At 43.7% G+C, this 104452-nt stretch overlaps 3 protein-coding genes and 1 pseudogene across 13 annotated transcripts; 3 read left to right on the plus strand and 1 right to left on the minus strand.

Annotated features, from left to right (window-relative positions):
- The first annotated feature begins 41767 nt into the window (after positions 1–41767).
- Positions 41768–46627, plus strand: Cxxc1 (CXXC finger protein 1). Of its 3 annotated transcripts, none has more exons than XM_020178181.2 (15): positions 41768–41918; positions 42294–42412; positions 42487–42587; positions 42743–42978; positions 43067–43243; positions 43611–43637; positions 43715–43960; positions 44116–44235; positions 44384–44568; positions 44849–45056; positions 45136–45246; positions 45367–45416; positions 45611–45707; positions 45960–46112; positions 46194–46627. In XM_020178181.2, exons 1-15 carry the CDS (start codon positions 41916–41918, stop codon positions 46338–46340), a joined length of 1980 nt encoding a protein of 659 aa, XP_020033770.1. In that variant the 5' UTR covers positions 41768–41915; the 3' UTR covers positions 46341–46627. The 3 variants fall into 3 exon arrangements, with proteins under 3 accessions (XP_020033770.1, XP_073925937.1, XP_020033769.2); XM_074069836.1 differs by having other exon boundaries at positions 45960–46017; XM_020178180.2 differs by having other exon boundaries at positions 44116–44223.
- Positions 46628–47299: 672 nt separating this feature from the next.
- On the plus strand, positions 47300–65993 carry Mbd1 (methyl-CpG binding domain protein 1). 9 transcript variants are annotated; one of them, XM_020178172.2, is made up of 17 exons: positions 47300–47544; positions 54596–54730; positions 57683–57797; positions 57893–58059; positions 58147–58229; positions 58435–58475; positions 58845–58991; positions 59085–59213; positions 59392–59466; positions 59582–59698; positions 59782–59850; positions 60479–60646; positions 60956–61252; positions 61346–61483; positions 61846–61968; positions 62054–62115; positions 63195–65993. In XM_020178172.2, the coding sequence occupies exons 2-17, from the start codon at positions 54621–54623 to the stop codon at positions 63232–63234; spliced, it is 1881 nt and encodes a 626-aa protein (XP_020033761.1). In that variant the 5' UTR covers positions 47300–47544; positions 54596–54620; the 3' UTR covers positions 63235–65993. The 9 variants fall into 9 exon arrangements, with proteins under 9 accessions (XP_020033761.1, XP_073925939.1, XP_073925940.1 ...); XM_074069838.1 differs by having other exon boundaries at positions 47411–47544; positions 60458–60646; XM_074069839.1 differs by having other exon boundaries at positions 47411–47544; positions 60482–60646.
- Positions 65994–66815: 822 nt separating this feature from the next.
- On the plus strand, positions 66816–104222 carry Cfap53 (cilia and flagella associated protein 53). Its single transcript, XM_074069842.1, has 8 exons — positions 66816–68107; positions 72192–72421; positions 73045–73218; positions 77828–78131; positions 78849–79067; positions 83451–83667; positions 85287–85389; positions 103895–104222. The coding sequence occupies exons 1-8, from the start codon at positions 68039–68041 to the stop codon at positions 104121–104123; spliced, it is 1545 nt and encodes a 514-aa protein (XP_073925943.1). The 5' UTR covers positions 66816–68038; the 3' UTR covers positions 104124–104222.
- LOC109695576 (small ribosomal subunit protein eS6-like) lies at positions 81388–82127 on the minus strand (annotated as a pseudogene).
- Positions 104223–104452: the final 230 nt, after the last annotated feature.

Consider the following 104452-nt stretch of genomic DNA (forward strand, 5'->3'; position numbering starts at 1 on the left):
AAGATTATAGTATTCACATACAGACATACTTAGTGAATTTGATAAAATATTTCTTAGAACAGGCATCCATTCTTCAGATATATTTGAAATGAAGCATTAGAATAAGTTTCATAGGCGTATATTTTATTTTAGTGGTACTGGGGATTGAACTCAGGGCCTCACCCTTGCTAGGTAGGCACTGTACCACTTGAGCCAGCTGCTAGCTTTTTTTGCATTGGTTATTTTTGAGACAGGGTCTTGCTTTACGTCCTCCTATTTGTGCTTTCCTGTGCAGCTGGGATGGCAGGCAAGTGCCACAGTATTCCACCATTGATTAAGATGGAGTCTCACGAACTTTTTGCCTGGGCTGGCCTCAAACTGCAATCCTCCTGAGTAGCTAGGATTACTGCCTTGAACCACCCCACCCAGCCTCATAGCTATATCTTTGTTTTTCATTATTTGTAAACATATATATATGTGTATATATATATATATGTATATATATATATATATATATATATATATATATATATATATATATATATTCTTTCTGGCAGTACTGGGGTTTGAACTCAGGACCTCACACTTGCTAGCCAGGTGCTCTACCGCTTGAGTCCCTCCCCAGCTCATAGCTATATCTTTGACAGAGATTTTTCCCAAATGTTTAAAACACTTTAAAGTATATTGTTATACTGGTATTTATAAAGAGGGCAATTGTCTGATTGTTGAGGTGGAGAAGAGTAAAGCTTGCCGAACTTTTGGAGATAATGTCGGTGGTTGTCCATTTCCAAGGCATAACAGTTAACCTTGAATGGGTGCTCATGCACCTGGGAAGTCACAAACGGGATGTTGGGGAAGAGCCAACTGACAGGGGACTTAAATTGGGATGGGTAAACCAGGATGAAATGAAGAAATGAGTAGAAACTATGTAAGTGCCAAAAAACATATATCACAGGGAAGCCTTCCCACCATGAAGAAAAAAAGGAGATGGAGACAACCAGAGTCCACTTCTAAAATTTGACCAATCCAAAAGAGGCATATCTTTAAATAACCCAATAAGAAATAATAAAACTTAGGTGATATCCAGGAAAATTGTATACCCCACAGTATTCAGCCAATGAGGAACTAGGGGAAGGGACCTGCACACTAGAGGGATAAAATGCTTGTTATAACAGTTTTGGGTGTGCCTGCCCACCAGACACCGTATTTTGCAAGACCGTCATTAAAGCTTTGCTTTCACTGTACTTTACGAGTCTCTGAGTCCATTCTTTGAGTTTGGGCAGATGAGTGTGTTCTCACATAAACTCTCTAGAATCAATTGATTGTGAAAGAATCTGCCAATCAGATCTCTAGTAACAAGACACAGGAAAGCAGGAAAGAGCCATTTCTGCATGATTTACATCAATGTTCTCATTTTGTTGGATATGTTCAAATCTCTTGGAACCAAGGTATTTTTCTTGCTTACCTTCTAAAAGTTCTTTTCCTTAAGGGGAATTTATCAATAAAAAGGAAAAACACAGAATTTTATTCTACTAACTGTCTGTGTGATGTCCAAGTTTGTATAACATGGTAATCTTCGTGTTTTGGGAAACCATTGCTAGTGTGGATACCACTAAGCATACTTTCTGCATAACAGATTTATCCATAACTCTTATGTAAGCCTTGTAAGACTAAATTAATAATAACTCAGGTACTTCAAAGATACTTACAATAAATTGCAAGATTTCAGATCTTTACATCAGTTTTCTCATACATCATTAGAGTACACTGAAACTTCCAAATAAACTTCCAAAATAATCTAGAAAATGGTCAAATTTTGATAGGACTCTTTCATATATGTTTCAGTATTGTCACAGCAGAGAGAACAAGCCCCAGCACAGTGGATTTACACTCCCAAATGCTACTAGTGTTTGAAGGAAACTGAGACCACCCAGGAGGAGAGTGAACTGCAGTCAGCTCCTGCAGAGCCTGGCCTCACCCACAGGGAGCAGTATGACCTTTCCAAGTCAGGTGAGCCTACACCACAGTGTGCAAAAAAGCAAAGCTCAGTCCTCTCTGTCCCCAGGTTGGTGGTTACATGCACACTTAGCAGTTGCATGATTTGGTTCTCCCTCGCCAGACCCTAGTGAAGTTGCTCCCAGGACCTTCCACTGGCCCAGAGTTCACCTTTGCCTTTTTCCTTTATCTAGCCTGGGTCTATATACCTCCTGACAAGAAATGAACTTCACCTCAATGCCTGGGCTCTAACATGTATTCTGGCTGTCTACCTCACTTCCCTCTACCCCCACAATGCATTTCTTAACACCTGCCATCTTGATTGTCTGGGTTCAGACTCCTCACTATCCATCCCTCTCCACTGGTCTTGTCTCCAGTTCTTGGTCCTGCCCCTTCCACTCGGACCTGACTCTCTGCCATCAAGGGCAGCTTTGGAATTGGCAACAGCATCCTTTTCTGTATCAGTTGATCAGTTTGTCATTACTTACAAAAGCAGAATGAGCACTGTGACTCAGCTGACAGGAGGGCCACCAAATCAGGGAAACCTGGACATGATGATCAGGGAAGAGCCCAGTGATTGTGGCAGCAGATCTTCAGGCTCCCTTTCTCAAATGCTGGTACAGAAGCCCAGAGCCCTATGTGGGCTGCATAAGTCTACCTTTGACCTGACCCCTGCCTTGCTCATCAGCTTTATTCTACTGGGACCTCTTGCTTGGCAGTTTACAGCAATGACCCTTAAATACGGACTTACATCAGCAACTCTCCAGGGGGCTTCCAGGCTTCCACCTCAGACTGGGGCTGAATCAATGATCCACCTAGTTCTGAGGCTTCCTGCTTCTTGAACTGAGCAGATACTGGTTTTCCTGGAGAGCTGCCTCCACAAGGCCATTGTGAGACTATTCAGTCTCTGGTTGTGTAAGCTAATTTAATAAATCCCCTCAAAATTTCTTTTAATCTAATTCATCTGGGGTATGGTCTCATGGTCTCAGATATGAAATTTATGGAACACCTCAAACCATCTTAATAGGTACCAGGGTTGAAAATCATTGAGGTAGAAGAAAAGGAAGATGGAAGAAAACAAGGGGTAGGAATTTCCAGGTACCTACCTGGAGGTAGGTCAATGGGAGTGTTTGGGTTAAATTGTGTGTCCCTTCATGTGTCACCGTCCTAAACCTTAGTACCTCAGAATATAACCTTATTTAGAAATAAGGGGCCTGCTGGTGGAGTGGCTCAAGTGGTAGAGTACCTGCCTACCAAGCACAAGGCCCTGAGTTCAAACCCAGTACCAGAAAAAAAAAAGAAAAAAAGAAATGGGGGCTTTACAGAAGTAATCAAGTTAAATTGAGGTAACTAGGTGGACCATAATCAGATATGCCTGTTGTCTTATAACAAGAGGAAATTTGGACACAGAGACAGGAATAAAGGGAAAATAATGGGAAGAGACAAAGAAAGAGGCCATTTATAAACAAGGAGAGAAGTCTAGAACTGGTTGTTCCCTTATAACCCTCAGAAAGGAACAGTACTGCCAACACCTTGATTTCAGCCTTCTATCCCCCAGAACCATGAAAAAATTAATTTCTGGGCCCATCAGAGACCAAAAGAAACAAGGGATTGTCCTCTAGTGCCTTCTGAGTGAATGTGGCCACCCTGGTTTCAGACTTCTCACCTTCAGAACAATAAGAGAATGAACCATTATTTTAAGCCACCCAATTTGTTACAGAAACTCTAGTAACACTAGATTAGTACACTAATGAACATAACCCAGCCCATTCTCAGTCTCATTTTCTAATGTATTCCAGCATTATGCCCATTTGCCTTCTTTCATTTCCTATATTGCCTCAGGGCCTTTGCATATGCTGTCCCAGTGCACCAATTGCTCTTCTCCATTCATATACTCATTTGCTCCCTATTGAAGAGATAATTGATCTCTTCTTAAGGGAAAAGTTAAGTGACCTCTATCTCTGCACTTCACTACCATAAGGTTCCCTCTCAGCAGCATGTAGTTCTTTTTATAGCTCTTATCACACTGTAGGTATTCATTGTTAGGGTTAACAGTAGGGTAGTCATGTTAGGACCAGACCCCTTCCCCCTCACAGGTGGCTTACTGGGAACTCCCCATCAGACCCCAAAGAATGATACAGGGACAGTTGTTAACCTTTATCTCTGGGCACTAAAGACAATGGAGCAGATGTGTGACCTCACTACAGCTTATCTTCCTTAATTGCCCAGCAATGGCATTCCTTAACATTAGAAATTAATTCAGAATATTGGGGCATCACAAGAGAAGCAACACAACTTGGAAATCACCGGGCAAGGCAAAATTTACTTCTGCATAAGGGTTGCAAGTGACAGAGTCTAGTAAGCAAGCACACCGAGCAAGAAATCCATCCAGCTTTATCCCAAATGCAAGTCTGCCCCTCACCCTGATTGAACAGGTTTCGGGTTCACAACCTTTGAAATTGACTAATTTGAAAAAAGGGACCTTGGGAAAAGGAAAACAAAGATTTATTTGAAAAATAGTTGCCTTAGCAAGCAGTTTTTTAAACTACAGCATCTGGCGATAATAGGAACTTGCTCAGCTAAGAAGAACAGCCCTTTGTTCAAAACAGGAATTTATGAGGTTAAGTGACATCTCACAAGGAATGTGGGCAACAATTTGAGGAAGGTAAGCTGACATCTGCACAATAAAAACTATACTGTACATTAACCCCTTTGAAAGAAAAGATCTGACTTTAGTTGATTCTCACAATTCCCCCCTTTTCTTTTATTAATAGTTCTTTTCTGCAAATTTATCTAGCATTAATTCACTTTTTTTGTTTAGCTGTATCCAATATTATTTTGGTAAGAAACAGGTGTTTGTTTGCTGAGGGCAGTGTCAATTAATCGTTGAATGAGCCCCCTCATACAAGGACTAATACAACATCCTACTGTGGCCATCACTCCAAAAACAATAATTAGAGAAGTAAAAATAGATACCATGAAACCTTTCCATTTTCCAAACCATTGTTTTATCAAGCGAGTAAATGGGTAATCTGTTCCTGAATTCTTTTGCTAATTCATTTGCCAGGATAGTTAATCCTTGTAAAGCTTTTGTAATAGAATCATCAGGAGCGGTATTATTGAGGATAAAATACAGCACTGGCTCCAATCATTACATAAACACCTCCCTTTTTGGCTAGCATCATGTCCAGAGCTAGTCTCTTTTCCCAGGCCATCCTACTAGTGGCATTGAGAAGCTCTGCTATTCCCTCGATGGCATCCCTGGTATTGTTAACAAATCTTTGCTGATTGTAGTAGATATAATTAATACAGTCTATATTTTTACTTACTGTGGATCACGAGAATAGTATTGATTCAGCCTTGAATTCATTAGAGAACCCCCGCTGAGGAACTCCAATGGCATCACTGTAGATGTGTGAGTCACATGACTTGCCTGGAGTTGGCCCTCGGTATTTCTTTCATCTTAATTACTGCACCCTTTTGGGGTCATTAAAGGGGTCATAATTGCCTCTCAAATTAGGGTTAGAAGTGGGTCCAATTTACAGGGGAGGAAATACTTTCTTTAAGGTGTAAAGCCAGTCTGCCCAAGGGATCCATTCCTATAATTGAGATTCCTATTGTATATACCTGGGGGCTACTCTTAGGTTTTCCATCCTGCCAGTGACCTGCGTGGGTATGCTAAGAGTGGTGGGGAGTGAGAAGTAAGACACACACAGACATATAGACAGAAAAAAGAAAACTGGGATCAGGTGAACTACACGTTCCTGGTGGGAAACATAAGCACCTACCGGAGTCAGAGTGTTTATTTTATAAGTCAGTACAAGGAAAAGGCTCAGGTAAAAATCAAATTTCAACAATTCTTTGATACAAGGTAAAAGGAATGAGGTTTGGTGGGCTAATTTTCCTAAGGCCGATGAAGCTTAATTACAACACATCAGTTCTGGAATCATCAAGGCACTCAGAACACCTTATCTAAGGTATTGATTAATCTGACATCAGGGAGTCTCCAGATAGTTCTGGTACTTTATCTAGTTTTGCATCAGGGGCTGGTATGCGGACACAGCAGGTTGTTTTCTTCAAGGAGATGCAGGAACCAGGTGCTGGGAAGATTATGGTAAGAGAGCTCTGCAAACTCCTACTATGGAGAGGCTGTGCAAGCTCCATTATTTCCCAGTCCAGGGTCATGCCTGGTCCCCAACACTATCCATGTGGTGGGATTAGTTATGCTTATTAATAGAAGGTTACATTGAAGAGGCTGACAGTTGTCAGGGGCAATCTTTTAGTAAAATGCAGTTTAGCTTTTAAGGGGGCCAGTATAAAATTACAGATAGTGTCTACTATTCACCCTTGATATTGAGTCATATGCCATACAACACTCCAAGATGTACATGGTCCTCAACCATTAGTGGATTGTTCCCATTCTTGGCAGAGGTATTTGTCTGCCACAGAGAACTGCCATTGTGCCTCTAGGTTCCCAGAGGATATCATCTGGCAGGCATCACACCTAATTGTTTGGGACTCAGAACTCTTAGCGACATTATTAACTCTATGGGATAATTTTTATTTGTAGCTTTATATACAGAGCAACCCCAAGCAAAACTTCTGCAGTTATTTTTCCATTCTATGGTTAAGGCCCTCATTATTAGGGCCAGTGCTACTTTTCCCAACGTTTTTCTTCTGTAAGGTTAATTTTAGTAAGTTAGCCGAACTTATTACGTAAGTCCACTGCAGTTCTGTTATTCTCGACAGATCAGAGGCTGGTCTTTTGTTATTTATTTTATTTTATTTTTTTTTCATTTTTCCTTTATTATTCATATGTGCATACAAGGCTTGGTTCATTTCTCCCCCCTGACCCCACCCCCTCCCTTACCACCCACTCCACCCCCTCCCGCTCCCCCTCCTCAATACCCAGCAGAAACTATTTTGCCCTTATCTCTAATTTTGTTGTAGAGAGAGTATAAGCAATAATAGGAAGGAACAAGGGGTTTTGCTGGTTGAGATAAGGATAGCTATACAGGGCATTGACTCACATTGATTTCCTGTGCGTGGGTGTTACCTTCTAGGTTAATTCTTTTTGATCTAACCTTTTCTCTAGTTCCTGGTCCCCTTTTCCTATTGGCCTCAGTTGCTTTAAGGTATCTGCTTTAGTTTCTCTGTGTTAAGGGCAACAAATGCTAGCTAGTTTTTTAGGTGTCTTACCTATCCTCACCCCTCCCTTGTGTGCTCTTGCTTTTATCATGTGCTCATAGTCCAATCCCCTTGTTGTGTTTGCCCTTGATCTAATGTCCACATATGAGGGAGAACATACGATTTTTGGTCTTTTGGGCCAGGCTAACCTCACTCAGAATGATGTTCTCCAATTCCATCCATTTACCAGCGAATGATAACATTTCGTTCTTCTTCATGGCTGCATAAAATTCCATTGTGTATAGATACCACATTTTCTTAATCCATTCGTCAGTGCTGGGGCATCTTGGCTGTTTCCATAACTTGGCTATTGTGAATAGTGCCGCAATAAACATGGATGTGCAGGTGCCTCTGGAGTAACAGTCTTTTGGGTATATCCCCAAGAGTGGTATTGCTGGATCAAATGGTAGATCGATGTCCAGCTTTTTAAGTAGCCTCCAAATTTTTTTCCAGAGTGGTTGTACTAGTCTACATTCCCAACAGTGTAAGAGGGTTCCTTTTTCCCCGCATCCTCACCAACACCTGTTGGTGGTGGTGTTGCTGATGATGGCTATTCTAACAGGGGTGAGGTGGAATCTTAGTGTGGTTTTAATTTGCATTTCCTTTATTGCTAGAGATGGTGAGCATTTTTTCATGTGTTTTCCGGCCATTTGAATTTCTTCTTTTGAGAAAGTTCTGTTTAGTTCACATGCCCATTTCTTTATTGGTTCATTAGTTTTGGGAGAATTTAGTTTTTTAAGTTCCCTGTATATTCTGGTTATCAGTCCTTTGTCTGATGTATAATTGGCAAATATTTTCTCCCACTCTGTGGGTGTTCTCTTCAGTTTAGAGACCATTTCTTTTGATGAACAGAAGCTTTTTAGTTTTATGAGGTCCCATTTATCTATGCTATCTCTTAGTTGCTGTGCTGCTGGGGTTCCGTTGAGAAAGTTCTTACCTATACCTACTAATTCCAGAGTATTTCCTACTCTTTCTTGTATCAACTTAAGAGTTTGTGGTCTGATATTAAGATCCTTGATCCATTTTGAGTTAATACTGGTATAGGGTGATATACATGGATCTAGTTTCAGTTTTTTGCAGACTGCTAACCAGTTTTCCCAGCAGTTTTGTTGAAGAGGCTGCTATTTCTCCATCGTATATTTTTAGCTCCTTTGTCAAAGATAAGTTAGAGGCTGGTCTTTTGGTTCCAGTGTAGTGAGTCCAACACGGTTTAGTAATTTGAATTGTCATCACTTTAGTGAGTAGCACTTGGAAAGGTCCTTCCCAGGTGGGTTCAAGTTTATCTTCCTTCCAGGCTTTTATCAGGATATTGTCTTCAAGTTGGCAAGGGTGTGCTAGAAACTCAAGAGGAGGGATTTGAGTCTAAAGACCTCATAACCTGAGAGAGAGTAGAAAGAAAGATAGTCCAAGTGTATGGTTTTTGAAAAACTGATCTTTGATTTCCCTAGAAGGAAGATCAGAGGTCCTCTCTAGGTAAGGCATTCCATATAGCAGTCCTTATGGGGAGAGCCCAGTGTCCTTCCTAGGGGTCGTCCTGATTTGGAGAAGTGCAATGGGAAGGCATTTAGTCCAAGGGAATTTTGTTTCCAATATTAGTTTGGTTACCTGTCTTTTTAGGGCTTGGTTTATTTTTTCTACTCTTCCCGAGCAGAGAGGATGCCGGGGGTGGGGGGTGATATTCTCAATTTATTTCCAGAAGTCTCATGAGTCCTTTGATAATATTAGCTATAAAATGGCTCCCATTATCTGAGTCTATATTTTCCATTAGTTAAAATTGGGGAATTAGAGACTGTAATAAAATCTTAGCTGCATTATTGGTCATAGCACTAGGTAATGAAATAACCTCTACACAATTAGTTAAGTGGTCTACTATCACTAGTAAATATTTGAAGCATCCAACTTTGGACATCTCAGTGTAATCCACCTGGATGCTCTGAAATGGTCTTAATCCTGGATTGCTCCCTCCCAGTAGTTGTTTCTTAATGCTTGTTTGTAAATCTTTCTGCAGGTTACACAACTTTCATTTATCTGTTTGGCCACTGGATATATAACCACACAGCCATAAATTCTCAAAATTGCATCACACTTGGCCTGCAGTTCCCAGAGGCTTCCCTTATGTAACTAAGTCATTATTTCCCTCATAAGGGGCTTTGTGAACATTTTCCTGCCATTGGGTAAGATTCATCTTCCCTCGGAGGTTTGGAAGATCCTAGTTCTGATAATTGCTTCTCCTCTGAGTTTTGGAACAGCAGAAGGAGGGGGGAATACTGGGGTAAGATGAAAGACAGGTGCTTCAGACTGTAAAGCATCTTTTTAGCATCTTCATCCACCATTCTATTTCCTTGAGCCTCCATTCTATGCCCTTTCTGGTGTCCTGGCACATGAACTACTGTTATTTCTTTAGGCAACATTAAGTTTTCCAGAACTTGAATAATAAGCTCCTTGTGATTAAGCCTCATTCGGTCCAAATTTTTCTGAATGTGTATACTACTCCAAATGCATACTTGGAATCTGTATAAGTTGTCCCTTCCTTTTTCTCTAAGAAATTTAGGGTCCAATTAAGTGCAAACAGTTCGCAAGTTTGAGCTGACCAATTATTAGGTAGTCAACCCGACTCCACAATGTTTAGGTGGGTCCCATCTATTACTGAGTATCCATTGTGTCTTTTCCCCTCAATTACTCAGAAAGAGCCATCCACAAAGAGTTTATCACCTGTTTCAAGGGGATGGGGTTCTCGTAGGTCTGGTCTGACCTTGGTTTGATACTCTTTCAGATCTAGACAACAATGTTCAGTGACTGTCCTCCCATCAGGAATGCCACGGAGTGTAGACAGTTATCCAAGGTAAGTATTAGGTCATCCCTCTCCAGAAGGATAACTTCATGTTTTAAGATCCTACAGTCAACCATCTCCCTACATTTTGGTTAATAATTGCCCTTGCTTGGTGGGGTATACTCACAATCAGGCTCCTCCAAATGTTAATTTCTTGCTTTCCTCTATTCAGGGGGCTGTGGCTGCCATTGATTGGAATGTATTCTGGGCCACCCTTTGAAACCGGGTCTAAAACCTTGGAGAAATTAGCTACCAGCTGTCTCTGTCCTCCATGGTCCTGCATCAAGCACCCCTAGGGATGTTCCCTTATCAACAGTTACAAATAGGTGGAATGACTTTTCTGAAGAGGGTAGGGCTAACACCAGGACAGTACTGAGGCCTGTTTTAAGGTGTCCATGGATTGTAGTTCCTCAGGTTTCCAAAGAAGACCATCAGGTTCTTCATCCGGGAGTTTAAAATATAATGCCTTCATTTTAAGAGCATATGAATCTATCCATAATCTGCAATACCCCATTAAACCCCAAATTTTTTCTAAGTTCCCTTTTAGCATTTGGCATTGGCATATTAATTATTCCCAAAATTCGTTCTGGGTATCGCCTTCATTTTCCTTCACTAATTAGATGTCCCAGGTCTTTGACTTCCCTTTCCACAAATCGTAGTTTGGATTTTGACACTCTTAGTCCTTGCTGACCCAGAAAATTAAGTAAGTCAATGGTTGCTTCTGTTACTGAGATTCACAAATCATCTACATATTGGATAGCTTAACATGTGAGAGGGTTTCAAAGGCCTCTAATACCTGTTCAAGGACTTGTTCAAACAAATTAGGACTCTGAGGCAGAACTTTCCAACCGTATTATTGTTTTCTCCTCTTTGGGGTTCTTCCCATTCAAAGGCAAAGAGGTCTCTGCTTTCCTCAGCTAAGCGACAGGCCCAGAAAGCTTTCTTTAAATGAACTACACTAAGTCATTTATGATCATGTGGGATCTCACTGAGGAGAGTATAAGGATTTGGAACTACTGGGTATCTACTTTGGATAATTTGTTTGATGGCTCTTAGATCTTTGTTCTGATAGAAATCATCAGGCTTTTTAATTGGAAGAATTGGGGTGTTGTAGGGAGACATGCAGGGTTCAAGGAGGCCATCCTTAAGTAGTCCCTCGATAATGGGTCCCAGCCTTCCCTCTATGAAAATGATACTCTTTTCTTCTAACAGTTTCTCCCTTATTTTTCAATTCAATATGTATTGGGAAAACTTTCAGTCCCCCTGTTTTCCTTTCTTTGTCTAAACTCTGGGAGAATTTGTTGTTCTTCCTCCAGGGATAACAGGTTGAGGGATGTCTCAACCTATTTTTCTGGTGTGTGTTTAATCCTATCCCTAGTTTTGACATTAAGTTAGCCTAAGAGATTAGTCCCTGCCTCATATACAGGAGGAAGATTATTTTTCTTTGTTTGTCTTTATATTTTACTGAGGTTTCTTTAAACAGGGGGACATTAAATCCCTTTCCTTTTACTCCAGAGACTAATAGTTTATCAGGTGATAGTTGCAGGACAGGAGGATGAAATGCTAATGAGGAGAGGGCTGCCCTGGAGTCAATTAAAAATATTATCTCATTTAATTCAGATCCTACCTCTAGATTTATCAAGGGCTCTTGGTAGGATCCCTTAAGATAAAAACAAAACAAAACAAAACAAAAACAAACCCTGACACCCCCAGTCCTCCTCAAAGGACATAAAAGGTATCACCTGTTCCTCTTTTCCAGCTTGGGCATTCTTTCTTGAAATGCCCCTCCTGACCACATTTATAACATTTATTTCCTCTTTTTCCCTGGATTGTCCTTTAGACTGTTGCCTCTTTGGGCACCCTTTTTGAGAGGTTCATTGTCCTTGGGCCTGTAGACCTGTTTTCCTATGTGTCACTTGATCTATAGTAGACAACATTATTTTAGCTTTTTGTTTTTGTTTTTCTTCATCTCTTTTTACATATACCCTTTGAGTTTCCCTTAATAATTCCTCTAGAAGTTGTCTTTCCAATTCTCCAACTTTTGTAGCTTTCTTGCTATGTCAGGCCAGCTATTACTTAACAAAGTGAAGTTTTACCATGCCCTGGCCTAGAGGATACTCCATATTTAATCCTGAGTATTTTCTCATTTGTTCCTTCAGTCTATTTAAGAATTCAGCACACCTTTCCACTTTGCTTTATTGGACATCAAAGGCTTTGGCTATATTTTGAGATCAGGGAACTACTTCCCTGATTCCCTTTGTAACTAAATCCCTGGGGTCTATCATATGGCATTGCTATTGTCCCACTGGGGCTCCTGATTGGAAAACTTTACATCTGCTGGAAGGACATTAGGACCTGGAAGATGCTCACATTCCCAAACTATCATAGCCGCTCTTCTGACCATTCCTCTCTCTTTCCCCAAGAGCAAAACACTCAAAATAGACATAAGTTTGACCCAGGTAAAGATTTGTGGACCAAGGAACTGGTCTAGTTGATCCATAATCTCATGTGGGTGTTCTAATGAGGATTTTAATTCCTATTTAAGATTTCTACTTCTGAGCTAGTGAAAGGGGTGTTTACAAACCCAATCCCTCCACCTCTTAAGGGAACTTCCTGGAGAGAGTATAAGGCCTGGGATCGATTTTCCCCAGGAGGGAAGGGAAATTTTTAGACATCTTTTTTTACATTGTTCCAATTCCTTTCTCAGACCAGGGAGGGAGGGGTATAAGGAAGAAGGAGGAGTAGAGGCTGCTGCAGTCAGCCATGTGTCTTCATTCAGCCTCCCTGATTCTCTGTCTTCTTTTTGGAAAGGTGTTGGCTATGGCTTGGTGGTTTATGAAGGTTCCAGCTCAGGATGAGGGTCTCCAGGCCTATAAGGTAGAGGAGGGAGGAAATCAAGGAGATCTCACTTATCTCCTTTTTCCGTTGCATTTTTATTTTTCCCTTTAGAAACTTTAAGTGGGAACAAGGTCACAGGGGATGATGCATCTGTTCTCCCTTTTTGGGACTGAATTTTTGTTACCCATCCCTTATCTTTGGCCTTGTGTTTTCCCGGAAAAAGGCTCAACAACCTGTATTGGAGGTGTCTTGCATTCTTCCCAAAACACTCCTCTGTCTCCAACCAGCAAACTTGTAGGCTACCAGAACTGTGAATTGGGAGTCTGCATTCACATTGTGTCCGAGACATGTCTCACACACACACACACCACCAAGGATGTCCTGACCACCAAGGCTGTACTTGATTTTCCTACCTTGGTCTGTGCACAGAGTTGCCTGGTCACCGTGGTGCTTGCCTGGGCCCCCTCTCCTATGTTGCTGGTTACCTTTCGATTTTGGGTCCACTGTTGGCTGTAGGGATCACGGGTTTTTCTCAACCTGGAGGCCACCACAACAGGGCAGCAGGATGCGTCTCCTCCTAAGGAGTGGTCCCTGTGACCCCCCTGGGTGATGGGGGGAAAATCTGGATGAGCCCCATGCTGTTAGAAATACACTTGGGATATTAGGGTGTCACTTCAGGAATGAAGACACAAGCTTGGAAGCAACTCAGAAAAGCAAAGTTTTACTTCTGCAGAACAGTGTGCTACTGACAAGGAGTCTAGTAAGCAAGTGTGCTGAGCAGGAAATACGCTCAGCTTTATCTCTAATGCAAGTCTACCCCTCACCCTGATTGAATGGGTTTTGGATTCACAATCTCTGTGATTGGCTAATGTGAAAAGAGGGCTCATGGGGCAAGGGATCTTGGGGCAGGGAGAGCAAAGATTTAGTTGAACAATATTTGTTTTAAGCAAGCAGTTTTCGAAACTAGGACACCTGGTGATAACAAGAATTTGCTCAGCTAAGAAAAACAGCTCAATGATAACTATACTATACATTAACCCCTTTGACAGAAAAGACCTGACTTTAATTAATTCTCACAATAATATACAAATGTTAGAATGTTTAGACACAAACATTCATGTAGACATGTATCACACACATTAGTCATATATACATAAAAATTCAGAAACAAACTGTGAGAGACCAGTAACTGAATGAACAGAGAAGAAACCTTGACATAAGCATGACTATGTCAAGGACCTTTGAGCTCTGAAAGCATGGCCCCAGCTTAAAGGAATAGGACAAGGTTCAGCACGGTTGCCTTGCATGGGAAACAGGATGTGTTTACCTTTAGACAAGGACAGTCAGAATAGGAAAACAACTTACCATAGCATCCTTGTTCCTGCTGACTACATGACTTGACCCGTTTGAACCTAACTTGACTTCTGCATATGTGCTGTATAAATAAATGTGCTTGGATGCAGATGGAGCCAGCATCTCTCATCAGCAGCATTGAACCCACCTGATCCCAGCTTTTCTCTATGTCTGTCTTTGTGTCTTTCTTCTAATCCCCAATCGCTCCCAGTCAGATCAATGGACTTGCTCATGCTGGCCGTGAGAGATAGCACCCGAACAGGAACCTGACTAAGAGGTAACTCACAGCTGAGACGAGGGGATGCTCTCTGAGTGGTGCACTGCAGACTAAGGTAAGGGGGAGAGCACAAAAAGATAGAGTCAGGTGTAAAACCATGGGACAAAATGGCTCAAAGGAAAGAGATCTGTATGTACAAATGCTAAAGGCAATACTTAAGACTAGAAGAAACAGAGTTAGGTCACTTCAGCTTATGCAATTTTTAGACTATGTCCAGGACACATGTCCTTGGTTTCCAAAGGGGGGGCATTCTAAATCTCAATACCTGGTAAAAGGTGGGAGAAAAGCTCCGAGGCAACTACACAGCTGAGGGGCTGGAAGGTATGCCAATCTTTACTTTTGGTTTGTGGAGCCAGATTTGGAACTGTTTAGATCCAACTCCTCCTCTGTGTCAGAACCCGGGGAATCAGGGAGCTTATCCAAAGCTGCTCATCCCACGATTATGAGACCTTAGTCATTAAAAGGAGGACCACAATAGTACTGTCTGCTCTGCCACCCCCTGAGACAATGCCCGCATTTCAACATCACAAGGTAGAGGACTCAGACGCTGACTCCAACTCCAGTTCAGAGGCAGATGAACATGAGGATGCCTTAGCTCCCCACCTGAATGAGACCCTCCAGTTAGGGGATCTTCCACAATACCAGTGGTCTGGAAAGATTGGACGCCCCTTTAAAAAGGCCTTATTATAGGCACAAATGTGCAGGGAGGATATGCCAGTTTTCCATGCCTATCCAGTTTTTGAGAGACCTGACCCCAACAACCCACAGGTGCCTGTCAGATACCATGAACAGATATCACTTAAGACCTTAAAAGAACTTAAATAGGCATGCACCATGTATGGTCCCACAGCCCCTTTTACTGCTCAGATGTTACAAAGTCAAGTAGGAGATATGGCTTTACCACCTGAGGACTGGATAGGGATAGCCAAGGCTTGCTTGAGCCCAGGGGATTATTTATTGTGGAAAACTAGCTACACTGAGTTATATGTTGAACAACCAGCCCCAAATGCAGCCCACAGTGTTCAAATAACTTCAGACATGCTGTTGGATAAGGGTCCATTTGAGAGCGTAAATAGACAACTACGCTACCCTGTTCAGACCTATCAACAAATTACGATTGCCATTATGTGCACCTGGAGAGAGTCTCAAAAAATCACAAAGATCCTCCAGGGTCCTGAAGAGCCTTTCTAGGATTTTGTGGCCCCACTTATGCAAACCATTGGGAGAGCAGTGGCAGATTCAGAAGGAGGATTAATGCTTGTCTAACAATGAGCCTTTGAAAATGCCAACAAATATCGCAGGGAGGCATCGTGCCCATACAGAAAAAGGCCTCAATCCAGGATATGATCAGAATTTGGGCTGACATAGGGGCTCACCATATCGATGGGGCAGCCCTCACTGCTTCCCTAAAAGAGGTTACGTATCCCTCCAAAAAGGGGGGCAAAGGTACCTGATTTACCTGAGAGCAGCTGGGACACTTTGCCAAGAAACGTCACGAGGGAAAAAGACCCCCATCTAGTGGGACCAGAATAGTGTCTTCCTTCCCTGGCTCAGGGGCCTGACCACCTGGGGTCTGCCGCAATGCTGTAGAGGGAGCACTGGGCAAATGAGTGTTATTCCCAGACTGATGTTGAGTGCCGCACCCTACAGGAGTGGGGAAACTTCCATTGGGGCCAGCCCCAGCCCAAACAGTAGGAGCTATCTCGGTTCACAAGACTCCACGTGTTTCTCCACTGAGGACCTCTTTTTGGGCCACCACAGGAATTGCAGGACTAGACCTCAGTCCCTCTGCCCAATATATCTTAACCCCTGAAATGGCTGTCCAGGCCATCCCTACAGGGATTCATGGCCCACTTCCCAAAGACACCATGGGATTGATATTAGGAAGAAGCAGTATGACTCTCTGGGGTTTATGAATTCACTCACGTGTAATTGACCAAGATTATACAGGAGAAATTAAAATACTGGCTCAAGCCCCTCAAACATTTGTTGCAATTAGCCCCAACTGACAAAATAGCTCAATTGGCCCTTTTTCCTAATATAGAGAAAGGCAAAATGTTAACAACTACCCATCAAGGAGATAAAGGGTCTGTACATTCAGATCATGCTTACTGAGTCCAATGAGTTACTGCTGAGAGGCCAGAAATGACCTTATTCCTAAATGGCAAAAGATTCCTGGGTCTGTTAGACACTGGTGCAGACATCTCAGTGATTGCTTCTTACCTCTGGCCTCTGACATGGCACTGTGGCAGACCTGCAGGGGGTGGGGTCAGCCAGGGCCCCCCTACAGAGTGCTGCCACAATTAAGTGGCAGGATGAAGAGGGACATTCAGGATTTTTTACACCATATGTCTTAAAATACCTCCCAGTAAACCTATGGGGAAGAGATGCTCTACAAGGAATAGGAGCCATACTCTGTAGTCCCAATAATATGGGCTCCCACATGATGTTCCAACAGGGCTTTAATCCCCAAAGAGGACTGGGAAAGACCCAACAGGGAAGTTTATACCCAATTGATAGGGATACTCCGGGTGCATTGGATTGGGTTACTCCCCTAATCAACCTTTTCAGGAGGGGCCCTGGTTGAACAAAAATGACCCCCCCCCCCAGAGAGGACAGCCACTCAGATTACATGGCTAACTAAAGAGCCTGTCTGGGTGGACCAGTGGGCCCTGACAGGGGAAAAATTGGCTGCAGCCCAGGAATTGGTTCAGGAACAGCTATAAACAGGACATATTGAGGTCACTCAGAGCCCTTGGAACACCCCCATATTTGTAATTAAAAAGAAGTCTGGCAAATGGCGTTTATTACAAGACCTCAGAGCAGTCAACAAAGTGATGCAGCCCATGGGTACCCTCCATCCAGGGCTCTCCTATCCTACAGCCATTCCCTTACAAAATCATTTGTATATTATAGACCTTAAAGACTGTTTTTTACTATCCCGCTTCATCCAGAAGATAGGGAAAAAATTCGCTTTCTCTTTGCCCTCTACAAATCACCAGGCCCCGTAAAAAAGATACCATTGGAAAATCTTGCCACAGGGTATGGCCAATAGCCCCACTATGTGCCAGGAATTTATTGCTGTGGCCCTTGAACCCCTCCAAAAGCCATTTCCAAATGCTTATATTATTCATTATATGACAATATCATGGTCAGTCACCAGAGTGAAACCATTTTAAGTAAGATATTGGCACAGTTACTACATACCCTACCCACCTGGGGGTCGATTATTGCCTTGGAAAAGGTACAATGACAGTCTCCATTTTCTTACCCTGGGCACCTCACAGAAGGGTGTACTATCCCCTCAAGGGATGAAAATTCATAAAGATGCTTTAAAAACCTTAAATGATTTTCAAAAACTTTTGGGGGACATCAATTGGCTACAACCTGCTCTCAAATTAAACACTACAGAATTTTCTCCTCTCTTTAACATACTTAAAGAAGATAGTGAATACTCATCTCCCAGACAATTAACCCTAGAGGGATGACAGGCCCTACAAAGGGTAGAAAAGGCTATTCAACAAGTGCAACTAAACCAATGGGATGCACACCAATTGTTACAACTATTAGTATTACCCTCTCCAGGTAACCCTACCAGGGCCCTTTGACAACAACAGGGAATATTAGAATGGATCCATCTTGGGCACTCCCCACCAAGGGTGACCACTCCCTATTATGATTTGGTGGCCAGGATAATCAGGCAGGGACATCTGCAGTGTGTAAAGCTTGTGGGACAAGGACCAGGTTCCATTACAATCCCATTTTCTAAGGAACAACAAAATTGGCTTTGACAGTTTTCAGAAATGCCAAAAAACGTGCTGGCTAACTTCTCTGAACAGTTAAATAAACATCTTCCCAATTCCAAACTCCTACATTTTGTATCAACCCATCCCTTCATGTTTCCACATTGGATATGGGAGGGCCCTATCCCTGGTGCCCTTACTTTGTTCACAGATGCATCAAGGACAGGGGTGGCAGCTTATTATTCTACAAAGGGCCATAAGGTTAAACAAATGTCTTTTTTCACTGCTCAGTGCACTGAGCTACAGGCTGTTATCATGGCTTGCCATGATTTTCCCACCAAGGCCATTAATGTTTACACAGACAGTGCCTATGTTGCAGGAGTACTGTGTGCCATTGAAACTGCCTACAGAAGATGGTGGCTAGAGGGAGGAAGCAGAAAGCATGCCTCCTAAAGTAAAATCTTGGAGAAATGCTGGAGATACATATTACAGGAAAAACCACTGAGAAGAGGCAAAACTTTGACTCCTCCACACACCCAGCCCACACAGAGCATCTCCACTTCATGTTAAGTGGAGAAACCAGGAGGGCTCAGACCGCCTGGGAAGACATAGACCACAGGTGAGCTAAGCGGTACGTGGTACTCCCACAGACAACCCTGGGCCAGATCAGCATAGCCCCCTGAACCGACAGACCCCCCCTACCCAGGGAAAAAAGAAAAAAAAACTGAATAATAAGCAATAACAACAAAAAAGACATGTAGCAAAGAGGGTGGGGCGCCCTGAGCACCAAAGAGTCGGGGAGGGCCATCCCTCATGGGACTGTAAATAAACAAGCCGGGCTGGAGAAGGCAGGAGTGGAGGCACACGCCCAGCAACCAGGAGCGGGAAAGCTTGTAAAAGCAGCGGTGGGAAGAAAACTCCACAGGAGAGGGGGTAAGACCCACTTCCCACATGAACTGTAAATAAACACGCCAGCCTGAAGAAGCGAGTGCAGTGTCACCTCCCCCAGTGTGCTTGGAAAGGGGAAATCTTGTAGCAGAGGCTCCCGCACAAGAGAACTCTAAATAAACAAACCCTGAGGGGCCAGGCGTTAAGCTCACCCCTGAGATCTGCATAAATAAAGCCTCCAGGAACAGCAGGCTGACAGCAGTGGGCAGGTAAGCCACAGCCTCAGATAGCCATTCACAGAACTCTCTCCAGACTCTTTTTTTTTTCTCCCTTCCTTTGATGAGACAACAACTGAACTACACCTGCATGCTGAAAAACTTACTGAAACTGTATTGCATTTGAACTTGGGACACTTGTGTGGTGTTTTTTTTTTTGTTTGTTTGGTTTGGTTTGGGTTTTTTTCCCCCTTTGATGAGACAATGACAGAACTACTTCTGAGACACCATCTCCAGAATTGGAGGCTGAGGGACTAACACCAAAATTATTAATACTGAAACTTTATTGCATTTGAACTTGGAGATTTTTTAATTTATTTTTATTTTAATTTATTTTTTCTTTTTTCTCAATCTTCTTTCTTTCGCTCTAATGCCTGTTCAGCTTACTGTTGATTACTACACTATCTCTGTTTATACCTTTGAAACTTTTTGTTTGTTTTGTTTTTCACTTGTTTATTTGTTTTTCCCTCTTTCTTTAACTTCTTTGCTTTCATTCTCATCTCACCCTTCCATTCTAAATATCACCATTGTTATTATTATAAGCTAGAAAATACTTAATTGCACACAGTACAAGGACAATAACAACACCAAGGGCAATGACGGGAAGACAGAAAAAATGGGGAAACCAGTTTCCCCACAGCAAAAAATTAGTACAGAAACCAGAGGGAAAAGAAGAAAACAGATACTCAGATCCAGACTCCAATAAAATGAAGATAAACTATGCCAAAGAACCCAATGAAGCCCACAAGAACAATCTAAAAGAAGAAATACTACAGGTAATCAATGAGAATTTTATAGAGATGATACTGGATATGGTCAACCAAAATGTACAGGAGACACTGAAGAAACTCCAAGACAACAAAAATAGAGAATTTAAGAAAGCACAAGAAGAAATAAAAGAAACCATAGAAGCACTGTATAAACACCAAAGTGAAACAAATAGCATGATTAATAAAGAGATAAATGAACTCAGGTGGAAAATAGACAACATTAAAGAGAAAATGACTCAGGATATAGAAAACCTAAGAAAAAAAGAACTAAATACAATTGCAAAACAGAACGGAAGGCCAATCCAGCAAAATAGAACAAACAGAAGACAATTTCAGAACTCGAACATGAAATGGTAATTAAAGGAAAAACTGAAGAACTATTAGTTAAACAACTCAAGACCTGTGAAAAGAAAATGCAAGAACTCACTGACTCCATCAAAAGAACAAACCTGAGAATCATGGGCATCAAAGAAAGAGAAGAGGTGCATGCAAAGAAAATGTGCAATATATTCAACAAAATAATAACAGAAAATTTCCCAAATCTAAAGACATCTATTCCATACACATGCAAGAGGCCTCCAGAACACCAAACAGACCAGACCAAAATAGATCTACCCCGTGGCATATTATCATTAAAACAACAAATACAGAGACCCGAGAAAGAATATTGAAGGCTGTAAGAGAGAAAAAACAAATAACATACAAAGGTAAACCCATCAAAATCACAGCAGACTTCTCAACAGAAACACAAAAGCAAGAAGAGCTTGGGGTGAGATCTTCCGGGCACCGAATGAAAATATCTTCAACCCTAGGATACTTTACCCAGCAAAACTATCACTCAAAATAGATGGAGCAATAAAAGTCTTCCATGATAAGCAGAAACTAAAACAATATGTGACCACAAAGCCACCACTACAAAAGATTCTGCAAGGGATTCTGCACACAGAAAGTGAAACCCAACATAACCATGAAAAGGCAGGCAGCACCAAACTACAGGAAAAGAAAAAGCAAGAAAGTAGAGAGTAACCTCAACTTAGGTACACACAATCAAACCTTCAAACAACTAAGACAACTAAATGACAGGAATCACCACATACCTATCAATAGTAATGCTTAATGTTAATGGACTTAATTCCCCCATCAAAAGGCACCAGTTGATGACATGGATTAAAAAAGGAAGATCCAACAATTTATTGCTTACAGGAGACCCATCTCTCCGACAGAAATAATCATAGGCTTAGGATGAAAGGCTGGAAGAAGATTTACTAAGCCAATGACCCCCCAAAACAGGCAGGAGTAGCAATACTTATCTCTGACAAAGTAGACTTCAAACCTACATTGATCAAATGACATAAGTAAGGACATTCCATACTAATAAAAGGGGAAATAGACCAAAAGGAAATAACAACTATCAACATATATGCACCCAATGTCAACACACCCAATTTCATCAAACATACCCTGAAAGACCTAAAAACACAGTAGACATGGGAGACTTTAACACCCCATTATCATCAATAGATAGATCATCCAAACAAAAAATCAATAAAGAAATCCTGGATCTAATATATATAATAGATCAAATGGACCTAGTTGATGTCTACAGAACATTTCATCCAACTTCTACACAATATACATTCTTCTTAGCAGCCCATGGAACCTTCTCCAAAATAGATCATATCCTAGGGCACAAAGCAAACCTCAGCAAATATAAGAAAATAGACATTATACCATGCATTCTATCTGATCACAATGCAATAAAACTAGAACTCAACAACAAAAGTAAAGACAAAAAACATGCAAACAGCTGGAAACTGAATAACTCATGCTTAATGAACAATGGGTCATTGATGAAATAAAAGAGGAAATTTAAAAGTTCCTGGAAGTCAATGAAAATGAAAATACAACCTACCAGAACCTATGGGACACAGCAAAGGCAGTCCTGAGAGGAAAATTTATAGCCTTGAGTGCATATATTAAAAAGACTGAGAGATCCCAAATCAATGACCTAATGATACATCTCAAACTCCTAGAAAAACAAGAACAAGCAAGTCCCAAAACAAATAGAAGGAGAGAAATAATAAAAATAAGAGCTGAAATCAATGAAATAGAAACCAAAAAAACCATACAAAGAATTAATGAAACAAAAAGTTGGTTCTTTGAAAAAATAAACAAGATTGACAGACCCCTGGCAAACCTGACTAAAATGAGGAGAGAAAAAACCCAAATTAGTAGAATCAGGAATGCAAAAGGGGAGATAACAACAAACACCATGGAAGTCCAGGACATTATCAGAAACTACTTCAAGAACATATATTCAAATAAATTCAAAAATTATAAAGAAATGGACAGATTTCTAGATACATATGATCATCCAAAACTGAACTAAGAGGATATTAATCACCTGATAGATCTATAACACAAAATGAAATTGAAGCAGCAATCAAGAGTCTCCCCAAAAAGAAAAGTCCAGGACCTGATGGATTCTCTGCTGAATTCTATCAGACCTTTAAAGAACTGATACCAACCCTCCATAAACTGTTCCACGAAATAGAAAGGGAAGGAAAACTGCCTAACACATTTCATGAAGCCAGTATTACACTTATATCAAAACCAGGCAAAGACACCTCCAAAAAGGAGAACTACAGGCCAATCTCCTTAATGAACATTGATGCAGAAATCCTCAATAAAATAATGGCAAATCAAATTCAACAACACATCAAAAAGATCATTCAGCAAGACCAAGTAGGCTTCATCCCAGGAATGCAGGGGTGGTTCAACATAGGAAAATCAATGAACGTAATAAACCACATTAACAGAAGCAAAGACAAAAACCACTTGATCATCTCAATTCATGCAGAAAAAGCCTTTGATAAGATCCAACACCATTTCATGATAAAAGCTGTAAGAAAACTAGGAATAGAAGGAAAGTACCTCAACATTATAAAAGCTATATATGACAAACCTACAGTCAGCATTATACGTAACGGAGAAAAACTGAAACCATTCCCTCTAAAATCAGGAACTAGACAAGGATGCCCACTATCTCCACTCCTATTCAACATAGTATTGGAATTCCTAGCCAGAGCAATTAGGCAAAAAGAAGGAATAAAAGGAATACAAATAGGTAAAGAAACTGTCAAAATATCCCTATTTGCAGAAGAGATGATCCTATACCTTAAAGACCCAAAAAACTCTACTCAGAAGCTACTAGACACCATCAATAGCTATAGCAAGGTAGCAGGATATAAAATCAACATAGAAAAATCATTAGCATTTCTATACACTAACAATGAGCAAACGGAAAAAGAATGTGTGAAAACAATTCCATTTACAATAGCCTCAAAAAAAAATCAAATACCTAGGTGTAAACCTAACAAAAGATGTGAAAGACCTCTACAAGGAAAACTATACACTTCTGAAGAAAGAGATTGAGGAAGACTATAGAAAGTGGCGAGATCTCCCATGCTCATGGATTGGTAGAATCAACATAGTAAAAATGTCGATACTCCCCAAAGTAATCTACATGTTTCATGCAATTCCCATCAAAATTCCAATGACATTCATTAAAGAGGTTGAAAAATCTACCGTTAAATTTATATGGAAACACAAGAGGCCACGAATAGCCAAGTCAATACTCAGTCAATAGAATAATGCTGCAGGTATCACAATACCTGACTTCAAACTATATTACAAAGCAATAACAATAAAAACAGCATCGTACTGGCACAAAAACAGACATGAAGACCAGTGGAACAGAATAGAGGACCCAGATATGAAGCCACACAACTATTACTAACTTGTCTTTGACAAAGGAGCTAAAACTATACGATGGAGAAATAGCAGCCTCTTCAACAAAAACTGCTGGGAAAACTGGTTAGCAGTCTGCAAAACACTGAAACTAGATCCATGTATATCACCCTATACCAATATTAACTCAAAATGGATCAAGGATCTTAATATCAGACTACAAACTCTAAAGTTGGTATAGGAAAGAGTAGGAAATACTCTGGAATTAGTAGGTATAGGCAAGAACTTTCTCAATGGAACCCCAGCAGCTACAGCAATTAAGACATAGCATAGATTAATGGGACTTCATAAAACTAAAAAGCTTCTGCTCAACAAAAGAAATGGTCTCTAAACTGAAGAGACCACCCACAGAGTGGGAGAAAATATTTGCCAGCTACACATCAGACAAAGGACGATAACCAGAATATATAGGGAACTTAAAAAACTAAATTCTCCCAAAATTAATGAACCAATAAAGAAATGGGCAAGTGAACTAAACAGAACTTTCTCAAAAGAAGAAATTCAAATGGCCAAAAAACACATGAAAAAATGCTCACCATCTCTAGCAATAAAGGAAATGCAAATTAAAACCACACTAAGATTCCACCTCACCCCTGTTAGAATAGCCATCACTAGCAACACCACTAACAACAGGTGTTGGAGAGGATGCGGGAAAAAAGGAACCCTCTTACACTGTTGGTGGGAATGTAAACTAGTAAAACCACTCTGGAAAAAAATTTGGAGGCTACTTGAAAAGCTAAACATTGATCAACCATATAATCCAGCAATACCACTCTTGGGGATATACCCAAAAGACTGTGACACAGGTTACTCCAGAGGCACCTGCACACCCATGTTTATTGCAGCACTATTCATAATAGCCAAGTTATGGAAACAGCCAAGATGCCCCACTACTAACGAATGGATTAAGAAAATGTGGTATTTATACACAATGGAATTTTATGCAGCCACGAAGAAGAACGAAATGTTATCATTCGCCGGTAAATGGATGGAATTGGAGAACATCATTCTGAGTGAGGTTAGCCTGGCCCAAAAGACCAAAAATCATATTTCTCTCTCATATGCGGGCATTAGATCAAGGGCAAACACAACAAGGGGATTGGACTTTGATCACATGATAAAAGCAAGAACATACACAAGGGAGGTGTGAGGATAGGTAAGACACCTAAATAATTAGCTAGCATTTGTTGCCCTCAATGCAAAGAAACTAAAGCAGATACTTTAAAGCAACTGAGGCCAATAGGAAAAGGGGACCAGGAACTGGAGAAAAGGTGAGATCAAGAAGAATTAACCTAGAAGGTAACACACACGCACAGGAAATCAATGCGAGTCAACTCCCTGTATAGCTATCCTTATCTCAACTAGCAAAAACCCTTGTTCCTTCCTATTACTGCTTATACTCTCTCTTCAACAAAATTAGAGGTAAGGGCAAAATAGTTTCTGCCAGGTAGCAAGGGGGTAGGGTCCTCTTGCTGAAGGCAACCAAAATGCAGATGAGTTGGCTTCTCCTTCTAGCTTCTTGGGATATGTTAACCCCTGTACTCCTGCTTCTACTGTTACACAGGCTGTTCAGAGTCATGTGCTCTATCAACAAACCTCAAATGCTCTGCGCAAACAGTTCCATCTTACCAGAGAACTGTCCCAACAAATTGTTAAAACCTGCCACGCCAAAATAGTTTCTGCTGGGTATTGAGGGGGGGGAGAGGGAGGGGGTGGAGTGGGTGGTAAGGGAGGGGGTGGGGGCAGGGGGGAGAAACGAACCAAGCCTTGTATGCACATATGAATAATAAAAGAAAAATGAAAAAAAAAACCTGCCACGCCTGTGCACAACACCTCCCCCTTCCAATAGAGCGCATCAACCCTCGTGGCTTCCAGCCAAGGACCATTTGGTAGATAACTCATATACCATACTTTGGGTACCTTTGTTTTGTACATGTCACCATTGACACTTATTCTGGTTTCATTTATGCCTTTAACCACAACGCTGAGGCCACCAAACATACAAACGCCCACTGCCTGGCTACTTTTGCTATTATGGGTAAACTTAACTAGATCAAAACAGACAATGGGCCCGGGTACATGTCGGCTGCTTTTCTACTGACATTAAGTATAATCCACAGGGACAAGCCATTGTAGAACGAGCCCACTGCACCTTAAAATTACAATTGGAAAAACAAAAAAGGGAGAGATATTCTCCCTCCTGCCACCATACTAAATGGTTTAAATTGTACAAATCAGGGAATTACCCTAGCAGAAAAGCCCTGGGCCAAGTCCAACAAGGTGACCTTACCCCAGGTTTTTTCGAAAGATGTGTTATGGGGTATATGGGTGGGTCCTAGCCCAGTGCTAATGTGGAGCCGAGGGTATGCTTGTGTTTTCCCTGAAGGTGCTGACCAGCCAGTGGAGGTGCCATCTCGCTTTATGAAGCCTTATAGACCCGCTCATACCCCAGATGAAGAGGCTGTACCTGACTGACTCCAGCCCAGGGAGGCCTTTGAGGCTGGACGGCCAGGAGGGAGGAGGATACCCATTGAAGCTGTGCCTGCTGCCAATGCAGACTCTGATGACACCTCAGGGGAGGACCAGGAACTGCCTGTCCTGAGCGGCCTGGACAGCGGGCCCACCCAATTGGGGACAAATCAAGTGCTTGACAAGGATGGCAGGTGATGCGATCAGAGGTGCAGGGCTGACAGACAATCCCGTGGCCTTTTTCCTAACCATGTTGGCAATCATCACCCTACATGTAAGTAGTTCAATGGCCCAAATCCAACAACATTGGACATTTATACCTCATCTACCGCTGCATCAAGCAGCAACATGGAAAGCACCGAATGTACCGGTTTATATCAATGATTCAGATTTGGTGGGAGGCCTCTCTAACATGCACATATAATTCAGTTCCTATAATTTCACAGGGCAATCCACTTCAGTTCCATTATGCCTAGGCTCACTGCAACGATACCTTCCTACAGTCTCCACCTGGAATGGCACCCGTTATATAGACAAAAATTAGAATTCCTGGGGTTCAATGCCACTGAGCAGTACAATGCCACACACCAGCTGCACTTTCCCAAGTGTCACGCAAAAAGACCCAACATCATCCTGGCAAGGGGGCCCCATGGGAGCAATGCCTGTTCCCTCATAGTACATTCTTTAACCTCAGTGTAGCCAGTGTTGTCTATTGGGCCAGAAATGCCAGCCAAGAAACCAATGTGACCAGATACTGGACTACCCTATGGTAGGCCCCGATGGAGGGAATGTCCAAACAGATATATGGGAACTGACTGCTGCCACGGAGTTACTCAACTTGATTAGCTGGTCGTGGACAACCTTGGAGGCTGCAGGGGAGACAAGAAAGGCCTCCAAGCCTGTGTACAACATCCTTTTGCTCTAGTCACAGGGGATCTAAACATTACAAAAAATGGCTCCATATACGAGATAGATTGCCTGCACCAGTACCTACAACAAGGGCAAGATGAGCTTAGCGGTAAGATATATACCATATCTTCTGGTACCCACTAATTTTACAGGTCCTTGGTGCCACAAGAAAGGCATACAGGTTATAAAGGAAGTAAAAAGCCTGTTGGTAAGAGAAAAGAGGGTTGTAGGCCTTATTATAGCAGGCATAGTGGCCACCATAACTGCTATTGCCACTATGGCCACAGCATCTGTGGCTTTGTCTCAAGGCATACAAAATGCCTACTACATTAACACGCTCATCCAGAATGTCACCTATGCTCTTCAACAACAAGTGTCAATAGATGAAAAAAATTGATGTCCGCTTAAACACCCTGGAGGGGGCTCTCCTTGCCATGGGGGATGAGCTATAAACTATAAAACTCAGACAGGCCCTCCTATGTCATGAGGGTTTCCAGCATATCGTATCACTGCTGCTCCCTACAATGAGTCGGAGTTTCCCTGGCAGAGAGAGCATCAAGGCTCATGAGAGGAGCCTGGGAAAACAGCAATGATACCTTAAATTTACAGCACCTCAGACAACATATATTGTCAAGGCAGAGAGATATGACTGGATCATCTCTCCTGCCGACATGGCAAAAACTATACTGGATGAGCTACAAGGTTTTAATCCATTTAATGTCCCTAAACATTCCTTCTAGTACCTCACAGAAATAGGAGTCTTGCTACTAATCTGCTTTTTTGCCTTTCAGTCAGATGCCGAGCAGTCCAGAGCCAGTTCCTTGGACTAAGCACCAGTCTGCACTGGGAACATTTAATAAATAAAAAGGGAGGAGATGTGGGAGACCAGTAACTGAATGGACTAAGATGAAACCTTGACATAAGCATGACTATGACAAGGACCTTTGAACTGAGAAGGCATGGCCACAGCTTAAAGGAAGTGGACAAGGTTCAGCACGGCTGCCTTGCGTGGGAAACAGGACATGTTTACCTTTAGACAAGGACAGTCAGAATAGAAAAACAACTTACCATAGCATCCTTGTTCCTACTGACTACGTGACTTGGCCCATAAGAACCTAACTTGGTTCTGCATATGTGCTGTATAAATAAATGCACTTGGATGCAGAGGGGGGTGGCATCTCTGACCAGGAGCGTCGGACCCACCCAACCCCAGCTTTTCTCTGTCTTCGTGTCTTTCTTTTAGCCAAGAGACAGGTAAGAATACCTACTTCAAAATGCCAGTTGAATTCAAAATGTGTCCCTATAAATGAAATAAATCAATGGTCCTAAGTCAAAATGGTTAAATTCCTCTATCATGTTTTGGGGAAACCTAAAATGGCTTTGGAAAGGTCTCAATTGAAAAGGACATGCAGAGGTGAATTAAACTATGATACACTGTAAGAACTTTTGTAAATGTCACAATGTACCCACAGTACAATAATAAAAAAAAAATCAAACAGTAAAGGGCTAACTGACAAAAGAAAAGGGTTGGGTTTGAACCATTACGGGCTGGTTTAAAATGCCTATCACTGAAACAGTTTCTTGACTTTGTGGAAGGGAAAAAGTTAGGCTGGTACAGTTAAGGGCCAATAAAAATGTCTCCTTTATCAATTAGGGCTGTGACTACTTCATTTCCAACTATAAAATCTATTTCTCCTAAAAAGTTTGTAATGAATATTGGGAATATTGGTATTGAGCAATGCAGCTTGTGAATGTTTTTTAAATTTCTGCTCTTATCATTGATTTATGCATCACAATTTTTTATTTTCAAAATGACTCTTAAAAATGATCAGTTCTTTTTTACTACAACAGGCACTTTAGGGAGGACCTAAGGAGTGTGTGAAATTTGGTTTAGGTGATAATTGTTTCATCTGAAGGCTCACAGACTGAGAAACCTGGATTTGAGCGTCTATAACTTTTGCAGTCATTTTTTTCGATTTTTTAGCAAGAGCTTGAGACAATTGCTCAACTAGAGTAGCCAATTCATGAGGCATTTTTCCAGTCCAAGTCAGGGAGCAGTAAAGAACTAACTTCACCCCAAACACCAGATGAGAAGGTAGAATTGAATAGACCATTGTTATCACTTGTCAGGTGTTTAAAACCAGAATTTTGGAACCAAGACATAACAGTTACACATAGATTTACCAGGCCACCGAAGACTGTTGAATAATGTAACAGTCAATGCATTTGAGAAATAGAATAAGAATTTGCTTATGAAGACCTCAGTTTAATTTTTTTTGAGACAGAGACTGTACATAGCCCAGGCTGGCTTCCAACTCATGACCCTCCTGCCTCAGTTTCCCAAGAGCTAGGATTATAGACATGCATTACTAAGCTGGCTGTCTTATGTTTTTGAGCATCCACTTTAGAAGAATCCCAGGGAAGGTCATTCTAATTAACCACTGTGATGGCTAACTTCTTAGCCCTACCTCCTACAAGTAGGTGGATTCATTGATATAGATCTTAAAATCAGGTTGATAGGTTTTGGCTAAGAGAGCCAATTGTCAAGTAAATACAGTTGAGTCTCCCTTAATATGTGGAAAATCCTTAGCAATAAAATGCAATTTAGCCTTTGTCCAAGGGACATATATAATGATTTTACTAGTATTCTCATTAAACCCAATTTTTAAAGAGGCCGTTAGAATAGATGGTGGTAGTTTTGTTGCCTATGGTTAAGTCTGGGGAGGCGTCAGGGAGAAAGACACCAGATAAAAACCTCTATGTAGTTTTTCACCATCAGAGAAAGAATTAAGAGATGGGATACAGTAGGAATTGGGAGGATGCTTTATTACAGAGCAAAAATACACACTCGAGGGATGAGGGAATGCATTCGCAATATGAAACCAACATTCAAACCTAAGTAACTTCAATTTGTATCTGAACTCCATTTTATGTAGACTCATGCCTTATCTTGCATATCTGTTGTTCAGAGACAGCAAGTAGCTTTTCTGAGAAATCACAGTACCCAGAATCTTTGAAGACCCATCTCTAGGTCAGAGGATATGTGCTGACCTAACCAGAAATACACATTCCCACCATCTGCCAAACGGACCAATGACCAACCATTCCACTCCCCTACACATGTTCCTACAACCCCTCACCTTACAAAAACCCTTAAAAACTCACACTAATTACCCTACAGGGCTCATACTGCCTGTGATGGCTGGCTCCATTCCTCCTTTAGAAAGTGAATAAAATTTTCTGTCTGTTTTAACTCTGACCTTTGTGAAATCTTTCACACCCTGAACACTGACCACATATCCAAGACCCAACACCAAAGAGAGAAGTGCATTTTACAAGCTTTTTCTTGTTTTTTCTTAGCTTTATACTAAATCTAGGGGTTGTGGTACAAGGCTACATAGGTTATCTTTGACTTTGGTGATTCAACAAGAAATAATTCATTTCTTTGTCATGTCAGAATGCATGTTAGAAAGTTCAACATGTCTGCAGTTCAAGTTTTTTTCCTTGCAACACAAAGCCCACTATGATGGTTACTAATCCCATGATTAGAAACAGTACAGTTTATAAGTTCCTCTTTTTTTTATGTTCCTTTTTATTCTTTATGGTTTTTCTCTTTGACCCTTTTCTGTTTCCTGGACAGTGCCTATCTCAGTATGTATATAAAATGATCCCCAAAATAGCTCATGTGTTGAAGGTTCAGTTCACAGAGCAGCTTTGTTCAGAGGTGAGACTTTTGGGAAGAGGCAAAGTAAGCATTTCAGCCTATCTTTGAGGCACAGACATGAGCTTTACGTTTAAATAGAGGAAGAATTGGGGCAGGGGGAGAGAGCCATGCATAATTAAGTAGCCTTTATCAAAGTGTGGCCTGGTAGATTATTATTTCAGTTCTGGTTCTGCCAGAGTCCCAGAGAAGTTATTAACACTGTCATCACCTGAGGGGAGCAATATGGTTCCCATGAAATGAGTACTCCTACTCCAGGTTACAGCCTCATTATTATGGGAAATTGTTGTCATTTTGTGGGGGGGAGTGGTCTATTCTGCCAGGCTTTTCTGTTCCATGGGGATAGTTTTACAAGTTCTTGGAAAATAAGAGGCAACCATTTTGACCCATACATCATTTGTCTTAACCCATAGCAGAGTCAGTGTGAGAATTTTCTTAGCTATGAGACCTCTAAAACTGGTAATAAAATCAAGAGAAACTACAGCGTTTACCTAGGTTTTTCCTTCATTTTACTTTCATCATAATTTTTATTTTTATTTTCATAATCTCTAAGGAGGTAATCAGGAGTGAGCATGAAGATCTATGTTAATGTTCAATGCAACTTTATTTAGAATCACTTATAAATATCTGTCAACTAAAAACACAAAATATCATACAAGAGTGAGTAAGAAAAGTTTATTTGAGCCGAGAAAGTGAGGATGGCCTCTTCACCTATTCTTCTTGCCTAGAATAATGACTCAGAAATGATCATGACAGTCTGGTTTCATAGATAAACAAACAAACACAAGAAGGGGGTGGCAGCAAACTGGTGGTCCAGTTGCATTGGTCAGCAGGAAGAGCACAGGCATTGATTGGTTACTGTTCAGGCCTTCTCCAAGTTAATTATTATTCTAATGGAGTCAGTACTTACCTTGAACAGGTTAAAAGTTAAAATTAACCAGCTCATGAGACTGTGGCATTCTGGAGAACCTGTCTACTGTTCAACATCTCAGGTCCTCCAGGCCTGAATGGAATTTGCAGACCTTTTTCTTTCAGTTGTCTTTAGTTCTAAATGTTTACTATAAAGAATGTTAAAAGACCAAAAGTAAAGTGCCCTCTACCAGTAGGCTATTGTGCAGCTTATAGAAGTAAAATAAAAATTTAAGTTAGCTTAAGAATAATTTTTAGAGCCCAGCATGGTGGTGCACATCTGTAATTGCAGCACTCTGGAGGCTGTGGCAGGAGGATTGTGAGTTCGAGGCCAGCCTGAGCTACATAGTGAGACCTTGTCTCAACAAAATTTTTCTCAAAGTGATAAGGAAATCTGGAGAAAGATCAAAGCCGGGAGAAAGGATCAAAGACCAGTACAGCCCTTCCCCCTTGCTGGGCCCCTGCATCCAGCAGTCCTGCTAGAAACTGTGGATGGCCTTCATCCACAGGTGTGCTAACATGATATACTGTAACCTTGAAAAGCTAACTGCCATGTCTGCTTCTGTACTCCCTGCTTGCTTGCTGCTGCTTTTTTAGATATAAAATCCCCAACCACCCTGAGCTCGGGGCCAGCACCATTTTGGAGATATCCAGGTGCTGGCCTGCTAGCATAATAAACTTCTTTCTTCCATCTACCTGGGTTTGAGTCTTGCTCTCGCTGGTCTGGTGATTTTCCCACAACATTTTGGAGGCCCCAGCGAGACACAGACCACCATGCCCCATTGGGCAGTGGATCCCTGCTCCCTGATCCTGTAAGACTGTGGAGGTTGCTGGAACTGGGAAGTGCGCACCCCCGATGTGATCCTGGGGTCTCCTTCCAGATGACTGAGGGAGGCTGCGGAGCCAAGGACCAGGCCCTCGGACTGGTGGAGTGAAATGGAGATCTGCACCAGATGTCTGGACCAGGTAGGAACCCCGGGGTAGTCAGTGTAAGGAGCCAGCGGGGATTGATCCCTGCAGGGGACCAGCTGAACCCTGATGTGATTCCAGGATGACGCGTTCCCTTCCTCTGGGACTGATGTGATTCCGGTCAACTGGGTTTAGAGCAAGCCAGGATTTTAGGGGAAATAATAGGGACTGATTGTCTTAAACTCTGAACGAATGGTATGTGACTGAGCAGCTTGACTCATTTGCGTTTCAAGCTCGAATCTGTGGCTCCACGGCTGGGCACCCCTAAGGTCCCCTGAACGCTATGGAGTCTGAGTGAGTTCATCCTGTGATTGACATATGGTCTATAGTGGGATCATATGGTGATTGACATATGGTCTATAGTGGGATCGGGCTAGCGCCTGATCTTAAGTCACCCTGTTGGGCTGAACCCACTACAGCTAACTCACACCCAACCTCATTGTTTGGGGTTGCGACCAGGTGAGCATCTGTGTGGCCTCACTGAGAAGCACCCCCTCCTTTGTCTGTCTTGCGACACTGGCAATTATCAGGCACATATAAAATGGGCTCTTCTGGGTCAAAGTGCCTGATGGTGTTCCAGACTATGCTTGCTAACTTTAGGGAAGGCTTTTCAGGTGACTATGGGGTTAAGATGAAACCAGCTAAGCTTCGGAGATTCTATGAATTGGAATGACCTGCCTTTAATGCAGGATGGCCAGCAGAGGGCACTCTAGATTTGACTATTATCGCCTGCATCAGGAACATAGTCATCAGAGACCCAGGCCATCCTGACCAGTTTCCTTACATCGACTCCTGGTACATCCTGGTTGCCCATCCGCCTGACTGGATCTGTTTTCATGCCCCACAGAGGCCCACAACCATTTTGGTTAATGGCAAAGTAAAAGAAAAGAAATTTGAGGTCCACCACACTTCAGAATCGGAGTCTTCACATCTGCCACCATATGTCCTTCCAGTGTGCCCAGCCACTCCAGCCTCCCCAAGGCCTGAATCCAATGAAGGGGACCCCAATGGAAAGGAGGGAACATTGGGTCTGGACCTCCACCCATGTCACCCAGCAGTTCCCTCATTATACTCACCTTTGCCTCCAACAACCCCAAAGGAAGAGAAGAACCATTAGGGAAGGTCACCAAATTCTGGGAGGCTAACAAGTAAGGAAGGAAGGGCCCAAGCAGCAGCGCTTGCTCCCAGGCTGCCACTACTCCCAGGCAAATAGGTCTTATGTGGCTAGATCCATGCAATACGTGTATCAGCCATTTACTACCACCCACCTCCTGAACTGGCGACAGCACACCCCAGCATACTCAGAGGAGCCACAAGCTGTGATAGAGCTCCTAATCAACATCATGCACAGCCCAACTGGGATGATTGTCGCCATCTCATGTCTACTCTCTTCACTTCTGATGAGCGCTGACGAGTATATCAGGCAGCCAGAGCCTGGCTAGTCACACAAGCTCCACTGCAGATGGCAAATCCAGAGCGGTGGGAAGATGAGAGAATCCCAGACACCAGACCAGACTGGGACCCCAACACTCCAGATGGGCTCCAATCCATCCAGAGCATGAGACAAACTATCCTGGAGGGAGCCTGCCAAGGGGCAAGAGGGGCAACCAACCTAACCAAGATCAGTGAAGTCACCCAGAAGTCTGATGAGCTGCCTAGCCAGTTCTATGACTGGTTATGTGATGCCTACCATAGGTACACCCCATTTGACCCTGAGGCCCCCAAGAATTGATCCAAGATTAACACTGCCTTCATCCAACAGTCTGCCCCGATGCTCACCAAAAGCTACAAAAGATGGAGGGCTTTGCAGGCGCCAACAGTGACTAACTCATTAGCACAGCAGCCAAGGTGGTGGCAAACTGAGGAGAAATGGCCAAAAGAGAAAAGGAGAAATATCTGGAAAAAAAGGCAAAGATCCTGGCATGGCCCTCAAGGAGGGAGGTGGAAAGACTGAAGGCTGGAGAGGGGGCCCCAACAGGAAAGAACAGAAAAGTCCTCTTGGGAAAACCAATGCGCATACTGTAAGGAAGAAGGATACTGGAAAATGAATGCCCTAACGAGGGAAAAAAAGGAAAGATGATGGTGGCTGCCCCCAAATCCAAGGAAGTCTGCAACCTAGACATAAATGCAGCCTGGGGAAATGAGTCCAACTGAGGCCGACCAGGCTCCCTTTTGATTGCCCTCAGGAACCCTTGGTCAAGATTGACATTGAGGGCTGCCAAATAGACTTCATTCTGGACACTGGGGCGGCCATTTCCACTGTGACCACCCCAACCAGTCAGCTCACTCAGGACTCAATCACCATTATAGGGGTCTCTGGAAACACTAAGAAGTATCAGTTCTGTGCACCCTGAGAATGAACAGTTGGTGGACGCTGGGTCAGACACCGATTTCTGTATGTGCCAGAGGCTCCAGGCCCCCTTCTGGGAACAGACTTACTTTCTAAACTGGGGCACCACAGTATCTATGGACCTGGGACCACCTGACGTGAGAGTCTTGCCGGTGCTGACTCTTGGAAGTTAGTCTTGAACAAGAGTGGTGCATACACACCCTCAGGAACAATAAACCCATCAGTCCTCAACCATTCCTAGCTCATCTCATGGAGTGATTCCCAGGCATTTGTGACCAAGACAGGCGAAGTGGACTGGCAATGGGACACCCTCTGATATTGGTCACCATCAAACCAGGAGCCAACCCAGTGCACCAAAGGCAATATCCGATATCCCTAGACACCTGGAAGGGAACTGCACCACATATCCAACACCTGTGAGACCAGGGAATCCTGAGAGAAGTACAATCAGCCTGGAACACCCCCTTACTTCCTGTCAAGAAGCCAGGGTCCAATGATTATCAACCAGTTCAAGGCTTGTGCCAGGTGAACAAGGTAACAGAGACCATTCATCCAGTTGTCCCCAATCTGTACACTCTGCTGAGTTTGATTCCACCCACCACCAAGGTGTTCACATGTCTGGACCTTAAGGACACCTGCTTGCAACTGGTGGAGGTCAGCCAGCCACTGTTTGCATTTGAATGGGAGGACCCTGACACAGGAACTAAAGGACAACTGACCTGGACTAGGCTCCCACACGGCTTCTAAACCTCCCCCACTATCTTTGGGGAGGCCTTGGCTCAGGACCTACAGAGCTGCTGACCAAAAGACTGCACCATCCTCCAGTATGTAGATGACATACTCCTGGTGGGCCCCGCACTGGAGGCATGCAAACCCAGAACAGAGGAGCTACTCCAACTCTTACAGGAAGCAGGATACAAGGTCTCACTAAAGAAAGCACAGATCTGCCAACAGGAGGTCATATACCTGGGGTATAACTTGAGCTGAGGTAAAATAAAGCTGGGAACCAGGAGAAAAGAGGTGATCTTCCAGTACCCGCGCCCAGAGTCCTGGAGGCAACTGACAGAGTGTCTGGGTGCTGTGGGCTTCTGCCACCTATGGATCCCTAGAGTCTCGGCTACTGCTGGGCCACTCTACGTGGCACTAAAGGGGGACCCCACAGGACCATTACACTGGGGCCTTGATCAAGAGGATGCACTCCAAAAACTTAAACAGCACCTGGGTAAGTCACCAGCCTTGGCTCTCCCAGATGTCACTCGCCCCTTCTACCTCTACGTCCATGAGAAGGGAGGCATAGGATTAGATGTCCTGACCCAACCCCTGGGGTCATGGATACAACTGGTAGCCCATCTGTCCAAGAAGCTAGACCCTATGGTCTCAGGCTAGCCCCCATACCTCCGGGCATTGGCAGCGACAGTCCTCTAAATGCAAGAAGTAGATAAACTGACTCTGGGACAATGCATCACGCTCTGGGTCCCCCACCAAGTAACTTCTCTGCTCAACGGCACCACCAGTTGGTGGATGACAGGGAATGAGTGACCAGATACCAGGCTTTATTGGGTGAAAACCCCTGGATAAGAGTCAAAGCAGTGAGGACTCTCAATCCGGCCACATATTTACCAGAAGAGGAGGGGGAACCCCTCCACTTCCGTGAGTTGGTTTTAGACAAGGTCTTCTCTTCCTGGCCTGACCTAGTGGACACCGCTATTCCTAACGCTGACCTGGAGTTCTTCACTGATGGAAGTTGGAGCCTATAAGGAGGATACAGGACTAGGTATGCAGTGACCACAGTCACACAAGTTGTGGAACATGAATGGCTGCCAGACCATTGGTCAGCCCAATGGGCAGAATTATACGCCCTTACCCGAGCCCTCTGCGGGAAGACAGCCAGTATCTACACTGACTCAAGTTATGCCTTTGCTACTTTACATATCCATGGGGCCATTGACAAAGATAAAGGCCTACTGACATCTGGAGGTAAGGAGATTAAAAACAGCCAGCAAATCTTGCAACTGTTAGAGGCAGTTTGGAAGCCCCGAGCCATTGCAGTCATCCCCTGTCCGGCCCATACTAACCAACCAGACAAGATCAGCCAGGGAAATGGACTAGCAGATAGAGCGGTAAAGGAAGCATCCCTCTTGATAGAAGTCCAAGAAGAAGCTGCTACTTCAGCCAAAATATGTTTTGCCCTCTCTGCCCTCCCAGACCGGCCAGAGTACAGCCCACAAGAAAGAGAACAGGCCCATAAAACAGGGGCAAAAGAAAACTCAAAAGGCTGGTTCATCACCCTGGAGGAAAGGATCCTAATACCAGAAGAGGCAGCCGGAGGCCTGGTAAGGCTGGCACACAACATCACCCATTAGGGCAAAACCTCCCTACAGAGACTGTTAGAAAAAATATCTGGCCATTCCTTGATTGGCGACTCTAACTCAGTTGGCGAGCAAGGCTTGCCTGCGCTGTGCCCAACACAACCCAGGACAGGGGCCCAAGTCCCTGCTACTTGTCCAGAAGAAGGGAGTCTACCCATTCTAACACCTGGAGAAGGAGTTCACTGAGATCCAACCAAGGAAAACTTATCAGTACCTTCTGGTGGTGGTCTGTACTCTTACAGGCTGGGTGGAAGCATTTCCTACCGGCACAGAAAAGGCTGCAGAGGTACCGAGAGCACTAGCCAAGGAAATCATTCCCTGGTTCAGGGTACCTAGCAGCATCAAGTCAGACAATTAGCCTGCTTTTGTCAGTCAGGTGATCAAAGGAATATCTTGTGGAGTTGGCCTGACCTGGGACTTGTATACCCAGTATCACCCCCAATCATCAGGCCGAGAGGAGAAGATGAACAGAACTATTAAAACAGCATTGGCAAAACAATGTCAAGAAACAGGGCTGCCTTGGCCAGATGTATTGCCTTTGGCCCTGTTCAAGATGCACACCCAGAAAATGCAGCCTCACCCCTTTTGAAGTCCTATATGCATGGCCACCACCACTAATACCTGGGCAGGCTGGAGACCTTCAAGAGTATGGGAAGATCGGCCTCCACAGATTCCTAAGAGGCTTAGTACACGCCTCTAGGGAGATTGCTCAACACCTAGGGCACCCAGAGCCTGCCTCCTGACCCTTGAGCCTTTACAGCGTGGAGCCCAGCAGACTGGGTTTGGGTCAAAACCCCAGTTAGAAGGAGCCTAGACCCCCCATGGGAGGGACCTTACCAAGTCATTCTAACCACTCCTTCAGCTCTTAAGTTTACAGGACTAAAGCCATGGATCTATTGCACACATACCAAGCCAGCAGAGGATCCAGACCAGGGTGGAGGTCTTGAGCCAACCCAGACCAGCCATTAAAACTGACCTTGACCTGAGGAAGCTCCAATGAGGCATCAGACAGACCTACTGATCCTACTGACAACTGTGATCATAATGACTGACTCATAAGTGAGGCCTCCAGGCCCTACTGGGATCCTCCATAAGCTAGTATGAGAGGTCAGACTCTTGGAAGGACAAGAGGGAACAACATTAATTAACCTCACTACTTGTGTTTTGTCGGGCCCTTGTGTTGTCTCCTTTAGGTAGTGCCTAGGCTCGGAAGTCAGAACAATAGCTCACTTAGGGCCCACCACCCTGGTTTGCTCTGGCCAAGTCAAAGATCGCTTATCCAATGTGTATGGCTGAATACCATGGACCTGGAATGACTGAGGGGACCCTTATGGTCCTTTTTACAATACTGGTCATGTGTTGATTTTGCCTCCTCGGTGGCCCCCACCAAAGGCCAGGGTGTCAGTATTCAGAAGCTATCCTGAAGCAACTACAACAAAGAGGAGCAAGCCAGGGAACAAGGTGAAGGAAAAGGAGACCTTTTCCAGTTAACAATAGATAAACCCCAACGGTGGGGACATAGGGTCTTTGGACTGGGATGGTTCCTCAAACGTAACTGGGAAAGTCAAGTGGTCTTAAAGACCCTTAGACTTGAGATTAAAGCAGCAAATCACTCTCTCCCAGTCAGTAAAGCCAACTCTCTGGACCCCTGGGCGCACGGACAGATCTTCCCGCTCTCCTTGGATGGGACTAATTGGCCCCTGCCACACCCTGACACCCTTCTCATCAAGATGATGGCCCCAGCAAACAGTAGTCATCAACTAATACAGCAAGCAAACCCTGAACTTGGTAGAGACTGTTGGATTTGTCTGAGGGCCAGCCAAGTGTCATATGCTGGGGTGGGCCTGCCTAACATATCCGAAATACATAGGCTAGGCCTGGACAACTCTACTCAGCATGACAATACCTGCCTCACAGGCATGGCTGTCCAAATAAATCGAGAAACTAAATGCTCTGGCAAAGGGAAAAGTTGCACTAATTTGCTAAAAAGGAGCCAAGGTGCCCCACAGAACTTACTTTGCCTGCCAGAACGGGATCCATACCTGTTATGAGGGGGAGGGCGATTGGGGGGGTGGGGAGGATGGGAGGGAACGGAACTATGCCTTAGTTTTCCTAGTCCCAGACCTGGACACACTTCCTGGGACTGAAGTTGCTTAGTATTTGAATCAGCAGACTGACGGTTGGATCCACTTCCGGCGGGACCCCATCCTCGTCCCAGTACTTCTGGGAGCCGCCCTGGCAGGAGCAATGGCTACAGGGGCTACTACCATTGATCTCCAGCAAGTCCAGCATAGCCAGCTATCTAAACAAATCTGTGAGGATTCATGATCAGTACAACAGAGTATTGTCACCCTGCAAAATCAGTTAGACTCACTAGCAGCCGTGGTCTTGCAAAACCGCTAGGGCTTAGACCTTATTACTGAGGAAAAAGGGGGAATTTGTGCATTTCTAGGGGAAGAATGTTGCTTCTATTCAAACCAGTCGGGGATAATGAGAGAAAATGCTCACCAGTTGCTAAAAAGAATCAAGACAAGAAACCGGGAAACATTTTGGAGTATGGGGTGGAGGAACTGGACCCCATAGGTAGCCCCACTGTGGGCCCACTTTCTGTGCTTTTCTTACTACTGCTCCTAGGGCCTTGTGTAATGAACCTCCTCGACAGTTTCATTCGCAACCGGATGGGCGCTGTTAAATTATAGTTAGTGAGACAGTACCAAAGATTGCCACTAGATGACTACCCCGAAACGGTCATAAGGAATTATGATGGAAAAGAGGAGGGAATAAGAAAACCCGGAGAAAGATCAAAGCCAGGAGAAAGGATCAGAGACCGGTAAAGCCCTTCCCCCTTGCTGGGCCCCTGCATCCAGCTATCCCGCTAGAAACTGCGGATGGCCTTCATCCACAAGTGTGCTGACATGATATATTGTTACTACAATGCTAACTGCCGCGTCTGCTTCTGCACTCCCTGCTTGCTTGCTGCTGCTTTTCTAGATATAAAAACCCCAACCACCTTGAGTTCGGGGTCATTTTGGAGATATCCAGGTGCTGGCCTGCTGGTGTAATTGATAAGAACTGCCCCTTGCCACCATTCTGCAGCCTGAGCCACAGCTGGTCTCATCCCTTGCAAAACAAAGCCCACTGTCCCTTATCTCCTGCCACCCTTTGCCTGCCCCTAGCCCTTGCTTCGGCAGCTGGTCTCATCCCTTGCAGAACAAATCCCCACTGTCCCTTATCTCCTGCCACCTCCCTTTGCCTCTCCCTAGCCCTTGCTTTCTCCCAAATGCTGCTTAAGGCCAGACCCACCGAGAGCAGCTGCTGCGCCATTTTTTTCTTCTCAGCCAGCCAGCCTGCTTATTAAACTTTGGATATGAGATACCTCTCATGAGCCTCCTTTGTATGCGGTGTGCAGCGTTTTCCTAACAGTAATAAACTTCCTTTCCTCCATCTACCTGGGTTTGAGTCTTATTCTCGCTGGTATGGTGATTTTCCCACAACAAAAGAATTATTTTTACATAAGCTGAATGAAAGAGTGACCTGCAAGAAAGACCTGGCTGAAGACTAGAACGGAGTGAGAAGGTGATACAATGGACGCAGGTAAAGTTGGAAACAACAGGTGGGAGGTAGGGGTGGAAGACTGATTATTTTTACCAAGGTAAGGCACACAGACTGCACACGTCCCATTGAAACAAGCAGAAGGTGAGAGTGATTTCGAATGGAGAAATGAATGAGACCTGATCCAGGTGGAATTTTGGGAGAAGTACCTGCTAACCTCTCTCTAAACGCAGCCAAATGTACGGAATCATCTTCCAAGATGGCGGCGCTTTCGTGGAGGCAGTGATTAGGACGCTGCCACGGGTCGCCTAGGAACGTACGGAGTTGGTTCCTTTATGGACTCAGATTCCAAGATGACGGCGTCTATGTGGAAGTCATGAAGTAGAGGCGACCATATTGCCTGAAACGTCAAGGAATTGCAAGCAAAGGTGGCGGCGCCCTCGGGAAAGCGACTTTATAGGCGCGGCCATGCTTCCCACGAACGTACGGACCCCACTGCCTTACGGACTGCTAGCCAAGATGGCGGCGCCCAAGTGACATACGGGGCTGTGGGTGGGCGACGTACTGGTTCGCGGCTGAGCCGTCGTACTGAGCATGCGGAATAGGAGTACGGTGCCCGGGAGGCGCCAGCACTAGCGGAAGTAGCTGTGGGCGCCTTTACAACCGCCGCGGGGTTTGTGCTGCTTTGGGGTCTCTGTGTGGGGTTGCCAGGGGAGCGGAGCATGGTGAGTACCTGGCCCCGGAGGCTGGGGCGGTGGCGGGAGGTGGGGCTGTGGCTGGTGTCTTGGCAGGCGCAGGGTCTGAGGTGAGCGCGGACCCGCGTCTGTGGGCCTGGGGGGTCTGTGGAGAGCACGGTGGCGTCGGGGCAGTCGGTTGGGACTTGTGTGCAGGGGCGCTGTGGCAGGCGCGGGGTGGGTGGAGCCGTGTGCAGGGCCTGTGGGTGACAGCCGGCCCCGCGGGGAGTGCAGCAGGGAGCCTGTCGGGGTTTGCGGGTGAGCCGTCCGTTGGTGGGGAGTCTGGGACGTGCAGTGATGGGGTCCGCGGGGAGCGTGCGGGGCCGGCGGCCGACGCGGGTGTCCCGCCGTCGCGGTGTTCCTCAGGAGGGCGAGGGCTCGGACCCCGAACCTCCCGACGCCGCGGAGGACAGCAAGTCGGAGAACGGAGAGAACGCGCCCATCTACTGCATCTGCCGCAAGCCCGACATCAACTGCTTCATGATGTGAGCGCGGGCGAGGGTGGCGAGGGCGGGCCGGGCCGGGGCGCGCCCCTCACCTCTCCTCCGGCCCTCCGCAGCGGCTGCGACAACTGCAACGAATGGTTCCACGGGGACTGCATCCGGATCACCGAGAAGATGGCCAAGGCCATCCGCGAGTGGTACTGTCGGGAGTGCCGAGGTGAGGCTGCGACCGCGGGGACATGGGAGGAGGGCTCCGGGACGAGCTGCCATCCGCTCTGCCCTGGGGGGCAGTGAGGGAGAGGAGGAGAGAGAAGATCTGGGACCGTGCAGTCCCCCATGCCAACCCACCCCGGGCCACCCTTCGCCCCACAGAGAAGGACCCGAAGCTGGAGATACGCTATCGGCACAAAAAGTCACGGGAGCGAGATGGCAGCGAGCGGGACGGCAGTGAGCCCCGGGATGAGGGTGGAGGGCGCAAGAGGCCTGTCCCCGATCCAGACCTGCAGCGCCGGGCAGGGTCAGGGACAGGGGTTGGGGCCATGCTTGCTCGGGGCTCTGCTTCGCCCCACAAATCCTCTCCGCAGCCCTTGGTGGCCACACCTAGCCAGGTGAGTGGCTGCTGTGCTTGGGCGAGTAAAGTCCAGTCTTGGGCCCTACAGGATTCTTGATTTCTATTCTGGGCACCATCTGTCCTAGCATCACCAGCAGCAACAGCAGATCAAAAGGTCAGCCCGCATGTGTGGTGAGTGTGAGGCCTGCCGGCGCACAGAGGACTGTGGCCACTGTGACTTCTGTCGTGACATGAAGAAGTTTGGGGGCCCCAATAAGATTCGGCAGAAGTGCCGGCTGCGGCAGTGTCAGCTGCGGGCCCGGGTGAGTATGGACAAAACTGGGCAGAGTCAGGTAGGGAATATGACTGGGAGTCCAGGTAGGGATGTTTGTGGCTAGAAATGGGGGGTGGGGCGGGGGGGAAGGTGGGGTAGAGCCCAGTTGTGCCCAGACAGGTGGCAAGGATCTAACGTGTTCAGGTGAATGCCACATGAACAAGAATGCTGGGGTGGCAGGAGACCTGTCCCCCAGCCCTGGTGGGGCCAGGTGTCTGCAAGCGGTCAAGCACGTCAGGGTTTAAGAGGCAGGGTGAGCATGTCCTGGTGGTGAGGGATAGGGATGATAGGTGGGTAGGGATAGGGCAGAGCCACTGTCTCTTAGGGGGACTGACCTGTGCTTTCTTCCCACACAGGAATCATACAAGTACTTCCCTTCCTCGGTGAGTCCAGCCCCCCAGGGCAGGGCAGGGCATATGGGCAGAGCAGTCAGGGCCAGTCCTGAGCTTCTGCCCTACAGCTCTCGCCAGTGACGCCCTCAGAGTCCTTGCCAAGGCCCCGCCGGCCACCACCCACTCAACAGCAACCACAGCCATCCCAGAAGCTGGGACGCATCCGTGAAGATGAAGGGTCAGTGGTGTCATCAGTAGTCAAGGAGCCACCTGAAGCTACAGTCACACCTGAGCCACTCTCAGACGAGGACCTACCACTGGACCCTGACCTGTATCAGGACTTCTGTGCAGGGGCCTTTGATGACCATGGCCTAGTAAGCAGCAGGAGCCTCCTAGGGCAGGGGGGATAACGGTTATAGGAACAGAGAACCCTATGAGGAGAGAAGACACAGAGGGTTATAAGCAGTTTGAGTAGATGATGGGGTTGTCATGAGTCAGGCATCTGGGTCAGTACATGCCCTGCTTGCAGCCCTGGATGAGTGACACAGAAGAGTCCCCCTTTCTGGACCCTGCACTACGGAAGAGGGCAGTGAAAGTGAAGCATGTGAAGCGTCGGGAGAAGAAGTCTGAGAAGAAGGTGATAGAGAGGGTAAAGTGCATGTGGGGAGGTGGGGGTAAGGGGCAGGGGAGGGAGGGAGAAGCTGAATGGGGCAAGAGCCAGAAAGGTTCAGAATGGAGGGAGAGACGGGCTGAGGTTGACTTCATTCCACCCTGACCTGACATATCTTGCCCAACAGAAGGAGGAGAGATACAAGCGGCATCGACAGAAGCAGAAACACAAGGACAAATGGAAACACCCTGAGAGAGCTGATGCCAAGGACCCTGCATCACTACCGCAGTGCCTGGGGCCTGGCTGTGTGCGCGCTGCCCAGCCCAGCTCCAAGTATTGCTCAGATGACTGTGGCATGAAGTTGGCAGCCAAGTGAGTCTTTCTTGGGGGAGTCAGGAAGTAGAGAGTAGAGACCTTTGTATATCTATCAGTCACCTACACACCATTTGGTCAACCACTCATCTTTCTACATAACCATTTACCCCCACCCCCGTCGATCCATCTATCCACTATTTAGTCAGTATCTGCTCTCCTACTATTCAACCATTCAATTTTAACCTTTTCACCACCCATCCATGTGCTATCCTTTGATCACGCCACTTACTGGTTTTGTTGCTTCCCTGCCTGCACCCTACCCACTGCTTCCCTGCAGCCGCATCTATGAGATCCTCCCCCAGCGTATCCAGCAATGGCAGCAGAGCCCCTGCATTGCTGAAGAGCACGGCAAGAAGCTGCTTGAACGCATTCGTCGTGAGCAGCAGAGTGCCCGCACGCGCCTGCAGGAAATGGAGCGCAGATTCCATGAGCTTGAGGCCATCATTCTGCGTGCTAAGCAGCAGGCTGTGCGTGAGGATGAGGAGGTGAGGAAGCAGGGTCACAGCAGGGCAGGGCCCAGTGCCTGGTCCTTCCTGCCCACCTCATACATTCCACTCCATGCAGAGCAACGAAAATGACAGTGATGACACAGACCTGCAGATCTTCTGTGTCTCCTGTGGGCACCCCATCAACCCACGTGTTGCCTTGCGCCATATGGAGCGCTGCTATGCCAAGGTCAGGGTGTTAGCTTGAGGGGATGGATGTTGTGGGAATGTCAGTATTGTTTGGGTGGTGTCTTGGGAGGGCATACAGCACACATCCACAGTTCCTTCCATTTGTGCTTATCCCTCCCAGTATGAGAGCCAGACCTCCTTTGGATCCATGTACCCCACACGCATTGAAGGGTGAGTGAGGGTGCCACATGGGATTAGAGAAGGTGGGGGGGAGGATTAGGGTAGGGTCAGAAATGGAATATTGTGGAAATTTGGCAAGAAATGGACATGGGCCTTTGAGGTGGTCAAGGAGCCATCTAAGGCTACAGCTTTGGGCCTGGGTAAACATGGACTCTCCCATCCCCTTCTCTACTCCAAATCCCCAGGGCCACACGACTCTTCTGTGATGTCTACAATCCTCAAAGTAAAACATACTGTAAGCGGCTCCAGGTGCTATGTCCTGAGCACTCACGGGACCCCAAAGTAAGGTTTTCCTTCAACTTCCCCCCCACTGTGCTCCTCCCTGCCTCATACTTCACATCCATCTCTCCCTTCCTCAGTTCCCTTTCTTCCTTCTCTTTTTCCTAACAGTTTCTATTTCCTTCCCATCCCTGTCTGATCAACTCACATTCCTTCCCTTTTTTCTGCCTTTTCATTCTCCCTTGAACTTTACCCTGTTTTCCCTTCTTCCTCCTCCCTCACCACCCCTAATCATCTCCCAACCTGACCTTGCAGGTGCCAGCTGATGAGGTGTGTGGGTGCCCCCTTGTTCGTGATGTCTTTGAGCTCACAGGTGACTTCTGCCGCCTGCCCAAGCGCCAGTGTAATCGCCACTATTGCTGGGAGAAGCTGCGGAGGGCTGAAGTGGATTTGGAGCGTGTGCGGGTGGTAGGTTTTGATGCTGAATGTAGCCAGGATCAGATGGCCTTCAGGAACTACTTCTCACAGCTCCTTCTACTCCCTTGGCAGTGGTACAAGCTGGATGAGCTGTTTGAGCAGGAGCGCAATGTTCGCACAGCCATGACAAACCGGGCAGGGTTACTGGCCCTGATGCTGCACCAGACAATCCAGCATGACCCGCTCACTACCGACCTGCGCTCCACTGCTGACCGCTGAGCTTCACCAGCCCAGAACCTGCATTCCAGTTGGGAGAGTGGTCCTGGATCCTCCAGTTGACCGTTCCTCCATTCATCTGTTTCTTCCACTGCCCCTGAGTTTTCTCCCTGTGCCTATCCATTTTTTGACTGCCCATCTGCCCTTACCAGAGGGTCTCAGAATTTTCCTGTCCTTGTTTGTCTCTCTGTCTCCGATCTCTGTGCCTGGGTGGGACTGTGGAGTCTACTCACCCTTGTCCTCCCCCCTCCCCTGGGTTTTGTTAATAAAATTTTGAAGAACGAAGATAAGTCCCGATGGTTTCACTCTGCTCCAGCTGCAACTTTGGTTCTGACTCCTGGAAGAGGGGCTGGGGTGCAGGTGAGGCTGTGCGTACAGTTGACCCCCTCTGAGAGCATGGCCCGCCGAGTACAGCCCAACAACCTGTATGCTGTAGTGTCTGGTCAGCGCTTCCCTGCCTCCTGACCTGAGGACCGCTTTAGGGGTATGCTTACAGCAGGATCCCCCGCGCTGCCGCCATCTCATTGCAGAGCACAGCCTTCCTTTGGGAATGGGCACGCCCTCGCTCAGGTCCTCAGTTTACCTGCAGCGTGCCCCGCCCCCTCGCGGCTCCCGAGGACGAGCCGGACCAGTCTATCAGGCGAGGGGAAGAGGAAGACACTAGCCCTGGGGAAACGTCGGGGAGCCTGGCGGAGAGTGTTGGCTGGGAAAGGAAGTGCACAGGCGGAACCCCAGGCCGCCTCGGCTTACTCTACGGAGACTGCAGGCGCAAGCCAGGCCGCCACGCCCCCTTAGGTTAGGACTGGAGAGCGCAGGCGCCGCAGGAACGGGCAAGCGTGGGAAGGACGCTCGGGGCTCTCGGGCTTGACTGATGCGCAGCCGTGTTGGAGTCAGCGCGCAGGCGCAGCTGGTCCCCGGCTAGGCGCGCGCTGTCGCTGGGCTGCAACACGCAGGCGCAGAAGGCTCCCACGAAGGGCAAGCGCCGTCAAGTCTGCGTGCGGGTGTCGCGTCGGGGACGGAGCCCGAGAGGCAGGCAGCGGATTTCCGGTTCCGGGAGCAACGAACGGCAGCGAAGGCGACAGCTACCGCTTCGCAGGAGGTGGCTGTGGAGGAGGAAGAGTAGGGCTAGGCGGGACGCGCAGGCGGGATCCTCGCCATGGGTCCGCGGGCCTAGAGCAGCGGAAGCCACCCGCCTGCTGCCAAACTGGTGAGACAACCGTGGGCCTGGAAGTGGAGAGCGCTCAGGCGGAGGATGGGAAGGAATAGAAGCTCAGAACCCTGGCGGGGAGGAATGAAGGGCCCTCTGGCCAGGAGGAGGAGGAATGGCGGCGTCGGAATATTGAAAGGGAGGAATGGGGGGGACTTAGAGGCAGGACGCTGACAGGCGGGAGTGTCGGGATGTTGGGACAAGGACTGAGAGGACTGGGAAAGATCAGAGCACTCGGGAGAAGACAGGCACTAAGTGGGGAGAGGAATAGGGGCCAGAACGCTGAGGAAGCAGTGGTGATGGGGAGAAAAAGGGAGGGTGGAATGCCTAAGGACGGGACGAGAAAAAGTAAGGGTCAGAAGACTGACAGTTAGGGATGGCGTGATCCCGGGACGGGAACCAGAGGGAACTGGGGTGCGAAGTGGTTCAGGGCACCCTGGGAGAGCTAGGCTTTCTCAGGCAGATAAGAGGACGTTGGAAGGAGAGAATGGGTGACTACTTCTGTAGAGGAGTGGAAGAGAGAGGTTTGAGGGCTGAGACTGGAGCAGAATTAAGGGTCAGAACACTGAAGAAGAGGGGAAGGAAGGATCGGGGCTGGGGAATGGGAGACGTGGGAGGCTTCCAGGCCAAGGAATGGGAAGAAAGAGGGTCTGTTCAGGCCGTTGATATGGAGGAGTTGGGGGATTCTAGCACAGATGATGCAGAGGAAGTCAAAGTCGTAACACTGGAATAGCAAGATAGAGGATATCAGACTGTGGAAAGAAATGGGAGAACGGAAATACTAAAAGAAAGAAATTGGGAACTCCTGGATCAAGGAAGAGAGGAATGGGAGGTTGGACACTTTTGGAAAAATCTCTGGATTAATGAGTAAGACTCTTGAGTCAGTCGGAAAGGCAAACATTTTTATTTCTGCAGAAGGGTGTGCAATGACAAAGGTCTGGTAAGCAAGCACACCAGGTGGGAAGTCTGCTGGGTTTTTATCCCTGGCACAACACTGCCCCCTTCTCCTATTGGTAGGACTTGGATTCACAGTCTTGATTAACTGTAGATGAGGTAAAGGGCAAGGTTAACATTTAACATTCCTGGAAGCTGGGAGTTAAGCAAGCATGCTGCTTTAAAGTGGATTTACACGGGTTGAGTATATAATTCTATTTCTTTGAAAGAAAAGACAAGTTATCCCCCACAGTTTCTCCCTTTTCTTTTTGTACTATTCACTCTTTTCCTCGAATTTGGTTAACATTAACTAACTTTCTCGTTCAGCAGTATCCAGGAGGAGGAGGTTATTCTGTTGGTACGATACTGGGGGGTTGGTAAGGGCTGTTTCAGTTAACTTTTAGACTAGGCCCCTGACACAAGGGATTATACACCATCCAACAGTAGGTTAGGACCCTTTAACACAATAACTAATGAACTGAGGACTGAAGTAATAACTCCTTTCCATTTCCCAAACCATTTTTCCATCCATCCTGTGAGCAGGTCATTAACCCCTGAATTCTCAGCCAGTTCATTGACTAGAGCCTTCAGTTCTTGTACTATGCCTTTTTCTGCTGCTGGTAGCATCTAACTGCTCTGCCATTCCCTTGCTGTTGCCAAAGGATCCACCTGGTGTCTCTCTTTTAGATGGGGACATTTATTTTCTTCCCCAGTGGGTGCAGTTTTGAAATGCTAGGGTAAAATTGATGACCAATTGCATGAGCACACAAATTCTGCTCCAGTTACTCAGGAGGATACCAGGAATGTTCCCTCTCTGCAATACCACCAGAAGTCGGCTCAGGATAGGCTTAATGCAGAGTGATTAGTTTCCACAGACATGTGGCCTTGTATACATCCAGATAGATTTTCCAAAATGTTAGTGTACTATCCTCCCTTCCACAACATCAGACAGGAGGTGTAATTGACACCAGAACTTGGGAATCTGCTGGTTTTAGGGGGTCTTAGCCTTTGAAGACTCTGGCAAGTTTGATTCCCCCAGGTCATCTTGTGTTGGAACAGAGCAATCATGCATTGTACCCCTGAGCTGTCTGAGTTCTGTCCTAGCGGAAAGGGATCACTTGGGCCTTGGTCATCCTGCAGTGCAAGCATAATAGTTGTTGTTGTTTAATGCACATACAGAATATTTTATCCATTCTACCAAGGCATTAGTTTCTCCATATCCTGTCTCAATTTCTAGGGTTTGTCTTAAATGTGTAATTTTAACTATCTGAACCTTGGTTGGGTCATTAGCTGGAAGTGAAGTTTGGCAGGGAGGCTTTATCTCAGTTGCTGAGATGGAATCCCTGTGTCTTTATTTACTTTGGGGATTATGTTAATTTGAAATTTTCCAGTGGGGTCCCTCCCTGGAGCATTTATCCCTATCCTATATACCCTACCTGTCCCTTTGGCCTTGGTGAATCAATCCACCCATTGGGCTCTGTGGTCTACCATACATCATCCCAGGTGCCACATCCATCCTTGTTTTTACATCCCCAACTAGGTTCAGGACATACGTAATAAGGTCTTTCCCAAGTTAGACCCTCACGGTACATTGCATGATAAGCATCAAACTCTGTGGTTTGTGGATTTAGGTTAGTGGTTATATTAATACCAGTGAAGCAGCTGCCCATGGCTCAGCAACAGTCTTTATGGGCAGAAGTAGAAGCAGGAGTCAACAGCAGTAGTGGGCTCATGCTCTCAAGGTGACTTTTAGAGGATTGTCCAGGTCGGTGGTGGTGGTCCAATAGTCCTTTGGTAGGGTCTTAACCTTGGTATAGTGAGTCCATCCTTTCTTGGCTGTGCGAACTACAGTCTTAGTGGTTAGGAGCATTTGGTAGGATCCTTCCAAGGTTAGCTGAAGCTTCTCCTTCCAGGTTTTGATTAAGATGTAACCTCCTGGTCTGTAGGGATGAACATTAAACTCAAGAGGAGGAGTTTGGGCCAGAAGGACTTTAGTCTAAGAGAGAGCAGAGTAGTTGAAATAGCCAGTATATAGTTTTAAGAAATCGATCTTTCGTTTCTATTGTGGGTGATTCTGAGGATCATTCTAAGAAGAGCCCATAAAGCATCTGGTAAGGGGATAGGCCTACATCTTTTCTGGGAGCCATTGTAATTCAAAGTAGAACCATAGGGAGTCATTTAATCCAGGAAAGTTTTGTTTCTATCATATGCTTAGCTAACTATTGTTTTAAGGTTTGATTCAGTCGTTCTACCTTTCCTAAAGAGAGAGGGTGCCAAAGACTATGGTACTCCCAGTCCATATCTAATCCTTTTGTGACATTCCTTACAATGGTGGCAGTAAAGTAACTCCCATTTTCTGAATCTGTGTTTTTAACTAAACCAAACTGTAATATTTTTGTTCTAAAATGATCTTGGTTACATTTCTGGCAGTTGAACTAGGAAGCGGAACAGCTGCCACCCAGTTCGGTAGATGATCCACTATTACAAACAAGTATTTGAGTTGGCCTCTTTAGGCATTTCAGTGTAATCAACCTGTATGTTTTGGAATGGTCTGAGTTCTTGGAGGTTCTAACGGTTTTTTTCTAAGTGCTTGTTTGTTAACCTTTTTTACAAATAATACGGCTTTCACAGACCTATTTAGCAACTGTACATATATCTAAATACCATAAGTTCTCAAGATGACATCACACATGGCTTGTGGTCCTTAGTGACTACCCTCATGGAGGAGGGTCATAATTTCTTTCATTATGGGCTTAGTAACTATTTTCCTCTCATCTGTCAGTTTCTATTTTCCTTCCCTAGCTTTTATTTATTTTATTTTATCATTTTTACATTTACCTACATGTGTATGCATTGTTTGGGCCACCTCCCCCCTCCCCCCTTCCCTATCTTTTATTGCTCCTAATTTGATGAGATGTTTTTCCTCCTCAGCACTGAACTTTGGTCTGGTTGGAGGAGGAGGCAAAACTGGAGTTAGGTTAAAGATAGGTACCTCCACTTGTATTACAGCTTCCTTAGCTGCCTCATCGACCGTTTGGTTTCCTCCCTTTTGGTGTCCAGGTACATGTACAATTGTAATCTCTTCTGGCAACATTAAGTTATCTAATATTTGGACTATTAATTCTTTATGGACAAAGTCCTTCCCTCTTCTGTTCATTAGCCTGCTTTCCGTCCAAATTTTTCCAAATGTATGTATCACCCCAAAGGCGTATTTGGAATCCATGTAGATGGCTCCATCTTTGTCTTTCAATAACTTGAAAGCCTGGTTGAGAACATAGATGACCCGTCTATAAATAGTTTCACACACACGAACACACACACACACACACACACACACACACACACACACACAGGTCTGGAATGGGGTCTCCTGTAAATGTGGCCTAACTTTGGTTTGATAGTCTATTATGTTAAGGCAATCATGTTCAAGTTGGGGCTTGCTTGTCCTCCCATCAGGAAACCTGCAGGGTTAAGGCAATTATCTGTGGTAAGAATTAGATCATCTTTTTCTAATAAAATTGCTGCATATTTTAAGATCCAGGAGTTGCTTAACAATCATCTCACTTTTTGATTTAGGATATTTCTAACTTGATGAGGACTGCTTACAATTAGAGCTTCCCTGAAGGTTAATTTTCTACTTTCTTCCACAATGGTTGCAGTCGCAGCTACAGACTGATGCATTCTGGCCATCCCTGAGATACAGGATCTAGTAGCTTTGATAGGAAAGCCACTGGCTGTCTGCCCTCTGTGTTCTTGAGTTAATACTCCTAAAAGGCTGTTCCTTGATCCACAATAACAAATAAGTGGAAGAGTTTTTCCAAGGAGGGAATAGACAACACAGGAGCAGTGATAAGGTCGTTTTAAAGTACCTACCAGTTATATTTCCTTTGGTTTCCAAAGGAGGTGATCAGGTTCTTCCTCCAGGAGCTTAGACTATAAATCCTTTGTTTGGGGGGGCATATGAGTCAATCCATAGTATACAATATCCAATTAGTCCTAGAAATTTTCTGAGAGCCTGCTTGGTTTTTGGTAATGGTATGTTTATTATGCCCGATACCCTCTCTGGGTTAAATTTTCCTTTTCCCTCACTGATTACATGTCCTAACCCACTTTTTAAAAGTATCTGATCTCTGAACTTGTGAGTGGCAGCATTTACAGACCTTGTGCCACCTCCTCCTCAGGGGACTTCCCATAAAGGGTATAATCCCTCAGGGGAAGGTTTCAAAGGAGGAAAGGGGAAAGTATAGATATCCTTTTTACATTGTTCTAATTCTTTCCTGAACTTTTGTAAGGTTGAATACAGGGGTTCTGGTGGGCACTCTTATATTTGTTCCAAAATCATCCTCAGGGTCAATTTCATCCTGAGGGGCTATTACCTGAGGGACTTCCCCATAGGGTGGGTTCTCAGCACCAGGTGCTTATGGAAGGGGGACAAATAGTTAAGGGGGTCCCATTTTTCTTTTTCTTTTGATGTCACCTTTCTTTCAATGAGTAGAGGGTGACTGGTCTCCGTCTCCAACAGAGGGCATAATCAGTTTTCTCCTGAGTGACTAGACTCTTATTTACGTATTATATTAGTAACTGACAGACCCATTCTTCATTGGACCCGCACTTTGGCCAAAATACTGCTGGTCTGAGTATAGGTCCTTGGGCCCAGATAAAACAGCAGTATTTTATCATCATTTGTTTTTTCCTGCCTTGTGTCCTCTGAAGGTTTTTTCCCCAAGGGGCTATCAATTTCATCTTTGCCCAATTTTTCCTCATTCTGAAGTTTTCCAGTAATTTTTTGTTTCCCATCCTCGGATATCCTTGCACATGTTTTTATCTCTTTGTATGTTCAACACCCAGTCCCCCCTTTTTGGAGATTTATCAAATACAACCCAAGATGGCTTTCTCCGTTTCCGGCCAGGTCCCTCATGGGAAACTGAAATCTTGGATCAGGAGTTTGCACCTCACTTCATGTCTTCAGACTTGTCTCAGACACACCACCAACCAACCTCCAAGAATGTCTCAACCACCACCAAGGAAGTACTGAAAAAAAAAAGTTTTTCCTACCTTGGTCTGCGCATATCATTACCTGGTCACAACTGTGCTAAGGCCCTTTCCTGAGTTGCTGTAGACTCCACCTTTAATGTCTAGGGTCTTTAATTGGCCTGAGGGAATGACTCACCCAATCCCAGAGCAGCCAGTAGCTGGAGGCAAGACATATCTCCCCTAAAACGGAGGTCCTCGAACCCCTCCTGGTGATGAAAATTTCCCAGATGAGCCCCCAAATTGTTGGGAAAATCTCTGGATTAATGAGTAAGACTCAGGAGTCAGTCAGCAAGGCAAACATTTTTACTTCTGCCTAAGGGTGTGCAACCAACAAAGGTCTGGTAAGCAAGCACACTAGGTGGGAAGTCTGACACAACACTGCCCCCTTCTCCTATTGGTAGGTGTCAGGGTTAACAGTCTTTCTTGGTTAACTATAGATGAGGTAAAAGGCAAGGTTAACATTTAACATTCCCGGAAGCCACAAGTTAAGCAAGCATAATGGGGAGCTGCTTTAAAGTGGATTTACGTGGGTTGAGTACATAATTCTATTTATTTGAAGGAAAAGACAAGTTAATCCCCCCAAAGACACTGAAATAGGGAACTCAGAACAAGAGGAATTGGGGCCTTTTATGCTGAGAGTGGGAAGAATGAGTCTTCTCAGGCTGAGGATGGTCAACATGGAGCTCTTATGGTAACAAAGAAGAGGGTTGGGGCCCTTAAGTCAAAGACAAGGAGTGTCTCCTGTACCATGTACAGGCAGGAATAAGGGGGGAGAGCAGAAGACTCCAGTGAGAAATAATGGGCTCTCAGACTGAGGATGGGGAGGAATAGGGAATCAGGATGGGGATTTCCTATACGTTCCCAGTGGGGACCAGTGGAATGAAGAACTCCTGGGCACAGAGAAGAAAAGGATGGGCATGGTTTTTTTTTTTTTCTCATATATGGGCTGGTTGTCTGTGGCAAGTCTTAGATTTGGGGCAAGCATTAAAGGATACCACTGATTTGTGTGTTCTGGGGCAGTTTGTCCCTTCCTAGAGCCTCAGCTTCTTCCACCCTCTCCCCCTCACCTCCCCCCACTTTGCAGGGTGCTGCTTCTTCCCAAAGCCCCCATGGCTGAGGACTGGCTGGACTGCCCAGCCCTGGGCCCAGGGTGGAAGCGACGTGAGGTCTTTCGCAAGTCAGGGGCCACCTGTGGACGCTCAGACACCTATTACCAGAGGTACTGGGTGGGTTGTGGGCAGAATCAGGTGGGGTTGAGCCTGGTTAGTGGTTAGGGTGAAAGAGGGTGTAGTTAAATTTATGGATGGAGTTAAAATTATGCATATAGTCAACCCTCATTATTGAAGATTTTGTGTTTGCAAATTCACTTATTAAAATTTATTTGATCAAAGTCCATACTCATAGCACATTCGTGGTTATTTGCAGATGCGCACAGAGCAGGGAAAATTTGAGTGGCCCAGCACATGCGTTCCCAGCCAAAGTTAAACAAGGCTTTTTTGTTCCAGCTTTCGTACTGTAAACAAGCATCTTTTTTGTGGTCATTTTTATGCCACATTTTTCTCATTTTCTTGCTCTTTTTTGTTGGTGATTTTGCTGTTTTTTAATGACCCCCAAATGTAGTGCTCAAGTGTCATCTAGTGTTCTAAGTGCAAGAAGGCTGTGACGTGCCTTACGGAGAAAATACATGTCAGATAACTTCGTTCGGGCATGAATTACAATGCTGTTAGCTGTGAGTTCAATGTTACAAATCAAAAATACAAAAAGAAAAAAGAAGAAACTTGCCAATATGTGCATGAGGTGGCTCCAGGAAGTACAAAAAGTAACATTTGTTACTTTTGATGAAGCTACAGGAAAGATGGGAAAGCAGCTAAATTTGTGGATCCATGAAATGATAGCCAGTAAATCATAGTGGACAGCATTGTTATAAAGAAAGCCAAAGACCTGTTACCGAGCATTAGGAAAATATAAATCCACCTCCGCTAGTTCTGGCTAGCTTTCATATTTCACAAGGTGATAGGGCATGAAAAATGTAAACTCACATGCAGTGCAGGTTCTACAGATGAAGAGTCTGTGGAAAAACTCTGTAAAATATTTGCCAAGTGTTACACAGGAAGAAAGATTATATGGGATAGTAAGTTTTTAATGCCAATGAGACTGAATTGTTTGATGAGAACGTTAACAGACAAACCTATATGACTAAAACAGCCCCCTGGCTTTGAATCACTCAGAGACCCTGGAATCATTTGAAAGAACTGTATATTAAGTAAGCTGTCTCTAGATGGAAGTGCATAAAACAAGACTGTGCATTGATGAGTTGCTGAAAATGTGACCAGAGGCTTGCTGAAACTAACCTTGTATTTTATATCCTCTGGGAACAGTAATTCCTAATTTAACTCCCCTGAATAATGAGAATTGACTATGAATACATAAACAGATGTTTATAAATGCATGTGCTAGAATGTATTAGTGATATAATTATTATACTTTCTACACTCTTCCTGTATTTTTTTATGTTTTTGTATCTAAGTTACCATTTCCCTAGAGAGATCACAAATACAACTACTTTTTATTTATGTGTAGTTAGAATATTTACATAATGTGTATAGGATTTTCAAAGGTTATAATTGTCAAGAGTTATAAGGGATCTGAGATTTTACCCTAGTTAGGATTGGATAATAAGTGAGTCTGTTAAAGTTTTGTAAATGCTGGTAGAAAGTTTGAGACTCCTGGGTCAGAGAGGAAAAACAATCTATTACAGCAGTAGCGGGATCCAGAATGTCGCATTTTGTGACAATTCCCTAAATCCCAATTCAGGGTTAAATAGCTTATGTACTACATGTACAGTGGGTTGTATTCTAGGAAAGCAGCCCTACACTTAGAGAATCAAATCTTTGATAGTATTAGGACAATAAGTATGCTTTCCCTTTGCTTGTATCTTCTCAGGTTATTTGCTTTACAAACATTCTTAAGTAGATAGTTTGTTACAGTGGACAATGAAATGCCTCTCTTATAAGATGTATAGAAATGAAGAGACCCTCAGAGTATTATCTCCCAGCATCAACTACTTATACTTTATATTGTATATACATGCATTTTTTATGTCTTTTAATCTTTTCTTTTGCAAGTCTTCTTGATTATGTGTTTGATACGTAATATGTTTACATGTTATTTAATATGGTATGTTCTTACATGTGTTGGTTTTTTACTTACATAAAGTGTTTCAATAACACTAGTGTTATGTGTTGTAAATATGTTTATGTTTGTTTATATTTATACAGTTATGCATCACTTAATGACAAATACATTCTGAGAAATGCATCATTCGGCGATTTTGTCATGCAAACATATAGTACAGTTACACAAACCTAGATGGTATAACCTACTACACATCTGGACTTAAGTGGTACAGTCATGCACTGCTTAATGCATGGGGATACATTCTGAGAAACATATTTTTAGGCTGTTTCATCATTTGAACATAGTAGAATGTACTTATACAAACTGGGACAGCTATGATGTTGCTAGGCAATATAAGCTGAAGGGACCCCATCATATATGCATTTCATCATTGACCAGAACGTTATTACAGGGCACATAACCGTACGTATATGCTATGGCCTACTGCTCTTAGGACTGTGCCGAACAAAGCAAGACAAAATGAAATCAGTCACAAGAAAAAATGATGGAATCAGTAGATGGAGTAAGCATGAGATGTATGAGGCAGCTGCTGGCCAATGTTGTATATTGTGTTACAGTAAACTTTTTTTTTTTAGATGCGTAAATAGAAGGAATACACTCTAAAAGAGTGACTGGCAGATCAATAGGCTTGTTTACACCAGCATCACCATAAATGCTTGAGTAATGACTGTGTCAATAGGCAACAGAATTTTTCAGCACTACTATAATTTTTTGGATCCATTATAGGATATATGATGTTATGGACTGAGATGTCATTATGTGACTCATAACTGTATTACTTATTAATGTTTGTATGCATGCTGGTACTTACATTCATATTTTATATCCCTGTTACTCAGGGTTAGTTGGGGTAGGACCTGGGTAGGACTTACAGGCTGATTCCAAACTGCCTCCTATATCCCTGTGAGAGTGTTGTATGGATGTAATGGCATTTTCTCCACCTGGGTATCAGCTTATCCTGGCCCATCCCCAGCCCCACAGGAGACAGGATTCGGAGCAAAGTTGAGTTGACCCGGTACCTGGGCCCTGCATGTGACCTCACACTCTTCGACTTCAAACAAGGCGTCTTGTGCTATCCATCCCCCAAGGTACTTCATGATGCGGGTGCCCAAGCAGGGGTGTCTCTGCCACTTGATACCGACCTACGTACTGACCTACATTGTTCCTGCCCTCATATCTTCAGACCCATTCTGTGGCTGTCCCTAGCAAGAAGCGAAAGAAACCTTCAAAGTCAGCCAAGTCTCAGAAACGTCAGGTTGGACCCCAAAAGAGTGAGGTCAGGAAGGAGACCCCAAAGGATGAAACCAAGGCTGACACTGACAAAACACCAGCTTCGTTCCCTGCTCCTGGGTAAGTGTTGGCTAAAGGTCAACCAGCTGGCCAAGGCTTGTGATTGGGGGTGCTGTTAAGACCCCACACCTGTCTTTCCTATCCCAGGTGCTGTGAGAACTGTGGAATCAGCTTCTCAGGGGATGGGACTAGAAGGCAGCGGCTTAAGACATTGTGCAAGGACTGCCGAGGTGAGTGGCCCCTTAGGGGATGGGGCTTTAAAAGATAGGAGGCAGGGTAGGTCAAACATCAGGCCAAACTGGAAATGGTGGATGTTAGGATCAAGGCTACTGGCATGGATGGAGGTTGAATAGTGGAAGTCAGGGTCCAGGCAGTGGCTGAAGCCAAGTTTCTTGTCTCCCTTTCCACTTCTCTCTGGCCTTCTTCCTCCCCCAGCACAGAGGATTGCCTTCAATCGGGAGCAGAGGATGTTTAAGGTAAGAACAGTGTGCTTCTCACAGCCCTGCTGTGGGCACTGGATATGGTGGAGTTGGTGGAGGGTCTGAATGATTGGTGATAGGTCCACAGGGTTTGAGAATCCTTTTAAAGGGGCTTGGCCATGGGTTGGTTAGTAGTGATGAGAATTACCAGGGCAGCCATCAGTGATGGATTTAATGGAGCCAGTCGTCGGAGCGGTGGCCTCGCTGTTGGCAGTGATTATTAGATACAGTGGTGAGGCTAATGGGGAACTACTAGACATGCTGATGGGAGCTGAAGTTGGGTCAGAAGACAGGAGGAGCAGTTGTCCTGCAGCCACCTTACCTGGCCCTTGACCTGACCCCCTGCCCCTTTCCCATTTCCGGCAGCGTGTTGGCTGTGGAGAGTGTGCGGCCTGCCTTGTAACAGAAGACTGTGGGGCCTGCTCCACTTGCCTCCTCCAACTGCCCCATGATGTGGCCTCAGGGCTTTTCTGCAAGTGTGAACAGAGGCGCTGTCTCCGGATTGTGGAGAGGGTGAGTCAGGCAGATAGGGTGGGCCCAAGGCTCACCTCAATCCCTGGCCCTCATGGCCTTGACCCCATGCATCACGCCTCCGGCCCCCCACAGAGCCGAGGGTGTGGAGTGTGCCGGGGCTGTCAGACCCACGAGGACTGTGGCCGTTGCCGAGTCTGCCTTCGCCCTCCCCGCCCTGGTCTCAGGCGCCAGTGGAGGTGTGTGCAGCGGCGCTGCCTTCGGGTGAGTCAGGCTGGAGGGGCCAGCGCTGCCATGTCCAAGGCTGGGCCAGAGCCCATTCTGCTGTTAAAAGTTGCTTCCACTGCTGCTGTCGCTTCCTCCCAATCTGACCTTGCCCACCTCATGTTATCTTTTCTCTTCCACCTGTGCTTACCTCCCTGGCCCCACCTTTCTCTGCCAGCACCTTGCTCACCGCCTCCATCGCCACCGTCAAGGATGTCAGCGGTGCCCTCCCCTGGTTGTGGTTCCCCCTGCTGTGAGTGCCCTACTGCATATTCCCTGACTGTCCCATGCATGCTTTCTGCACTTCTTGGGGGTCCTGTGTCTGCCTGGTTCACCAAGCCCTAACTACTCTTTCTACTCTCTGTCAGGGTAAACGTAGCCGTCGCAGGGGAGGCTGCGACTCCAAGACGGCTGCCCAGCAGCACTCCCAAGCTCAGCCACTGCCTCCACTTCCTGCACCACAGTCCCCAAAGCCTACAGAGCTGGTAAGGACTTGGTGGGCAGGGGGAAGGCACACCCCTAACTTCACCGGTACCTGCCCCTGACCCCTCGCCATTTGCCTCTACAGCACACCAGCGCCCCAGAGCCCTCATCACCTGCTGAGTTCGTCTACTACTGTGTAGACGAGGATGAGCTAGTGAGTGCCTGAACAAACCTAGACTCTCCCTATGCTTGTTGAACTCCAAAGAAGCAAATTCTATACTGCGTCGAATAGGGGAGCAGCAAGGCACAGTAATGGACAGTATGATGGGATGAGTAATAATGAGAAAAGGAAGAATACGGGATCAGCAGGTGCAGTGACAGTGCTTAATGTCAGATGAACCAACACTTGTGGCTAACAGGTCTAGCAGATCTACCAGTGGGGCTGATTAGGGAACACACTGACTGAGGTTCACATAGGACGAGTAAACACAGCTGGCACAATGATGAGAGTTGATAAAAGGTCAACACAATCCTGATGGAAGTAGAATCAGAGACATTGTCTTGGTAGCTAGTGGCATAGCAGCAGGTGCTGTGATGATACTGTGATGGAGCAGGCACAGTCCCAATGGTGTCAAGGGCCAGTTGGCACAATGATGGCTAATTTTTAAAGTAACAGAAGTGAAGGTGTGGTGAGTGGAGAGTTAAAAGGCTGAGACCAATGAGTACAGCTAGCTCCCCCACCTCCATGAAGCTAGAGGAGAACCAGGCACGGCACTGGAATGGGCATTGAAGTTGGCCTCTCCTAGTCCTAGTGACAGCAGCACCATTCCCCCCCACCCCAGCAGCCCTACACGAACCGCCGGCAGAACCGCAAGTGCGGGGCCTGTGCAGCCTGCCTACGGCGGATGGACTGTGGCCGCTGTGACTTCTGCTGCGACAAGCCCAAATTCGGGGGCAGCAACCAGAAGCGCCAGAAGTGTCGTTGGCGCCAGTGCCTGCAGTTTGCCATGGTGGGTGGGGCAGGAAGGGTTAGGTGGATGGGATAGGTTGGGCCAGGCCTCCCAGTGCCTGGGAGCAGTGGGCAGGCCTGGTAGGTGGGTGGGCAGTGTAGTGGCTCTGGCCAAGGATTAGCAAACACGGGGTAAAGGAATTCAGCTGGCACTTCCATTGTAATGGGAGACTAGCAGGCTCAGTGATGAGGACTCATGTGTAAATAGACTCTGCTGGGACTAATGGGAAGTTAGGCATGTTTTGCAGGGCAGGGTGGGTGTGGTAGGTCATGGCACCAGGTGGCCATAGCACCCCATCTCTCCTCACAGAAGCGGTTGCTGCCCAGTATTGGATCAGGGTCTGAAGAGGGAGCAGAATCACCCCCACTTTGCTCTCGTCGAAAGAAGCCCAGTTCTCCACAGACCCACCTGGGCCCCACAGTAAAGCCACCTTTGGCTATGCGCAAAGCCCGACCAGGCTGTGCCCATTCTCCAATGAAGCAGGAAGCAGGTGGCGGCTTTGTGTTACCCCCACCTGGCACTGACCTTGTGTTTTTACGGGAGGGCGCCAGCAGTCCTGTGCAGGTGCCAGGTCCTGCTGCAGCTTCCACAAAAAACCTGTTACAGGTGAGGGCTCCATCTTTTCCTGACCTTTCCAGCCCCACCCAGCCTTATGTCAAGTGACTGAAACCAAGTCTGTTGCCATCCTCCCTCCTGCAGGAGGCCCAGTGCTCTGGCCTGAGTTTGGTTGTGGCCTTACCTCAGGTGAAGCAAGAAAAAGTGGATGCCCAAGAAGAGTGGACACTGGGCACAGCCAACCCAACTTCTTCCACGTTACAGCTTAGCTGCCCTAACAAGGTGGGGGCAGTGAAGGGTATCCTGTTGGTGCCATAATGGCATGATTTGTAAGCAAAGTGATGATGAGCCATGTTGGTGGTGCTGTGAGCAGAGCAATAGGTGTGCTGATTGTGGCCATTCAGCAGAATTATCCTGTTGTCTGATAGGCACCTTATTCCTCATAGGCAGCTAGCTTTGCTTTCTTTACTGCCCAGCGGAAAGGAAAGTGGAGATGAGTAAGGAGTGGGAAAGGTTTATAGGCAGAGATGGCATTTCTTAGGGAAGGAAGTGGGATCTATTACCACAGTGGTGGGTTGGCTAAGACAGACTTTCCTCAGGTCAACCCTGTCCTTGTAACTGCTGCCCTTCTCCACTTCTCCCAGGCAGTAGACTCGGGCCTGCTACCTGTGAAACAAGAGCCACTTGACCCTGAGGAAGAGAACAAGAATGATTATGTCTCTGAATCAGCCCCAGAGGAGGAGGCAGGAGGGCCTGGCACTCCTGTGGTCAGTGCTGGGGGATGCCCACCCTGCCCTGATCTTGCCTGAGCTCCTCCAGCCATGCTGACCTATGATGTTAATTCTTCCCTAGATCACGGAGATTTTCAGCCTGGGTGGAACCCGCTTCCGGGACACAGCGGTCTGGTTGCCAAGGTGTGCCCCATACAGTGAGGGGTGGGAATGTGGTGGGTGCTGGCCAAATATGGGCCCTGAGTTTTGAAAGACCAGGGAGGAAGGGTGTGTCACCCTAGAGATTTCTCTTGAAACCCAAGCCAATAGCATTCCCCTTTGGGGAAAGTGAGAGAAGACCTGATGCTCTGTGATAAGATTTGAAAGAAAAACAAAGATAAGGAGAATCTTATTCTCACTTCCCTAAGAAAATCCTATAAGGCTCAGACTTAATATATAAACTCTTATTCAGAGATCCCACATGATGATGTGAAAACCTTTGGAGTCCCTAAGAGACCCCTGAATAGGCTGGCCCCTGATGATGGAAAGAATGTGTATCACAGACATGGTGTTGGGCTGGCCCAGGTGGTAGGGTGGGCAGGGGGTCTAGATCCTTTGCTGGTTCTGTGAGTTCAGCCTACATTCGGCTATATGACCTCTGGCTTATCCTCTACCTCCCAAAGCAGCTTCTGTTAGAGGAAGTTAGGTTGGGTCTCCAGCCTGTACTGTTGACATTAGTAGCTGTCTTAGGTACTGTGTAGAATTGTCTCTGTAGGTCTGGCAATAAGACAAAGGGCAGATGCCTATAAAGACTGGGATGTCAGAGGACAGGGCAATGCTGCCTCCTGCAGGAGGTTCAAAGGCCCTGCACAGAGCCCCAGACACAGGAAACACAAACTATTGGCCCAAACACCTGGCTTCCCTTGTTCCTACAAACCAGTTCCAACAGGCCAGAAACCCCTCCATCAGAGCCTGGTTGATGACTGAGCCCTTGTTAGATGCAGGGGGTGCATTGGCAACTGCACTTAAGTCCTGTAAGCCTTGTCCTTCAGGACACACAAGATCCCCACCCACAGGAAACTTCTCAATACCCTGTGTATTCCATGCTTACCAGGGAAGGTGCTGTGCTAGCTGCAGTGGTAGTTGTAGAAAAAGGAAAAGAAATACAGGATAATTAAGGGGAAATGGGTAGAGGACACAGAACAGTAGGAAATGGTTTGGGATGCTCCATTTGGCACACTGTAAACCTCATTCAACATACAGCCCTGCTCCCTCTTCTCTAGGTCCAAGGACCTTAAAAATCCTGGAGCTAGAAAGCAGTAGACTGGAGGCTTCTGCAGACTGTAGAACTCAAGGTGATATTTGCAGAGCGGCTCTGAGAGACAACCCTGATCTACTAGGGGCTGGGCGGTAGACTGGTTGCAGGGCTTGTGTGTCAATCAACTCTTGGAGGAAAACCTCCCAGCACATCCGAGGAGCAGGCCCACTCAGTACTTGGAGCTTAGAGGCAGCAAGCCGAAAAGGAAGAGGAAGTCAGAATACAAGCTGGTGCGTCTGCTCCGCCCAAGAGCCTGAGCGTGATGAGAAGTTGGATGTGTGGGAGGGGGAGCTGGGGTGAGGAAGGGGATGTAATTCAAGCCACCACAGACAACCTAAACAAGCCACCTTCAGTGATTTGAAGTGGCTTCTGGACGGGACCTGCAGTGTCTATAAACATTTTCTCAGGGAGACAGCGGCTGAAAATGCAATGTGAATAAAGCAGGAAAGGAAAGGAACTGCTGTTGGGTGAGCTTCTCCTGTGGACCCAATTTAGTTAATCATCAAAAACCAGTCTTTAGGAAGACATTGATTTTGTGCACTTTTGCAGGTTGGAAAATTGAGACTCAAAAGAGATTCACTTTCCCAGTGTCAAACAGCTAGTGTTGGTAGAGCCTAGAATTATACCCATGGTGTAAAAAGCTTTGTTCTTTAAACCACTAAACTGTTAACTGCAATCCTATGTGCAATAATGTATAATATTGTAGTAACAGTTTTTTAGTGGATTTGAAAATACACAGTGGATTACTATAAACATCATAATAAATCTTTTATACTCTTGCCTCTAGCATGGTGTAGGGAGTGCTAAGCTGTATTTGGATGGGCTCACCTTGTCAGAGCATCTGATCATCCAGAAACTGGGGTCTCTGCAGCCCCAGGATCCTACATAGGATTCTTCAGCCCTAAAGGGTATCCCTCCCCATTGGCTGCTCTCTGTTTTACTTTACCTTGACTTCCTCACCTCAGCCAGAGCAGTGTTTGGAACTAAAGCTCCCACCTGTCCCATCTTTCCTAACAATGAACATCTCCTGCCCTCTAATGACCATTGTGCTTGGTTCCTGCCCTCAGCCTGAATGTCTAGGAGGCTGAATTCCTGCTTCATGTCTTGCCCAGGACCAGTGTTGGCTCAGCCTTACCTCACTCTCCATGCTTCATTAAATGCCAAAAAGACATGTAATTTGTTACTTAGCCAGCTTTAGTGAGCCAGGGCTGAGTGAGTGCCTCCTTAAATTTTATATCCTTTATGCCTCCTTTGCCTTACCATAGTCATAGTCTTGCAGCTATAGGTAATTCACATATGGATCAATCACTTTTCATTTCTCTCCTTATTTTTTTGAGACAGCATCTTGGTTTGTAGACCAGGCTGTCCTTGAACTCACTTTGTAGCCCTGGGTAGTCTTGAACTATTGATCCTCCTGCCTCTGCCTTCCAAGTGCTGGGTCATCTCCTATTTCTAACTCATAAGAGTCAGCTTTCTGCTACCCTCCTCTCCTCTTCCTTTGTCCTGCTTTACCTAGTTCTGCCCTGGCCAAGACTGGATAATCTTATACTGCTTTGTTCCCCCTGGGATCCAATCACCCAGCCCTAGGATTCTGATAATTCTGATAGTGGTGTTCTAAAAGACATGTGATTAATTGGCACTTTGACTTATGAGCGAAGAGTCCGATTACTATATGTTTTAATTATGGTACAGTCCGAAGAGCAGAACCACTAAGACAAAGATGGTGTATATGTATATTTTAAGAAGGATTTGACCTTATGTAATTGTTTGACCTGGTTGACAGTCTCTTGTAAGGCTGTCGGTTTTGCATCTATTGCCAGAGCCTGAAGTCTGCAGGGCAGGCAACTAGGAAGGGAAGATGGATGTAAAGTATGGGAGAGCCAGGATACATTGAAGCCCACGAGCAGGAGATAGGACCCATAAGGATGGCCTGGAACCTATGTCAAGTTTCTCACCACCTCCAGCTTTGATGATGCGGGTGTCCTACAGAAGTTGGTACCCTTCCTCACAGAGTTAAATATGCATCTAGCCCAGGATTAGAGAAGCTGAAGGAAGATCATAGGGAAAGTAGAGCAGCTGCAGGCCTGGCTGCTGCCCCACACCAATGAGGTAAGCCAGCAGATAAATGACAGCATGCATGAACTGCAGCAGTGCCTGGTGCCACTGCACCAACCTTCTAAGTGTAAATATGCTGCAACTTCTCTTCTGCCCTTGAGTATCAGGCAACATGTCTGAACAGAAGCATACAGGGGAAGGGAGTTCCAGGAAGCATAGCCTAGCCAAGGCGAATCAGCTCCAAAGAGTCTCACTACTCACCTGAGGATAACTTGATAAAATCACATTGCTGAAAATACAAAGCTGAAGACCATGGATTTCGTGTTGACTCCAGCAAGTACAGAAATTCTGTAAAGCCTCCTAGAACAAACTTGGTAGTCTCTGCTATTTTTGTGTCATTCATTCAAGTATTGAGAACCTGACCCGTACTTAATCTGGTACTGTACTTAATACCTGGATACAGAAATGAAAAAGGTGTGGTCCACCCAATTTTATTAAGTGCATCAATATGTGTTACAAGCGGTGAATGGATCCTCAAATTTATCATGGACCTTAATGCTAAAAATATATAATCCAGGAAACTGGGGAAGCCAGTCCTTGTGTGAACCTTGTTGGGACACAATAGGCATTGGAAATAATTTAAACAATTTCTATCTCTAAGCTGTTCTATTTTAAAATTATTTTTAAACAATTTTTATTGTCCCATATACTGGTTTGTATGCTTAGTGTTTCTTTGGGGAACGTCTTGGTGGTGCTGGGAGAAACTTGGACAGTGGGTGGCAGTATGAAGGTCATTTAAGGATTGGGGCACATCACTTCTAGGCCTCAGGGGGGATGGCTGAAAGCAAACACCCACCACCAGTGGCAGAGGCTGGTGGTACTCACCATCTGCCCAGCCCTTCGGCTTCCCCCCTCTCCCAAATCCCCCTCCCCCCAGCAAAGGCCAGCCAGGTGATGCACGGCTGCGAGAGGACCTGTGGATCTGACAGTGACAGAATCCAGTGGCCAAGAGTCACTGCCCCTGGAGCGGGGCCTCTGCATGGCTGGCACGTCTGTCCTGGGCAGGGCCCAATGGAAGCCAACTACTCTCCCAAAGAGTGGTGAAACTGGCAAAGCTGAACCAGAATTGAATTACCAGACTTGCCTAGAGTGAATGCTCTGCAAGATGAGCTTGGGACCGACGTTGGATTGCAGCCCACTGACTGTACCACATGGGTCAGCTTTCCTGTGGCCTTTGTGAGTCCTCCAACAGGATCCTCTTGGCTGTACAAATGGGGTTGTGGGTGGGGAGCCCCCAAATCTCAATGGCCTTTGGCCAACTGCTGTGTTTCCATTGCCTCCCTTCTCCCCTAAGTGTTCTGTCTCATGGGCCAGTGCCCAAGAGACACAAAGACCCTTTCAGGTCATGGTCCAGAGAACCCAGACAACCTCCTAATTTCTTTCTTTTTTGTTTGTTTCAGGCTACGTAAACTTTTAGCAGTAAATGAAAATGAGTATTTTACTGAACTGCAGTTGAAAGAAGTGATATAGGAGAAAAAAAAGTTATTAAAAGGGATTATTAAAAGAAGACATTATTTTGTGACTGAAAAGCTGAACCAGCAATTCAGGAAATGGATTCCAAAACTAAAAACATACCACATAGAAAATCTGAAGTGTGTGGATTACAAATGATTAAGGAATGCCATTTTATAGTAATCCATGGCCTTTAGAGGGTGTCCACATTATTTGTACTTTGGTCATTAGAATGTCATGACTGACAGTTACTTGTTTTTTTCCTGTACTGTAGCGGTCTATGCTCACCTCCACTTTAGAATGGGAGCACCAAAGTGACATTCCTAATTGGCTTTTAGGTATAACTACCATCTAACTCTTGCTAAGAAACACAACTGTGGTTCCCATCTGTGATAAAGGCCTGTCTGGTTCCCTGATTTATGTTCCCAGCCCTCTTGCCTGGGATCCTGATTCTCAGGAACTGACTACTTGGCCTACTGTGACTGGTTGACTCAAACGCGGTCGTTTGCTCAGCCAGATCCCACTACTGATCCACCAGTCCATTTGATCTGCATTCTTACTAGAGAGCCCTAAGTCTGAGCCCTGGTTTCTGCCCAGTGCTATAGGAAGATTTTTATTGACGTTATGGTTGGGTGATTTGATAAAGCACTTAGGCTCCCTGAGCCTTAACTATGCTGTAAAATAAGGATAATTCCTGCAGTTCCATCAATCCTGTAAGATATTTGTCAGGCTTAAAGGCTGAATCTGAAAATACCTTGCAAGCTGTAAAGAACTACACAAGTATAAGGTTGTCCTGTGATTATTATTGCCATCATCAAGAGTAACTTACAGGTCGTTCAGAATTTAACCTTCCCATAAAATTTTCAGTACTAACTTCATGCTCTGAGACCCATTACAGGTTATAAATAGCAAAGCCAGCTGGAATTGTATTTAGGCCTTGAAGAGGTGTTTTTTTCTGCCATTCTGCTGAACCCTGAAGGAAGGGAGCTTGGCCACCGAGTGTTGGTCTGGCCTGGGGCGAGTGATGGGCGGGGTAATGACGCGCAGACTCAGCTCCTCCCCTGCAAGAGGAAGTCTCTAGGGCCTGCGGCGTCTGTGTTCCCATGGCAACAGGACGACTTCCGCCCACCTCCACAACCCTCATCACGCGAGAGGCGCACCTTGGCAACCAGACATTTCTAGGAGAAGCGGGCCCCACAGGTAGCTGTGGTTCCCGCTGCCTCATCCCCAGGACAATCGAAAATGCACAGCCAGCGATTTGGCATCGTACAGCGGGAGGTTAGGGGTCCCACTCCCAAGGTGGTGCTCATGGTAAGCGCAGGATGTGTGCCGAACCGTTTCTTCATTTCCCTGCTCTCTCCAGCCTAGCCGAGACCAACTTAGCTTCGGGAATTTTCCTAGGGGAACGGTTCCTGGTGCAGTAGGTTGAATTTTGAAAGGAGAGACGAGGTCGCTCACATTTCTATCCTTCCTTCACCCACTCAGTCCTTACCATCCTTTTCCTCTCCCTCTCCCTCCCGACCTCCAGTTACAATAAGTACTAAGAACCTGTTTTTATTTTATTTATTTATTTATTTTGAATCTCCAAGCTACCTGAAAGAGGTCTGACCCTTGCAATGGGGGTGGCCTGCATGTGGTGGGGAGCATATCTGGGATCTGCGCTGGTCCCTGGTTCAGCACTTGTGCCTCTCCTACGCCCCTAGGAAAATTGTCTAAACAAGGGGAATTGAGCAGGTGTGTGTGGATATAGCAGCTTTCTTAACTAAGCCAACTCAAGGAGTAACCAGTGCTGGGCAGAAGCGTACCCGCAGACCTGGATATATACACCTGGTGGTTGCCTCCGAGGCTGGGGTGGTAATAAGCCACAGGAATGCTGTTTGCTGCAGCATCTGATGCATCTTGCTGAGAATCCCAGACACTACTGGATCTTGTATCTGGATTCCTTTGTTCCTATGAACTAGTTTCTACAGACCAGAAAACCTATCACATGTAATCAGGCAATTACATAGTTATTGCTTAAGCCATTGCTGTGTGCATGGCACTGTGGAAGATACCGGGGTGAGTCCAGTGACTCTAGGAGGTTTCCCAGTCATTGGAAGCCTGATATCTGCCTTTAAGGAGCTTTTCCTCTGGTTTAAGGAACAACTTACTGTATCTGCTTGGAAGCGAGGGAGTGAGGGGAAAGGGAGAGGGAAAGGGGAAGGGGGGAGTAATGACCCAATCATTGTATGCACATATGAATAAAGGAAAAAAAAAAGAAACACCTTACTCATACATAAACTGTTAAAGTGGATAACAGTCTATATGCTCTGTAATGGCAGGTTATGGAAGAAAGATCAGGAATAGAGAGTCAAGGACACAGTTGTGTTATGCTCCATAGTGCACATAGCAAATTTCAGTCAACCTACAGACCTGCTTCCTCTCTTCCCTGCCCAAGTACTGCAGGATCTGGAGTTGGAAAGCAATAGATTGGAAGATTCTATGGAATTTTTAGGGCTCAAGGTGATAATCCCAGATGGACTTCATGAGGGACAGAAACTGATCTACTTTGGGGTCCTGTATCCAAATGCAGCACTGAGGGCTAGGCCATTTGTTTGGCTCTCTTGCTTATGTTGGAAAGCAATAAGGAACAGGAAGAAAAATCTACCACCAAAACACAGAAGCAGGCCTATTGAATACTTTGTGCTTATAGAAGAATTAGGAGGAAAAAGAATAGGTCAGAGTTGGTGCATCTGCTTCTCAGTTATCTGAGTGTGATAAGAAATGTAGAGATAGGGGTGACAGAGTTGTGTTTGGGGAAGAGTTAAAGCTACCAAGAGGTGATACTTGAACTTTAAACTATAAAAGCAATAAAAAAATACAGTATGAGTGCCCATTGGGAGGATATTTTTCTTATTTGACAGATGTGAAAACTGAGACTCAGATTAAGTTACTTGCTCAACAAGTAAACTGGTAACTTCTAATGGGTAGAAGCAAGAATCAACTGGATGAAGGCATTGTTCTTTAGGCATTATACTCCTGGAAACTACAATCTGAGATGTTAGAGTAACACAATCCTTCAGTGATACAGGGTTGTTGGTAAATCCTGTGTTGTCGCACTTTAGTGTGATTCAGAGCTTCACGGTCCAACATGGCAGCCGTTGGCCACACGTGGCTTTCGACCACTTCAGATGTGTGTGGAACCACATGCTGAAATGGTATTTTGGGTATAATGGTTAAATAAAATACACATCATCAAAATTAATTTCCTGTTTCTTTTCACTTTTTCAATGCAGCTAGTAGAAAGTGTAAAATTATGTATCTTTTGCAATATGTATTTTATTGAACAGTGTGGATTTTTAGCAGTACTAAGACTGTGCCTGGATTGGCATCATCTTGCAGAGAACTCCAGGTCATACCTACACATCCTACACAGGATGCTTTCCCCAAGCCTTTGCTTATGCCATGCTTTACCACCCTTTGCCCCCTTTCCTCTCTTCAGACCAAATGTACCTCAGAGCCTAGTTGCTTCTAGATGACCTTGGTGTGTAGTTCCTGTTCTCAGCCCATGTGTCTGCCAGGAGCCTGAGTTCCTGCTTCTTATTTTGCCCAAGGTGCGTTAGTTCCCCTAGTCTGCTTGCCTGTCACAGAATCTACGTTCAAGGTGCCAGAAATATTAAAGAATGATAGTTTGATTAACTGACTCTAGGCTTCAAATAAATCTGGTATGGATTATCTACGTCTCATGATATATTCCCTAACATATTGTGTCCCCTCCCATCTCTCCCTCTAGCCTGTCTCATCTTGTTCAGCTGTATCTTGGTGTCTATATGTGTATCCCAAGCCCTGCATCTTCTCATCAACCTACCATCAAATATTGGCTTTGTTTCCCCTGAAGATTTTGGTCACAAACACCAAAGCTTAGCATTCTGATAATTCTGACACTGATGTTGTAAATGTAAATTACCGGAATAACGCCATGCCTTATGAGTTAGAGTTTCATTACTATAGCTTGGCATCCCAGAGTCCCATAACACCACCCCCCTTGCAAGGATGACCGGATAAAACTCCTACTGAAAACATAATGTTCAAAGACTATGGATTCCATGGTGTTACCGGGAGATGTGGAAATTATATCAAGTCCACCCAGAAACATCTGTTCACTCATTAATCAATTCACTCATTTATCAATATTGAGATTTGACAGTTGTAGAATTATTCTAGAAATACAGCTATGAAAAAGGTAGTCTCTAAGATTTCATTTAGTGTATTAATATGTATTCAAAATGTGCATGTATTTCCAAGTTTTAAGAGGACATCTGTATAAAAATACATTTATAGAAATTGAGCCCACCCCAGAATGTCAAGAGCTCAGCCCTTACAGTCAAACTTCTAGAAACCATAGAAATAGGAATAAAGCTCTACCTCCAGCTTTTGTTGTTTTTTCCTTCCTTTTCTTCTGCCCTCCCTCCTTTCATTTACTTCTTAGTAAAGAGTTTTTCATTGTCACAACTCACTACATATATACTTAGATAGTAGCCCCTTCTCATTGAAAATATTTTGATAGTGGGAACTATGGTGTCTACCCCTGAGAAACAATGTGGGATAGTGGGTGGTAAGATCAAGATCAGGAAATAATTATTGTATTATCTAGGTCTATCCTATTTGAAGCTCATTAGGCACACACTCATATCTCTGGTTGACTAAATTTCTAGAGCCATGATTTAATTTTAACTTTATATCTACTTTTACCCAAAGGACACTGTAGAAATACAGATAATCCCCAACTAATGATTCAATTTAGGAATTGTTTTTGGAGGGGGCAGTACTGGGGTTTGAACTCAGGGCCTCACAGTTGCTAGGTAGGTACTCTACCACTTGGGCCATTCCACCAGTCTAACATAATATTTGTTTTTTTTGCTTTATGATACTCCAGTAAAAACTGCACTTTGAATTTTGATCTTTTTCTGACCTAGCAGTATGCAGTATGACACTCTTAAGACACTGGGCAGAGCCTTGAGCCACAACTCCCAGGCAGGCACAGGATCATGAGGGTGAAAAACAGACACTGTGCAGTGTACTATGTTGCCAAGCTAGGATTTTTGGTAGGTTTGGGTACACTAAATGTATTTTTGGTTGACAGTATTTTCAACTTATGATGGATTTAACAGAATATAGCTCCATCATGAAACAAGAAGCATCTGTATTTGAGACTGATTTGGTGAATCTTAAGTATAAACTCAGAGATTCAAATGAGTTAATCCTCAGGTGCTTAAGCTATTTTCAGTTGTATCAGGATGTATTAGTTTTTATACCCAATTTTATTTAATATTAACTATTGATGTAAGTCAGGATTAACTGAAGACATACTTTTGATTTTTGGCTATCATAAGCAATAGTTGCGCTTTGTTTTCAGAGAGCCAAGCCTCCCAAAACCCTTGGGGCTGAGCAACAGCTAGAAAAAATCCAACACAGACACCAGAAGTATCATGCTACCTTGGCTTCCATTAAGTCAAATGAGCGGAATCGCCTGAAAGTTGACTGGGACCAGCATATTGATCGCAAGTGTTTTTCAAGCCTTGTTCGAGCAAGAGTAAAGGATGCCATGCAAGGGTTTATCATCAACATTGAAGAAAGACGAAATAAGTAAGGCTTGTAAACCTGGTGGCCCAGACTATGAAACATTCCCCAAAAAGCACATTTTTTTTCCTTTCAGTGCTGGGGATAAAAACAAAGCCTCTCACATGCTAGGCAAGCTCTCTACCACTGAGCTACATCTCCAGCTCTGGAAACTACAATTTGACATTGACCTGTTGAAAAATCAAGTATAGTTAAGATTATGGCTGAGTTTTTCATACTCAAATCAATAGTTATTGCTTGTTAATATTTTTACTTGAGATAACTTATGGTTTGGTGGGAAACAAAAACATTTTATATTTTGTTCCTTTAATTAAAATCTATTTTACTGCTTTTGTTGAAGATTTACATTTCATTTGTAATAATCAAATAAAATGCAGCACGGATCAGTATCTTATTTTATGGAGAACTAAAATGATCTTTTCCTCAAGAGTTTATTAGACATTAATTCTGAAATTGAGTTTAACAAACAGTAAAATGCACATGTCGTGAGAGGTTTTTTTTTTCCTTTTTTGGAGTTCTGGGGTTTGAACTCAGGGCCTCTCGTCTGCTAGGCAGACACTCCACTACTTTAGCCACACCTCCAATCCTAATTTTCTTATGGTGTTTGTCTTTTTGTCTACTTGTTTCAGGCTACGTGTACTTTTAGCATCAGAAGAGAATGAGTATTTTTCTGAAATGCAGTTGAAAGAAGAAAACATTGAAGAGAAAAAGGATAAAATGAGAGAGAAAACCAGATTATTAAAAGAGAAGAAAGAAAAAGAAAGACAGGATTTTGTGGCTGAAAAGTTAGACCAGCAATTCAGGTAATGGAATTGGAAAAACAAACAGAATATGAAGTCTGTATGGTATATTTTAAAAGATTTAGAATGCTAATTTACAGTAAATTACAGCCTTAGGTGGATATACACAGTAATTGTACATTTGAGTCTTGGTAATTATATTACAGATCACTCAAAGTACAGGTGCTGAGTTTGTTTGAAAATTCTGCTCCGGAGCTCTGTACTTGCCTCCCAGTTAGAATGGAAGTGCCAAGTGAGATTTTGTTACTGAGTTTTAGCTGTGAACCCCAACCTTGCTGTTGCCAGGAGGTTCTTTTAAAGCATGCCCCAGGAAGTCTTTAGTAAAATTGGGCTCTCCCACTACTGTTGTGGTCTCCCCCTGTGCAGAATATGTGCTCGATTTCCTGTTGGTTTTATTATTATTATTATTATTATTATTATTATCATAGTCTTTTTCTTTACCTGGTGTCCTGATCCTTAGGGTCTGATCACTTGGTCTTCTGATCCACTTCCTGACCCAGACCCCCGGGACCCTCAGCTTGTAGACCCTTAGACTTCACTGTACTAAATCCCATCCTGTATTCGCCTCCATATCCCCTTTCATATCGCTTTTCCACCTTAGGACACCCTGAATCTACACCTTGATTTCAGCCCCATGCTGAAGGATTCAGGGATGTGCTCACCCTCTGAGGTGATCTGGAGCATTACATCATCAAGAGATTTCACACACTGAGAGATTCTTTTCCTCTACAGTGAAGATATTCTGAAAAGTCTCAGTACCTTACAGTTCCTGGATTAAGAACATATGTTTAATTTATAATTTCAGTGTAACTCGTTTATATTGTTAGTGCCCCTTGCACTTCTAAGAGGGTGAACATTAAGAATTGCTATCGTGGTTCTCAGTTTAGTTTGCTCCTTTTGCCCCCTTTTTCCATTCATTTCAATGCAGTGCTGGCCTCATGATGTGACCCGGGGAATGCTGCAGACCACCCACTTTTCATTGTCATCATCTGTCCTTTCATTTCAGAGTAACAGGTTAAGAATTTCATCTTCAGAAGGGATTGAAAAATTCGAGTATTAGCTGAAAGTGTTTAAAACATAGCCATTAGCATTCATTCCTTCAGTAAATATTTTGAGCCCCTACTTTGTGCTAGGCTGTTGTGGCTTAAGAAAAATGGGCGTCACTTAGGTCATCAGGTCGCTGAGGATGCATGGTGCAAGGGTGTGCATCATGTTAAGCTGGATGTGGGAACAAATAGTCTAGAGTAAATGTAGACCCCAAGTCAAAGACTGGGGAATGCAAGAGTTCATTTTTAATAGCACTCAAAATTTAAGTAGGTCAGAAATCCAAAGGTTAGCAGGTATGAGAAAGCAGCAAAAACAGACCAAGACATGGTTCAGAGAAAAGCCTTGAAGATCTCCTCGCTCAGTTACTAGTAGCAGCTCCATAAAGTTGCCTTTGACACAGACTGCCCTAATCTCTCCTACTAGAAGGCAGCAAGAGAAGTCAGCTCCTGCAGTGAGGAGTGGGTATGGTGGAAGGCACAGCTGGTATGTAGTCGTATCTTATTGTGAGCGAGCTTGGCATTTTCGTGATGTTTGGTGATATTGAGCAGCTTTGCCATCCTATGATCCTCTCTTGTAATGTCTCTTTGTATATTTTGCCCATTTTCTAATTAGATTGCTGATGTTATAGCTGTTAAGTTTTAGAGTTTTATGTATTCTATATATGAGTCCTTTGTCAGATATGTGGGTTGTAAAAATGTGTTTTCTAGTTTGTAGCTTGTCTTTTTATCTTCTTAAGAAGTTCTTTCACAGAGCCAATGGTGGTTGTTATTGTTGTTGTTGTCAGTACTGGGGTTTGAACTCAGGATCTTACACTTGCAAGGCAGCTACTCTACCACTTGAGTCACTTCTACCAGCCTGCACAGAGCCAATTTAAAAAAATGTTAAGGAACTCCAGTTTATCAATGTTTCTTTTATGGATCATATTTTTGGAACATTGTGAAACATCTTTTTAAATGTCTTACAGTTTTTATACAATTAATGACTAGATTTCAAATTAAGGTAGACATTTTGGAGGTTGGTTTTCAGGTGCTTTTATTAAACAGATAGCCTAGGATATGTGGTCAGACATTTGAGGGCAGTCTTGCCTGGGCTAGTTGTCGAGGTGATCCAATAAGTACCCAAACTCCAGGGCTATCCTCCAGATCATCAGCTCCATCTCTACCATATTTGAGATGCATGAACTCAGATAAGATGTAAGCTCTCTCAGGCCTGTGCTTCCTCATCTGTAAACCAAAGATAATAATAATATAAATGAACTTGCAGTAATGTTCATTGCAACATTGGGTGTTACCACGAGTGCAAGAGTTTGTACATAGTAAAGTGATTAGAATGGTGCCTGATGGATAATGAGCACTCAATAACTGTGCTAAATGTCGTTAATAGTAACTAGCTACATGGCTTAGAAAGACACCTAGGCTCTAAACTCTAAATGGGATGATGCCTGCTGCTCCATCCAAATTGTAAGGCATTTGTGAGGATCAAATAAGATGTTATGTGTGAGATTAACTTGTAAACTGTAAAGCACTTACAACCACCAAATTTTCTTCTTATCAGTGCTTATTATACTTAAAATAGACAGATATGCTGTCTATCTATTAATAAAAGTAAGCATCCCTAAACCAAGGACTTCCCAAAGTTAAGTGAATAGATGAATTATTAAGGTATAGGAGGAAGATATCTGATATTTATTTTTATCTCTTCTCTATTTGATTTTATATTTATATATATTTAATAATATAATAATAGTGGAATACAATCAAAATAATATTTTTGTTGGTGCTTAGAATTTTTTTTTTACCAAATGGAATACATAATCAAAGAACTTGACACATCCCACTTGGAAGGCTGAGGCAGGAGGATTGTGAGGCAGGAGGAGTCAAGGCCAGCCTGGGCTACATAGCAAGATACCATCTCAAAAGAAAGAGGAGAGGAGAGAAGAAAAGGGGAGGGGAGAGAGATACTCCTAAGTCCCAGCCCTTAAAGAGATTCGAGTTTGGTTAGAGGAATGAGACTAACCTTCATTAAATAGAAAACAATACTCCACAATATCTGATGTGTGGGCTTGTCTTCCACTGCCATGAGTTTAGGTCCTATCCTTTCTTTCAGTTTTAGCAACTCAGATATCTTTAAAAGTTCATTGAGCTTGTTCCACAAACTTCAGCTTCCTGATGCTACATTTGATTGAGAAACCAGGAGGACCTGATATTGATCAGCATATTGATATTGAAACTTGGCTTCGTACCAGAACTTCCTGGCGAGCTCTGAAAAAAAAAAATAAGGTTGCCCGAGTCCCACCCCCAGATATCTAATTTCATTCATCTGGCCTAGAAGGTGGAGAAGGAAGAAGGAAAGGATTGGAATTTTGAAAATATCCCTATATAATTCTAATGTGCAGACAGCATTAAGAACCACAGTCCTTTAAATGGACTCTATCTTAGTCTGGTTTGTGTCACCATAACAAAAAACCTGAGACTTTGTAACTTATAAAATAAAGAGGTTCATTTGGCTCACAGTTATGGTGATTGGAAGGTCTTAACAGTGTGATGCCATTCCAGCAGGACATTGTGGCTGTGTCACAACATGATGGAGTACTGGAAGGGGAACCAGCTGTGTGTAGAAGGGGCCCATATGCAAGCAAGGAAGGAAGAGATGGGGGAGGGGCCAGGATCACTCTTTTATAATAACTGGGAGACAGCATTGAGGATGGTGACCCCCTGGCCTAGTTACCTCCCACTGGGCCCTACTTCTTAAAGGTTCCACCACCTTCCAACTCACCACCCTGGGGACCAACCTTCTAGCATGCAAACCTGTGTGGGATAAAGCATAACCAAACCATAGCAGACTCAGTGAACTCTTGAAGACATTTAATTGAAAGACTTATGATCGAAAAAAAGGATGGGGTCTCTGAACAGTTGTTGAAAGAGCACTTCATGAATGGTGGCATCAGCCTGGGTGTAAAGGAGTAGTTGGACAGCACCAACATGGCTGTGTTCTCAACTGGAGCAGGAACCCCTTCCATAGGAATGTGTCCTGCTGGGAGTGCAGGGGCACTGGAGAAGCTACCCCATGGCCCATGATCCACTGACATTGCCCTTGGAAGTGCACGCAGGTTCTCGTCCAAGCAATCCTTAATGCATTGGAATATTGCAGGTACCCATTGCTCCTGTTTTCCACTACAGTAATATAACAGTTACCATTTATTGAGCTCCTGTTATCTACCAGGTGTTTACATCTTTAATCCCTCATCCTCACCAGAATCTTGAAAAGCAGTTATTTTACAGGTGAGGAAACAGGCCCAGAGAAATTGAATTTTTGATCCAAGATCAGAAAGTATCTGACAAAGCTAGGATTCAAAGCCTGCCCTGCCTGACTCCAGTGTCTGAATCTTAGCAGTAGCTTCCCGGAGCCTGCCTCCCTGATGCTCTCATGGTTCCCCTGCACAGGTGACCAACACGCAGGCCTTTGACTTTTCTTACTCCTGCAAATGATCATGCAGATAGGTGCCAAATAGAGCAGTGGCTCATCAAAAACTGGATTTGTCTTTTTTAAAAAATTCCCATTTCAGGGAACACTGCGAGGAGCTCCGTACTAAATTGGTTTGCATCCATGAAAAGACGGTGTCCGAGGAGCGGAAAGCCCAGATAGCATTCAATGAGGAGCTGAAGAGACAAAAGCTGGTTGAAGAGGAGATGTTCGCCAGGCTCTGGGAGGAAGACCGCTTAGCAAAGGAAAAGCGAGAAGCCCAAGAGAAGAGGAGACAGAAAGAGCTGGTGGAGAACACCCGCCTGGGGCTAGACACCCAGGTCACCAGCATCATCGCACAAAGGCAGGAGGCCCAGCGTCGGAAGGAAGAGGAGGCGCGCCTGGTGGTGGGCCTTTTCAAATGCTTGTGACGGGGTGCTGGGCTCTGTGGACCTAGTGTTCTCTGCAGGCCTGTGGACTGTGCAGTTTTCCTGGGGGCCTGGGCTGGTTTACAGGGCACATTTCCATTTTTGGACTCTGTGCTGTATAATAATGTACCCAAACCTATATGTTCAGATGTGCCTAGAAGTGTAAAAGCTGGAAAGCTAGTGCACCAAAATGTTAAAAGAAGTGGTGGGTGATGGCTACTGGGATTAAAGGTGAGGTCTGTATGCTTTTCTGCATTTTCAAACTCCACAACTACTTCTTACTTTTTTCTTTAAAAAAAAACAAACAAACAACCTGTGTCCTGGTGTTACCCCTGACCCAAGCATTTGTTATTTTTTTTATTCTGTATTTTTTATTATTTTTGGCAGTAGTAGGTTTTAAACTCAGGGCTTCATGCTTGCAAGGCAGACACTCTGCCACTAGAACCACACCTCCAGCTACTTACTACTTTTTAATCTTTCTCTCACACAGCAATTTTGACAAAGTTTTACTGCTGACTCAGCCATGAGAAAGTGTATGTGTATGTGTGTGTGTGTGTGTGTGTGTGTGTGTGTGTGTGTGTGTGTGTACGTGCACATTTCTAAGGAATTCCAGTCTCATCTTTTACAGCAAATACATTAACTTATTTGATTTATCTAACGTAGTAAGTCATCGTCTTCATTATTACTTTACTTTAGGAACAAGACAATGCACAGATTAAACTTGAGAATGAGCAAGATAAGCTAAAGAAACAGAAGACAAAGCAGGAAATTAGGACCGTTTTACAGAAAGCCTTACAAGAGAAGATGGAGCACATTCAGCAGGAATACAGAGAAGAGCAGGACTTGAACTTGAAACTGGTGCAAAGGGCCCTTCAGGATTTACAGAAAGAAGCAGATAAAAAGAAGCAAAAAAGAGTAAGATTTTTTTTTTTTAGTGCCTACTAAGTGCTGGAGAGAATTTCCCGTTGAGTTCTCAGTCTTGTGGGAAACAACTACAGATACAATGCTACGAGTGTGGTACCGTACGTGAACCAGCGGCACTAGCATTTGGGGAAATTAGGAACAGAAGTCCACAGGCTGTACAGTCACACTTTTTAAACTAAAGTCTTGGCAGAGACAAGGGTGATTCTGATGATTAGTGAAGTTTGAAAACTCCTAGAGTTTGGAGAAGACATCACCAAAAAAGTGATATTTGAGTTAAACCTTAAACGATGTGTAGTCTTAGTGTCAGGCAAAAAGATTAAGAAAAGGCATTCCACATTTGTTTAGATACTTCTACCCTTGGAATTGGTATTTTTTATCATATTATTGTTGTCTGGGGGGTACATTGTGACATTTACAAAAGTATTTACAATGTATCTTAAGTTAAATTCACCCTCTACATCATTCTGCCTCCCCCTGTTCTTAGAATAATTTCAACAGGTCTCATTTTCCCATTTCCATACATTGTGTACATATTTCCACTATATTCACCCTCCTACACCCTTCCCTCACATCTTCCCCTCTTCCACTGGTACCAACCCCCCAGACAGGACCTGTTTTACCTTCCTGCCTGCCATGTTTGGTGGTACTGGGGTTTGAACTCAGGGCCTCATGCTTGCTAGACAGGAGCTCTACCACTTGAGCCACTCCACCAGCCTTATGTCGCCATTTTTTGAAAAAGACGGTTTTGTTTGCTTAAGCTAGCTATACAGGGAGTTTCATTATGATATTTCCACGTATTATATCCTGAATTGGTTGAACTTAAAGGATTTTATACTTTTCCCTCCAGGTGTTTTGTTGTTGCTGTTGTTGTTTTGTTTTGTTGCTTTTTTGTTTGTTTGTTGTGGTCCTAGGATTGAACCCAGGGCTTCAAGTATAGTACAGTATGGTTTAAAAAATAATACAAAGATCCCTTGTATCCTCTGCTCAGTTTCCCTCAATGGTAATATTTTGCAAAACTATGGTTCAATTTCAAGGCTTGACGATGATATAATCAAAACACAGATCGTTTCTATCCCCACCAGCACCTCTAATGCTGTCCTTTTGTAGCCACAGCTGCTTCCCTTTTACATCATCTTCTTCTCAACCCTTTGCAGGTATAATGTATTCTCCATTTCAATAATTTTATAATTTCAAGAATGCTACATAAAGGAAGCATATAGTGTATAATCTTTTGGGACTGACATTTTTCATCCCTCATAACTGTCTGGAGAGTTATCTAACTTGTTGCATCTATCAGCAGTTTGTTTCTTTTATTCTTGAGTAGTGTTTGTGGTATAGATTTTCTGTAATTTGTTCAATCATTCACCTGTTGAGGGACATTGAATCATTTCTAGTTTGTGGAGATTAGGATTAAAGCCATTATAAACATTTGGGCATAAATTTTTGTCTAAACACAAATTTTTCTTTGCTTTGGGAAGAATGCGCAGAAAGGCAATTGCTGGGTCATATGGTAGTTCTATGTTTAGGGAGGCTTTTTGTTTGTTTGTTTTTTGTGGGATTGGGGTTTGAACTCAGGGCTTCATGCTTTGCAAAGCAGGCACTCTACTGCTTGAGCCTCACCTCCAGTCTATTTTACTCTGGTTATTTCTCTGGTTATTTTGGAGATGGGGTTTCGTGACCTATTTGCCCAGGCTAACCTCAAATCACGATCCTCCCAATCTCAGCCTCCCAAGTAGCTAGGATTATAGATGTGAGTGGCTAGCACCCAGCCATTTTATTTATCTTTAATAACCTCATTGAGATGTAAAATACAGCTCACTCATTCTTATTTTATTTATAGACATGTGCAGTCATCATCACAGTCTATTTTAGAATGCTTTCATTATCTTGTTATTGCCTCTTCACTACTCCCAGCCCCCATCCCTAAGCAGCTACAGCATACTTTCTGTCTATAGATCTCCCTACCCTGGACTTTCATATGAATGAACTCATGGATTATGTGATTGTTTTCCTGGCTTCTCAGTGTAATGCATCCCAACTTTATTTCTTTATAGGGCTCTATATGAATATACCACATTTTGTTTATCTGTTTATCAGTTGATGGACATTTGAGTTGTCTCTACTTTGGGGCTAATTTAAGTAATACTACTGTGAACATTCACGTACACATTTTTGGGGTCAGTATTGAGGTTTGAACTCAGGGCCTCACATTTGCTAGGCAGGTGTTCTACCACTTGAACCATTCCAACAGACCTCGTGTACATTTTTTTTTTTTGAGATCTCATCATTTATTTGTTATTCTTAAAGATTCTTATTTTTGACTGGACTCAGAAGTAGAAGCTCTCAGAGAAGACAGCTTCTTCTCTTTGCAATCTGTTCCCGGCATTTTTTTCTGACTTCCTTCATCCTGTTGGCCAAAAGTTTGGCATTTTCTGCAGCTTTTTCCTTATTTTTCTTAGTATGTTGTTTCTTCAGAGCAATACACCAGCATTTGTGTTGCAGGACACATGGAATAGCAAAATGCTGAATCTTAGCTGCTTTGGTCCTGGGCTCCTTACCTTCTGTGTTCAAGGCTTCCTAACAACACATTGGTAGACATCATCTTCTCTAGAGAGATTGAAGAGTTTGCAGATTCTGCTAGCTCTTTTGGGCCCCGGACGACGACGAGGCACAATAGTGTCTGTCAGTCCAGGGATACTCTTCTCTCCTTTTGGTACAGTAAGTTGAGAACACTCAGGTTGGCGTCCACAATGCAACCCCGAACAGATTTGCACTTTCTCTCTCCTGTTCTCCTTGGTCTGTAACAGGAATGCCCCTTACTCAGTAGCAGGTGAGCTTGGCCATGAGTCAAGATACCCTGCTTCATGGGAAAACGTTGTTTGTCCTTCCCATCACTGACGAGGACCACATAGCCCTTCCATTCTTCACCCAGAGTGTCAGCAGCAACATTGGTGGCCATCTGCTTCTCATAGAAAGTACAGAGTTTGCACTTATGGCCACTTCAATGAGTTTATGACAGCCAGTAGCCAGGAAGGAGATATTTAGCTTCATCTTGGTGCAGCTGCCTGCCCAGGAGGTGCCACGAAAAAGAGTATACACATTTTTATATGGATAAATGTTTTCATTTCTTTTGAGCCACACTGTCTTCCCAAAGTGGCTATACCATTTTACATTCCTGCCAGCACCGTATGAGGGTTCTGATTTCCCCACATGCTTGTCAATATTATTATGTCTTTTTTTATTTAAGCCATCCTACTGTATCTGAAGTGATATCTCATTGTGGTTTTGATTTACATTTTTCAAATGACATTGAGCCTCTTCTCCTGTGATTACCGGCCATTTGGTATATCTCCCCTGGAGAAATTGATTGAAGTACCTTCCCCCCATCCCATGCAACCCCCTTTTTAAAAAAACCACAATGGTAGGAATTTAACTCAGGGCCTTGTGCTTGCCAGGCAAGTACTCTTTTTAGTAATTTGTCCTTTTAGTATTGAGTTCTTTATTTTATTTTTTTATTTAAAAATTTTTGGCAGTACTGGGGCTTAAACTCAGGGCCTTGTGCTCGCTAGACAAGTGCTCTACCTCTTGAGCCACGCCCCCCAGCCCTTTTTTCCTTTAGTTATTATTCAGATAGGGTCTCTTGTTTTTGCTTGGGGCTGGCCTCAGACTGTGATCCTCCTACCTACACCTCCCACAGAGCTGGAATGACAGGTGCAAACCACCACACCCAGCTTTTTTGTTGAGATGGTATCCTGCTAATTTTTTTGCCCAGGCTGGCCTCAAACCAGTCTTTATCTCCAAGTCTCTGGATTATAGGTATGCACCATCATGTGTACCCCAAGAACCCTTTATATAGTCTAGATGTAAATCTCTTATTAAATAAATGATTTGCAAATATTTTCTCTCATTCTGTGAGTTGTCTTTTTCACTTTCTTGGTGTCCTTTATTTGGCAGTACTGAGATTTGAACTCAGGGCTTTATGCTTACTAGACAGGCTCCCTACAGCTTGAGCCATGCTTGTGGCTTGGTGTCCTTTAAATCACAAAAGTTTTGAATTTTGAGAAAGTCCAATATATTTGTATTTTCTTTTGTTGCTTGTGCTTTTGGTGCTGTATCTACAACACTGTTTCCCACTCCATAGTCACCTAGATTCAAAAACCATCAACTAACAGCCATTCTTGTTTCAGTTTTACCCACCACCACTCCTGTGTCTTTTAAGTAAACTCCAGACATAATTGTTCATCTGTAAATGTTTTGGTATGTAGCTCTGAAAGATTGGGACGGTAGCTTAAAAGACTGCTTTTATACTTATCCTTAATGTCATTATTACACCTAAAAGTTTTAGCCATATGAATTAACTTTTATGTCCTGTAGGAAGATATGGCACGAGAACAGAAGATATACAATAAATATTTGATACAGCGACATGAGGAAGAAAAGGCACAGGAGAAAGAGTTGGACAGAATCTTAGAGGAAGAGAAGAAAAAGAAGTTGGCTGAGAAGGACAAACAGCTGAGACTTGAAAAGGAGGCAAGGAGACAACTCATGAGTGAGGTCATGTGTACAAGAAAACTCCAAGTTCAGGAAAAGTGTAAGGAACTGAAGTACAATTATTTTATATTCTGCCCTTACCTCAATTTAAGTAGGTTTGTGTGAAACACCATGAGTGACGCAAAAAGTATTAAGGCAAGATCCCTCCTTCTGCAGATCTTATCTAATTGGATACATGAGCACAGGAAGAATTTCATATCCTGGCAGATTCTAGCAGTCCCAGGGGAGATGTTCTCACGGTTGAAGGAACAGTGTGTCATTTAAATACAACATGCCTTGGTGATTATAAAGGACGAAAGAAGGTGGAGCACAGACACATCCCTCCCCTCATTTTTATGTCTCTCTTCGATATCTTCAGAACTTCATAGCTTTGCTTAGGTAGTTTATTTATTTATTTATTTTTGCCTGTGATGCTCTTGACCTTGAGAAATCCTAAACATCCTTCAAGGCCAGTTCAAGTGTTTCATTCCTCCAGAAGCTCTCTGTGTTCCCCCATTCAAAATGAATCTTCCTAGCTGGGCACTGGTGGTGGCTCATGCCTGTAATCCCAGCTACTTGGGAAGCAGACATCAGGGGGATCATGGTTTCAAGCCAGCCCCAGGCAAATAGTTGGCAAGAGCTCAAGTGTCAGAGTGCCTGCCTAGTAAGTGCAAGAACCTGAGCTTTAGTTCAAACCCCAGTGCTGAAAAAAAAAATCATTTTTTCACTGTGGCTTGCTGACATCTCAGATGACTGACTGACCACGAGAGTCTCTATCCAGAGGCCATTCTCAAAATTTGTGGAATTCTTCTCTTTTTTATACTTGCATTCAGTCCACCAGAAGCTAGGTATTTCTTTCATGAACGAAGTTTTAAGTTTCTCTTATAAGGATGAGTTTGTTTTAAGGTTTCTGAACGTTATTTCCGTACATGTGTGATGAGATGGCCTTGTTTCATAAAAATCCCTAGACACAGGTTGCATCATACTACTAAGTAACACAGTGTCAACCTGGAGAGACGCTTACCCAGGCCTTAGGGTACCATTAATCTTATAGTCACAGTGTGTCTCTTACCGTACATAATACTAGGCCATTATGTTTCCTCAGCTGCAAACAGTGCTTGGTCACAGAGTAAAGTTTGAGAGGGTAAACTGCCGCCTTCGCATTTCGGCCAGAAATATATATTTTTGCCAGAGAGGCAATGTATGGGCACATTTACTGTTAGGGTACTGACAGATTTCACACAAATAGTCTTTGCAAGTGAAAGCTCATCCTAGTTCTGTGGATTAATTCTCACTGTGCTGCACAGACTTGTCCTAAACTCCTGGGCTCAAGCAATCCTTCTGCCTCAGTCTCTCAAAGCAGCTGGGGCTACAGGTGTATACCACCATGACTAGCTCATACTTCTCCCTTCTTGATCCATGCTCCAGCCCCAGTAATTCTGAGTTCTACCTTTCTAAAGACAGTATGGCTTGTTTTGGTTTTTTTTGAGACAGGATCTCACTATGTAGCCCAAGCTGGCCTCAAACTTGCTATCCTCCTGCCTGTGCCTCCTGAGTGCTGGGATTACAGCTGTGTACCACACATGCCCAGCCAGACAGAATGACTTTGGTACCCAGAAAGATGCTGACAGGTCTTCTCTGCAAAAGTCACTTGGAAATAATTTCTTTTGCCTTTTTCAGTACAACGGAAAGCCAAAGAACAGGAAGAGCGTGCTGTGGAGCAGGAGCGCATATGTAAAGGTCTTGAAGAGCTAAACTATGCGGAGAAGGAGAATTTTGCAAGGTACGACTTTGTTTCCTTTACCATCTGTTGCCAAAACCTGGGAGGACAATGGCCATTAATTCATGTGTTATTGACATTATTTTACATTAATATTTCCCTCGTCCTTCCAGAAGCTCAGAGTAGTTCCCAAAACTTTATGTAAAAATAGTCACTAACTATCTTGGTAAAATTAAATTCTATTATCATTGTACACATTAGTCATTAAACTGGATGAACACCTTTAGAAATAAAATGGATATAATTTTTTTAAATAGGCACTGAATTAGCTTTCTGTTACTATAACACATGCCTGAGATAACCAACTTATAAAGAGAAAAGGTTATTTTTGTTCACGATTGTAAAAGTTTCAGGCCATGGTCAGTTGGCCTTTTTGCTTTAGGACTTTGTCAGGGCAACATGTGGTATCAGAGAGCACATGGCAGAGCAAAAAGCTGCTCAACTCATGGCTGGGATGCAATAGCCCCATTAAGGGCATGATCCCAGTGACCATAAGACCTTCTTCCCATCTCTTAAAGGCTCCACTACTTCCTAATATGACCACCTGCTGGAGACCAAGTCTTTAACACATGGACCTCTGGGAGACTTTTACCCAAATGCTAGCAGACACCACCCCTAAATACTGATGAAATAACAAGATTTTCCCCTCATGGAATAAATTCTAAAAGGCAGAGTAGCCTAATTAGCTAGATTAGCAGAAATGGTTTAAATTATCTCACCTACACGTGGTCTCTCCATGTGGCTTGCTCTGAGAGGGAACATTCCAATAACAAGTATTGTAAGAGACAGAAGAGGAAGCTCCCAGCCCAGGATTGCATGGAAGACTGGCGCAGCTCACCGTGCCACATTCCCTTGGTCATAAGGGCAGTCACAAGCTTGTCCAGATTCAAGGGGTCAAGAAAGAGGTTCCACCTCTTGATGCAGAAGAGGAGATTCCTACTGCAGAAAACCACATGGGAAGGAAGCCAGGACTGTGGCCATATTTGGAAAATTAGAAATCTGCCACTGAGGATATTCACACCATGGCGTTCATTTTCTCAGCACTGATGGAATGTTTTCTGGCACCACACCGTTCTCTAATTTGCCAGACATTCACTGGGCCTCCAACAATTCAAATTTGACACCATCTACCCTGAGTTAACACAGACCTCACAGAGCAAGGGCTCAGCCCACAGGATGGTCCCTACTTCAGACACTGGTCACAAGTCCCAGGCCACTCTGACTGACTGACTAACCCACACCGTCTCTTCAGATTCAGTGTGCTGGAACTTCTCCTAGAACTCAGGAGCACATTTTATACACGTGCTCATCATGAGGAATGCCAAGTGGAAGAGATGCATAGGGGCTGCCTTGCCCTCTCCAGGATGTCACCCACTTAGCACCTCAGACTGTTTACCATTCCAGAAACTCTTTGAACATCACTGTGCAGGAGGTCTTTTGTTTGGTTGGTTTGCTTTGATTTTTAAGCTAAGGTCTCTCTTTCCCTCTCTGCACCCCAGACTGGCTTCAAGTGTTTGATCCTCCTGCCTCAGCCCCCTGAGTACTGGGATTAAAAGTGTGAATCACCATACCTGGCAAGTTCAAAAGGTTTTTGTTGGTGGTGATTTTTTTTTTTTTTTTTGGTGGCCCTGGGGTTTGCACTTAGGGCCTTGTGCTTGCTAGGCAGGTGCTCTATCACTTGAGTCATGTCCCCACCTCTTTTTGCTTTAGGCTATCTTTCAGATAGGATATATATATATATATATATATATTTTTTTTTTTTTTTTTTTTGCTCAGGGCAGGCCCCAGATTGTGATCCTCCTACCCATGTCTCCCTCATGGCTGGGACCATAGGCATCACACTTGGCTTCTTTGTTGAGATGGGGTCTTTCTCACTTTCTGGCCTAGCTGGCTTTGAACCTCTGTCCTCCTGATCTCCACTTCCCTAGTAGCTGGGATTACAGGGGTGCACCACCATGCCCAGCACACTTTTATTCCAATCTGAATTACTAATATTAAGTCTCAGATCACACATTACACTTCACATAATTTTATATATCCATATATGTATATATGTGTGTGTGTGTGTTCACATGTTACAGAATGAATACTAAGAATAGGTTAAAGAGGCTGCAGGGTCAGAGGGGCTGAACTGAAGGCAGAAGCAGAGAGGTGATAGAGACTCAGAGAAAAGTCTCTGTAGAGAACCAGATAAGAAGTTCTAAGAACGTTAGGTACAGAGCTGTTCACAAAGCAGTTGTCAGAGCAGGGGCGGGGGGAAGGGGGGTGCCTGATGGACCACTGACCCTGCCCCACAGAAAGGGGGTGAGGCAAAGAACTAAGCCCCCAGCATGGAAATCCCAGTAACCAAGCACAGTGAAAAGCCACCTCCAAAGCAGAACAAAACAACTAGTGGACTACAGAGCTGATCTCCTGAACCTGAGGGCAGCATTTGAACCTAAACTGCCACACCTCACTGGGGGAGGAGCTGACCAAGCAGTTGCAGCTGAAGGATAACACAGATATCAGCTGAGAAATCAATAGCTCTGACCACCCTGCATGATCTGGCAAACCTACCTCACCTCACAATTTCAATTAAACTGGTAGACCGAAGACCAAAACACTACTCACAAGCCAACACCTGGTGAGACCACATCAGAGCTTCTGCTTATGTGCCAATACCAGGACTGGATGCTGGAGGAGTGACTCCAGAACTTAAACAAGACTGAAATTGCATTGTTCCTGAACCTGGCATTTGTCCTTTTTTGTTTGTTTGTTCATTATTCCATTGATTTGGTTTTTTTGTTTGTTTTGTTATTGTGGGTTTTCTATTATTATTTTTATTCCTATTATCTTTTTTTCTCTTTCTATACTATCAACTTTACCATCATCATCCTCTCATCCCTACTCTCACCCCCTTCACTCTCCCTCTTTTGCCTGTGCTAAAATCCATTGCACCCCTCCCCAGCAACTTGTTATGCCCCTTCTCATCCACCCTCTTTCCCCAGCCTTCACCTTCCTCTCCCATTCTCCCCCAACCTGTCACCAGACTACCCCTCCCTCCTACATGCTTGTCACCTGCTGATCAACCTCCTACACCAACTTTACACAACCCCAACCCCTGCAATCCCTAACACAAGTACCCTCTACTACAACAACAAAAATACACCCAAACACAAACAAGGACCACAAAAACCAGCAGACCCTATGCTGCTTCCCCCACTCACACCCCCCACTTACCACCTCCCCCTTTAGTGCCATCCTATCCAATTACCCAATTTCTATAGCTAGCCTTACAAACATTAACCCCCCCCCAACTCCCACTGCTTATAGATATTACCACCAAGGGGTCTTCTATATAACATACAAACTACTGGTCAGCTATTAAACTTGTAAATTAGTTATTACTAAATTACACCCAGACCAGGGACAGAAATAGCACACCAACTTAGCTAAAAACCAAAACAGCCACAAAGCAAAAATTAAATCAATGGAAAGAAAACGGGTGACTAAAACCACCAACTAGCCTGTCAAGAACATATTTGCACAGTACCAAGTGGAGCAATGGGAAGAAGAAAAAGGGATGGAAACCATTCTCCCCCAAACAATAGTTTAATACAAGATTCAGAGGGAAATGAAGAAAACAGATACCCAGTTCCAGACTCCAATAAAACAAAGATAAATGACACCAAAGATCCCAACGATGTCCAGAAAAACACACTCAAACACGAAATCCTGCAAGTAATCACGGAGAATTTCATGGAGATGATACTAGATATGGTTAACCAAAATGTACAAGAGGCACTCAAAAAATTTCAAGACACCAAAAATAAAGAATACCAAGAAAACACAGAAACAAATAAATGAGCTCATAGGAGCCCTAAATAAACACCAAAGTGAAACAGAGAACACTATAAATAGGGAGATAAATGAATTAAAGATGAAAATAGACAATATCAAAGAGGAAGTGACCCATGATATGGAAAACCTCAGAAAAAAGACTCAAACAGAAACACAAAACACAGTGGAAGGCCACTCCAGCAGACTAGAACAAGCAGAAGACAGAATCTCAGAACTTGAAGATAAAATAGGAATTAAAGGAAAACTGAAGAACTGTTAGTCAAACAACTCAAGACCTGCAAAAGGAATATGCAAGAACTCACTGACTCCATCAAAACATCAAAAGACCAATCCCTAGACTCATGGGCATTGAAGAAGGAGAAGAGGTCCAAGCAAAAGGGATTCATAATATATTCAATGACATAATAATAGAAAATTTCCCAAATCTACAGAAACTTATGCCCATTCAGGTACGGGAAGCCTCCAGGATACCAAACAGACTTGACCAAAATAGAACTTCCCCATGAGATATTATCATTAAAACAACAAGCACAGAGAACAGAGAAAGAATATTGAATGCTGTAAGAGAGAAAAAACAAATAACAAATAAGGGAAAAACCATGAAAATCACAGCAGATTTCTCAATGTAAACCTTAAAAGCAAAAAGGGCATGGAGTGAGGTATTCTGGGAACTGAATGAAAATAACTTCAACCTTAGCATTCTTTACCCAGCAAAACTATCATTCAAAATACAGGGAGCAATAAAAGTCTTCCACAATAAGCAGAAACAAAAACAATATATAATCACCAAGCCAGCAATACAAAAGATTCTCCAAGGAATTCTGCACACAGAAAATGAAAGCAAACAAAACCACAAGAGGACAGGCAGTATCAAAACACAGGAGAAGAAAACACAAGGAATTAGAGAGTAACAATGATTCAACTGCACACAATCAAACCCTTAAACAACAAAACACCTAAATGAGAGGAATCACCACATACCTATCAATGTTAACACTGAATGTCAGTGGGCTCAACTTCCCCATCAAAGACACCATTTGGCAAACTGGATTAAAAAGGAAGAACCAACAACCTGGTGTTTACAGGAGACCCACCTCATCGACAGAAACAAGCACTAGCTTAGGGTGAAAGGCTGAAAGAAGTTTTACCGGGGGATTCCAAGATGGCGGCTAAAGGGAGGAAGCAGAAAGCGAGCCTCCTATAGTGAAATCTTGGAGAGACGCTGGAGACACACTTTGCAGGCATAATCACTGAGAAGAGCCATAACTTTGACTCCTCCACACCTCCAGCCGGTGCAGAGAATTTCGACTTCACATTAAACGGAGAAAACAGGAGGGCCTCCGGGCCGCCAGTCGCCGATGCCCAGAAGGCTTGGGAAGACGCGAACAAGGTGAGCTTCGCGGTACTGCGGTACTCCCACAGACAAGCCTGGGCCAGAACAGCATAGTCCCCTGGACAGACCAACCTCCACACGGGGAAAAAAGAGAAACTGAGTAATAAGCAATAAGAACAATAAAGACACGTGGGAAAGAGAGTGGGGCACCCTGAGCGCTGAAGATTGGGGGAAGGGAATCCTTCCCAGGACTGTAAATAAACAAGCCAGGCGGGCCAGAGAGGCTCTGGCAGGAGCGGGGGCGTGCGCCCAGGAACCAGGAGCAGGAAAACTTGTGAGAGTGGCGGAGGGAGGAAAACTCCACAGGAGAGGAGGGAAGACCCACCTCCCACATGAACTGTAAATAAACACGCAGGACTGACAATGTGGGTGCAGTGTCACCTTTTCCAGTGTGCTTGGAAAGGGGAAAGCTTGTAGCAGAGGCTCCCGCACAGGAGAACTCTGAACAAACAAAGCCAGTGGGGCCAGGTGAGTGCTAAGCTCACCCCAGAGATCTGCATAAATAATGCTGCCAGCTACAGCAGGCTGACAGCAGCGGGCAGGCAAGCCACAGCTGCAGATACCATTCTCAGAACTGTCTCCAGACTCTTTTTTTTCTTTTTCTCCCTACCTTTGATGAGAGAACAACCGAATTACACCTGCAAGCAGAAAAACTTACTGAAACTGTATTGCACTTGAACTTAGGACACTTGGGGTGTGTGTGTGTGTGTGTGTGTGTGTGTGTGTAGGTTTGTTCTACTTTATGCATCCCCTTTGATGAGACAACTACAGAACAACATCTGAGGCACCATCTCCAGGATTGGAGACTGAGACAGACACCCAAATTATTAAGACTGAAACTTCAGTGCATTTAAACTTGGAGGTTTTTTGGTTTTTTGGTTTTTTTTTAATTTTCTATTTTCCATTTTATTTTAATTCATTTTTATATATAGATATTTCTTTCATTAACTTATTTTTTATTTTTATTCTTACCTTTTTTTTTATTTTTGATTTTCAATCCTCTCTCTGTCTCTCTAATGTCTGTTCAGCTTCCTGTCAATTAGTACACTAAAGCTCCCTGTTTATACCTTTGAAACTTTCTTGTCTGATACCTTGTTCTGTTTTCTCCCTCTTGTCTGTGTATTTGTTTTCCCCTTTAACTTCTTGCTTTCCATCTCAGCTCACCCTTCCATTCTAAATATTACCATTGTTATTATTACAAGCTAGAAAATACTTAATTGCACACAGTACAGGGACAGTAACAACACCAAAGACAATGATGGGAAGACAGAAAAAACAGGGAAACCAATTTCCCCACAGCAAAAAATTAGTACAGAAACCAGAGGGGAATGAAGAAAACAGAAACTCAGATCCAGACTCCAACAAAATGAAGATAAACTATGCCAAAGAACCCAATGAAGCCCACAAGAATAATTTAAAAGAAGACAGATGACAGGTACCCAATGAGAATTTTATAGAGATGATACTGGATAGGGTCAAGCAAAATGTACAGGAGACACTCAAGAAATTCCAAGACAACAAAAATAGAGAATTTGAAAAAACAAAAGAAGAAATAAAGGAAACCATAGAATCACCATATAAACACCAAAGTGAAACAGAGAACATGATGAATAAACAGATAAATGAACTCAGGATAAAAATAGACAACATTAAAGAGGAAAACACCCAGGATATGGAAAACCTCAGAAAAAAGAACGAAACAGAACTGCAAAACAAAATGGAAGGCCAATCCAGCAAAATAGAACAAACAGAAGACAATTTTAGAACTCGAAGATGAAATGGTAATTAAAGGAAAAACTGAAGAAATATTAGTTAAACAACTCAAGACCTGTGAAAATAAAATGCAAGAACTCACGGACTCCATCAAAAGAACAAACCTGAGAATCATGGGCATCGAAGAAAGAGAAGAGGTGCATGCAAAGAAAATGTGCAATATATTCAACAAAATAATAACAGAAAATTTCCCAAATCTAGAGACATCTATTCCATACACATGCAAGAGGCCTCCAGAACACCAAACAGACCAGACCAAAATAGATCTACCCCGTGGCATATTATCATTAAAACAACAAATACAGAGACCCGAGAAAGAATATTGAAGGCTGTAAGAGAGAAAAAACAAATAACATACAAAGGTAGACCCATCAAAATCACAGCAGACTTCTCAACAGAAACACAAAAGCAAGAAGAGCTTGGGGTGAGATCTTCCAGGCACCAAATGAAAATAACTTCAACCCTAGGATACTTTACCCAGCAAAACTATCACTCAAAATAGATGGAGCAATAAAAGTCTTCCATGATAAGGAGAAACTAAAACAATATGTGACCACAAAGCCACCACTACAAAAGATTCTGCAAGGGATTCTGCACACAGAAAGTGAAACCCAACATAACCATGAAAAGGCAGGCAGCACCAAACTACAGGAAAAGAAAAGCAAGAAGTAGAGAGTAACCTCAACTTAGGTACACACAATCAAACCTTCAAACAACTTAGACAACTAAATGACAGGAATCACCACATACCTATCAGTACTAACGCTTAATGTTAATGGACTTAATTCCCCCATCAAAAGGCACCAGTTGACGAAATGGATTAAAAAGGAAGATCCAACAATTTATTGCTTACAGGAGACCCATTTCTCAGACAGAAATAATCATAGGCTTAGGATGAAAGGCTGGAAGAAGATTTACTAAGCCAATGGCCCCCCAAAACAGGCAGGAGTAGCAATACTTATCTCTGACAAAGTAGACTTCAAACCTACATTGATCAAATGACATAAGTAAGGACATTCCATACTAATAAAAGGGGAAATAGACCAAAAGGAAATAACAACTATCAACATATATGCACCCAATGTCAACACACCCAATTTCATTAAAAATACCCTGAAGGACCTAAAAGCATATATTAACTCCAACACAGTAGACATGGGAGACTTTAACACCCCATTATCATCAATAGATAGATCATCCAAACAAAAAATCAATAACGAAATCCTAGATCTAAAATATATAATAGATCAAATGGACCTAGTTGATGTCTACAGAACATTTCATCCAACTTCTACACAATATACATTCTTCTTAGCAGCCCATGGAACCTTCTCCAAAATAGATCATATCCTAGGGCACAAAGCAAGCCTCAGCAAATATAAGAAAATAGACATTATACCATGCATTCTATCTGATCACAATGCAATAAAACTAGAACTCAACAACAAAAGTAAAGACAAAAAACATGCAAACAGCTGGAAACTGAATAACTCATTGCTTAATGAACAATGGGTCATTGATGAAATAAAAGAGGAAATTAAAAAGTTCCTGGAAGTCAATGAAAATGAAAACACAACCTACCAGAACCTATGGGACACAGCAAAGGCAGTCCTGAGAGGGAAGTTTATAGCCTTGAGTGCATATATTAAAAAGACTGAGAGATCCCAAATCAATGACCTAATGATACATCTCAAACTCCTAGAAAAACAAGAACAAGCAAGTCCCAAAACAAATAGAAGGAGAGAAATAATAAAAATAAGAGCTGAAATCAATGAAATAGAAACCAAAAAAACCATACAAAGAATTAATGAAACAAAAAGTTGGTTCTTTGAAAAAATAAACAAGATTGACAGACCCCTGGCAAACCTGACTAAAATGAGGAGAGAAAAAACCCAAATTAGTAGAATCAGGAATGCAAAAGGGGAGATAACAACAAACACCATGGAAGTCCAGGACATTATCAGAAACTACTTCAAGAACCTATATTCAAATAAATTCAAAAATTATAAAGAAATGGACAGATTTCTAGGTACATATGATCATCCAAAACTGAACTAAGAGGATATTAATCACCTGAATAGATCTATAACACAAAATGAAATTGAAGCAGCAATCAAGAGTCTCCCCAAAAAGAAAAGTCCAGGACCTGATGGATTCTCTGCTGAATTCTATCAGACCTTTAAAGAACTGATACCAACCCTCCATAAACTGTTCCATGAAATAGAAAGGGAAGGAAAACTGCCTAACACATTTCATGAAGCCAGTATTACACTTATATCAAAACCAGGCAATGACACCTCCAAAAAGGAGAACTACAGGCCAATCTCCTTAATGAACATTGATGCAGAAATCCTCAATAAAATAATGGCAAATCAAATTCAACAACACATCAAAAAGATCATTCAGCAAGACCAAGTAGGCTTCATCCCAGGAATGCAGGGGTGGTTCAACATAGGAAAATCAATGAACGTAATAAACCACATTAACAGAAGCAAAGACAAAAACCACTTGATCATCTCAATTCATGCAGAAAAAGCCTTTGATAAGATCCAACACCATTTCATGATAAAAGCTGTAAGAAAACTAGGAATAGAAGGAAAGTACCTCAACATTATAAAAGCTATATATGACAAACCTACAGTCAGCATTATACGTAATGGAGAAAAACTGAAACCATTCCCTCTAAAATCAGGAACTAGACAAGGATGCCCACTATCTCCACTCCTATTCAACATAGTACTGGAATTCCTAGCCAGAGCAATTAGGCAAGAAGAAGGAATAAAAGGAATATAAATAGATAAAGAAACTGTCAAAATATCCCTATTTGCAGACGACATGATCCTATACCTTAAAGACCCAAAAAACTCTACTCAGAAGCTACTAGACACCATCAATAGCTACAGCAAGGTAGCAGGATATAAAATCAACACAGAAAAATCATTAGCATTTCTATACACTAACAATGAGCAAACTGAAAAAGAATGTATGAAAACAATTCCATTTACAATAGCCTCAAACAAAATCAAATACCTAGGTGTAAACCTAACAAAAGATGTGAAAGACCTCTACAAGGAAAACTATACACTTCTGAAGAAAGAGATTGAGGAAGACTATAGAAATTGGTGAGATCTCCCATGCTCATGGATTGGTAGAATCAACATGGTAAAAATGTCGATACTCCCAAAAGTAATCTACATGTTTCATGCAATTCCCATCAAAATTCCAATGACATTCATTAAAGAGGTTGAAAAATCTACCGTTAAATTTATATGGAAACACAAGAGGCCACGAATAGCCAAGGCAATACTCAGTCAAAAGAACAATGCAGGAGGTATCACAATACCTGACTTCAAACTATATTACAAAGCAGTAACAATAAAAACAGCATGGTACTGGCACAAAAACAGACATGAAGACCAGTGGAACAGAATAGAGGGACCCAGATATGAAGCCACACAACTATTACTAACTTGTCTTTGACAAAGGAGCTAAAAATATACGATGGAGAAATAGCAGCCTCTTCAACAAAAACTGCTGGGAAAACTGGTTAGCAGTCTGCAAAAAACGGAAACTAGATCCATGTATATCACCCTATACCAATATTAACTCAAAATGGATCAAGGATCTTAATATCAGACCCCAAACTCTAAAGTTGATATAGGAAAGAGTAGGAACTACTCTGGAGTTAGTAGGTATAGGTAAGAACTTTCTCAATGAAACCCCAGCAGCACAGCAACTAAGAGATAGCATAGATAAATGGGACCTCATAAAGCTAAAGGCTTCTGTTCATCAAAAGAAATGGTCTCTAAACTGAAGAGAACAGCCACAGAGTGGGAGAAAATATTTGCCAGGTATACATCAGACAAAGGACTGATAACCAGAATATATAGGGAACTTAAAAAACTAAATTCTCCCAAAACTAATGAACCAATAAAGAAATGGGCAAGTGAACTAAACAGAACTTTCTCAAAAGAAGAAATTCAAATGGCCAAAAAACACATGAAAAAATGCTCACCATCTCTAGCAATAAAGGAAATGCAAATTAAAACCACACTAAGATTCCACCTCACCCCTGTTAGAATAGCCATCATCAGCAACACCACTAACAACAGGTGTTGGCGAGGATGCGGGGAAATGGAACCCTCTTACACTGTTGGTGGGAATGTAGACTAGTACAACCACTCTGGAAAAAAATTTGGAGGCTACTTAAAAAGCTAAACATTGATCTACCATTTGATCAAGCGATACCACTCTTGGGGATATACCCAAAAGACTGTGACACAGGTTACTCCAGAGGCACCTGCACACCCATGTTTATTGCAGCACTATTCACAATAGCCAAGTTATGGAAACAGCCAAGATGCCCCACCACTGACGAATGGATTAAGAAAATGTGGTATTTATACACAATGGAATTTTATGCAGCCATGAAGAAGAATGAAATGTTATCATTCGCTGGTAAGTGGATGGAATTGGAGAACATCATTCTGAGTAAGGTTAGCCTGGCCCAAAAGACCAAAAATCGTATGTTCTCCCTCATATGTGGACATTAGATCAAGGGCAAACACAACAATGGGATTGGACTTTGAGCACATGATGAAAGCGAGAGCACACAAGGAAGGGGTGAGGATAGGTAAGACACCTAAAAAATTAGCATTTGTTGCCCTTAACGCAGAGAAACTAAAGCAGATACCTTAAAAGCAACTGAGGCCAATAGGAGAAGGGGACCAGGAACTAGTGAAAAGGTTAGTTCAAGAAGAATTAACCTAGAAGGTAACACACATGCACAGGAAATTAATGTGAGTCAACTCCCTGTATAGCTATCCTTATCTCAACTAGCAAAAACCCTTGTTCCTTCCTATTATTGCTTATAGTCTCTCTACAACAAAATTAGAAATAAGGGCAAAATAGTTTCTGCTGGGTATTGAGGAGGTGGGGAGGGGAGGGAGGGGGCGGAGTGGGTGGTAAGGGAGGGAGTGGGGGCAGGGGGGAAAAATGACCCAAGCCTTATATGCACATATAAATAATAAAAGAAAAAAAAATAAAATAAAAGAAGTTTTACCAAGCCAATGGCCCCCCAAAACAGTCAGGAATAGCAAAATTTATCTCAGACAAAGTAGACTTCAAACTTTTACATTGCTCAAATGAGATAAAGAAGGACATTCCATACTAACAAAAGGGGAAATATACCAAAAGGAAATACCAGTTATCAACCTATATGCACCCAATCTCAGTGTATCCAATTTCATCAAACATACTCTGAAGGACCTAAAAACATATATAAACTCCAACACAGTGATAGTGGGAGACCTTAATACTCCCCTATCACCAATAGATAGGTCATCCAAACAAAAAATCGATAAAGAAATTCTAGAACTAAATCACACCATAGATCAAATGGACCTAGCTGATTTCTACAGAATAGTTCATCCAACTTATGCCCAATACACATTCTTCTCAGCAGCCCATGGAACCTTCTCCAAAATTGATCATATCTTAGGGCACAAAGCAATCCTCAGCAAATATAAGAAAATAGAAATAATCCTATGCATGATATCTAATCACAATGCATTAAAATTAGAACTCAATGACAAAAACAGCAGCAGAAAATACGCAAACAATTGGAAGCTGAACAACACATTGCTCAATGATCCGTGGGTCATCAATGAAATAAAAGAGGAAATTAAAAGGTTCCTGGAAGTTAATAAAAATGAAAATAAGACCTACCACCTAAATAGATCTATAACATGAAATGAAATTGAAGCAGCAATAAAGAGTCTCCCCAAAAAAGAAAAGTCTGGGACCTGATGGATTCTCTGCTGAATTCTATCAGACCTTTAAAGAGAAACTAATACCAACTCTCCTTAAACTTTTCCACAAAGTAGAAATGGAAGGAAAACTGCTTAACTCATTCTGTGAAGCCAATATTACACTCATCTCAAAACAGACAAAGACCTATCCAAAAAGGAGAACTACAAGCCAATCTCCTTAATGAACGTCAATGCAAAAATCCTCAGGCAAACCAAATCCAACAACATATCAGAAAGATCATTCACATGACCAAGTCAGCTTCATCCCAGGGATGCAGGGGTGGTTCAACATACGCAAATCTATAAATGTAATACAGCACATTAATAGAAGCAAAGACAAAAACCACTTGATCATCTTAATAGATGCAGAAAAGCTTTCGACAAGATCCAACATCACTTCATGATAAAAGCTCTAAGAAAACTAGGAATAGAAGGAAAGTACGTCAACATTGTAAAGGCTGTATATGACAAACCTATAGCCAACATCATACTTAATGGTGCAAAACTGTAACCATTTCCCCTAAAATCAGGAACGAGACAAGGGTGCCCACTCTCCCCACTCCTATTCAATATAGTCCTGGTATTCCTAGCCAGAGCAATTAGGCAAAAAGAAATAAAAGGACTACAAATAGGTAAAGAAACTGTCAAAATATCCCTGTTTGCAGACAACATGATCCTATACCGCAAAGGCCCAAAAAACTCTACCCCAAAACTCCTAGACACCATAAACAACTTCAGCAATGTGGCAGAATACAAAATCACCTTACAAAACTCATTAGATTTTCTTTACACCAGCAATGAACACATTGAGAAAGAATATATGAAAACAATTCCATTTACAATAGCCTCAAAAAAAATACCTAGGAGTAAACTTAACAAAGGATGTGAATTACCTCTATAAGGAGAACTACAAACCCTTGAAGAAAGAGATCAAGGAAGACTACAGAAGGTGGAAAGATCTTCTGTGCTCATAGATTGGTAGAATCAACATTGTAAAAATGGCTTTACTAACAAAAGCAATCTACATGTTCAATGCAGTTCCCATCAAAATCCCAATGACTTTCATCACAGAGATTGAAAAATCTACCCTAAAGTTCGTTTGGAAACACAAGAGACCGCAAAGAGCCAAGGCAATACTCAGCAAAAAGAGCAATGCTGGAGGTATCACAATACCTGACTTCAAACTATATTACAAAGCAATAGCAATAAAAACAGCATGGTACTGGCACAAAAACAGGTATGAAGAGCAGTGGAACAGAATAGAGGACCCAGATATGAATCCACACAGCTATACCCACCTTATTTTTGACAAAAGCGCCAAAAACATACGATGGAAAATAGACAGCTCTTCAACAATTGTTGCTGGGAAAAGTGGTTATCTGCCTGCAGAAAACTGAAACTAGATGCATGTTTAGTATCAACTCAAAATGGATGAAGGACCTTAATATCAGACCTGAAAGTCTGAAGTTAGTACAGGAAAGTGCAGGGAATACTCTGGAAGCAATAGATATAGGCAAGGACTTCCTCAATAGAACTACAGCAGTTCAGCAACTAAGAGAAAGGATGGACAAATGGGACTACATGAAATTAAAAAGCTTCTGCACAAAAGAAATGATCTCTAAACTGAAGAGACCAATCACAGAATGAGAAAAAATATTTGCCAGCTATATATCAGACAAAGGACTGATAACCAGAATATACAGGGAACTCAAAAACTAAACTCCCCCAAAATCAATGAACCAATAAAGAAATGGGCAACTAAACTAAACAGAACTTTTTCAAAAGAAGAAATCCAAATGGCCAAAAAACACATGAAAAAATGCTCACCATCTCTGGCCATAAAGGAAATGCAAATCAAAACCACACTAAGATTCTACCTCACCCCTGTTAGAACAGCCATCATTAAAAACACCACCAACATGTGTTGGCGAGGATGTGGGGAAAAAGGAACCCTTTTACACTGCTGGTAGGAATGCAAGCTAGTGCAACCACTCTGGAAAACACTATGGAGGCGTCTTAAAAATCTAAACATAGACCTGCCATATGATCCAGCAATCCCACTCCTAGGGATATACCCAAAGGAATGAAACTCAGGTTACTCCAGAGGCACCTGCACACCCATGTTTATTGCAGCACTATTCACAATAGCCAAGTTATGGAAACAGCCAAGATGTCCCACTACTGATGAACGGACTAAGAAAATGTGGTATTTATACACAATGGAATTTTACTCAGCCATGAAGAAGAATGAAATCTTGTCATTTACAAGTAAATGGATGGAGCTGTAGAACATGATCTTAAGCCAAGTTAACCAGGCTCAGAAGGCCAAAAATCATATGTTTTTCCTCATATGCAGACTTTAAACCTAAAACAAATGCAGTAGTATCACTGGACATGAGTCACATGCTAAGGGGAGAACACATATAGGAGGAATAGGAAAAGGTATGAAACCCAAAACTCGAAAGTATTTGATGTGTCCACTGTAGAGGAGCTAATATAGTAACCTTAAAGCAACAGAGGTCACTATGAGAAGGTGACCGGGAAGTATTGAAGGGGTCTGGTAGAGATGAATCAATTTCGATTGTAATACACATGTGGATGGAAGCAATGCTAGGAATCTCTCTGTATAGCTATCCTTATCTCAAACTAGCAAAAATGCTATGTCTTTGTTATTATTGCTTAGGTCTTCTCTTCAATAAAATTGGAGAAAAGGGAAGAACAGTTTCTGCTGGGAAGTGAGGAGGGTAGGGGGGAGGGAGAGGGTGGGGGGTAGGGAAGAGAAATGGCCCAAACAATGTATGCATATATGAGTAAATGAATTTAAAAAAAAAGCAGTTGTCAGATGCAGGTCTGGATGGTAAACAGTTTTGAGCATCTCTTTTAAGTAGGCCAAGGCCTAATCTCCACACAGGGTATCAAAGAGATACTAGCACCTTCAGGTTCTAGGTAGCACTACCTTAGAATATCTAAAGCAACTCAAATGTCCAGCAATGAATGAAGAGATAAACAAAAAGTGGCATATGTATATACTGTTAAACTAAAACTCTTGAAGCAAAGGGATCTCTGAAATAAAAGGGTTTATAGAGACATCATAGATGCCAGCCAGAAAAAGGACAAGTTCTCATGCAGCAAGGCTAGAGAGTCATTGAAAAATGTTCCCAGTACATTTGAACTACATCGTTGATAATGAGGGGTGGAAAGTGCAAGCAGGGAAAAGTTTGGGTCAGGAAGAGGATTCATAAGGAAAAATACTTGTTGCTAGATAAGTTGGGATTTAAGCAGGGTGTCATGGTGCCTAGAAAGTCAGGGTGAGATTTGAGTTGAGGTTTTAACATATATTCAGAAATGTTGAATAGTCTTTTGTTGGTTTCACCCATAGCTGTTAATTGGTTAACTTTTCTTGTTTCTTGCCATCTCCATCCTCTGTCCTTATAAAGTGAGAACATTTCAGAATTTCTCTCTCTTTTCTTTTTCCCTTATCAATACAATGGAATATTACTTAGGCTAAAAAAATGAGAAATCCTGTTGCATGCTCCCTCCTGTGTCTAGGCCAGCCTAGACAAAAAAAAAAAAAAAAAAAAAAAAAACGGGTATGGTGGCATGCACATGTCATCCCAGCTATGTCAGAAAGCATAAAATAGGAAGCTCTCAGTCCAGGCCAGCCTGGCATGAACCACTAGCACCCGGCTGTTATGTATTTTCATACTCTAAGGTGTTTTTTTTTTTTGGCTTTTTAAGACAGAGTCTCGCTGTATAGCCCAGGCTGGCCTCAATCTCACCATTCCTTGCTTTAGCCTCCTAAGTGCTAAAACTACAGATGTGTACCACCATACATGGCTCATACTATAAATTTGACAAAATGTGGTTTATATATTAAAACTGTGGCTTATAAATGCAAGTTGTCTAGATAATAAGGAATGGTAGGATGAGGTCAACTTATCCACTCAGGCTTCAGCCCTGCCAGACCACTGTAGGCCTCCCCTGTATTGATCTGGAGAATAGAAACAGGCAGGCCAGCTTCTGGGAGGACAAGGAAAAAGCTAACGTGACATGCATTGGGGGCTATGCCATTATCATAGACCAACATGTTTGTGTATTTCCAAATATCAGAATTTGTTGAATATCAATAGACTCACAAACTGTGTCAGTTTCATCAGCTTTACTGCACAGAATTCTTGTGGCTTCACTTGGAGTCCTGACCACAGCAACTGCAAGTTCTTTATTCCCATCTTAATCACTAATACCTGTAATACTCAAATCACAGTCACACAAGGATATATTGGTTATAGAAAAGCTGAAAAAGGAATAAAGAGGCCATAGGACTTGGAAAGGCAGTGCAAGGAGTTAAATCACAGAGTCAGTAGAGATGCAGAGAGCCATTGCAGGGGGTCAGGTACTGAGTAGACTGTCAGTTTGACAGTTTGAGGAACTGTCAAAGCAAAAGGCCTCGATGGTGCTTAGAAGCTGGCTTCAACAGCCAGGGACTCACACTGACTGAAGACCAAGGACAGTGGGAGCTCATTGCCTGACCATCTCCTGGGCAAAGGCCAGAATGAATACACCAGAGGGGTCTGTGACAAAGTGATGGGCAGGTGTGCTGCTGCAATCTCAGGTGTTCCTCCTTTTATTTGTTGTAGGTGAGGGGCTTGCACCATTCATTGCTCCTGTGTGTTGATAAGTTCACATGCCTAGTGTCTGATTAGTCCATGTGTCAATGTGTCCCTTAGTTAATTCAATAAGTTTATAGGTGGTAATTTTTTATTAGTGTGAATCAGTCATTTATCAGTCTGTGCCTTAAGGATATGCTGGACAGATGGTGGTTGTTTACTTCCACAAGCAGGATGTCAAATCATTGTGCTTTAGCCCTTGTACTTAAAACAGAGTAGTAGCTCAGAGCAAGCTTCCCTATGCAAAATGGAATAACCCAGGGTCAAAAATGGAGTTACTCAGGGAAAGCATAGGTAGGAGGATTGCAGTCCAGGCCAGCCTGTGCAAAAGTGTGAGACCCTATCTGAAAAATAACTAAAGCAAAAAGGGCTAGGGGTGTGACTCAAGTGGCAGAGCACCTGCCTAGCAAGCACAAGGCCTTGAGTTGAACCCCCAGTACCACCAAAAAAATAAAAATAAAGAAAAAGTAAATTTAAATGGAGTTACTCAGGGCAGGGCACAGCTGTATGCCTGTATATTCTTTCCACTTTTGTGGTGGGTAAGTCGCGTCTTCATTGCAAAAGAGTGAGGAAAGTAAATATTTTGAGAAGGGAAATCAGCATTCGTTCTAAGAATACGTTACGGATTATTGTGTAAAGAAACTCATTATTGAGTTTTTCATCTATTTCTTCCCCATTCACCTTGATTATTTTCAATACATTTTCAGACATATAGCATTTATAGGCCGTCCATAATGGTGCACGCCTTAATCCCAGCACTTGTGAGGTTGAGGCAGGAGAATCTTACATTTGAGGCCAGCCTGGGCTATGTAGCAAGACCCTGTTTTTATTTAAAAAAAGAAAAAAAAAAATCCCAAAAAACTCACCCCCCAAAAATCAAAACAAGCAAACGAAAATAAGTACTTACCATGATTTTAGTGGGAATCTTAATTTGCCTTCCCAGTTTGTATTTTAAATATAATTATCTAAGTAAATCAAAGTGCTTACTTTTGTAATTTTATACTTTGGCATTTCTACTTCTTTAGGCGATATGGCTTAGCCCAGGAGTACAGGAAGCAACTTGAGACCCAAATAGCCCACCAGCAGCAGGCCCGAGAAGCAGAAAGGGAAGAAGAACGCCGAGAGTTTGAAGCAGGTGTGGCAATGAGCAAGATTTGCATGGACAAGATCCAGGAGGCCCTGTCCACCCATCGGGTGCGGCCCCAACACATTCACCCCATGCGGAGGGCTTGCCCTAGCCAGCTTCCACCATAGTTTCCTGAAGAGCAGTCTGTCTTTTCTTGGTCTTTTAATATTGTTGACTACACTATACTTGCATGTTCCCTTTAACTCATGAATAAACTGGACTTTTTCCTCTCAGAGTTTGTGTAATTTATTTTCCATAATTTTCCTCCTTAGATGTATGTGTTCCTTCCTTGGATTTCATAGATGTGTTAGCCAGGTTTTTAATCACTGTGACAAAATACCTGACACCAGCAACTTAAAAAGGAGGAAAGGTTTGTTCTGGTTCACGATTTCAGTCCATGGTCAGCTGTGTTTCTGGGCCTGTGGTGAGGCAGAATATCATGGCAGAAGGAGGCTTC

Source organism: Castor canadensis, chromosome 4 (genome assembly GCF_047511655.1).
Source record: "Castor canadensis chromosome 4, mCasCan1.hap1v2, whole genome shotgun sequence".
Taxonomy (NCBI): Eukaryota; Metazoa; Chordata; class Mammalia; order Rodentia; family Castoridae; genus Castor; species Castor canadensis.

Excerpts from the sequence above, each read along its gene's own strand:
- Cxxc1 (XM_020178181.2), top strand. Across the intron at positions 43,638-43,714 it reads ACAAGTACTTCCCTTCCTCG|CTCTCGCCAGTGACGCCCTC; the intron begins GTGAGTCCAGCC and ends TCTGCCCTACAG. Across the intron at positions 44,236-44,383 it reads AGAAGAAGGTGATAGAGAGG|AAGGAGGAGAGATACAAGCG; the intron begins GTAAAGTGCATG and ends CTTGCCCAACAG.
- Mbd1 (XM_074069837.1), top strand. The coding sequence starts at position 54,621 with ATGGCTGAGGACTGGCTGGACTGCCCAGCCCTGGGCCCAGGGTGGAAG. Across the intron at positions 57,798-57,892 it reads TGTGCTATCCATCCCCCAAG|ACCCATTCTGTGGCTGTCCC; the intron begins GTACTTCATGAT and ends TCATATCTTCAG. Across the intron at positions 58,230-58,434 it reads ATTGTGCAAGGACTGCCGAG|CACAGAGGATTGCCTTCAAT; the intron begins GTGAGTGGCCCC and ends TTCCTCCCCCAG.
- Cfap53 (XM_074069842.1), top strand. The coding sequence starts at position 68,039 with ATGCACAGCCAGCGATTTGGCATCGTACAGCGGGAGGTTAGGGGTCCC. Across the intron at positions 68,108-72,191 it reads CTCCCAAGGTGGTGCTCATG|AGAGCCAAGCCTCCCAAAAC; the intron begins GTAAGCGCAGGA and ends CTTTGTTTTCAG. Across the intron at positions 85,390-103,894 it reads GAGAAGGAGAATTTTGCAAG|GCGATATGGCTTAGCCCAGG; the intron begins GTACGACTTTGT and ends CTACTTCTTTAG.